This window comes from Trachypithecus francoisi, unplaced genomic scaffold (genome assembly GCF_009764315.1).
Source record: "Trachypithecus francoisi isolate TF-2019V2 unplaced genomic scaffold, Tfra_2.0 Lachesis_group1, whole genome shotgun sequence".
Classification (NCBI taxonomy): domain Eukaryota; kingdom Metazoa; phylum Chordata; class Mammalia; order Primates; family Cercopithecidae; genus Trachypithecus; species Trachypithecus francoisi.
In genome coordinates this window covers 114,955,130-115,086,938 of record NW_022681454.1, presented here as the reverse complement: position 1 = coordinate 115,086,938, position 131,809 = coordinate 114,955,130, and the positions used below count along the sequence as shown (strand labels likewise).

The window sequence follows — 131,809 nt, the reverse complement described above, 5'->3', positions numbered from 1 at the left end:
ACAATTTGTAATCACACTAATTAATTAGAGGAAAAGGTGTAAGAGAATTCTAGTTTCTGGATAAATTCAACCCCTGCTACTAAGTCATGTCCTTTACTCATGTTACCTGAGGTACACAAATATAATGTCTAGTAAAATATATCTCAAGTATATCTTGATTCTAACTGCAAGAGAGAATACCATTCTTGTGTAGTCACAAACTCCAAAAACTATGTAACTTTGTATCCTCAGCTTCAGCAGTAATTCTGTGACTTACCCTAGGCAAGCCTGAACAGGTCTCTACAGCTTAGTTTCTTGTTTTGTTAAAGGGATTTAATACAAGCTTACCTCACCAAGATGCTATGTAAAACAGTTTCTATTTATTGCAAGTACTGTATGATTTTTGTGTCTATTGGTGTGGAACAACACACTCATTACATGATGGCATCAAAAGATTTTGTGCCATGAAGGATGCCAAATTCTTGGAGCTACTAGAGGGATTATAGTGCATATGTCTAATTAATTTTGGGGATTGTGCTGCAGTTACATCTAAAGATAAATTTGGAGTTTAGGCTGAAGAATTGTCTCAAATAATTTTAAATTGTGTTTTTAGAATATGACACTTAAATATCTCAGGATAGCCTCAAAACTTTAGTAGAAAATCAGGGAAATGTGCCTTATAAGCTTATAAAGTTATAAAGTTTATGTGTTTTATGTATGACATAAATAGAGCATGGCAGACACATTCCTTATTTTGAAATGAAAAAACTTTCTGATATTAGCATTCATTTACTTAAGACCCTGTGGAACTCAACAAAACGATAGAGCTGAGAAAGGATTGCTGACTTATCCAAGACATAGTTCTGATTCTGAATGGATATTATCCATCTTTCTCAAAGAAACTGGGACTTGCAATAAATATAGTTTGATAGGATGCATTACGTAGAGTTTTTTCAAAGATTTTAAAATGTCCGAAGAACCTTGTAATTTCTTTACTATAAGTAGCCATAATGCTGCAAAATAATTCAGCAAAATCAATCATTTAATTTATAAAATTAAAATGTTTGTTTACAAATATAAAATAGGCTTTTGAAATTCTGAAGTCATTGAATTAGCTTTCTGACTTAAATCAAGTCATCTAACCACACTGTATCAGAGATTCCTCAATTGCAATTCAAAGGAAATGAAATAATTCAGTGATTCTCAAACATTTGGGTCAAGGACAACTTTACCCTCTTGAAAACTGAGGACCTCAAAGAGCTTAATTTATGTTTATGTGGATTATGGCAATCATAATTTACCATATTAGAAATTAAAATGATTGTTAATATAAAAACTGAGATACTTTTGTGTTAATTCATTTAAAAATAAATATTCTATTACATGTTAGCATAAGCAGTATATTTTATAAAAAGCTATATTTTCCAAAGGTAGCTTTTTTTTAAGAAGAGTGACATTGTTTTACATTTTTTCAAACCTATTTAATGTCTAGCTTAATAAAAGGTGGCTGGATTCATATATCTTTTTCTGCATTCATTCTGCTGTGCACTTATTGATTTTTTTTGCATTTTCATTTTGCATTTATTTATGTTGTTTTGCATTTTGCATTTATTCGTGCTGTTTTGGTAGAAATATATGAAGAAAATTTGGTCTCAAACAGAATATATATTTGGAAAGGGATATATGCCTTTAAAACTTTAATACTCATTTCAGATAATTGTTTGTTGCTAATATGCTTATATCATCAAAAGAAAGATGGGCAAAAGGGTAGTCGTTAATAGCATCTTGGGCTGCTGCTTTTAGAATAAGGGAAGAGGTCTTACTCAGCTCAGTAATGCTTGTCTAGGGAGTGCCTGGTTTCTTTTTTCTTTCTTTTCTTTTTTTTTTTTTTTTTTTTTTTTTTTTTGTTGAGGCAGAGTTTTGCTCTTATTGCCCAGGCTAGAGTGCAGTGGCGCAATCTTGGCTCCCTGCAACCTCTGCCTCCCAAGTCTGAGCAATTCTTCTGCCTCAGCCTACGAGTAGCTGGAATTACAGGCATGTGCCACCACGCCCAGTTAATTTTGTATTTTTAGTAGAGACGGGTTTTCACCATGTTGGTCAGACTGGTCTCAAACTTCTTACGTCAGGTGATCCACCTGACTCGGCTTCCCAAAGTGCTAGGATTACAGGAGTGAGCCACTGGGCCCGGCCCCTGGTTTCTTTTTAATACTACATGGAAATTTCACATGTAGTAATGTCTTAAAACCTAGTTGCTTTGTGAAATCTGAAACATAGCAATAAATTTTTTATATTAAGATTGAAAAAATATCCGTATCAAAGAATAACATATTGGGAATGGTTTGAAGAGACTAATAGAGATTATGCCATCCTTCAGTATACCACTGCTGAGTGATAGGAGGCAGTGGACAGAACTATGGGAAAAAACCAACAAGTCAATTAAAGTTAATGGTTTTAACCCACCCCTCTTAAATACTGAAGGAACAAGCCTACCAGAAAATATAATCAAAACTATATAACATTATCTCATTAATAAACTAAAATTCATAAAGGAAGATATAGAATCTTAACAGAGAATACATGTTTTTTAAAACACATAGGGAACATTCACAAAAATCACCATGAATGAAGTCATAAAGAAAACTTCATATATTTCAAATAATTCATGTAATGGAGATTATGTTCTTTCATCATTATATGATTTAATTAAGAATAAACACTAAAACCAGGCACGGTGGCTCACTCCTGTAATCCCAGGACTTTGGGAGGCCGAGGCAAGTGGATCACTTGAGGTCAGGAGTTTGAGACTAGCCTGGCCAACATGGTGAAACCTCGTTTCTATTAAAAATACAAAAATTAGCCGGGCGTGGTGTTGCATGCCTATAATACCAGCTACTCAGGAGGTTGAGGCAGGAGAATCGCTTGAACCCAGGAGGGAGAGGTTGCAGAGAGCCAATATCGTGCCATTGCACTCTAGCCTGGGAGACAAGAGCGAAACTCTGTCGCAAAAAAGAAAAGAATAAACACTAAAACTGTGGATTTTTTACATCTCATAACTCTAGGAATTGAAAGTAATTAATATCCCTTGGATTAAAAAGGGGAAATTCAAAAAAAATCTTTAGTCTGAATGAATACGTTTATCAAAAAACAAGAAAGATTGAGAAAAATAAAGCAACTATAAAGCTCAAAGAGCTAGAAAAGGAAACAAAGGAATAAATATATAGAAACAAGATGAGATGAGATTATACAAGAGAAAATAAATAAAATGGTAAAGAAAAAATTAAAGATGATTTAACAATTTAATTTCTTTGAAGAAATTTTTAAAATGTACACATATCTGACGAAGTTGATCAAGCAAATTGTGATGGTTAATTTTAGGTGTCAGCTTGACTGGATTAAGGAATACTTAGAATGCTGGTAAAGCATTACCTCTGGTGTGTCTCCTCACAGATGTTGCCAGAGGATACTGGCATGTGAGTCAAGGACTGAGTGAGAAAGGTCTGCCCTCAATGTGGACAGGCACCATCCAATCAGCTTGGGGCCTAGATAAAACAAAAAACTCTTTCTCTCTCTCTCTCTCATATCCTGGTTAATACAAAGAATAAAAGGACTAAAAAATTAAAATTCAACCCCCAAAAGAGATTCACCTATAGAAATAGTAGTGATTTCAAAAATAATGAACTATATAGCAATAATATTGAAAAACTTAAATGAAAAAAGAAATAAATTTCCAGGAATAATTTGCCTGAGAAGAAGTAGAAAACTTGAATTGCCTGTTAGCTATGAAATTGATTTCTAATCACCCATCAGGCCTCCAGTGCAGGTAATGTTTGTTATGGTCAAAGTTCTTTATTCTAGTTAAGCAAATACACTCTAGCTATTATAATCTGAAAATGCTTTATTAAGAAATGTATGAAGCCCAGCGTGGTGGCTCATAACTGTAATTCCAGCACTTTGGGAGGCCTAGGAAGGTGGATTATTTGAGCTCAAGAGTTTGAAACCTGCCTGGGCAACATGGCAAAACCCTATCTCTACAAAAAATGCACACAAAAACATTAGGTGGGCGTGGTGGTGTGCGCCTGTAGTCCCAGCTGCTCGGGGTGGGGGGTGAGGTGGGAGGATGGCTTGAGCCCGTGGAGTGGAGGTGACAGTGAGCTGTGATCAACGCTGCTGGGTGACAGAGTGAGACCCTGTCTCAAAAGAAAATAAAGAAAATTTAGAAAGGAAATGTAGATACATCACAGAAGTACTAGAAAGACTTAAGTAACAGACTCTGACTGAGTTTCCAAGAATGATCTCCAAAACCCAGCAGAACTGGACAACTAAGAGAACTGCAGCCACTATTATGATCAGGAATTTGCCACCAGCAGTACTGGTTTTAGTATCACGCTGCCACTGCCACAATCTATATGATAAAACCAAATGTACTGTACCCTGTTTCCTCATAATTCAATCTTGAATCAAAATCTCCCTCAAGTGAATATTATTAACACAACCTAAATTACATTCAGAATTCTAACTGCTAGAGAATCTAAAACATGTAGATTTTACTTTCAGCCTCTATATGTTATAAGCAGATTATAAAAATAATCTACATGATCAGATTGTTTTAAAGATGGTTTCTTCAAAACTTTCCCAAAAGAGATAAGTCTAGTTTATACAAAGTGTTCCAGAAAAAAAGAAAGTGAAGGACAGCTGCACAACTCGTTTTAAATCTTCAACTCTCAACTCATTTTAAGAAGTTAATTATAATCTTCAGACAACCACTGGATTAGGACAGTACAAAAAAAGAAAGTTATTAGCTACTTGTTAGCCATAAGTGAGTTATTAGCTCACTTATGAGCAAAAATGTGAAATTCTAAATAAATATTAGCTTATTTCAACCATGTTTTAATAAAATATGGCAATGTAAAATTTATTCCAGAAATGTAAGGAGGTTCATCACCAGAAAAGATAATAATATAGTTTATCAAATTAGTAAAGAGGGAAAAATGACTCAACATATACAGAAAGACCATTTGATAATGTTTAACATCTAATTATGAGATAGTTTAAAGTGTTAGAAAAATATGAATAAAAGATAATTTTTTAATTTGACAAAAACTTTTTTTTTTTTTTTTTTTTGAGATGGAGTCTCACTCTGTCACCCAGGCTGGAGCGCAGTGGCATGATCTCGGCTCACTGCAGTCACCACCTCCCAGGTTCAAGCGATTCTCCTGCCTCAGCCTCCAGAGTAGCTGGAACTAAAGACGCCCACCACCACGCCTGGCTAATTTTTGTATTTTTGGTAGAGACAGGGTTTCACCACATTGGTCAGGCTGGTCTCGAACTCCTGACCTCAGGTGATCTGCCTGCCTCGGCCTCCCAAAGTGCTGGGATCACCGCTCCTGGCCTCAACAAAAGCTTTTAATAAATATCTATTAGCAAACTTCGGGAAAAAAATTGTGACATATCATCTTTAGGGACAAGAAAGAGTCTTGTTATCATGGCTTCCATTGAGTATGGTGAGGGGTTCTCGGTCAACACGGTATTTTTTCCTTCCAAAAAAATAGGAAGTATAAGGATTGGATAGAATGGACAACCCAACCCTTTCACTGTTTACAGATTATTAGATCTTGTACCAGAGGACCCAATTGAATCAATAGACAAACTATAAGAACTAATAGGAGAGCTCAGAAAGGCTGTGGGGATGCAACATTGATGATAGGCAACAAAACAGTAGTGAATACATATAGCATTTACTTAATTAGTATATAAGAAATTTTATAAATATTTTATGTATATTAATTCATTTAAATTCCATATAAAAATCAGTAACATTCTTCTATATCAGCAGTGACCAACTGGAAATTAGTATAAAATGCAATTTCATTCACGATAGCAATAACAACTACAAAGTACATAGGATATAAACTAATGAATGAACCCATCCTTCACAGAGAGTTTTTCAAGCTCTATTAAAGGACATAAAACAAGATACAGGTAAGAAGAGAAAAGTACCACGTTCACAAATGGGATAAATTAATATTGTAAAAATATTATTCTCCCTGAATTAATCTATAAATTCAATGCAATTTTAATGAAAATTTCATCAGGATTTTGTGATGAACTAGACAATTAATTAGCTTATAAAATGTGCATAGAATAATAATAGACCACAAATAAATAAGATGAACTTTTTAAAAAGAAGAGCAAACAGAGGGAACTTGTCTTGTTGAATATATTAAGACATATTATAAAACCATAGCAATAAAAATAGTATGATACCAGTATAGGAATGGACAAAAATTTGATGTAACAGAACAGAAAACCAGTAAACAAGCCTATGTTATATATGAGAATGTGGAATATAATAGAAATTAGCATCATAACTCATAGGGGAAAGACAGATTATTTAGTGGCTCAACACATAGGAAAAAATAAACTTAGATTCTTACCACACTGCAAATACAAAAATAAATTTTGAATGGATTAAAAACCTAACTATAAAAGGCAACACTATGAAGTTGGTAAAATACATGAAGCTTTCTTTGTGAACTTGGGATGGGAAAGGATTTTTAAACAAGACCCAAAAAGTACAAACCTTAAAGGTAGGTGGTGGAAATTGATGGATATGATCATATTAAAACTGAATATTTCCATACAAAGAAGATATGATAGACAAACTTAACAGACTGGTTGCACACATATTAGCAGGAAATGTTTTTAAAGTATAACACTAAAAAGTGATTAACATGTAGACCATATAAGGAACTACTAAAATCTACAAGGAAACTCAAAAATTGAACAAGGACTAAAATAGACAATTCATGAGAGGGGAATTCTAAATAGCCAAAATGTGTATGAAGAGATGTTCAACTTCACTTGTAATCAACTTCACTTGTAATCATAGAAATTTAAATTAAGTCAACAAAGAATTGCTAAAAATTACAAAGTCAGCTAATATTAAGTGCTGGCTTGGATGTTGAGAAATCAGAAATATCTGTTGGTGGAAGTGTAACTCACAATACCTAGTGAAATTAATTATTCATATAGTTCTGTATATATTTCATTCCCTCACCTGGGTTTATATTGTGTACAAATCCTTAAGGGGATATTTTGGAGTGTGGTATCCTAGCATTATTTGTGTTAGCAAGAAGTTAGAGGCAGTTTAATGTCCATCCCTAGGGAAATGGCTAATCAGAATGCAGAGCATGTACATACAATGGGATAAAATACAGGAAGAAGTAGTTAACCATTTTTATATATAGGAATGTAGATGGATCTTGGAAATATGGAATGAATTCTGTAGAACAAAACAATTTTTATATATTCAAAATATACAAATACACAGAAAACAACCATGTATTATATCTCAGGGCTATATTTTCAGATGCCTAAGGAAATATATTGGATATGTTAATGTGAATATCTCTGATTGGAAAGACCATGTATACGAGAATGAATAGGACAAAGGGGAAAAAATAATGAAGTAAAACGAGGGGCATTGTACGGACTCATAATGATGATGGAATCTGAAATCTGTGTATTTGAGAGCTGTGTGACTCACAGATAATGCATGTGTGCCCTAATTTGGGGAGGAATATTTAGGTAATGTTCTCAGCAAAAGGAAGTACTGGTTTTAAAACAGATTCTGGGAGGATTTGAATGGCCTTATGTAGAAGATAGATGGATATGTGATTAATACAAATTCTTGCTTTAGGTATTTTCCTCCATCAAAAGTGTTAAAAATTAATCTGAAATTAATTTGCCTCCAGTAATCAGTCTAGGAGAGGAGTAGAAATTTAAAAGTATGGTTATTTAATATTCAAAGAGAATGGCTCTGTAAATCTGGAAAACACAAATATCCTGACAAAAGCTTGTTTTTTATTTAGTTTCATGTAATCTGTCAGGCAGTAGTTTAAAAGCTATCAGGTTTTTTTGTTCTCATATTATTTCATTGCATGTACTCACTGACAAAACCTTTTATTTATCGATAAAATGTTCCCTATGATTAATTGTTATGCAAGCGATATACGACAAATTACTGCATAGCTATTAAATGCTGCTCTGCCGTGCTAAACATACTGCGTTATTTGACTGTTTTGTGTTCTTGGTATTAATCTTAGGCTCTTTAAAAATAAATCTTTTAGATATTATGTCATATATGGACATATTGTACTTAATAAATCATAGCAGTTTGGCTGTACAATTAAATCAAGGTTGAATCCTGTGGACTACAATATTCAAATGACACTACTCTTTTATATCCAGTTTCATATAGTTTTCATGGATTTTTCTCTTAGTTTAAAAATAAAGATTCCCTATAACTACCTTTTTCTATGTTTTTTTGTTTGTTTTGTTTTGTTTTGTTTTGTTTTGTTTTGTTGTTGTTGTTGAGACGGAGTCTCGTTTTGTCGCCCAGGCTGGAGTGCAGTGGCTGGATCTCAGCTCACTGCAAGCTCCGCCTCCCGGGTTTACGCCATTCTCCTGCCTCAGCTTCCCGAGTAGCTGGGACTACAGGCGCCCGCCACCTCGCCCAGCTAGTTTTTTGGTTTTTTTGTTTTGTTTTGTTTTGTTTTTTGTATTTTTTAGTAGAGACAGGGTTTCACCAGATTAGCCAGGATGGTTTCGATCTCCTGACCTCGTGATCCACCCGTCTCGGCCTCCCAAAGTGCTGGGATTACAGGCTTGAGCCACCGCGTCTGGCCTTCTATGGTGTTTTTATATTTTAGGAACGATATGATTTTCATTACCAATATTTTAAACAATGTCCTTTAAGTCATAGTTCAATAGCTATATTAAAATGAGAGCCTATAAAAATTGTTCCTATTATTTAAATATATATAATATGTTTCTTGTTCATGAATTTTGTGATTTGTTTATTCAATGAATTCTAGTCCTTTTCCAGCTTAAGGGAAAATGGGTCAGTTTACAAATATTTTGAGCATACTAATGTATGTCTTTCCACCATTTCTCATACCCTGGCAACATCGTAAGATATTTCTAAGGCATCCTGAGAAAATCCAGTGAAGTTGCCTGTAGCCAGAGGCAAGTGCCCTGCTTATAGGTCTTGTACGACCCCGCTAAGGGATGAGGAAGATGCTATTTCCAACACGCTTAACAACTATGTGTGCCTCAAAAGCATGATTGAAAAACTCTGAATTAATGCTTTGTAATTTTTCAAAAGAAAGAACTTTTCCAGCCTCTGGAGGTGAAATTAGTTCTAGAACATAATGAGGCTTCCTCTTTTATGAAGAATTTAGAAGGAATAAAAGAAGATAAAGTGGTATGGCTCTTCAAAAAGTAGGGAAGATTCAGGGAAGATCTCTGGAGATTTTCTTATGATATTATTATTATTATTATATCATTACTATTAGTAGTAGTAAATGTGATTTATATTTGGAATTCTGAAATGTCTGTCTGGATTTATTAGTACTTAAAGCATGCCAGGAGTCAGGCAGACATAGAAAGGTGACAGGTAAGTAGAAGAGAATACTTGGAAGTAACTATGGAGTGACCTATAAGACATTAAATTAGAGATCAAACAAGAGATTATTCCAGAGCAATGAATCACAAACTACTCAGATAATCTTTAAAGGATGAGACCCTGAGTAGGTATCTGTTGGGCTGTGTGAATTTCCCAAACTGGATTATCCAGGACTTTACCTTTGTAAGATCATCATCTTTAGAGGGGAAAAAAAAAATGAATCCCTTTATCAAATCTGAGAAATTCTGAAATAAAATTACACTTGATACTTAATGTTTCAGTCTTTAATATGCTATCATTCTTTGTGTTTCTAGGAGAAAACAAAAATAGAAAACTTTTCTTAAACATGTTTGGCCACATACACTTTATTTTTTCTCAAAACACCTATTAATTTCTGTGAGGATACAATTGTTTTTCCTAAGATAAGAGCAGATCTACCTTACTGCCTTAAGGTATACTATTAGGAAATATATATGCCAACTTTGAAGCTATTGCTAGTAGCAATCTGTCCTTACACTAGTTCAGTGGAAGTGCTTTTTCTTTGTTTACTTTTACTTACTTTCTATCTTGTTTCAATATTTTGAAAATGAACACTATTATAATACAAATCTATTTGTGACTAAGTTTCTCAGTTTATATAGCTGAGTTTTGTACATTTTTGACAATCCAATCAATCTTTCTAGTAGTTAAGATTTTTTCCCACTCTTGGAAAAAGTTGATGGAAAATTACATATGGCTTTTATAGCCTTCCAATGTTACTTATTTAATGTTTTTTCTAATAAGGAAAATGTAGAGAATTATAAATTAGTGAAACTGATTAATTTACTTGGTGAACTTTTCATAGTTGATAGTAAATTTGATTTAAGTCATTAACCCAATTACGTATTTTAATAATTTTTTATGTATGTTATAATTTTTCTAAATTTTCTACAATAGAATATACTACTTTTATAGTGAAAAATCAGGCTGTGCATTATATTTTGCTACATGATTCCATATAAAATATATGATCCCAAAAAAACTAGAAGGAAATAGTGCAAAATATAACAGTGTTTATCTTGGGATGGTGGAACTTCATGCGATTTTTTTATTTCTTTTATTTCCTATGATGATCATGGGGAAATTTTAAGAATGCATAACTTTCCTGGATAAAAAAGGAAAAATGCCTTTTAAGCTTAACTTTATATTTGCAAATCTTTTGTTTAAATAAACCAGAGTAAATGTTCTGAACTGTTTTATTTCACTTACTGATGTAGGAACACTTAAAAGGAAATCGGATGAACATCACACTTGTGGAATCAATGTAAAGAAACAAAAAGCACTCTAAAATTCTTTTCTGCTTTATTTGGTAGATGTTTATTACTTAATATCTTTCAATGATTATTTTTCTGAAAGCTTACAGATACTACATCTGAAAGTAGATAAATAAACATAGTCAAACACCAAAGGCATTGCTTCTTTCAGTGCTTCAGGAATTACTTTGTTTAAAAGTAATTTATCAAATACATGAGAAGTCATAATTGCAGTATGATGTTTCAAAAGTTTTACCCAAGTATTTTAGTTAGGTATTTTTCTTGTTGTTGTAAGGCACATACTTCTTCAGTTTTGATCCCACCATTTCAACGCCAATGTTTCAGCTCTGAAGAAATATTAAATAGGAATATAATCACAATATATAAGCTTGCATTCTACTTGGTTTTCCAACCGAAAGTATTTTCAGAGCAAACTCCAAAAACCAGATAATTCCTCAACTTGGTTTGGCTCTGTGTCCCCACCCAAATCTCACCTTGAATTATAATCCCCGTAATACCCACCTGTCAAGGGCAGAACCTGGTGGAGGTAATTGAATCATGGGGGAGGTTCCCCATGCTGCTCTCATAATAATGAGTGAGTCTCACAGATGTGGTGGTTGTATAAGTGTCTGCCATTTCCCCTGCTTGGATTTCTCCTTCCTGCTGCCTTGTAGAGAAGGTGCCTTGCTTTCCCTTGGCCTTCAGCCATGATTGTAAATTTTCTGAGGCCTCCCCAGCTATGCTGAACTGTGAGTCAATTAAACCTCTTTCCTTTATAAATTACCCAGTCTCAGGTATGTTTTTATTAGCAGCACAAGAATAGACTAATACAATAGCTTAGTTAACGTTTCTAGTTTTTACTATTTTTATCTTTACTAAACTTATTCTCACATTTTATAATCAAGATTTTAAATTCATCTAACTTGCTTTTGTTTATTTTATTTATTTATTTATTTTGAGATGGAGTCTTACTCTGTCACCCTGCCTGGAGTGCAGTGGCACAATCTCAGCTCACTGCAACCTACACTTCCTGGATTTAAGCAAGCCTCACACTTCAGCCTCCCAGGTAGCTGGGATTACAAGCATGCGCCACCATGCCTGGCTAATTTTTGTATTTTCAGTAATGACAGGATTTCACCATGTTGACCAGACTGGTCTCAAGCTCCTGACCTCAAATGATCCACCCATCTCGGCCTCCCAAAGTCCTAGCATTACCGTGCCCCACCTAACTTGCTTTTATACATTTAAATGAACTATTCCATTGTGAAATTAATTTTTTTGCCATTATATCAACATCATTTTTTTCTGACCTATATTTTACTTGTTATTCTGTTTATTCTGATGTCTACCCTACAAACATCCTTGAGAAGATAGTCTTGAACAAAGGCAGTCAGGTTCTTCTCGAAAGATGTAAAGAAATGTGAGCTATGTAGAGAACGCTCTCCTTATAGTAAAGCAAGAGGCAGAGAGGCTGCAGCTATTCCAATAGATTGCTAAACTGTGGAATTACAGGTGGCATTAATTCTTTTTTTCTCTGCTCTGTTTCCTTCTGTTAGTTCCTTCACTGCTGTTTCTTGCATCTAGCATCATGCCCCAGCATCTAATACAGTGCCCAGCACTGAGGAGCCCTTACTTTTTGAGAGAGGAGAAGGAAAGAAGGAATTCAGTTTCCTATTACTGCCGTAACAAATTACCACAAACTTAGTGGTTTAAAACAACCACAATTCTGTAGTTCAGAAGTCTCACATGGGGCTCTGTCTGCTAAAATTGAGGTGTGAATAGGGCAGCATTCCCTTCTGGAGGCCATAGGAGAAAATCTGTTCCTTTGCCTTTTCAACTGCTAGAGGTCACCTGCATCCCTTGACTCATGGCTCCCCTTCTCCGACTCCAAAGCCAGCAAACATAGCATCTCTCTGACCCTACTTTCAGCATCATACCTCTTTCTGACTCTCATTTTTGACCTCTCCCTTCCACTTTTAAGGAACCTTGTGGATACATTGAATCGATCTGGATAATCCAGGATAATCTGTCAACTGATCAGCAACCTTAATTCTGTCTGCAATCTTAATTCCCCTTTGCATATAACATAACATATTAACAGGTTCCAGAGATTCAGATGTGGAGATCTTTGAAGTGACCGTTACTATGCCTACCCCCTCGCTTTTGAGGGCAGTGCCTATTCTGACCAAACAAATCTAGCTAATGACCAGGTCATACAGTAGCAGGAGAGTAATTTAGGTGAAAGAAATCACTTAGAAGAATGTTATGAGCATGGCGAACATGCTGAGCCTTGCTTAGCCAGTAAATCCAGTAATTATATTGTGATTTTTAAAAACCAGTAAACTAGAGAATAGACAGGGGCACGAGCATCAGATCGCCATGCCTTTCTTGGATGTGCAGAAAAGGTTTGGCCTTAACATAGATCGATGGTTGACAATCCAAAATGCTGAACAGCCCTACAAGATTCCTGGGCGATGTCATGCTTTTGAAAAAGAATGGATAGAATGTGCACATGGAATCGGTAGTATCTGGGCAGAGAAAGAGTGCAAGGTAGAATATGATGATTTCATAGAGCGTATACTTCTGCAGAAAACGATGAGACATGAGTCCCATCAGGAAGCAGCAGGATAAGCTGATAAAGGAAGGGAAGTGCACCCCTCCACCTCACCACGTAGGCAAGGGGGAGCCTCAGCCCTGAGCAGAGCAGCTGCTGATGTCTGGGCGCTGATTTCATGTTCTCTGTTCTCCACTGGAAAGGTTGTTTACAGAAAACTTCCTTGTCAAAGTGTGTAAAAATAAAGGATTGCTCCATCTTAAAGGAAAAAAAAAACACTAAACTGAATGATGCACACATATATAAATGATTTGCCATTGTGGCAGAATTATGGATTATTTAAATTGTTAATGTTGTTCTGCATTTATTAACTTTTCTGCAATAATTAGGTTTTGCTTCATAATAAATATATAAATTTTTCAGAATTTCAAAACAATCTGCATAGACCGGGACAGTTACAAACAGAAAAGAAATAAGTGACTCATATGAAATTAACATATACAGCTACTCTTCATAAAAAGAAAAAAAATTGATATAAATGATAAAGGCTTAATACATAAATTAGATAATAATTTATAAAATTAGAAAATTTAAAAAAGAAGGATAAATTTCACACATAATACCACTACTCCCAACACAGTCCCTTTAAGAAGTTTTATGTAGTCATTCCTATTCCAACATAAATGAGATAATAGACATATTAAAAATACTGTAACTGTGGATCATTCTAAAATATAGTAAAATTATCAAGTCATCCTACTACCACATTTAGCACAGGCTGCTAGTAGTATCCTTATTTCTTGTCTGAAGTTCTAATACAGTTAAATAGAGGGGGCATTAAAATGAAAAAAATTAGACTGTAGTACATAATTTTTTTCTGGGCCAGGCACAATGGCTCATACCTGATCCCAGCACTTTGAGAGGCCGAGGTGGGAGGATCACTTGAGCCCAGGAGTTTAAGACCAGCCTGGGCAACATGGCAAGGCACCATTTCTACAAAAAAAAAAAAAAAAAAAATCAGTTGGGCATGATGGTGTGTGCCTGTAATCCCAGTTACTCGGGAGGCTGAGGTGGGAGGATTGCTTGAACCTGGGAGAGTGAGGGTGCAGTGAGCCATGATTGTGCCACTGCACTCCAGCCTGGGTGACAAAGCAAAATCCTGTTTCAAAAAAATAATAAGAATTATTTTTTCTGACAAACCGTTGAAGGAAGGCTTAAAACATGTTCAGAAGACAGAGAAACTCAGCAAACACTGTGCTTCCCAGTGCTTTTGTCTCTGTGTATAAGATTAAGTTGTAAAGGGATCAGGAAATAACTAGGGCTTCTTATTCAAGAGTGAAAATGAGACTCTTCCTACGGGCTAGAGTCTCTGAAGGTTACCACCGGCAAGTCCCAAGCCACTCTTAACCAGTCAAGAAATATATCCCACTGACTGATGAAAGTTGGAATTAGTTCTTTAGCTAATTGATCTAGCATGCTAGCGTAGGGGAGATTTCTTTTTCTTAGGTTCTTGGTTGAGATACTCTCCTGAAGTCAAATTAACAAAAGAAAGATAGCAGAATTTTGCTAACATTTGTACCTATTATGTGGGAGAGGCCTCAGGGCAAACATATTTATCTTTCAAGGTAGTGTTTTAGAGGCCTTGTTGAAATGGTATTTTAACAATGGCCCATAAATCCTATGTAGTGACAAGACAAAGAAATGTTAGAAAAACCTTAGCCAAATTAAATTTAACAGAATTTAATTGATCAAAGAACAATTTGCAAATCAAGCAGCCTCCTGAGCCAGGGAGACTCCAGTGCAACCATGTGGTGGAAGAAGATTTACAGACAGAAAAGGAAAGTGACATACAGAAAACGGAAGTGCAATAGGAAACAGCTGGGTTGGTTACAGCTTGGCATTTACCTTATTGAACATGGTTTCAACAGTTGGCCCCCTTTGGCTAAAACTCAGTGACTGCACAAGCATAGGCTTTAGTCTGTGTACACTTCCATTTAAGTTATAGTTCACTATGTACAGAGAAACCTTTAGACTGAACTTAAAATGTGTAAGGAGGCAGCTTTAGGCTAAGCATGATGTAACAGAAAAGAGTATGTTCAGGTTTCCATAAGGCAAAAAAATATAGGAAGGTAAATTTATGGGGAAAGGAAAGTCTGCTCCTAGATCCTCTGGCACCTCTGAGTCCTGTTTCTGAGCTGATAAACAAAGGAGCCCATCTTCAGGTGGGAAAGGCAAAGGGGAGGGTCACAGTGTACTCCTGCATTTCAACCTTAATTTAGTCTTAACAATCCCCAGTATTTTAGAGAGAATATTTTGGTTTCCTTCATCAGAGATATGTTCCCAAAACGTGTAAAATTGGTTTTCTGCCTCTGTTTCCCTGTCTAGCACTCCTTTTCCTGACTAGAACAACTGAAGTTCTATCCAAAACCTCAGCCTGTAACAGATGGGCTGGATCACCGACACTGCTCCAGCCCTAGAATACAGACTCATGTCTGCCCAGAACAGCTGAAGCCTTGCCAGAGAGGGCATGATTTTCCAGAAGCACAATGCCTTTCTTCAGTATAGCTATACATTTTTTTTTTTTTGGCATGATAAAAGCCAAATTACATGACACAACATTAGAAAATGTAGAAAATAAGGACAAATTTCACACATAATACCACTACACCCAACACAATTCCTTTAAGAAGTTTGGTATCATTATTCCTATACAGTTTTTAATGTACAGTCATTTTAAACATGTAGAGCGAAATTCCTACCTTCAGAATAAACTAGGCTCACACTAGAACTCAGACATGTCTGGGCATATCTCAAGGTCTTGCTGAGGCCTGCCAGGGGAGAGAATTTTGAGGTGGGGTGGGGCTCCCAGTTGGGATTCATGCCAGCCACACAGACCCACATATGAGTTCTGGGAAGAGAGGACAGTGAATGGATATGAAAAACTCTTCCCACCAACCAATCAGCAAATGAAAACTTAATTTCATTACTGTTTGAAATCCAGATATCAGAGTTTATCACTAAAGTGAGGGAAGAGTGATTTCTACAACTTCAGCAGGACTAAAGTAGGACTTCTCCTTTAAGGGCTTAGGGATAGCTTCCTTAGGGCACCAACCCAGAGGAGAAGGAGAGGGCAAGATATGATCAGTGAGATGTCTGAGGTCATGAGAAGAAATGAGAAGGCCTCTGGAAATGTGAGGAAATGTCTGAGGCTTTGAAACAGGTTGAGGACAGAGGAATGCTTTTGTGAACCTAGCATTCCACCTCTAGCCTAGAATGACTTTATGGAATTCAGGTTCCTTTTGGAGCCTCATGGAGCAACATTATATCCTGGTGCATTGTCTGTGTGCTCCAAAGATTGCTTCCTTCCCTAGAATTACAGCTAATTGACATGTTAGAGACAATGATGGGGACATGATTAGACTACATTGCAAGCTCCTGGAAGACTGGAACTGTGCTTACCTCATTCTCTATTGCCAACACTTAGCACAGTGCTAGCGCGTAAGAGATACTCAGTAAACACATGCTAAATAAATGCCAGATAAATGCAGAATGAAGCCTAGTACACCTGGTTACAAATGGAACCTTTGGAAATCATTGCTGATTTGGGGAAACCAGTGAACTCTGTGACAAGGCTAAAACCGGAGACATCCTGCAGACTGCTGTAAGGTCTTCAGAGGGTAGAAACTGATCAAAAGCCTGAAAATCATTCAAGGCCTTATTGCAGACAATCTGTACAACTGTGATGGAAGGATATGGGCAGAAGGTGTTAGTTTTAGAATGGTAGAGAGTGATTAGCTCTGAGAACATTAAAAGAAGGAGGCTTTTGGGACAAGAGTTAGGAACCTAAGAACCAGAAACAGGTCAGAAATTGGGCATGCACACCTGAGATCATAGGAGCCAGAGGAGTAAATTCAAATGCAAAATTTTCGTGGCTTAACATAATAAAAACACTTGCTATTAGGGAATGCAAATGCGTATCAACTGTCTCAAGGGTAATTTGGTGACATAGTTATAACCAACTATGTGCCAGACTTTAAATGTCTTAACTCATTTGATTTTCTCAATAGTTCTGAGTTAAGTATTAATATTAACTCTATCATACAGATGGGGAACTCAGATGAATTAACTAATTCAAGGATGTACAGCTAGTGAAGCTCTAAGTACAGGCAGCTTAGCTTTGGAGGTCAAGATTTGAACCGGGCTCTGATCTCTTTCGGTGTAGTAAGAGGTGAGGGCCTTCTGAATGATACTTCTGTTTCTAGAAATTTCTTCTAAGGATAAATAATCAAACATGTTACTAAAAATATTTTGATTGTAACTTGTATTATAGTGGCGAAAAAGTGTAAGCATCCAAAGTGAGGCAGCAAGTCCTAGGTGTAAAGACACCAAGGGTTTTAGAGTCAGTTCTGGGTCAGATCCTGTCTCTGTCACCTACCATGGAAACTTAGACAAGTCACTGACCCACTCTAAGCCTCTTCCATAAAATTAGAATAGTAATATGCCTACCTCACAGGAATTTAAAATAGGAAAATACTGTTTTCTGGAAGCCTCAACTAAAGATGTGACTGCATAAAGACAATACCTCTTTGAAAATCTCCCAATTTGGTAACTTAATTGTACAAATAAAGCAATGTTTTGCCACTGATACAATCAGCTTAATCTTTAGTGCATTAAAGTTAGGGAAACCCGGAGGGAAACTAAAATGTGAAAATTCTAAAATAATCCACAGCAGCTCTGATGAGACAGTGAGTCTCCAGCCTGCCTCTTTCAAACCTCTGTCTGCGTTTTACATAGATCAACATTCTATGGTGGTGGAGGCGGTTCCCCTGCTTGCCTTTGCTGAGACAAGGCCCATTATTGTTCCACTTTAGTTCAAAGATGCAAGGTCACTAAGCATGCTTCTTTTTTGTTTCAGTTTTAGAAATTATTGTATCTTGTTCTACATCACTTTAACATTCTTGTAATTGTTGAAATTTTACCACCCAAGGCATAAAAGGAAATATCTAATAACCTCGATGCAACAATTTTTTTAGATGCACGAGTGGCTTTGAATCCCAGCTCTCTTACGCTGGTCCACAAAGTGAAACATTTAGTCCTTTATGTACTTGTGGAACAGAATGAAGGAGGGTGTCTTAAAACTTTTATCTTTACTATAACAATTTCTTACTATTGTATTGCCTTTTTTTTCAATTTAAAAGGATAATAAGATAGTTACAGGGAAACTATGTTTCAGTTTTAATATTTTGAACAAAACAATCTATTGAGTCTTTGACAGGAAAACTCGCCCACAGGGGAAAAACAGTTTGCTGCTGCTTTGCTGCATTTTTTTTTTTTTTTTAATATAGACAGGGTCTTACTCTGTTGTCTAAACTGGAGTGCAGTGGCACAGTCACACACACAGTCACAGGTCATTGTGATTTCAAACTACTGAGTTCAAGCAACTCTCCTGCCTCCACCTCCCAAAACACTGGGTTTACAGGAGAGAGCCACCATGCCTGGCCTGCTGCTTCTTAAGGCTCATTTTTAAAAACTTTAAAATACAAGGACATTCATGAGAATTATCTAATGATTTCTGCAATATAGTCAGATTCATTTAAGGTCAGAACACCAGTAAAGAAAATTTGCTGCCTGGAGGAAACACAGACCCTAGATTAGATGGTCCTGATGATCTATTACACTGGCAATAAATAGCATGTAGGAACAGCGCTATGTTCTGGAACATACTACTTGTTTTTTGAATTTTTAAAACAATGTTTTAAGCAAGGATTCTGCTTCCATAATCTTTGGATTCTGCTAATCCAAAAAAGGATTTAAACCCCTTTTTTGATCCCAATCCAGATTTTACTCATGGCCAGAGCCACTTAGTTCCTGGGTGAGGATAGCTGGTGGAAGACGAGAGGGGCACACGTTGCACAAAGGAGTGTGCTGACTATGCTCAGACACACAGAAGACAGAGACAGAAAAGTGCTTGGTATGCAATATGTAGAATGATTTTGCACATCTAATTTTTGTTATTCAGGAGTACTACTTAGAAGAAAAATACTACTGTTAATCAGCATCCAGTCAGAAAAATAGAGCCCTCACGAGGTAATTCAATAGAGGCAATTTAGTATAGAGACTTGTTACAAAGGTCCTGAAATCTGGGGCCAGCATGATTTTGTGTCAACAGTATCTTTACCCCCAGGCTGTTTCTTTCATTTAAAAAAGAATGAGGTAAATGAAAATTTTCTTTTCAATTGCTTTCTTCTTAGAAATTTTATTCTTCATATAGATTCATTAAAATGTAGTTTATATATTTATATATATAGTTTTAGAATAGTTACTCTAAATCCTTTTCTTATTTACTTTTCCTATGCAACTCATACTCAGAAAAGTATGGGTTGCATTTATTAGTATTACTCAGAAAAGTATGTTTAAAATTATAAAATCAATAATGTTCATTTTAGAAATCTAAAAAATATAGAGAGAAAGCTTTAAACTACCAGTTATTTTATCACATAGGAATAACACTTGAAATTTTTTGGTGTAAAAGCTTCTAGAAAAATCTGTATGGAATCAGATATTCTTATCACCAGATTTTCTTCCTTTTGTTTTTGCAGTAAACATACTTTGTTTTCTTCCTTCTTCATTACATATTCTTCAGAAGCATTCTCTTTAGTGGCTTTTTCAATACATTCTAAGTCTAAATTTCTTTCTTATTTTCCTACTAGTGGACGTTAAGTTTCTTTTCAACTCTTCATTATTTCAGATCGTGCTTCACTATTGCACGATTGAAGCAGGATTTGAGTTACACTTAGGCTGGAGTGCTGTGGCACAGTCACAGCTCACTGTAGCCTTGACCTCCTACCTCAGCCTTCTGAGTAGCTGGAACTACAGGAGCACACCACCATACCTAGCTAAATTTTTGTATTTTTTGTAGAGATGGGTTTTGCCATGTTGGCAAGACTGCTCTTGAATTCCTAGGCTCAAATGATTCACCCAGCTCAGCCTCCCAAAGTGCTGGTGTGTGCAGAATTTATTCCTTCTTGTGGGTTCTTGGCCTTGCTGACTTCAAGAAGGAAGCCACGGACCCTCGCAGTGAGTGTTATAGCTCTTAAACATGATGTGTCCAGAGTTTGTTCCTTCAGATGTTCAGATGTGTCCATAGTTTCTTCCCTCTGGTGGGATCGTGGTCTCTCTGACTTCAAGAGTGAAGCCACAGATCTTTGCAGTGAGTGTTGCAGCTCATAAAGGTAGTGCAGGCCTGAAGAGTGAGCAGCAGCAAGATTTATTGTGAAGAGAGAAAGAACAAAGCTTCCACAGCGTGGAGGGGACCCGAGTGGGTTGCCACTGCTGGCTGGGGTGGCCAGCTTTTAGTCCCTTATTTGGCCCTGCCCACGTCCTGCTGATTGGTCCATTTTACAGAGCACTGATTGGTCTGTTTTACAGAGTGCTCATTGGTCCATTTTACAGAGTGCTGATTGGTGTGTTTAGAATCCTTTAGCTAGACACAGAGTGCTGATTGGCGCGTTTTTACAGAGTGCTGATTGGTGCATTTACAATCCTCTAGCTAGAGGCAGAGTGCTGATCCATGCATTTTTACAGAGTGCTGATTGGTGCATTTACAATCCTTTAGCTAGACAGAAAAGTTCTCTGAGTCCCCACTCAACCCAGAAAGTCCAGCTGGTTTCACCTCTCACTGGGACTACAGGTGTGAGCCACGGTGCCCAGCCTGTAATATTCTTTTTTTATTTTTATTTTTTGAGAGGGAGTTTTGCTCTTGTTGCCCAGACTGGAGTGCAATGGCGCGGGCTCTGCTCAGCGCAACCTTCACCTCCTGGGTTCAAGCAATTCTCCTGTCTCAGCCTCCTGAGTAGCTGGGATTACAGGCATGTGCCACTATGCCTCGCTAATTTTGTGTTTTTAGTAGAGACAGGATTTCTCCATGTTAGTCAGGCAGGTCTCAAAACTCCCGACCTCAGGTGATCTGCCTGCCTCAGCCTCCCAAAGTGCTGGGATTACAGGCGTGAGATACCGCGCCTGGTCCCCAGCCTGTAATATTCTTACAAATAAACTTTATTTTTCCTTTTTGATTGTTTCCAAGCCAAAACAAAAAACAAACAAAAAACTCAGCATACTCTCTTTTTGCCTCTCTTCTTAATTAGATTTGTGAGAAGGGAAAAAAATCTGCTTCAATCATGGTTTAATATGAGTGGTGTTAAATAACATGATTTCTCAAAAATAAAGGAATATGTAATATAAAAAGCAATTAGACATAACGAATAATACCAGCAACCTCTAAAGACCTTGAAATGTCCCTAAGTCCCCTCAACAGTCTCTTTATTTTTTTCTCTCTCTCTGTTTTCCTCTAAATAACCCCAGTCTTTTTCAGTATTATCCCTTAGGAAAAAAATCTGATTCTTTTGTATAGATATTCTACTTGTTTAAAGACTGTAATCGGAAACAATATTATTTCCTACTATTTCTTCAATTGTAATTAACTGCATTTCAGGTAAATAATAATCTTGGATATAGTCTTATACTTAATATTGTTTCTATGGGAAAATGTGTTCACAGATTCAAATACATATTTACAAATGAACTTTTAAAGACACTATTTGTTTATAAATAAAGGATTTTCAGTATCTCAAAAATTAAACCATATTTACTTAGCCTCATATTTCATAATTCTTATATTGCTAAATAACACTGTGCTTAGATATATAATTAATCATCAGATCAAATATTAATATTTTCTTTTGTTTTAGCTTTTTTTTTGGAGACAGTCTAACTCTGTCACCTAGGCTGGAGTGCAGTGGTGCAAACATGGCTCACTGCAGCCTCAACCTCCTGGGATCAAGCAATCATCCCACCTTACCCTTCTAAGTAGCTGGGAGCACATGTATGTGCTACCATGCCCAGCTAATTTTTTTTATTTTTTATTTTTTGTACAGACAGGGTCTTGCTATGTTGCCCAAGCTGGTCTTGAACTACTGGGTTCAAGCAGTCCTCTACCCTTGGTCTCCCAAAGTGCTGGGATTACAGGCATTGAGTCACTGTACCCAACCCTCTTTTTGCTTTTTTTGAGATAGGGAGATAGGGTCTCACTCTGTTATCCAGGCTGGAGTACAGTGGTGTAGTCATAGCTCACTACAACCTGGAATTCCTAGGCTCCAGTGGTCTTCCTGCCTCAGCCTCTCACGTAGCTGGAATTATAGGCACATACCACTACACCTGGCTGAATATTGTCTTTTCTAAAAGATTTGTGTGTGTGCATGTATTATATATTAGATATGGTAGAATCTTTGTAGGACTTGGGCATTGGAATTATTAGCATGACCCTTAAATTATGTTGATCTCCAAAATGAGATTATAAACTGTAAGAGTGAAGATCCAGGACAAGCTATATAAAATAGCAGTCACCTCTGTTGCTTGCTGTCCCTTTGCCCTGCTTTATTTTTCTTCATAACGTTTATCACCACCTGGCTTATATTTATATGTGTTCATATTTATTGTATGCATATTTCACTAGACTATAAGCTCCCTGAGAGTGGGACATTTCTTTTATTCTCTGCTTTATTCACTATCTGGTACATAGAAGGTGCTCAATAAATGTGTCTTATTTGGCCAGGTGCAGTGGCTCACACCTGTAATCCCAGCATTTTGGGAGGCTGAGGCAGGCAGATCAACTGAGGTCAGGAGTTTGAGACCAGCCTGACCAACATGGTGAAACCCCATCTCTACTAAAAATACAAAAATTAGCCGGGCATGGTGCCGCACACATGCAGTCCCAGCTACTCGGGAGGCTGAGGCAGGAGAATTGTTTGAACCCAGGAGGCAGAGGTTGCAGGGAGCTGAGATCGCGACACTGCACTCCAGTCTGGGTGACAGAGTGAGACTCCGTCTCAAAAAACAAACAAAATTTTAAAAATTAAAAATGTGTCTTATTTGAATGAGTGAATATTACTTGAATAAACAGTGAAGGATCTTTGTTTTCAGATTTGATAGAACAGAAATAACGTATAACAAAATATTGAAAAATTTGTAAATAAGTCCAGTTTTGAAAACTTTCAAGTGTCATGTTTTTATTATCCTTTTAAAATTTTAATGTGTCAATTCTTTAGCTAAATCTGTGCAGGAAAGAAATATGAATCTCAGGGAAAAAATATCTTTTTTCTTTCCAAGTAAATTAAAGAGTTTTGCCTTAAAAATGTGCGATAAACTAACTCTCTCAACCAAGTAGCATTGCTAATGATTTCAAAATGTGGTTGTCCTAACCTTTATGGAAAGTCAGAAACCTGTTTTTCATTTAACACAGACTACATTTGCTAAATTTTTAATAAGTAAATTAAACCTCCCACATCATAAAAATTACCCTTGGATAGTGAATAATATGTAATCTAAATTTTTGAAAAGTAAGAATTCTCAACAATTCAAAGATAAACTGTTCAGTTTCTTTTTTAGAGGGGCAAGTCTACAAAGAAATAATGAGGGCCAGGCACGGTGGCTTATCCCTGTAATCCCAGCACTTTGGGATTACAGGCGTGAGCCACAGTGCCCAGCCAGGAATGGGATGGATTCTAAACAAATGTTTATTAAAACCCACAACTGTTCATTTTTGGTAACTGGATCTCCAAGGCAGCATAACTGAATATACAATAACGGATTTTTTTTTCATTTATAAAACGAACTACAAGTTAGATTGTAAACAATAAGCAAAGAATCGTTAACATTAGTCATCCTTACAACCAGAGCCTTTGCTTTCTCATTCGCTAGGAGATGAACAAGTTAATATACCAATGCCCTGCACATTTTTATTATATCCCTTTTCTCCACGTGTCTTTTTCACTCTAGCCTTCCCATTTCAGACCCCTTCCTTCCTCTCACAACACAGTCAAACTACATCCTATACACATAGAAAGCTATGTCTTTGGTATAAAGCTATTGTATGCCTAAAGTTTAATGTTAGCATGTTGTCTTTACTAAAGGACCTAGGCATAATTATCTCATTAGCACAATTACAGCAATAGCTGCACATTGCCACAGAAGATCATATGGAAAAAAGTTATTCCCTTTTCTTTTTCTAAAATACCTACCTTGTAAAGAAAGCAATTACTTTTGTCATCTCCTGCAAGTAAAAATAATAATTTTTTTTAATTTAGTTTGGCCTCTGGAATCACATAGACAGGTATTTATATCAGAGTCTAGAAAAACTGTCAAGAATGTTGACTCAATAATCCTAATGCTAGCAAATCTATCATTAGAAAATATTCCAAAATATGGGAAAGTATGAATGTAATTATTGTTACAAGTAACACAATTAATTCTGGCAAAATTCAGCAAATTGTATTTGTAGAAAAGATAACAGGTAAGTCACAAAATTAATGAAACATTTCTAAAACAGATTCAGGATTGAACAGGAGTTAAAATATAGCTCTAGTGTAGATCGTCCAGGATACAGAACTCCCTAAAATCTCTTGTCAATATCCTGCTACTGGAATTAGTTCCAACTGCTTTTTCTGTCTTGGTTTCACTGTGCTTCAGATTAAAAACCCCAGAAGACTGATCTGCTTTGTGTTTTAAAGCAACGAACACTCTAAAATACAGTGGATCAAAAATAAATATAAATTTATTTATCTGTCATATAACACTCCAGATTATAGTTCAAGGCAGATAATCTGTCCCACAATGTCATTCAAAGACCACGTAGTTCCTTTTGTTTCATTGTGCTGTCATCCCTTAGGGACTGTCGACTCTAGCCAGATAACCATAGACGGTTCACATGAAAGGGGGATAGAGTTTAGTGGATAAGCAGCTTAATTCTTTCAAAAGATGCTGTCACCTAGAAGTTGAATCTAGTATTTCTGTTCATTTCCCATTATCTGAATGCTAGACATATATACACAGATCTGGAAGTAAAGTTAGAAATGTGGTCTCCAAACTAAAACTTGGAAATATTCTACTACTAAAAAATGGAAGAGGAGAATGAATGCTGTGGACCAGAGCAAAGACTAGGATGAAGCAAGTATATTGCCTAAGGTGCAAAATTTAAGGAGACACTCGCAGGGATAAGGTTTGTTTCTGTGTGCCCACCCAAATTTCATCTTGAATTATAATCCCCACTTGTCAAGGGAGGGACCTGGTGGGAGGTGATTGGATTATGGGGACAGTTTACCCCATGCTGTGCTTGTGATAGTGAATGAGTTCTCATGATATCTGGTGGTTTTAAAAAGTGTTTGGCAGCTTCCTCCTGCTGTCTTCTCTCCTACTGCCATGTAAGACATGCTTTGCTTTCCCTACACCTTCTGCCATGATTGTAAGTTTCCTGAGGCCTCCCCAGCCATGCAGAACTCTGACTCAATTAAACATCTTTCCTTTATAAATTACCCAGTCTTGGGCATTTCTTTATAGCAGTGTGAAAATAGACTAATACTGGCTGGGTGCGGTGGCTCACGCCTGTAAACCCAGCACTTTGGGAGGCTGAGGTGAGCAGATCATTTGAGGTCAAGAGTTCGAGACCAGCCTGGACAACATGGTGAAACCCCCATCTCTACTAAAAATACAAAAATTAGCCAATCATGGTGTTGCACACCTGTAATCCCAGCTACTTGGGAGGCTGAGGCAGGAAAATGGCTTGAACTCGGGAGGTGGAGGTTGCATTGAGCCAAGATCGTGCCACTGCCCTCCATCCTGGGTGACAGAGTGAGACTCTGTCTTAAAAAAAAAAAAAAAAAGAAAATGGACTAATACACTCAGTATTATATAAATGCATGTGCACCTTAAATTTTGCACCCTAAGAACTTCACTTGCCTTAACCTAGTTCTGGTCCTGCTCAGCACACTCAGCACTTGCTTTAACCTAGTTCTGGTCCTGCTCTACCACCCCTAGCTTATATTACATACGAGCATAAAATAGCTTAATTTACCAAGAGTACATACATTGGGGAAGAAATAGTTCACCAAAAAGAAATTGGAATACAATTGGTGAAAATAGGCTGAATATATGGTGTGCAGTCTGAAAAAAAAAAAGAATACCCATTACAAACATGAAGATGGCTGTGATATATTGCCAGATCCCCACAACTTTTTATACTCCTGTATCCACATCCCTTGCCATGTAAATTTTCAGCTCCCTCCCTTTGGATCAGGGTTGTATGTTTGATGAGCTTTGACCATCAAAATGCAAGCAGAACAGAACAATATTGGGAAAAATCTTATTTGCTTTAAAACTTCATTCAAGACTACTTCCATGAAAAGACAAACTGAGTATTATGTTAGCTGTGGGTTTTTCATATATAGTTTTTACATAGAGGTGGGTTTTTTTCTATTTCTAGTTTGTTGTACATTTTTATTGTGAAAGGGTATTAAATTTTGTAAAAGTTTTTTTCTTCATCAATTAAGATGATCATGTGGGTTTTCTCCTTGGTTCTGTTAATGTGGTATAATATGTTAATTAATTATCATATGTTGAACCATCCATGCATTCTAGGAATAAATTCTACTTGGTCATGGTGTACAATCCTTTTACTATGCTGTTGAATTCTGTTTGCTAGTATTTTGTTGAGAATTTTTGCATCGGTGTTCATAAGGGATACTGATCTGTACTTTACTTGTAGTTTTTGTCTGACTTTGGTATTAGGGCATTGTTGGCCTCATATAATGAGTTAGAAGATATTTCTTTAGTTTTTTTGGAAGAGCTGAAGAAGGATTGTTGTTGGTTCTTCTTTAAATGTTTGATAGAACTTGCCAGTGGAGGTGGCAAACTTCAAGTTCAGGGCTTTTTTTGTTGTTGTTGGGAGGTTTTTCATTACTAATTCAATCTTTTTACTAGTGATGAGTCTATTCAGATTTTCTGTTTCTTTGTGTTTCAGTCTTCATGTTTCATTCTCTTATAATCTCTTTATTTCTGTAAAATTGGTATGCCTCCATTTTCATTTCTGATTTTAGTAATTTGAGTCTTCTCTGTTTTTTTCTTTGTCACTCTAATGGTTTGTCATTTTGTTAATCTTTTTGAAGAAACAACTTTGAGTTTTATTTATTTTCTCTGTTGTCTTTCTATATTCTTATTTATTTATTTATTTATGTTTGTTTGTTTGTTTGTTGGAGACAGGGTCTTGCTCTGTCACCCAGGCTAGAGTGCAGTGGCATGATCATGGCTCACTGCAGCCTTGACCTTTTGGGTTCAACCAATCCTCCCAGCTTAGCCTCCCAAGTAGCTGGGATGACAAGTATGTGCCACCACACCCCACACCCAACTAATTTTTATTTACTTATTTCTTTATAAAGACAGGGGTCTATGTTGCCCAGGCTGGTCTCAAACTCCTGGGTTAAAGCAATCCTCCCACCTCGGCCTCCCAAAGTTTTGGGATTAAGCATGACCAACCATTCCTGGCCTATTCTATTTTATTTATCTCTGTTTTAATCAGTATTATTTCTTTCTTTTACTGTTTCTTGAGTGATCCTACCTTATCCCCTCTTAAATCCTTTACATTAGCTTTCATCTTTGCTTGGGGTGTTCTTTTAACGGCTATTTTCTAGTTGGCTTGTTCCTTCCTTTCTCTCTCTCTCTCTCTCTCTCTCTCTCTCCCTCTCTCTTTCTTCAACAGTGTCTCACTCTGTTACCCAGACTGGAGAGCAGTAGCATGATCATAGTTCACTTTAACTTTAAACTCCTGGGCACAAGTTATCCTCCTACCTCAGCCTCCGGAGTAGCTAGGACTACAGGTTTGCACCACCATGCCCAGCTTGCTTATTTATTTATTTATTTATTGAGACAGAGTTTCACTCTTGTTGCCCAGGCTGGAGTGCAATGGCATGATCATGGCTCACCACAATCTCTGCCTCCTGGCTTCAAGTGATTCTCCTGCCCCAGCCTCTCTAGTAGCTGAGATTACAGGCATGCACCACCATGCCCAGCTGATTTTATATTTTTAGTAGAGACAGGGTTTCTCCATGTTGGTCAGGCTGGTCTTGAAATCCCAACCTCAGGTGATCCGCCCACCTTGGCCTCCCAAATTGCTGGGATTACAGATGTGAGCCACCACGCCCAGCCCAATTTTTTATTTTTTTTATTTTTTGTAGAGACAGGGGTCTCACTATATGTCCCAGCTGGTCTTGGAATTCCTGGCCTCAAGTGATCCACTCACCCCAGCCTCTTAAAGTGCTGGGATTATAGTCATTCTTTCCTTTAGTATTCAATTTCTCAGGAAACCTTTATTTTCCACACTAGAGTAGCCTAATCATACTTTATTCCTCAGAGCCTTTATTACTTCGTGATTCCATTAGCCCATTTTGCATTGCTATAAAGGAATACCTTAGACTAGGTAATTTACAAAAAGAAGTTTATTTGGCTCACAGTTCTGCAGGCTGTACAAGCATGGCACCAGCATGCACTCAGCTTCTGGTGAAGCTTCAGGAAGCTTACAATCATGGCAGAAGGCAAACGAGGAGCCAATGTGTCACATGGCAGGAGAGGGAGCAAGAGAGGAGGAGATACCAGCTCTTTTAAACGACCAGCTCTCATGTGAACTCACTAATTCCCATGGGGAGGGCACCAAGCCATTCATAAGAGCTCCACCCCCGTGACCCAAACACCTTCCACTAGGCTCCAGCTCCAACACTGGGGAACACATTTCACCATGACATTTGGAGGAGACAAGCATCGAAACAGTGTCAGTGGGACAAGCATCGAAACAATGTCAGTCATATTTTCTTATTTCATTTCGTTTGCTCCCTGTGACTACTGCATGCATGTACACACACACAAACATGTGCATGCACACATATTAGAATGTAAACTCTGTAATAACAGGAACCTTCTCTGTCTGGTTCAACCACTGCATCCCAACTGCCTAGAACAGTCCCTGATTCAAAAATAAAAGATGCTCAATATATATTTTTGGATTCCTCTAAGATGTTGCAAAGGCTATTATTGTGAAAAAGGAATGATTGGCTGAAAAATGTATCACTCCTTGCTTCAAGGAGATTACTGTGAAAGAAGTAGTTTTAGATTTTAAGATGAGGCTAGATGCAGTATCTTACGCCTTTGATTGAAGCACTTTGGGAGGCTGAGATGGGAGGATCACCTGAGGCCAGGAATTGAAGACCAGTCTGGGCAACACAGTGAAACCTTATCTCTCCATTTTTTTTTTTTTTTAATGTAGCTTGGTGTGGTGGTGTGCACCTGTAGTTCTAGCTACATGAGAGGCTGAGCCGAGATGATCAATTGAGCCCAGGAGTTGAAGGTTATGAAGGGAAGGGAAGGGAAGGGAAGGGAGGGGAGGGGAGGGGAGAAAAGAAAACGGAAGGAGGGAAGGAAGGAAGGGGAAGGGAAGGAAGAAAGGAAAGGAGAGAGAAAGAGAAAAGAAATTTTAAGATGTTAGTAATCAAAATTATTACTAATATGCTTTAGCAATATAATAATTACTGTTATAGGGCATCTTTATAGTCAGCATCTACTTATTTATAGAATCTTCCATTCATTTTTGAGGCTAATGGATTTTGGACTACAAATATACACTACTCATATAAGGAGGTCAGTATGTGGCACTAAAATGAGCATCAAACTGAGAGTTTGGTATGTTAGTTTGTAGCCTCACCTTTGCTACAATATAATTGTATGATTTTGATTCGAATTATTTAACTTGGGCCAGGCGCAGTGGCTCATGCCTGTAATCCCAACACTTTGGGAGGCTGAGGCGGATCACTTGAGGTCAGGAGTTTGAGACCAGCCTGGCCGTCATGGCGAAACCCTATCTGTACTAAAAAATACAAAAAAACTAGCTGGGTGTGGTAGCACGCACTTGTAATCCCAGCTACTTGGGAGACTGAGGCAGGAGAATTGCTTGAACCCAGGAGGCAGTGGTTGCAGTGAGCTAAGATCATGCCACTGCACTCCAGCCTGGGTGACAGAGTGTGACTCTGTCTCAAAAAAAAAATTTATTTAACTTATCTGTACCTTGGTTTCCTCGTTTGTGAAATGAAGATATTAGATTAGTTGACAAGTACCTTCTAGCAATCTAATCTATAATTTCATAACTTACAGCTCAATTTTGTGGGTTTGAGATAAATTTTTAAATTGTTATTCATAATACATTTCTATATTTTTAAATGCCAAGTTCTTTGATGAGTCATTAATAATCCACTTATAGTATTGTATCTACCAATTGGAACACAGTCTGCTTCACACATTTCCACTTTATAATGGCATTTCCAGAACTGAGCTTCATGAAGTTTTTCCTACTAGGCAAGATGAGTAGTTGACTATCATTAAATGTTTGTTGCATTTTTATCTTGAGTCTACCAACAGGAGAGCAAAGATAATATAGCATGACCGATTTTTAAGAAAAAATAAATAAATAAAACTGGACCTAGGCCAGGTATGGTGGCTCACACCTGTAATCCCAGCATTTTGGGAGGCCAAGGTGAGAGGATCTCTTGACTCTAGGAGTTCGAGACCAGACTGGGCAATGAGACCCCTTTCTCTATTTTTATATTATTTATTTATTTATTATTTTTTAAAAATAAAAAACTAGACCTAGTGAAATAAAAGGAAATTAATTAAAAGGGTAAATCATTAACTGGGTAATTTAAAACTGCTGTTTTTTTTTTAATTTTTATTTATTTTTTGACAGACTATCACTTTGTAGACCAGACTGGAGTGCTGTGGCACAATCTAGGTTCACTGCAACCTCCGCATCGCAGGTTCAAGCCATTTTCCTGCTCAGCCTCTGGAGTAGCTGGGATTACAGGCGCATGTCACCCAACCTGGCTAATTTTTGTATTTTTAGTAGAGATGGGTTTTCTTCATGTTGGCCAGGCTGGTCTCAAACTCCTGACCTCATGCTGGTCTCACACTCCCACATCAGCCTCCAAAGTGCTAGGATTATAGATGTGAGCCACCACACCTGGCCAAAACTGCTGTTTTTATTTAGCAGCCAACCAGGTGTCTAAAATCTAAAAATCAACCTCATTGCTTGTGCTGAATGTTGTCAGTAATCCTGCTGCTACTTATAGATTGGATGTAATTGATTACATTACAAAAATGCATAAATAACACTAAATCAAGGAGTTGCATTTTCATATAACAACTAAAATAATAAAATAATAGGTTAAGGAGAAAAAGTATTTTCAGACTCTATGATATTGATAAAATAAGTGGCAATTGCATTTCGATATAAAAGACATTAATCTAAATATAATGATTAACATCGAGAGGACAATACTGATGCTTCACTTAGCCTTTTAAGATCTTAAATGTAAACAACTGTCATACATTGGAAGAAATAGATCTTAGCAGGTAAGATAACTTTACTTTCCAAGCTTCCTGACCCATCATTGGAGGACCTGTCACATTTGTGTTGAGATATACATGTGTGCACACACACATAAATAAAAATATTTTTGGTACATTTAGAGTAAAAAAAAGCTTCTGGGGTATAACGAAAAGAATATTTCATGTCTTCAGAGACTGGAAGTGGTAAAGACTAGCTATAAAAACCCAGTAGGTAGCTCTGCTCATTAAGAAAAATGTGGGTTATAACTGTATAAGGTAAAGTTTTTATTTCCGGTTAAGTTGCCATTTAGGGACACTTGTACAATTGTAAAATGTCTTCTGTGGATGTAATCTATTTGATTTGTTACCATTGCTTTATAGGACTAGAGATAACATAAAGGGAGTCTCCGAATAGGTATTAGAGACTTTAGTACTGGCCAACCATTTAGCATGTTTCTAATTACCCTTTTACTCCCCTCTATACTTAGACCATTTAACTCATTTAGAATCCTCATTGAAATTGCAGCACATCCTCTGCTATGAACCATTTGTGGAAAAACTTACTCTATGCAATCCATTTTGTACTATATAATGAAAGGGCTGAGCAGAAGGGATTTGTTAGGCATAATTTATATCTACTGCATAGTCAAACCTTAATTACTCAGTGGCTACCTGTCCTGTTTGGGGATTATACAAGCACTTGGCCTTTACTTTGTCTCACTGTGGCTATTTAGCTATTTCACTAATCACTAATATATGTGCCAAGAGTAGTTTGGAGATAGAGGAAAGCAGGGGATCATGTTGTCCATCATTTTGCTATTTATTAGAGGATTTAATACAGTCTTTGATGAAAGAGGGGACTGAATTTACTGTGTAAAGTGACTGTCAGTGGACGTTAATGTTTCTGTTAGCTATATTAGTCTATATATTAGTCTCTCTCTCCCAAGGACAATTAAAAGCTGTCTGTGTATGTTTTTAAAACCTTAAAATAAGGATAAGAACATGGTTATGCATGTTAGCATTTTAAATATATTATCCCACAAAAAAGTTATATCAAACTGCACTCCCACAAATGATATGTGAGAGTGCCTTTCCCTTTTAAACTTCTCCAAACAATACTGTAGCCCAGTGCAATGACTCGCACCTGCAGTCGCAACACTTTGGGAGGCCAGGAGTTTCAGACCAGTCTGGGCAACATAAGAAGACCAGTGTATACAAAAAAAAAAAAAGAAGAAGAAGAAGAAGTAGCTGAATGTGATGATGTGTGCCTGTGGTCCCAGCTGCTTGAGAGGCTAAGGTGGGAGGATTGTTTGAGCCCAAGAGGCTGAGGCTGCAGTGAGCCATGATCACCGCACTGCACTCCAGCCTGGGCAACAGAACAAGACTTTGTCTCAGAAACAAAAACAAAAAACCCAACACTGAATTTTTTTCCTCCACAGGGTAGGTGAAAAATTATCTTTAACTGTTAGTGTGTTAGGCATTTTATCTTTCAGATATATAAATGCCCAAAGGCATTTTCATTTCAAGAGATAATAAAATCCACAGAGAATTTTAAGGCGTAAGGTTAAAGGGAGAGGGATATTAAATCAGGAAAATTATTTTTAATATAATAAAGTGTTTCCTTTAAATTGCATTTTATATTAAAACTTCTTTCAGAAGTAGAAAAATCAAATGAAGAATTACAATTTCACATTACAAATATTTAATATTAACATATAACCTGATATTGTTATATTGTTACTTCAATATAAAATTCCACTATGAGCTAATTCAGCAAAATCATTATATAAACTAACCGGAAAATTAGATAAGGGGTAGCATCTCCTGTTATAAAATGAGTGAAAGGAATATATCAAAAGGAATATGTTAAAATTTTACTTACTTTCATACTATCACCAGCATTTTCTCTTGTTATCCAAACCCCTTTTTTTGTGAATAATTTCCTTATTATAATCATTTATAATACAGAATATTTGGAAATGGTCAAAATCTTCAACAATGGGGCAGTATAATTTAATATTGTGCAGCCAAAATGGAAGTTTCAAAGAAATGTTAATGGCAAGGAAAATACTCTGCAATGATATAATGAGTGAAAAAGAGAACAGAACTGAAAATTCCATGTGATTTCCATTTAGTACTCCCATCTCCCAGGGGTAGAGAGCAAATGAGAAGGGAGAGGAAGGGAGAGGAAAGAAAGAACAGATATAAATGTTAATAATTATCCCTGGACTGTGGCATATGATAATTTTAATTTTCCAAGTTTTCTTTATTTCTGATATTTTTATTAACAAAATTTACTCTCCATTCAATGTGCATTTTTTTTACATCTGTATTCATGCACCTATCAGCATATACTACAGCAATTTGATCATGGCACATCTTCCATAAAACTGGGATTTCTTTGGGGAAGGGAGTCTTGTTTATTTGTATTTCTAGCACATAGTGCTTAACAAATGTTTCTTAAATGTAAAACCTCAAGGAACATTGAAAATAACCTCACAATACAATGAACATCCAACTATCAGAGTACTCATCCCCTAGATTTTCTAAGTATTAACAATTTGTCAGATTTATTATCTATCTGTTTACCATTGCTGATGTCATGACACATCACCTCTCCAGAACAAAAATACTGTTCGACATAAATATAATATTATCACAAGCTACACATTTGATACTTTGTAGTGCTATTATGTTTTGTTCAAATGTCTCCAATTGTCTAAATAGCAGCATTAACATTTATAGCTTTTTAAAAAAATCCAGGGCAAAACAAGGACCAGACAGGCATTGCATTTAGATGATGAGTTTCTCTAGCTTTTATTCTAGGAGTGTTCTGTTTTTGTTTTGGTTATTTTTCTTTGACTTCCATGAGACTGACATTTTTGAAGCATTTGGGCCAGGTGTTCTGTAGGATGTCCCACGGTTTCAATTTGTCTGATTGTTTCCTCATGATTAGAATCAGTTGAAATATTTTTGATAAAAATATTACAATGATGATATAATGTCTTTCTCAAATGAATTACATTGGGAAGTACATAATATCATTTTGACCTATTTATATTCTTATTTTCTTTTAAAAACTTTATTTATTTATTTTATTCGAGAAATAAAAATTGTATGGTTATGGTATACAACATGATGTTTTGGTATATGCATACATTGTGAAATGGTGAAATCAAGCTATTTAGCATATGAATTACCTCACATATTTATTTTATTGTGGTGAGAACACAAAATTTACTCTCTTAGCACATTATTTAATTAATTAATTCATTCATTCATTCATTTTTGAGATGGAATCTTGCTCTGTTGCCCAGGCTGGAGTGCAGTGGTGCGATCTCAGCTCACTGCATCCTCCGCCTCCTGGATTCAAGCAATTCTCCTGCCTCAAGTAATCCCAAGCAGCTGTGATTACAGGCATGCACCACCATGCCCAGCTAATTTTTGTATTTTTAGTAGAGAGGGGTTTCACCATGTTGGCCAGGCTGGTCTCAAACTCCTGACCGCAAATGATCTGCCACCTACCTTGGCCTCCCAAAGGGCTGGAATTACAGGCGTGAGCCACGACTCCTGGCAGCACATTTCAAATATACAATATATTGTTATTAACTGCAGTCACCATGATGTGCTATTTTTTATAGATCTCTTGAATTTATTCCTCCTGTCTAACTGAAATTTTGTGTCCTTTGATCAACATCTCCCCAGTTTGCTTATTCCCAAGTCTGGTAATCACCATTTTACACCTTGTTCCGATGAAGTTTCACTTTTTCATATTTCACAGATGAGATCATATGACATTTATCTTTCTGAACCTGAATTATTTCATCTAACTTATGTCCTCCAGCTTCATCCATGTTGTCACAAATGACATATATATTTTTTTCTAATATAAGTATTTCAAGTGCTGTAATTCCTTCCGACTACCATCATAGCTATATTCTACAAATGTGCATAAGTAAATTCATTTTCATTCAGTCCTAAATATCAGCTTCCATTGTGGTTACCTTTTGAAATCATAAATTATATAGATATGTGTTTTGACATCTCGAACAAAATTTTCCCCTTTGTTTTTATCACCCAGATCCTCTGTTAATATTTCTGAGCCATTTGAGAATAAGTTGCAGACATGATACCATGTTATCTCTTAATATTTCAGTGTTTGTTTCATGTATACAAGGACACCCTACTACAAAATCACACTAGGACCAGGAAATTAGAATTGTAAATTACCATCTAATCCATAGGCCCCATTCAAATTTTACCAGTAGTCCGATGATGTCCATCATAGGTCCGAGATGTAATCCAGGATCACATGACACATTTAGTTGACATGCTTTTTTAGATTCCTTCAATCTGAAACATTTCCTGTCTTTCTCTTTCATGCTGTTGTTACTTTTGAAGAGTTACTTTGTAGAAAGTTCCCCAAATTGGTTTTGTCTGATTTCTCATGATTTGTGCATTTTTGACAGAAATGCCATATAAATGATGTGGTCTCCTGGCCGGGCGCGGTGGCTCAAGCCTGTAATCCCAGCACTTTGGGAGGCCGAGACGGGCGGATCACGAGGTCAGGAGATCGAGACCATCCTGGCTAACACGGTGAAACCCCGTCTCTACTAAAAAATAGAAAAAACTAGCCGGGCGAGGTGGCGGGCGCCTGTAGTCCCAGCTACTCGGGAGGCTGAGGCAGGAGAATGGCGTAAACCCGGGAGGCGGAGCTTGCAGTGAGCTGAGATCCGGCCACTGCACTCCAGCCTGGGCGACAGAGCCAGACTCTGTCTCAAAAAAAAAATAAAAATAAAAAAAATAAAAAAAAATAAATGATGTGGTCTCCTTAGTGCATCATATCAAGACCCACAAGGTATCAATTTGTCCTTTATCTGATGATGTTAACTTTGAAAACTTGGTTAAGATGGTGTCTTCCAGTTTTCTCTACTTGAAAATTGGTTAAATATGTTGTCATTATTAATTAATAAATAATTAACAAAACACTCGGAGGCTATGTGAATATCCTGTTCCTCATAATACTTCACTGATATGGTTTGGCTGTGTCCCTACCCAAATCTCATCTTGAATTGTAGCTCCCATAATCCCCATGTGTTGCAAGAGGGACCTGGTGGGAGGTAATTAAACCATGGGGGCAGTTTTTCCTGTGTTGTACTCATGATAGTGAATAAGTCTCATGAGATCTGATGGTTTTATAAAGGGGAGTTCTCCTGCATGTGGTCTTTTGCCTGCCACTATGTAAGACATGCCTTTGCTCTTCCTTCACTTTCCATCATGATTGTAAGGCCTCCCCAGCCATGTGGAACTGTGAGTCAATTAAACCTCTTTCCTTTATAAATTACCTGGTCTCGGGTATGTCTCCACTATTCTAGCTGTTGGAGAGCAGCATGATGCCTCTGTGGTTAAGAGGCTGAAGCTCTCCCAGAGCCGCTTGAGGAGGACAGCTGTGGTTTGGTTCTTTTAGAGTTGTCTATTCTATCCTATCATACACCAGCTACTCAGGGAAACTGAAGTCAGATTTCACCTCCTTTATTTTGCTGCTCGAATTGTCTCACTCTTGGCCAGTGAAGCCCCTTCCAACAGGTTTCTGCATCCTTTTGATATGTCCCCATTATTCTTCGCTCTTTCCTTATTCTCTAGCCCAACAAGGCATGCCTGCTCTATCCCTGGGATCAGCCATTTCTCCAAGGACCCCCTTGGAGAAGATCTCCAAGGTTCCTTCTAGTGGAGAATTATTTCTAGAAAACTAGATCTAGGCACTAGGTATGCTTGTTGCTAAAGTGATTTCTTTACTTCTTGGACTTCTCAGGGTATTGAGTTAGGAAATATATGTGTGCATATTTGGACATACAGCTGTATGTACAACCACACATACATACGTTTATTCCTGTTTCTATTTCTTTGGTTGTTTCCTTTGGCTGTTTTGTTTTGTTTTTGTTGCTGCTGTTGCTTTTGTTTTTTAAGATAAGGTCTCACTTTGTCACCCAGGCTGGAGTGCAGTGGCATGATCACAGCTCACTGCAGTCTCGACCTCCCGGCCTTAAACGATCCTCCCAGACTCAAACGATCCTTCACCTCAGCCTCCTGAGTAGCTGGGACTGTAGGTGTGCATCACCACACCCTGCTAATTTTCAAATATTTTGTAGATACAAGATCTTGCCATGGTGCCCATGCTGGTCTTAAACTCTTGAACTGAACCAATCCGCCTGCTTTGGCCTCCCGAAGTGCTGGTATTACAGGCATGAGCCACAGTGCCTGACCTCGTTTCTGTTACTGTATCTATTTCTATATCCATATCTATCTATACCTTAAGCTATCAATTTATTTGAAACAATAAGTTTACACAGATATCTCCAATTCCAATCCAATGGCACAGGATTCATTCCAGCATTTCCTTTTCCCATACTAGTACTCTTTTTCCTTTGCTCCAATTATTTCCAATTTTCTCTGTATGTAACCAAATTCCTGGGCCTTCCCATTTGAAATATCTCAGCCTGATGAAGAAGGAAGAAGAAGAAAAAAAGGAGGACAACATAGGAAAGAAGCAGCAGAAAGGTCCATTTAGAAAGCATGGCTTCAATCACACCAAGCCTGGCACGTGAAGAAAGCTCTGTCAAGAAAAGATGTATTAATCTGTTCTCATGCTGCTAATAAATACTTACCTGAAACTGGGTAATTTAAAAATGAAAGACATTTAATTGACTCGTAGTTCCACACGGCTGGAGAGGCCTCACAATCATAGTAGAAGAGCAAGGGATGTCTTATATTGTGGCAGGCAAGAGAAAGCTTGTGCAGGGGCGCTCCCCTTTATAAAACCATCAGATCTTGTGAGGCTTATTCACTATCACCAGAACAACACAGGAAAGACCCGCCGCCATGATTCAATTAACTCCCACCGGGTCCTTCCCATGACACATGGGAATTGTGGGAGCTAGAACTCAAGATGAGATTTGGGTGAGAACAGCCAAAACGCATCAAAGGAGAAGAGGAAGAAGGAATCTCTCCAGTTATTGTTAATATTAATTATTGTCACTTCGTTTAGGTGTCTACTATCTTTTTCCAATTGTAAAGGAAATGTTTATTCCTGACTAGTTTATAATGAATATGTGGTTGATTCTTTGGCAGTGAATATTTTGTTCTTCAACAATATTTTAACCACCCAATGGTTTTAGCATTTATTAATGATACTTTTCTGAATGGTGTTATGGTGGTGTCTGGAAAATGGTGATTTACTAATTCTATCATCTTTTCTATGTTCATTATCTGACATTCTTCTCTGAAGAGTAGCTTCACTTTCTCCCTTTTTTTCTTTTTTAGTATCACTGTAAACTCATGAATTATTTTTATAATCTGGGTATACAAAGAGGAATCACACCCAGAGCCCACACTCCAGTGGTTCACAGTTTAGTAAAAGAGAAAGATGTATACAAATAATTGCAGAAATGTGATAAAATTCACAAGTCATTCAGGAAGAACCAAAGTATCTATAAACATTAACTAGAAAGCCACTTGTTTTGTTCAACATCAATTTCAAAGTTATTTCCCACCAAATCTTCTAGGTTAGGTTGAGAATACAGTACTTATTTAAAGGCTGTAATTCCTGTGTACCAATATACTGTCAATAAAAGAGATATCTGAGGGGAGCCCTTAATTTGGTTTGGACAACTGTTATTCTATTTGTGCACTGAGTAACACATTTTGTAACTTTAAATGGACTCAGTGATGTATTTTAAAAAGAATGTGTAGGTCATGGCTAATATTGTTGCTGTCTGAGAGAGATGTCTATATTTTATAAGAACAACAGTCCAAAGGATTATCATGTTTTGCATATTTTCCCCCACAAATGTCTCCATTTTTCTGAGAGGCTCGTAAGTTCAATTATATTTCATTACCAATCAGGAAACCAGACAAAGCTCAGACTATGAAATCCATTGGCTTTGTTTAGGTTTATTTTAAACCTCAGTGCACTCATGTTTTTGCTTTCAATTAGCTTTTCACTAGTGAGTTCACAAAGTACTGTATGCATCTGTTTGAAGATAGGCAGAAATCTTGTGACCATCTCACTACCTGTAAGTTTCCCTGCATACAGGTGTCCTGGAGGTGAAGGACAAGTGCTTTGGTCCTGGTTTCACCTTTTAAGATGCAGCACATTATTCAACCTCACTAAACCTCAGTATGCTCCTATGAAAATGTCTATCTTGTACAGGTTGCTGGGTTGATTAAGTGAGGTAACATATATTAAGTTGATTTATCATTGCCAGTAATTAATCAAGCAATGGACACTGTTACTATCCAAATAGCACACAAACAAAAAGCAGACTTTAAGCCGTTGCTCAGGATATGCTTGATGATTTTTCCACTAGAATTATTTATTTGTGTACTTATAGTCAGTCAGTACTTTTCTAAAATAAGCAATTCCCTAACATTCTATGTGATACCTTAATTCAGTGATAACATATCACTTCCTATGTGATTTTCTTTTTCTTTTTTTTTGACAGAGTTTGGCTCTTGTTGCCCATACTGGAGTGTAATGGCACAATCTCAGCTCACTGCAACCTCCACCTCCCAGGTTCAAGTGATTCTCCTGCCTCAGCCTCCCAAGTAGCTGGAATTACAGGTGCGTGCCACCACGCCCAGCTGATTTTTTGTATTTTTAGTAGAAACGGGGTTTCACCATGTTAGCCAGGCTGGTCCTGAACTTCTGACCTCAGGTGATCTGCCCTCCTCAGCCTCCCAAAGTGCTGAGATTACAGATGTGAGCCACTACATCCAGCCCTCTATGTGATATCTTCAGTGGAGAAATTTGAATACCGTTTTGGTATTCTAGGTTGAATTATTTCACGTTTGTGTTAATTCATTTCCTGCCACCTTTTACCACTGTGCTGTTAGGACACAGTAGTGGCTCTTATCTTTTGATATTTGTGATCTATGCCTCTTTGTAGCTAAATTCACATTATCTATTTAAAACTCAACTATTTTTTGAAAATTTCCCTTGTGCCCTCATGATCACACTAACTAAACCTCACTAGATAGTAATGTAAATCTCTTTAGCAACAAGCTGATCCTCAACAGCTTGAAGAAAAATACAGCCATTGTACAGAACTCATTATAGATTAAGACAAAAGACTTCTTCGTTGTAATTTCAGCAGACAAGTGACTATAATGTCACAGTGGTAAAAATGCTTCATTTTTGCATGCTATCTAGAAAAACTGAGATAAAATCTCACAGTCACAACTCACATATTTTATCATTTAAATTTCAAGGTACTTTTTTTCACTCTGAAAGCTGATATTGTGAATTCCTTATGAGTTTGTGGCAAAAGTTATCTTGTGATAAATAATTGTCATAGGAACTCTTTTATTATATCTAAGATGTTAAAATATCAATTGGATGCCTCACTGAAATATGTAATCATTTTATGAGTCTTTTAACGTGTTGACATTTTACACCATTCTGTTTTAATGATATCAACAAATTATACCAGATTTGAGAAGATTAAATAACAAAGAAAATGGGCAATAGCATTGTTTCTGTTAACACGATCAATCATAGCAATAATATTAACAGAATAGTGCATAAATAAAAGGTAAACATTTTAACAGTGTAATGACTTTAGATAGATATTTAAGGCTTCAGTCTGTCAAGGGAGATGAGGAAACCTCCAAGGTTTGTGGGTTTTTCATAGAGGGGGTGAGTCTAGTTTCTGTCTCTCTTTAGTCCCACACAGGAAGATGAGAAACAGATCTAATGCCTCTTTTATCTTTTTTTTCTCCTGTTTTTCTCTTTATTCCAGTCCCAAGAGGAAAATTTCAGAGATGGCATGTCCATTATACAAGTAAAAGATTTCAAAAGAAGAATTTTGAAGCAGGGTGCAGTGACTCATGCCTGTAATCCTAGCACTTTGGGAGGCCGAGGCAAGCGGATCACTTGAGGTCAGGAGTTCAAGAACAGCCTGGCCAACAAAAAAATTAGCTGGACATAGTGGTGCACACCTGTAATCCTAGCTACTCAGAAGGTTGAGGTAGGAGAATTGCTCGAACCCGAGAGACGGAGTTTACAATAAGCTGAGATTGTGCCACTGCACACTCCATCCAGCCTGGGCGATAAAACGAGACTCCATCTCAAAAAAAAGAAAAATCTTAAAGAATGATAGAACATGTATGTGGAATAGGAAAATAGAAACAAGGGAAGTGGGAGAGCTTCAGGCTTAGTAAGCTGTGCAGAAAAAATACCACTGAAATGGGTGTGGGAAGAGACAAAGAGCATTCAGGAGGAAAAATGGCTGAGAAAATGAGGGAAGACAATAGGGAATGGAGATGTTTGGAAATCACTATAGAAAATAAAAAACATTGAATAGAAAACTTTCATTTTCGCCAAATGACTTGCTCAACTTTGTTCTGTTTTTTTTTTTTTTTTTTTTTTTTTTTTTGAGACGTCTGATGCCCAGGCTGGAGTGCAATGGCGCAATCTTGGCTCACTGCAACCTCTGCCTCCCCGGTTCAAGAGATTCTCCTGCCTCAGCCTCCTGAGTAGTGAGGATTACAGGCACACACCACCACACCCAGCTAATTTTTGTATTTTTAGGAGAGACAGGGTTTCACTATGTTGGTCACGCTGGTCTCAAACTCCTGACCTCGTGATCTGCCTGCCTCGGCCTCCCAAAGTGCTGGGATTACAGGTGTGAGCCACTGCACCCGGCCAAGTTAATTCTTTAGCAGGCACTGGAAAGCAGGGAAAAAGCTGTTGACCACATATTCAGAAGAATCTTAAGCTCCTCAGCAAGCTACTCATAAAAAGTATCTGTCTCAACCCGTTCACCTTCACCTTCACCTCTCACCTGGTCTAGAATTTTAACCTCTTCTCTCATTCCTTTGGATGGCATACCAAAGTATCATTAAAAAAAATCATTAAGACTTTTTGAGATAGGAAGAGATGCTGAAGGTTATTTTAGTGTAGCACAATGGAATTTTTCAGATTCACTGGTACTATTTGAAAACACCAAGAGCCTGATATGGTCCACAACAAAGTGTTTGCACTGAGGGAATTACAGAAAGAGGAAAGATTGTAACTCAATGATTTTACTCCTAAGGCTGCCTTCTAAGTAGGAGTCTCTAGAAAGCACCACACCTAGGAAAGTAGGCCTTGGGATCTGATTCAGGAAGCACACTCTTAGGGAGGGCAAGAGTAACCGAAGTGAAGACTATGGAAAAGCAAGAAGTACAGATTTTCTTTTTTTTTCCGGATGGAGTTTCGCTCTTGTTGCCCAGGCTGGGGTACGATGGAACCATCTCAGCTCACTGCAACCTCTGCCTCCCTGGTTCAAACGATTCTCCTGCCTCAGCCTCCCAAGTAGCTGGGACTACAGGCATGCACCACCATGCTCAGTTAGTTTTGTATTTTTAGTAGAGATGGAGTTTTACTATGTTGGTCAGGATGATCTCGAACTCCTGATATCAGGTGATCCACCCGCCTCAGCCTCCCAAAGTGCTGGGATTACAGGCATGAGCCACTGCCCCTGGCCACTTTTTAAAAATATCTGTTTTACATAGGACTTAACTTTGGTTTGATGCCTGTTGACAGCCAGGACTGGAATGGGCCTGGATGGGGTTCCTCAGTGTCTTGAGCAGACTGGCATGAAAAGTCAGGGATTACACTGTTCTTCCTCTTAAAATTGGCTGTCTGGAATAGCATGGTGGCACCCTTAAGAGTCCTGAGCTCAATTTTGGGACTAATGCTCTGAGATTACATACTGGTTGAATAGTCTCTGAGAATTGATTATGAGAACATAATTGATTGGGTCTAACCTAAACTCAGAGGTGATCATTTGGGTCGAAGTTGACTAGCAATTGAAACTTAGGGCAGAGTGGTAGTGAATTCTGAAAGATAGTCTAGTACTTTTGAAAATGAGGGCACTTGTTTTCATCTACATTTTGGGCTGGAATCCTCTGGAAGGACATTTATAGGGGAAAAAATGGACCTTGATTAATAAGATTTAGAAAGGTGGAGAACGGTGTAAAGAAAATCATTGATTCATTTACTTATTCCTTCAAGAAATATTTATGAAACTGCATCACAGATAAAGTTCAATGGCCTAAATGCTTTATATTTTTTCTTTTTCTTTTTTTTGGAGACAAGTCTCGCTCTGTCGCCCAGGCTGGAGTGCAGTGGTGCGATCTCAGCTCACTGCAATCTCCATCTCGTGGGTTCAAGCAATTCTCCTGCCTCAGCCTCCTGAGTAGCTGGGACTATAGGTGCACGCAACCACACCTAGCTAATTTTTTTGTATTTTAGTAGAGATGGGATTTCACTGTCTTGCCTAGCGTGGTCTCGAACTCCTGAGCTCAGGCAATCTGCCTGCCTTGGCTTCACAAAGTGCTGGGATTATAGGCGTGAGTCACTGTGCCTGACCAGTTTATATTTTTAATACAGTAAAAGAGTTAAAACTTCAGTGTGGGAAGACAAAAATAATCAGCATATAATTTAGTCCTTAGAAGTATTATTTTGTTTGTTTTGTATTTTGAAGGCTTAAGGATACTTTAATTTGGTCTAAATTCCTTTGCTTACCAATTTGAACGACAAAGAAAGTTCACTTCCTTCCCAAAGAAGCTGAGATTTTAATTAAGTACACATTATTTACCGGACTTCAGGGTCCCAAATAAACACTGGGTGAGTTTTTTTCTAAAGGTTAGCATGTTCTCAAGGGTTTATAACAACTTTTCCTGACTAGTTCCATTTCAGTCTGGATTGTGAAACTGCTTCTTGACACATGCTTTGGAAAGGAACAAACATTTAATCCTCTGATAATATTGAATGGACATTGATCTTTTTTTCTTTTTTTCAAGACAGAATCTCGCTCCGTTGCTCAGGCTGGAGTGCAGTGGCACAAACTCGGCTCACTGCAGCCTCCGCCTCCCGGGTTCAAGCGATTCTCCTGCTTCTTATCCAAAAAAAAAAAAAAAAAAAAAGGAACAAAAAACATGCCATCTGTTGAGTGCATATGAACTAACAAACAGAATTTTTTTTTACAACATTCTGCAAAACATTACTATGAGATGACATTGTCATCTACAGATGCAACTCAATCAAAAACAGCAAGTCTGAGGTATAAAATAGCCAAGTAGAATTTGACATAATGTCCATTGATGGCCAATCTATGTGCTCTCCACTAGGCAATGTAGTATCTCCTTATTTAAATATAGCAATGAATATAAAGAATAATTTAATGTTAAGAAAAAATAAGTAAATCCATGTTTTGAATGATCACCTTTATTGTAATATTCCCTTCTTCTGATAGAAAGTTAATGGTTAGAAACCTGCCAAAGATCAAGGTTATATTTCAAAGAGAGTTCGTGATGTTGGAAGCCTGGGGAAAGAAGGAAGAACAAAATCATTTGCGGCTAACTATGGCCTGCATGGAAGCCCTAGAAGCATTATCCATCTGTGATTGAGGAACAGGAATTTTCTTGAATTCTTTTTTTAAAATTTTATTTATTTATTTATTTTTAAGAGACAGGGTTTCATTCTGTTGTCCAGGCTGGAGTACAGTGGCATGTTGATAGCTCACTGCAGCCTTGGCTTCCTGGGCTCAAGTAATCCTCCTACCTCAGCCTCCCAACTAGCTAGGACTACAGAGGTGCACTACCACACCTGGCTAATTTTTAAAAAAAATTTGTAGATGAGGGGTCTCACTGTGTTGCCCAGGATGGTCTCCAACAGCTGGCCTCGAGCCATCCTCCCATCCTGACTTCCCAAGGTGTTGGGATTACCGGTATGAGCCATCACGCCCAGCCTGGATTGAATTCTTTTGGCCTGTTATTATTCTGGAATTCACACAGAAGCCTAGCCTGGACCCCTTAAAAATTTCTGAAACAAACAATCTTTGTTTTTTCTTTCTTAACAAAATAATCACTGAAATGTTAAGAACTCTTTCAGTTAATGTTTATGTTTATTGATCAATATTTTCCCTTGGCAGAAGATTGTTATGCTTGCTCTTAAGCACCAACCACTTGAGGCCAGAGAGACTAATGTTTACCCAGCTCCTGGGCAGGCTGAGTCTTAACTGTCATTGAACATGTGACTTCATGAAACCATGTCTAACATTTCCCTCTCCTACCTGTTTTCTCAGAAGACAGTCTAGTGGCCCAGTGTGTGGCCAAATTGAATTGCAAGCAATAGGGAGAAAAAGCCAAAGTTCTTTTTACTTCCCTTTACTTGAGCTTTAGATTTCTTATTTTGTACTTATACTTTAACAATAATGATTTTATTAACATTATTAACAGACATTTACCTAATGTGTATTGTATGCCAGGTACCATGCTGTTATTGCATTATTTATTCATCAAATAATGATTATCAGCTGGGTACAGTTGCGACCTGTAATCCCAGCATGTCGAGAGGCCAAGGTGGGAGGATCATTTGAGACCAGGAGTTTGAGACCAGCCTGGGCAACACAGGGAGACCTTGTCTGTACAAAAAACTAAAATTTAAAAAAAATTACTGCTGAAGTATTAGACTTATCCTTATTTTATAGACAAGTAAACCAAGCTAAAGGAAGTTAAACAACTTGCCTGATGTCATCCGAGTTAAGTAAGAAGCAGAGTTAAATTTTGAACACAAACTTTTTCTGATTCCTCTTGAACTCCAGTCCTTAATTGCTACATAACATAATATAACCTAACAGGTACAAAATTTCTTTGAAATTGTGTGTTAGTGGCCAGTAGTTTTCAAATAACTACTTTTGTTATTTTCTTTCTTTCTTTCAAGAGATATGGTCTCATTCTGTCATCCAGGCTGGAGTGCAGTGGCACAATCACAGCTCACTGCAGTCTTGAACTCCTGCGTGCAAGAAATCTTTCTGCCTTAGTATTCTGAGTAGTTGGGACTACAGGTGTGGACCAACCCCAGCTAATTAAAAACAATTTTTTTTGTAGAGATGAGATCTTGCTTTTGCTGCCCAGGATGGTCTCCAACTCCTGGCCTCAAATGATCATTCTGCCTCAGCCTCCCAAAGTGCTGGGATTACAGACGTAAGACACTATGTCCAACCTATTATTTTCAATAACAGCAGTTTATGAACTAAATACTTCTCACTTTCTCCTTAAATTAGTACTTTTGTATATCTTTTTTTTTTTGTTTGAAAAGTCAGACCTGACTAGGCATGGTGGCTCACACCTGTAATCCCAGCACTTTGGGAGGCCGAGGTGGGTGGATCACTTGAGGTTACGAGTTTGAGACCAGCCTGGCCAACAGGGTGAAACCCTGTCTCTACTAAAAATGCAAAAAATTAGCCAGGTGTGGTGGTGCACACCTGTAATCCCAGCTTCTCAGGAGGCTGAGACAGGAGAATTGCTTGAACCCAGGAGGCGGAGGTTGCAGTGAGCTGAGATGGCGCCACTGCACCCCAGCCTGGGCAACAAGAGCAAAACTTCATCTCAAAAAACAAACAAACAAAAAAAGTCAGACCTAAAATAGGTCCTTTACCAAAATATACACAAATTATCCTACTTAATTCTTGTAACAATTTTAAAAGGCTTAATGAGGTTATGTAACTTGCCAAAATGCTCAAATTGATAATAAGCAGCTGAGATGAATTTCAACCCAAGCTATGGGCTCACATAGCTTTGGTTGGTAACTGCCAAATTATGCCACAGAAGCTCACCTATGTGACAAAATCATAACCAGGTCAGGCATTCAGCTCAGTGGCAAGTGGTGGCCCCTCATTAGCTATAATATTCCTATTTGGTTTTTCAGCTTTTCAAAGTCCAGATCTTTATATTCAGCTGGTGCTAAAGTGTAAAAACTTGCCTGGTAAACTCAGTCACCAGAGACCTGAAGATTTTAAGTTCTTTAAATCTGCTTTTCTAAATTGGATGGCTGCATGGCTACAATTCCTAAAACCCGATGTAAGACTTCAGTCTAATATAACTTTGTAGATTAATGAAGTCTACTAGGATCTTCGTCTTTGCTTTTGAGAAATGATGAATTGAGCATCTGTACTGAATTTTATAGTCGAAGATAACAATTAGGATAATTTAGTTGCAAATAAAGCTTACTGGCCAGGCACAGTGGCTTACCTGTAATCCCAGAACTTTGGGAGGCGAGGTCAGGAGTTCGAGATCAGCGTGGTCAACGTGGTGAAACCCCGTTTCTACTAAAAATACAAAAATTAGCTGGGTGTGGTGGCCGGCACCTGTAGTCCCAGCTACTCGGGAGGCTGAGGCAGGAGAATCACTTGAACCCGGGAGGTGGAGGTTGCAGTGAGGCAGGATTGCGCCACTGTACTCCAGCCTGGGCAACAGAGCAAAACTCTGTTTCAAAAAAAAGAAAAAAAAAAAAAAGCTTATTTTCTGTTCTGCAATGAAGTGGTTATGGTCTTGCCTGCGAATCTCATCTTAATTACTTACTACCTGTATAGATTTAAGCAAGTTGATTAAACTCTCTGAGCTTCAGTTTTCTTTTCTTTTATTATTATTTTATCCCCATTAGATAATGCCTGTCTGCCTATATTATAGGCTTTGGGAAGAATTAATGAACATACATAAAATGAATGATTGACATGATTGATGATATGCTTATTGTGGGGTCTTGAACAGAGTAAGTGTTCAATTAATGCCAACTCTTACTATTTTACCTAAATTGTCAAGACATTCGCTTTGACTCTTCCCCTGTCTATAGTTTGTATGCTGTTAAAACAAGCTTTGAACATGAGCTAGAATTCAACAAGCAGACAAATCTGAAAGAATAAGGACAGATTTTAAAATTTAATGTTTATGGCCGGGCATGGTGGCTTAGGCCTGTAATCCCAGAATTTTGGGAGGCCGAGGCAGGTAGATCACCTGAGGTCAGGAGTTTGAGACCAACCTAACCAACATGGAGAAACCCTGTCTCTACTAAAGATACAAAATTAGCTGGGCATGGTGGTGCATGCCTGTAATCCCAGCTACTTGGGAGGCTGAGGCAGGAGAATCGCTTGAGCCAAGATTCCACCATTGCACTCCAGCCTGGGCAACAAGAGCGAAACTCCATCTCAAAAAATAAAAAATAAAAAATAATAAAATTTAATGTTTATTAGATTTACTGTTTATAATTCTTCTTTACAGTTTGTCCCTTTTTATTTCACCTAAAATTTGATTTGGCGTTAACAACCTAGTGTAGTTTGGAACAAACCATGCTAGATACTTAGGTGTACAAAAAGAGAAAATAATCTGGCTTTAATCCTTGCAAATAAAAAGCAAGCAAAGGTAAATATTCTCAACCCCCTCAGAGTAAGTTAGGCTTATGAATAATCAAGTGTAGATAATGAGAGTTTCTGTTTGAAATAAAACAGTATGATTAATTACATCTCTTCTATCAGTTTTTTAACTTTCCAAAATACCTGATCTATTCATTCATATTTCCTGATTATAGCGTATGCTTTATTTTTTGCCAATTTAAATACAGTAATTTATGTCACATGCAGAAATGTTTTTAGACTGTTTAATATACTGCACCTTCATGAACCCCATGGGCTAGAGTGAAGCTATACGAAAAACACTGAAATCCCCGTGTTCTTCTGTATTTGCAAAAGAGAAATATAGGTGGTTGTGTGTTCCCTGATTGATTTAGCATTTGTCTGACACTTAAAGCACTTTTCAAATTATTGTTGCTCCAAATTCATATCCAGATGCTTTTACAAATTGTGTAGGTTACAATCCATCTAGTTCAAAGCCTCTAGAATGGATAATCCAATCCATTTTCTGAGAGAATTCGAATGAAAATGTAGTGAAAAATGTATATTTTTGCAAAATATTCTAAACAAAGCAAGATTTTATTAACATTTCCCATAAAATAGGTTAAATTTGCAGGAAACAATAACAACAGCTCTGTAACCCTGTATTCACTGCATTCTACGCATTTACCTCCAGCCAACCATCTCACAAAGGTAATCTAATCCACTGACCATAAAGAGAACTAAGTAAGAGACTGGAGATAGAATCAGTGAAAAATATTTATTGAGCAGCTTTCACTAAATGAAGATCCGGAAATGAATAAGATCCAATGTCTCCCTCAAAAGCTTACTTACAGTCAACAGAAATTCATCCAACCACTTGAGAAAAATTCTTCTTCATTATGAATAAGTCAGTATATCTTCAAGTAATCAAATGGAGGCTACTAGATGGGTATACATTAAAGATATGTTTACTCTGTTTGCACTCTCTCTTTAAAGATCTTTATCAAACATATTTACAAAATAAAACAATATAGAAAATTATAAAGTATAAAATCATAGCTTCCAAAGACACTGTGTATCACAATCAAAAATGAAAATCATGACATTAATTGTCTTCTTAAACTCATGTTCTTTACCTGGCTTTTGTGTGTTTTCAATGTTTAAACATTTTAAATTCCTCCCTTCTAGAGACCTATTTTTTAACAAGTTGTCTCCTTCTGCTTTAATCATTATATGCCTTGAGCTAATTAAGGTCCAAAGGTTAATGTTATCCAAAGTTATTGTTGATTCTCTGAAATAACTTACTTAAAATATTTCTGAAGACAAACATTCCATAAGACATATGCATTGCATTGATAGCCATTGTTTCACAGAACAAAGCCTAACCAGTTACCATTTCTTATTTTAGAATCCTGATGGAACCTAGCAACTTATATAAAGTTGTCTGCTCAGCCTCAGCTGTGGGCTGCAACATATCTAATGCTATGTGCCAAGTACTGTCTTGTTTACTGACCATATTTCATCTTTTAAATGACCGTTCGATAGCAAAGAACATTAAGTCACATGCAAAAGCCTTTTACACTGGTTAGAGATTTCTAAGCCTTCTAAAAATAAAGACTAGTCTAGGGTAGCGTCATATTTTTAATGCCCTGAGTTTGTTTTATTACACAGCTCAGCTGTTAATACTGCCAATGAGTCTCTGTTTCAAAACTGTGTCAATCTTTCAGCACCAAAATGAGCGCATATGTCCTTCACAATGTAGCTGTTTTATGAAAGGGGGAAAAAAGAAATTCTTTCTGATTTAGCTGTACCAGCAAACTTTGTTTCTAGTTGTTATAGCTGCATTATGTATATAAGCTTTTTGATGCTTTGGGGTTTTTTGTTTGGCTGAGTGTGTTGGGAGGCAATAGCAATGTGTGTAGCTTAATTTATTGGACAGGAAATTCTGATACATTACAAAATACTTAGAGTTGTTTGTGTTGCAGATAGCTAATATAATTTAACTGAAAAACTTTGGTAATCTTTTTGTCAAATTAAACCATGGCTGTTTTGGTTTTGTTTTACAATTCTTTGTCTTTAGCAGCATTCTAATATGGGAGGCCTTACAAGTGATAACTTTTCAGGAAGCATCTTTCTTACCCAAATTTCTGCTCCTCGGGACTCAGTTCAGAGGGTGCCTGAAATCCTATAGTTCTCTTGTCAATTTCTTGCATTCTTTTGTCCCTATTAAAATATTAACAACTCGAGGTTGGTTGACATTTTAAGTCTTATCAGGCATCTGGTACACTCTGGAGTCCTACTATGAGTCTGGATACCTAAATTCATGGATAAAATATTTTGCTTTCTTGTAACCAGAAAAATAATAGACCAAGAATGAGCCTGTTCATAAAGTGTGGTGGGAGATGCAATTGTAGGGAAGTTAAAACACTTTTGCTTGGAACTGACCCTATGTTTTGATTAAAATGCTTGTTTAATTGAAAATGAACTTACTTATTTAGCATTTAGAAAATACATATGGCCACAATATAAACACAGTATTTTTAAATTCTCTGTTTTAGAGCAATTTTGCAGAATATAACTGTTAACCAACCTCAAAGATGGCCTCCAACAATCCCTATCTCCTAGAATTCACATCATTGCATAGTCTTCTTCTGCCCTGTACCGGGGCGAATTTACTGTGTGAGTAATAGAATACGACAGAAGTGATTTCTGAGATTAAGTTATAAAAGTATTTGTGTCTTCTGTCTTGCTTGTTCTTTTGGATCATTTGCAATGGGGAAGCCAATGTTATGTTTTAAGCACCACCATGGAGAAATCCATGCGGTAAGGAACTGAGGCCTCCAGCCAACAGCCACATAAGTGATCTGGGAAACAGTTCCTCTACCTCAATCAAACCTTCAGGTGACTGCAGTCCCAATAACAATTTTACTGCAACTTCATGACCTTGAGCTGCAGATTAGCCACTCCCAGATCTCTGATCCTCAGGACTCTATGAGATAATAAATGCTTGTTGTTTTAAGACACTAAGTTAAGGAACGATTTACTTTATGCTATAGATAACTCACACAATTACCTACACATCATTACTGTGAAAAATCCTCAGGCTAAAATACCCATGAAACATTATAACTTAGCATGAAATTCCTGCCAGATAAAGAAGTATAAACTAGGTGTGGTAAAACTCAAATGGTTACAAAGGCCAGGCAAGTAGGGACCCTGGGGAACTGAGGACCATTTTCTAGGTCTCTGTAAAGATAGAAATAGCTCTAGACGTTTGTTGCTATGTGGGGATTTGGATTGCAATGTTGCTAGATCTTTTGATTTTTCAAGGTAGTACACATAGGTTGGATTGGTCTCTTCCCAAGCATCCATTATACCCCAGATAATTAGTACAAGCTGATCCTAGGAAGTTTATCCTCCCTGCCACAGAATGTTTATTGAACAAGTATGTGACCCAATTCTGGTCAACAACATTAGGAGAAAAATCTCCAAGAAGGCTTCTGGGAAAGATTGCTTTGCTCCTAAAAAAGAGGTACAGAAATAACAAGTCTCTCTTCTTTCCCTGAACACAGGCTCTGTCTGAATATGGTGTCTTGCCATTTGCTGGCACTATGAAGGTGAAGCTAACAGTAAGATGGGCAGGCAGAAAAAGACAAGGAACCTAGGACTTCAAGAGCATAGTTAGTTAGACATTGAAGGAATTAACCCTGGGGAACTTGATGCTTCCTACTTTATGAGACCTATATGGTCCTTTAAACACCTTATTGTAAGGCAACTTGAGGTTTATTTTACTTGTAGCCAAAAGTGTTCTAACAGTTACATAAGAGAAGCTAGAAATCAATAATTTTATGTGTGAGCTACTGATCTTAAAATCATTAATGAAATTTAATTTTTAAAATGAGTTGGGGCTGGGCACTGTGGCTTACGTCTGTAATCCCAGCACTTTGGGAGGTTGAGGTGGGTGGATCATCTGAGGTTAGGAGCTCAAGATAAGCCTGGCCAACATGGTGAAACCCATCACTACTAAAAATACAAAATTAGCCAGGCGTGGTGGCAGGCACCTGTAATCCCAGCTACTCGGGAGACTGGGGCAGGAGAATCGCTTGAAGCCAGGAGGCGAAGGTTGCAGGGAGCCGAGATCATGCCATTGTACTCGTGCCTGGACAACAAGAGTGAAACTTGGTCTCAAAAAAAAAAAAAATGAGTTGTTAGCACATAAAACATATCTGGATGGCATATGCATTTTGCTGGCTTCTGGTTTGTGATGTCTTTTGTAGACATTACACTACCATATTATTAAAAAAAAAAAAAGGAAAAGGCTCATTTGCACTTTACTTAAAAACCTCATTTGTTCAATGACTGTTCATTGGCTGCCAGTTAAGGACCAATCACTGTGGAGTGCATAATTCTTTACATTAAAGAGCTTATAATGAAGACAGCTCTGGATTAATGTGATTATGATTGTGAAATTGTGTGTGTACAGCGTGCCAGGCTAACACATATTTTGAGAGCAGAATTTGGTTAGGGAAGATTTCACAGTTTGAACAAGGCTGTTGACAATTTTCAGGCTGACAAGAATTTAAGTGACTTTGTGCTTATCGCATAAGAACCAAATGTTATGTGGCTGTAAACAAGTTAATGTAATCATAGTATGATATTTGAAACAAGGGCAACATTTTTATTCCATTGAAATCTGCACTGGTCAAATAATATCTAAAATATTGTTTTTAATCCTATGAGCTACAGTTTAATGAGGATATTGCTGTAATTGGGTTTAACCAGAGAAGGGGTTCCAGCATAAAGAATCAAAATAAGAAATGGTAGAAGGAAAAATAGTACATTTAGTCTAGAAAAGCCCTGCTAATTGTTTTCACATACTTAAATGATAGTCATTTGCTCAGTGTCCAACACAATACTTTTAATCTTGTAGAGTAGAATTGTTACCTCCATGTTATGGACAAGCAAACTATATTTTGAGAGGTTATCAGTAATGGATGGATTACTGGGAAGCTAGGGTCCTGAAATCGTGATGTCACAGGGTAAACCCCAAAATTGGGAGGCCATGTGAGTTCTTTGCTTCATGTAGGAAGGAATTCAAGAGTGAGCCAACAGAGTAAAGTAAAAGCAAGTTTATTAAGAAAAGTAAACGAATAACAGGATGGCTATTCCACAGGTAGAGTAGCAGCATGGGCTGCTTAAGTATACTTATGGGTATTCCTTGATTATATGCTAAACAAAGGGTGGGTTATTCATATGTTTTCTGGGAAAGGGGGTGGGAGTTCCTGAAACTGAGGGTTTCTCCCCTTTTTAGACTACATAGGGTAACTTTTGGACGTTGCCATAACATTTGCAAACTATCATGGCACTGGTGGGAGTGTCTTTTAGCATGCTAATACGTTATAATTGGCGTATAATGAGCTGTCAGGATGACCAGAGGTTGCTTTCATTGCCATCTTGCTTTTAGTGGATTTTCAATGGCTTCTTAACCACATCTTGTTTCATCAGCTGGGTCTTTATGACCTATATCTTGTGGAGCCAGTCCGGCTGACCTCCTATCTCATCCTGTGACTAAGAATGCCTAACCTCTAGGGAATACACTCGTCCTCCAAGAAACCAGCCCCTATTCAAGGTGGAGTTGCTCTGGTTTGAACACTTCTGACACAATCTTCATGCCTCCCCACTCCCAGTGAATTCCCCAGGAGACATTTATATGTAGAGGACAAGCTCAGGCAAATGCAAGCTTTTAAAATTAACTGGAGTTTTGCCCCCAACCCCCAAAGTAGTTTACTAGTAGCTACGCCAAATAGCTAAACAGCACCTTTCCCTACCTTTTGCTACAACTGTTACCCAAACCTCAGCTTTACGGTTCTTGCAATTCCAATGATGAAGTAAAGAAAAACACAATAAGCAAAAGGAGAGAAAATAGGAAATGGATTACTTATGCTTATGCAGACTTATTTATTTTTATTTTTTATAGAGACAGGGTCTTGTTATGTTGCCCAGGCTGGTCTTGAATTCCTGGGCACAAGCAATCCTCCCACCTTGGCCTCCCAAAATACAGGGATTACAGGAATGAGCCACTGCTCCCAGTCATATACAGACTTATTTATACCTCACATGATAATACTACTAATGGACCCTAGTAATGTGGACTAATTACTGCTCTTGGATCTGCACCCTCCAAGTCAACACATCTCCTCTTTCTTGAGGATAGAGAGAAATGGGGAAGAAAAGAGTCTTTAACATCCTCTGGAGGCCAAGAAGCTAATACATAATTTAATGGGGATTTGAACCCAGGTAGGGTGGATGCCACAACTGTTACTGCCCACTCAAATAACCTCTATTGCCCCAAATCAGTAGGAGGATAGAAACAGATTTACAGCTAGATAAAGTAGGTTTCTACCTGTAGGGAACTTCTGGCTTTGTGGAAGGGAAGATTTTCTGAACAATTTGGATTTTCTAGAGATGGAGTATGCTGGCTCCCAAGTAGGAATTTCTCCAATAATTAGTTTTAAAGAAATAGATGGGGCCCGGCATGGTGGCTTATGGCTGCAATCCTAGCACTTTGGGAAGCCAAGACAGGCGAATTAGTTGAGGTCAGGAGTTTGAGACCAGTCTGGCCAACATGGTGAAACCCTGTCTCCACTAAAAATACAAAAAATTAGCCAGGCATGGTGGTGCATGCCTGTAATCTCAGCTACTCAGGGGCTGAGGCAGGAGAATCACTTGAACCTGGGAGGCAGAGGTTGCAGTGAGCTGAGATTGTGCCACTGCACTCTAGCCTGGGTGACAGAGTAAGACTCCATTTCAAAAAGAAAGAAAAAATAGATGGAGGTCCATTTGTCAGAAAGTTCTGGAAGGATTCTTGCATTTGACAGAAAGTTGGAGCTTTAAGCCCTTTTCTACACTAAGATTCTGTGATTCTCAGATCATTGGCAAGCAGTTCTGGTGCTGTGTTTCTTTCAATCTGTTTACTCTTTTCCTATGTGATCACAGCCCACTTGCAACTAGAAGGCTGAGGGATTTGAAAACCACTCATTATACTTAGGCAAACTCTGGAAAAGTGTTTTAACTTGAGATACTTAGTATTTCATTGGCTTTCAGGGACAAAATTTGTGGAGAGGAAGAGAGAGAACACACAAAGAGGACAAGTGCTCAAGTGAGCAGAGCTACAGCAGCCTCAGGACTGCCATCAATCTTAAAGCAGAAATTGCTGAGGTGCAGTAACAGGCAGAGCAAGATGGGGAGGAACAAATTTCCTGCATCACTGATGTAGATTTTCACTGGGTGACTTAGTTTGAGGGGCTAAGAATTCAATGGCAGTGACTGATGCTATTCCACCGTACAATATGGAGTACTCTGTTCAACATGCATTATCTCAGTTACCCCTCACAGAGATCTAGCATGCAAGTACTGTCCCTCTCCCCTTTTCGCAGATGAAGAGCCTTGGGCTTAGGAGGTAAGGAAACTCGTCTGAATTTCCCTACTGATTAGTGTGCAGATCAAACACAGGTTTGATGCCAAGGCCAAAGAAACCAAGTTTAGGAGCTATATATCTAGAGTGTGAGGCATACACACACACTCCTTATCTTTTAGTATATATAATTTGGGTAACACCGAAAATAAGTCTGTAGAACTAATTTCTGTACAAGAATTATATCAAGTTTAGGTGAATTTTAAAGATCAATCCAAACTTCAAAAACATTTTGTTCCATTTATGAAATTTGACCTTAAACCATGAGAAAAATCAAGATCAAATGACTCCTATAGTACTACTGTTGCAATCATTGGCCCTCAGATGTCTTCGTGGTTTGGGGCAGACAGAGAAGAGTGTGACTAATACAAGGCATAGGTAAAGACTTTCCCTATATTGCCAGAGACCGCCTGCTAACAGGGACTTCTGACCCCAAAGCATTGTGCCATTCATTTGGCAATTCATCATTTATTTTCTGGATGTTTCTCTTATTTTTTTGAATTTTACATAAAATATTATATTGTCATCTAATTGTCTTTTCACCCCTCTGTAGGCTGGACAATGTTCTATAATTTTGAGTCTCCTAGAGTCCCTAGACAGTCCCTCATATTATTTGACTTTTTTTTCCTTTGATGTGAAAGAGCAATGCTCAGTGTTCTTTTGACAATTTTTTTGCCATAGGAATTGTCAAAGTAAATACTGTTCTTATGCCATCTGTTTAAAAGTTCTTAGCTTTTCCAAATACAGGCATTATCTAAATTGTAAATGGGCCTTTTCCAAAAGTTATTTTGTATATTGCTTTTTGGAACTCTGTAAAAATAATATATATTTCGGCTATGTTTCCAAATCAAACTACACAAGAGCTATTCAGCCTATCACTTATGTGAAGTAAGATGATCCCCTAAACTACCACAAAACCAAATGTTCGTGTATAACATAGTTGCCGTGGGAAAGTGCAGATATGCAGACGTATGTGTACCGCACCCTCACCCCCAAGACTGCCCACCTTCCCTGCCGTTGTGTGTGCAGGGAGACTCTTCCCTTCACTTCCCAAGGTTTCCAGTTGTGGTTCTGGATCTAAGCCCTACCAGAATAGGCTGTGTGGCAAAGGAGAGTTGAATTCTTGGGTCCCAAATCAATGACAGAGGATTGATGAAATCAGAGGTGACAGAGGTGACAGGGTCCCATTATGGAGGCCTCCCTGGGACTTCACGTGTTACGATGAGGAGTGCCTGCAAGATGTCATTTGTTTATTTTTGTCCCTTTCCTTGCTCTTTTGTTGTTGCTGAAAGGAAGGGAAAGCAGAGGATCAGCTGCAGGAGTTTTTTCTTTCTTTTTTTTTTTTTGGAAGAGTCTCTCACTCTGTTATCCAAGCTGGAGTGCGGTGGCGTGATCACATCTCAGTGCAACCTCAATCTCCTGAGCTCAAGCAATTCTTCTGCCTCAGCCTCCTTGTAGTTAAACAGATTTTTTTTTTTTTTTGGAGAGACGGAGTCCCACTATGTTTCCCGGGTTGGTATTGAACTCCTGGGCTCAAGCAATCCTCCCACCTCAGTCTCCCAAGGTGCTGGCATTATAGGCTTAAGCCACTGCACATGACAAGGATTCTTACCGTTGTAACAAGATGGAATTGCCTCCCCTCTCCTTTGCATTGTTATCCATAATAGAGGGTGATGAGAATCCTGGGAGGGAACTTTGACTAAGTAGTGCCTTAATAGAGGTAGAAGGAAAGGATTTCTTCCTGCAAACCCCTGTACTCTTAATTCCCCCAAACTCCATGCATGCTGTGATGTGACGGGCAGAAGAGGGGGAAATGCATTTCAGGGATTGAATTGGGAATTGGAAATTCTAAACATCTGTATGTTGATAGCAGCAAGGAGAAATGAAAGAAGAGAGGAAGAGAAAATATTAGCAGAGGAGGGGACTAATATGTCAAGAAGAGAGCTATTTAAGACACACTTTTCCTGTCAACTAGAAGGCAAAACCCAAGCTGAGGCCCTCAAATCATAATTACATAAATCCCCTTATATTTTCTAAGAAAAGCATGTTTTAAAACTTAAATGATGAAATCCGGATGTGGAATTTTCTGTGGGTAACTCCACTTTGTGTATATCAACTTTATAGTCTGTTAAATGTTAAGAGGCCTCAGAGTACAGGGAAGTGGAGGAGAGGCCAGACTGCCTGAGGCTATGCTCCTCTCTGGAGCTCAGATCTAACAGTCTTCTGCTTTATTCACTTCTCTCTCATTATTTTCCTGTCTGCAAGGTATGTAGATGCATGGGAATTGGGTCAGCTTCTGGACCCCCAGGAAGCATGGAAGCAATGATTGCAGGGGTCATGTGGGAAGGGATGGGAGCAGGATTCAAGTAGTCCCCCCACAGTCCTAAAATGAGCCTTCCCTGGGCCCTCAGGTGTATAGCCTGAGGAGGAAGAGACAGTCAGAAAGGAAAAGGGCTGACCCCTGATAGAACTGTCGCCTATTATTTCAAAAATCTGTGATGGGTGAGCTCTGCCAACCCTCACTAAAATGAACAAATACACTACTCCAGATATATCTTTTATCTTTCATTGTCTTCCACAAGTATAGTTTTAACTATGCTTTTGGAGCTAGAAAAGTATTAGTAAAAAAATAATGGGTAAAAACAACTGGAATAAAAACATCTTGAATAAAGATTTGACAAATATATCCCTGGACTTTTAATATCATTTCTTTTACCCAGTTCTCTCTGAAGCAAAATCAAATATTTCATTAACAAGAGTGAGACAAAAAACAATAAAATGACCCAAAAAAGTAAAGTTTTTTTTTTTTTTGTTTGTTTTTTTTTTTGAGACAAGATCTCCCCTCTGTCGCCCAGGCTGGAGTGCAGTGGCATGATCTCCGCTCACTGCAACCTCTCCCAGGTTCAAGCGATTCTCCTGGCTCAGCCTCCCAAGTAGCTGGAATGATAGGCGCGCGGTAACACTCCCCCGGCTTTTGGTATTTTTAGTAAAGGCAGGGTTTCACCATGTTGGCGACGCTGTTCTCGAACTCCTGGCCTCATGTGATCCGCCTGCCTCGGCCTCCCAAACTGCTGGGATTATAGGTGTGAGCCACCTCGCCCGGCTAAAGATGGCTTATTTAAAGCTAGTAGTGAATTAATTCAGTTCCTAATTGAACCCTAGGTTTTAACAATAAACATTTGCATTTTGTTCAAGTTTTCTTCAGGGTGTATTGTATTATGAGACAGCATTGCTCTCTCACAATGAAACATGACCATGCCAGAAAATAAAATGTAGCCTTCTTTACGGGCTTCCTTTTCCTTCTTAAGCTTTGATGCCATAGTCAGAAACAGCTGAAAGGCAAAATACTAAAACATCCAGCTCCAGTGAATTTTTTTTTTTTTTTTAATTGTAAGCCAACAGTGTTTTGGAGCCTGCGGGAGGGAGGCGGGGAGTGTTGAAAGGGCCCTACTTAGTTGAGGTCGAGCCACCAGTGAAGCCTCAAAATTGTCAGCAGGCAGAGTCTATTCTGGAGAGGCAAATGAATAGGCTTAACTGAAGTCCCTTGCCCTGCAAAAAAACGAGGCAGGTGCTAGGGGGATGGACTTTTGGATACGATGGAAACCGGGACGGATGAAGTCTTCCCTGGTTAGGAAATTTGGTATTAAGAGAGCCTCACTGAATCCCAATAATAACCAAACAACTGGTGTTGTCCAGGGCGCCGGCTGGAAAGTGGGAGGCAGGAAGCAGAAAGGCTCAAGCTCCTTTCCCTGAGTCGGTTCAGGAATTTAATTTCAGCCAATGTTTACTGGGGCACGGTGTTAGGCACGGGGATATCAAGCTGAATAAAACGTGGTCTCGTCCTTAAAGAGCTTATAGTTCAGTGATATGGCTTTAACATTCCTCGTGGGCTTTGATAACTTTTATCCTGGGAGTCGTCAGGGGAGAGCTGCATCTAAATCCATCCACACTTTGGTAAAGATTTCAAAACAGAGGAAACAAGATACGGGGCGACGAGGTTGGAGGAGAGATGAAGGCAGGGGCCGGTGCCAGACTTCGGAGCCGCCAACTCTGGGCTGTGCTGGTGCTGCATGCTGGCAAGGGGCAGCCAAGACCGTGCTCCGCGCGGGCACCCTCGGGCTCAGCCCCGGCAGCTGACAGTGCCGTGCGGGCGAACTGCGGTGGGCCTGGCAGGGGCCAAGCGGAGGTCCCGAGCCGCCTGCGCGGCCGGCGCCCGCCCCCAGGGGGCAGAGTTCCCGGGCTAGTGCCTGCGCCGCTACCTGGGGCTCAGGCCCCACTGCCCCCCGCTGCGTGCGCGCCTTCTCTTTCCAGGTTCTCTCAGCCGGCTGGGGCTCGGCTGAGCTTCAGATTCCCCCACCCGCGGTCGCCGCCGGGGCACAGGAGCCGAGGCCCGGCAGGTCACCAGCGGCGAGAGGCGAGGTTGGGGAGGCGACGGCGGTCCGCGCGCGGGGGCGGGAGGGGGCTAGGGGATTCGAGGGACGCAGCAGCCCCGCCCCCGCCCCCTCCTCTTCTCCGCTCCAAGCCCGAGAATCTGGAGAGCATGGACCAGAGTCCGCAGCGCTGGCACCATGACGCTCGCCCGCTTCGTGCTGGCCCTGGTGTTAGGGGCGCTCCCCGAAGTGGTTGGCTTTGATTCTGTGCTCAATGATTCCCTCCACCACCGCCACCGCCATTCGCCCCCTCCCGGACCGCAGTACCCCTATTACCTTCCCACCCACCAGCGGCCCCCGAGGACGCGTCCGCCGCCGCCTCTCCCTCGCTTCTCGCGCCCCCCGAGGGCGCTCCTTGCCCAGCGCCCGCACGCCCTCCAGGCCGGGCACACGCCCCGGCGGCACCCTTGGGGCTGCCCCCCCGGCGAGCCATGGGTCAGCGTGACTGACTTCGGCGCCCCGTGTCTGCGGTGGGCGGAGGTGCCACCCTTTCTGGAGCGATCGCCCCCGGCGAGCTGGGCTCAGCTGCGAGGACAGCGCCACAACTTTTGTCGGAGCCCCGACGGCCCGGGCAGACCCTGGTGTTTCTACGGAGACCCCCGCGGCAAGGTGGACTGGGGCTACTGCGACTGCAGACACGGTGAGTGGCCTTGGGGCGGCCGCAGACACTCCGGACCGGCCCGGAGCTAGTGAGGCTTGGGGCCAGCTTACAGGTCTCTTGGAAAAAGTGACGGGGTGTGGGGTTGTGGGCTTACATTGCGGGCTGTGATGGTGGGCTGCAGCTGGGTTACCAGTAAGGTATACTGGTGCTGCAAATCGAAGCCAGCCAGATGTGCTTGTGTGAAGGTTGTCAGGGGTGAGAGTTTCTATGCAAGGTGCTGAGCTCTGGGTTTCTGTCCTCTGGCCACTGTGTGTATTGGGTGACAGTGTGCTTTGGACGTGTATTCTCTAGATTAGCTTACGTTTATAGGGTTACCGTATTTACATTGAAGAGGCACAGAAGGAGAGAAAGTTCCTAATTACTTGTTCTGGAAAGGGAAATGTTACATTAACGTGACAACCAAGAACCTTCCCTCCATTCTTTAGATTCCGATTTGGAAAAATGTGGTAATATTTTTGCCTTGATTTTACTGTTGACCTCTGTCTTAAAAAGCATGGCAAAATTATGTGGCCAAAATCAGCCATATTCACATACTCCAGCTCAGTATAGGAAGTATCATTAGTGACTGGAAAAAAAAGAAAGGAAAAAGAGGTGGGAATATTACTATCTTGGTGAAGTAGCAACTTGATACAGTCATACACAGTTTTCCAGAGCCATTACTTAACTTTATATGTTATATGTGGAAAATCAGGATTAGTTGGTAATATCAGGAGATGAAAGTGACAAAATGTTTTAGGTTGTGGTAATAAAAGCATCCCACTAATAAATTTAATGTAAATGAATAATCCAGCTTTGAGCATTGCTTCATTTTGAATTGTTGGAATTTTGTTGAAATTCGTTTTTCTTTTTTTCTTTAAAAACTGAGGAAGAAAAACTTAATATCCTCCAAAGTTTGAATTTCTTTTCAACAAAATATTTTTGGCAGCTTTCCATTCACACTGTGGGGCAAGAGTTTTCTGAATTGAGATCCTGAATCACATTGTACTTTGTACTTTTTGGAGGTAACTTGGAGGTTAGCTGTCACAAGGTCATTCATTTCCTGGAGAAATTTTATTTATCAGTACCTTCAATTACATTAGTGCTTTGAGTTAAGGAAAAGTGATAGGAAGGTTAAGATCAATTATCCTCCGTCCTCGGGAATGAAGTCATCGCTTTACTTGTGTTTCATGAACGGAATGCCAATGTGGGTATAAAAATATTTGAGGTGATGTCAACAAAGAGTGCTAGCATTGTCGCGTTATTCACCGTAAGAGATTATTTATAGTAAAATCTTAGGTTTAGCAAACATTGACTTTTTTCATCTTCATATTATTATTAGTTTTGTTTTTTTTTTTCTTGAGACAGAGTCTTGCTCTGTCACCCAGACTGTAGTGCAGTGGCGTGATCTTGGCTCACTGCACGCTCTGCCTCCCAGATTCACCCCATTCTCCTGCTTCAGCCTCCTGAGTAGCTGGGACTGCAGGCGCCCGCCACCACTCCCGGCTAATTATTTTGTGTTTTTTCAATAGAGACGGGGTTTCACTGTGTTAGCCAGGATGGTCTCGATCTCCTGACCTGGTGATCCGCCCACCTCGGCCTCCCAAAGTGCTGGGATTACAGGCGTGAAGCCAGCCACGCCCAGCGTATTCTTAGTTTTATGAATAGATAAGAGTGGAGAATTATTAGAGAATGAATGTGTAGGAGAGAAATACAACTTCTCTTTAAGTACATAAGCACAGACTCAAGAAAAGTGATTTAAAGTTAAACAATGATAGTGATCTGTTGCTCTCTTTCTGACATAACCTTAGCCTTATATTTCAGACAAGGAGAGTAACTTGTCCTTGGATATCCTGCCACCGCACCCTCTTCAGTTGCCTAGAAATGTAAATCTTTTGAATGCCTTTATGTTCCTAGCTAACTCTCACCAGACAAAATCTCAAATACTGCATAATAGTTGTTTGTACTTCTTGGAGTAAAGTGATTGAACAAAAGAGAAACAAAAGAAACTACTCATGATGGGAGATAAATGCCCTTCCCACCACCACAAAAAAATAGGAAAACAATCAGCTGTGTAATAATGAATGACTTTCACAGACTCAATCTCCTTCTGTCATTTACTCCTCCAGGTCTGCCTGGGCATAGCCTATAGCTTTGAGATGACTGCCATATTCTGAACCTTATGGCTCTCTTGGTCCTACGTTTCAGTTAGGAGTGTGAACAAAAGTTTCATGGAGTGGTGAAAAGAATATTGAATTGTGCTTTAGAAAACGCTGGTGTCTGCTTTGGCTCTGCCAGTGGCTGTGCACTGTCGGGTAAAACTCTTAACTTTTAGAGCTTTGGTTTCCTCATCAGGAGAAAAGCAAGTTTTGAGTAAATTAATTTAAAAGACCTTTGCAGCACTGAGCATGTACTCAAAACAACCTGGCCTGATCACATTAGCTAGGACTTACTGTGCATTCATTCTGTGTTGGATGCTGGACTAAACATTTTATTTGCATTTTCTCATTTAATTTTTAATATTTATTTATTTATTTATTGACAGAATCTCCCTCTGTCACCCAGGCTGGAGTACAGTGGCACAATCTCAGCTCACAGCAACCTCTGCCTCCCTAATTCAAGTGATTCTCCTGCCTCAGCCTCTTAGGTAACTGAGATTACAGGTGCCTGCCACCACGCCTGGCTAATTTTTGTATTTTTAGTAGAGATGGGGTTTCACCATGTTGGCTAGGCTGGTCTTGAATTCCTGACCTCAGGCCATGCACCTGCCTCTGCCCCAAAGTGTTGGGATTACAGGTGTGAGCCACTGCTCCCGGCTTCATTTCATTCTTGTAGCAACCTTATGAGTGAGTTCCTGCATTTTATGGATGAAAATATGTGAAGACATATTATGAGGAGTGCAGGAGAAAATAGGGTTAGATATGTATATTTTTACTTCACAGCTCATCTTGCTGTATTTATTTACTTGTAATCCTCATTTTGTAGTTTATGGACTAGTCTAACAGGAAGAAAGAGAATTGTGTTTGGCCCGATGCACATGATTTACAGTCTCTTATGCTTAAAAAAATCTGGTATCTTTTTCTTTCTTTTTTTTTTTTAAATTTTTTCGAGACAGGGTCTCTCTCTGTCACCTGGGCTGGAGTGCAGTGGCACAATCTCAGTGCAGTGCAACCTCTGCCTCCTAGGTTCAAATGATTCTCCTGCCTCAGCCTGCCGAGTACCTGGGATTATAGGTGTGCACCACCATGCCCAGCTGATTTTTTGTATTTTTAATCGAAATGGGGTTTTGCCATGTTGCCCGGGCTGGTCTCAAACTCCTGACCTCAAGTGATTCACTCGTTTCAGCCTCCCAAAGTGGGACATGCCTGGAATTACAGGCATGAGCTACCATGCCGGACATATTTGTTTCTTTACAGAAATCCAGGGCAAAAAGAAAGAACAATTCATAGTAATGTGATCCCTCCTTTAAAAAATAAACTGGTGGCCAGAGTCGCATATCTAGTTGCATCGGGAAAAATCAGGAAGTTGGTGTCTCCGTGGTGAAGAGTTGATTGAAGTCAAGTTGAAGGGGCAAGATGGGGACCTCAGGTGAGCCGGGGCTGGGCGTGGATGTTCCAGTGGCTCAGATGTCATAGAGCAGGAAACATGATACCTGGGCCCTGGTTTTATGAAACTTGCAAATTAATACTAAGGAATCATTCTAGGGCTGGGAGCGGTGGCTCATGCCTGTAATCCCAGCACTTTGGGAGGCCGAGGCAGGCGAATCACCTGAAGTCGGGAGTTTGAGACCAGCCTGACCAACGTGGAGAAACTCCTGTCTCTACTAAAAATACAAAATTAGCCGGGCATGGTGGCGCATGCCTGTAATCCCAGCTACTTGGAAGAGTGAAGCAGGAGAATCGCTTGAAACCGGGAGGCGGAGGTTACATTGAGCCGAGATCGCGCCATTTCACTCCAGCCTGGGCAGCAAGAGTGAAACTCTGTCTTAAAAAAAAAAAAAAAGAAAGAATCATTCTGGCTATGGGAATACACTGAATCAGCCCGGGGAGGTGGTCTCATTATGAGCATTTAGAATCACCTTGGGACTTGTTAAAATGCAGATTCCTAGACTAGCCCAGGCTCTGAGTAATTCTCAGATCTGGATCGAGAATGGAACATGCATTTCTATTGAGCAGTCAAATTGATTTGGATGTGAAAACTCTGTCACAGTCAGGCAGAACACATGGAAGGGCATTAGAACTCACCTAAAATGCAGAGTGGTAGGTGATGATATAGACTAACTGAGCCCACCATTCTGTGACTTAACCCTGTTAGGCTTTAGGAGCAGGTGTAAGGCATGCCAATGGTAACTTTTTGTGTGGTTTTAGAAATGACACTTCTGGTTTTTTCTTTGACCAGTGTAGGATAGTAATAACCTAGTTCACTGGAATATGGTTATTTTATTTTTATTTTTAGAGACAAAGTGCAGTGATGCCATCTCAGCTCACTGCAACCTTTGTCTCCCAGGATCAAGCAATTCTTCCACCTCAGCCTCTGAAGTGGCTGGGACTACAGTCCAGCTATTTTTTCTTTTTTTTTTTTAAATCGTTTGTAGAGATGGAGTTTTGCCATGTTGCCCAGGCTGTTCTCCAACTCTTGGGCTCAAGTGATTCTCCTGCCTTGGCCTCCCGGAGTACTGGAATTACAGGCATGAGCTACCATGGCTGGCCAGAATATGGTTATTAATTGAATTTGAGCTAGGTTATTTTTGCATTTCTACAGGAAGAATTAACAGGCAACTAATTTCGCCCAACAATAGCTTGTGACCCAGCATGGTGGCTCATGCCTGAAATCTCAGCACTTTAGGAGGCTGAGGCAAGAGAATCACTTGAGGCCAGGAGATAGGGGCTGCAGTGAGCTATAGTCATGACACTGCACCCCATTCTGGGCAACAGAGGAAGACCCTGTCTCTAAAACAAAAACAAAACAAATGCAATAAAACACAATAGCTTGCAATAACTTAGTGTTTCCTGCCTAGGAAGGGCAGTCACTTTTCTAGTCTCTGGTTGGCATGGCAAGTGGGGCAACTTGCTTGACACTGTGCTGCTAACCTCCCTTTTTACAAGCCAACCATAGGTGGCTGATGATTGAGAGGTAAAACAGATTAAATAAATGAGAACGTTTTAATCATTGAGATTTTGGAGGAGAGGATGAATCACAGATCTCACTTTTTGTCTTGTCATGCTCATCTGTTTATGTGCACCTACCCACCCAAAATCTCTTGATTTAAATAGAGATAGAGGACATGTAGGCTAGTACTATTGTTTACAGGCTGTACTCATTGAACTCCATCTGTTGTTTGTAGTGAATGTTAATTAAAAAGTTAGCTGAAAGCTGTCTCCCATCCCTTTTAAGTGCTACATCTTGATTCTATGTAGCAGGTGCTGAAAAACATTTATTAGCAATACCAGATTTGATACATTTCCTGGTTGATTTTAAATATTGAGCTCAATCTGCTTTTCAGACTAAGGCAGATGTCAAATACTTAGATTAGATTAGTTAAGAATCACAGTGATTCTTAACTAGTGTGAAGTTTTTTTTGTTGTTGTTTTTTTTTGAGAAGACAATAAGATATCCCGTTACTATTGCCTTTTATGAGCTATTGTCCAGGGGTGTATATATACTTATGTGGTCAGTGTCTGTGTGTGTGTGTGTGCATGTGCGCATGTGCATGTGTGCGCCTATGTGTTAAGACACCAGTCCCCAACCTTTTTGGCACCAGACACCAGTTTTGTGGAAGGCAGTTTTTCCGTGGACCTGGGGAATGGTTTCATCAGGCATTAGATTCTCATAAGGAGCATGCAACCTAGATCCCTCACATGCACAGTTCACAATAGAGTTCCAGCTCCTAGGAGAATCTAATGCTGCTGCTGATCTGATAGGAGGCAGAGCTCAGGTGGTAATGTGAGCCATGGGGAGCAGCTGTAAATACAGATAAAGCTTCGCTTGCTCACCTCCCGGTCACCTCCTGCTGGGCAGCCCAGTGCCTAACAGGCTACGGACCTGTACCAGTCCGTGGCCTGGGGGTTGGGGACCCTTGTGATAAGATAACCTATGTAAAAGTAATTTGGTTTATAACTGAAGGGGAACTGAAATATCCAGTAATAAGGTACTACTCGTAGGTACCTGCATTTGATGGATATTATGCAGCTACCAAAGTAATTACTGTAAATATTATACATATAAATATAATAGGAAAGTGTTTATGATAATGTTTAGGGGAAAGAAGGGTGCAAAATTTATATATAATACATTATGACTGTGAAAATAAAGATGCTTTTGGAAGATTTGGAAGAAAATATGATAATTATGAATTTGAGTATGGATGTGGCTTGGATCAATTTGGGTGGTTTTGATAGCAAAGAATAGAAAACTGAAACAATAAGGAGGCTTATTGTTCCTATTAAAAGAAGTCCATATGATGGGTAAGCTCCAGCATGGTACACTCTGTTCCTCTGCTACTTTCTTGGCTCCTTTATCCTCTTAAGAAGCGTGGCCTTTATTCTTAGGCTGGTGGTTATTCCAGGCTTCACTTAGAGATAGAACAACCTGCAGAAGAAAGAGAAAACCCTTCTGCGGGAATGTCCTTTTGAAACAATAAGGAAACCTTTCTGGAATTTCCCCCACAGACTTCCACGTTTCATTTGCCCAGACTGGATCACGTGTTCCTTCCTGACACTCTTTGCAAAGAAATGTACAATTACCATGATTACATAGATTAGTTAGCTTAACCTCTGAATCATCTGGGGATTCAACTGGCAAGGAAGAAACAAGGTAGTTGTTGATCAGAACCAAAAAGGTTGCTAAGGAGTATGGTTGGGACTTGTCCTTATATTTGGGAAACTTAATGCAATTAAAAACTAACAGTAAGTAATTTATAAAATGCTGTGAAATGCTACATTAATTTTTTTTTAGTCATATCTGGATGAATAACATTTAGATTCTGGTTTGGTTGACAAAGCATATTTCCTTATCTTAAGATGCTATTTGCAGGCAAATATTATGACACATTTATTTCTGAAATGAATAATTCCATAACTGATGAGAATGCTGAAGTTAGTTCATTTACTAAGTAAACATGATTATATGATTTAATTCTAATTTTGAAGGTTTTTTTTTCCCCCTGAATTAAACTTTAAAGAAAGCAGTCCTTTGAAATCTCTTCTCCTTAGCTACATAGTAAATAGGCAATATATGAACAATTGATTTAGACTGATGTCTACGTGGTTGGTCTGCTGTCATTAGAAACTAAATAAATGTTTATTTTTGCCCCTTTAGCATCCTCCTTTTCCAGGGCAGTCTCCTCTTCCCCTCCTCCTCCTTCTTACAAATCAGTGCAACAATATTAATAAAAAATTTATTGTATGCAAAACACTAAAGTAATGATATTTACCCTCCTATGAGCCACACATGCACATTTCGCCTCAGTACTTTTTATTAGGATCAGCAGAGGGGATACAAAGTGTAATGCTGATTCTTCTAACAGTGTAAGGATAGGTTTCATTTATTCATTAAACATTTACTGCGTTCACACTAGGTGCGGCATTTATAAAGATGAATCAGAAATTCACCTTTGTCCTCTGGTTGAGGACAGCCATTTTCTGGGTGAGGTGTCAGAAGAATAATAAGCATTTTCATTACCTTCTCTGTGGTTCATGATCTGGGAGACAAGAAGATTATTGTTTGGTTTCAATTTCATCACTCAGTGCTATACAATAAAATGGTAACACCCGTATCATTTGTTTATGTGTAGATGGTCTGGGAACACTCAATTTGTGAAACCTTCTGTTGGGGTTATCTGCATGTATTGTTAGCCTACTATAACTTAACAATGTACAGAGTCATCTTTTTTTGTTTGATATCGTATGATGTTTTAAACTAAGGAATAATTTATAAGATTTATAAATTTCTAATAAGCACAATGTAAATGGGTAGAATTGCTAATTCAGAGGATGCACTCTCATTTTGAACTATACGAACTGATTTGTTTCTCAGCATTTAAGTTGTCTACATGAATAATAAATGAGCAATTAGTATGAATTATAAATGTGAACTAATGGAGGCAAATACAGCTCACTTGGATGGTGGTTCAGGCGAATGCCTTGTTTTTTTTTTTTTTTTTTTTTTGAGTGCAGTGACACGATCTCTGCTTACTGCAAGTTCCGCCTCCTGGGTTCACGCCATTCTCCTGCCTCAGCCTCCCGAGTAGCTGGGACTACAGGCGCCTGCCACCATGCCCGGCTAATTTTTTGTATTTTTAGCAGAGACGGGGTTTCACCGTGTTAGCCAAGATGGTCTCGATCTCCTGACCTTGTGATCCGCCCGCCTCGGCCTCCAAAGTGCTGGGATTACAGGCGTGAGCCACCGCACCCGGCTGCCTTGTTTGTTAAAAATGATTTGATTTCAATTAGACCTGGGAGGACTTGAATAAAATATACTATTTAGCAAAGATATAGCAGGCTTAATTAATGGGTAAATATAATTATAGATGAAAATAGTATAACTTAGTACTGTTGAATATGGTGAAGAAAGAAAATAACATAAAAATTAACCTGGCATCCTCTACTGCACTGGAAAAATTCAACCAAGAGCCCCCCAATTCAGTTGTTTTCAGATACTGTAATTTTTTGGATATACTTTATAATTGATAGAGAATGGTCATTTAGTATATTTTTACAGTGTTGCATTTGGTATGAGACATAGTTTTATGTTTAACTTAATGTCAAATATGTGTACTAAATTGTTCAACATGTAATGGTTTTTGTCTATTCTTTCAAATAGGTCATAAATTGAAATTTCTGTGTCACTCACAGCTTTAAGTATACTTTTTGTCAAGGATCTGAACACTAGCTGGACGTTGCCAACGTACTTTCTTTCTATTCCGCTAGAACAATAGAAATGACTAAAATTAGTTATTTTATGCATCTGTAGAGTTCAGTAATAGACAAGAAAGGATTTGTGTGAAAACATGAAGTTTTTTTTACTCTTTTATCAAACTGACTTTTTAAAAAAGATTTTAAAAATATTTGTTACTAATTTTATTCAGAAAACACTGTTGGGGTGGGTCTTTTACTGTATTTTCTTCCATTTAAATTAAGTAATGCTATTTTATAAGTACATTTTAATGAGGGGTTAACTTAATAGGCAGGCATGTGTTTTTTTTTCCCTCCCCCACAGGGTCTTGCTTTGTTGCTCAGACTGGAGTATAGTGGCAGAGTCACAGCTCACTGTAACCTTGAATGCCTGAGCTCAAGTGATCATTTGCCTCAGCCTCCCAAGTAGCTGGGATTACAGGCCCGGGTCACCACGCCCAGCTAATTTTAAAATTTTTTGTAGAGGTGGGGTCTTGCTATGTTATCCAGGCTAAACAGGGATATCTTTTCATTTGCTTTATTTTGGAATAAGCTAGGTATATAGAATGAAGATAGTCGATCCTATTTCTTTTAGGTTTCCTTCATGTATGGAGTATGGAAAGGAAGGTTGTTTTGTTTTTGTTTTTGTTTTTTGTTTTTTGAGAGAGAGTCTTGCTCTGTCACCTAGACTGGGATGCAGTAGCACAATTATAGCTCCCTGCTGTCTTGAACTCCTGGGTACAAGCAATTCTTCTGCCTTAGTATCCTGAGTAGCTGGGACTACACACATGGGCCACCAAGCCTGGCTAATTTTTAAGTTTTTTTTTTTTTGTAAAAACAGTGTCTCACCCTGTTGTCTAGGCTGATCTCTAATTCCAGGGCTCAAACAGTCCTCCTGTCTTGGCCTCCCCAAGTGCTGGGATTACAGGTGTGAGCCACTATGCCTTGCCTTAGTCTTAAATCTTAGAGCTCAGAAACCAATGAGACTTGTGAAGGGAACTTTTATCCAGTCAGCTGTTTTTTAGTCTACCTGTGTTGATTGAGACTCATAAGATGGTTAAAGAGAACTCTTCTTGAATGTCTGTCCCTCCATTTGGGGAATTCCTGTTTTCTAGCGAAGGTGTCCATCAAGCAAATTTCTGTTACATGAATTTTTTATGGTTTCTTTCCTTTATACAACTGTTGACCTATGTACTTAGAAGGAAATCAGTTGTAAACTATTTTACTGTAAATGTTTAACAGTAAAACATTTTTGTCAAGGAATTAAGATAGTGGAATTCTGAACATTATCGTACACTGGAACATTTTGCCTTTAAATAGTTATAACACCAGCAGACGGTTGACCTTTTTCTTTTTTGGTAGCGATTCATTTCAGGAACTCTGAGGCCTCCACTCCATGACATGCCATCACGCATAGTGGTACAATTCCAGACTTTCTTCCTTTACTACTTTGGTCTGCATGTTTATAAGGCTTAATATAATTGACCTACTGTGCTTGAGACTGTAAATTATTATTCTTAACGCATTTTAAAGATAGAAGTATGTAGAATAGAATATTTTCTGTGCACGTGGCACTTGAGAGACTTTAAGACAGTGCAACCCTAGATCACACACACTGGGGTGTGGTTCCAGGACGTGAGCTGACTCTAACGAGTATCAAAGAATGCTTGGTTGCTGGAGTGGAATGTGGGTGGAAGGTGAGGGACCAATTCTTGATAATAAAAAATTGGACAATTGAATAATATTTGCCAAACAAAGAATTTCGTCTACAATTTATGCAAGTCACTTTATTGTTAGGTACAGCAATAGAAATTAGTTCACTTAGTTAGCTTTGAGCTTCGCGGATTTCTTTGAGCTAAGGTTATTTCCCTTTCTCCATTGTGTAATTGTGTACCTATACATTTGTGCAAATGTATACACACACACATTCATAGTCTTCCCACAACTTTGTACAGCGATGGGACAAATCAGCTTCTACTGGAGGATCAGCCTCAACTATAGGAGCACCAGAAAGGCACTTCTTTACTGTTCCACAGTGTAAAGAAGCTTCAGGCTACTTTATGCTTCTCTGCCTAGTTGGCTTATTTCCATACAACATGTGGTGGATTCCTTGCTGTATTTTCAGTAGGATGGTGAACACTAACATGGTATAATGCATAAAGTAATATCTGAAGTTTTGAAAGGTGCTTATTGTATTTCAGGGTCTTTGCTTAAGTTTGGAGGTAGAAGGTCAGTAACGAGGGCAGGGAACTAGGAGATAGTTGATCATGGCTCTGTAACTGCTCAGTTGCTTTGGTCTGTAGCTTCTTCATCCATAAGTAGAAGGGAATAAGTTATAGTTTGTTGTTGTTGTTGTTGTTGTTTGTTTGTTTGCTTTTGAGACGGAGTTTTGCTCTTGTTGCCCAGGCGGTAATGCAGTGGTGAGATCTCAGCTCGCCGCAACCTCAGCCTCCCGGGTTCAAGCGATTCTCCTGCTTCAGCCTCCCAAGTAGCTGGGATTACAGGCATGTGCCACCACACCCGGCTAATTTTGTATTTTTAGTGGAGACGGGGTTTCTTCATGTTGGTCAGGCGCGTCTTGAACTCCCGACCAAAGTAATCCACCTGCCTCGGCCTCCCAAAGTGCTGGGATTGCAGGTGTGAGTGACCGCGCCCGGCCATAAATTACAGTTTTTAAGATCTTGACCACCTCAGCTGTTCTAAGAGAATAAATGCAGCAAGAACAAAATAAAGCCAAAAAACAAATGAAAACTACTAGTTAGCTTGAATGTATATAGAGTTGGGTCTCAGAAAATGATATCCCCAAATGAAGGCCTCAGAAGTAGTCTCAGAAACAAGTTTTCCTTTGATCTTTTCCTACTTTCCTGTCACTGGCGCTTCATTTTCCCCTGAGGTTAGCCATAGAAACTAGAATTCCTCTTTCCCAAGGTGGGCCATAGACACCAGAATGCCTTGTTTCCACAACCAGCCATAAAGCCTAAAAATATTACTCAACTCCCCTCATGCCCCAGTTTTCTGTGTAAAGACTGGCCTTCAAAATTTATCTGACCTACCTTGTTTAATTACGTCATAAGACCCCCCATTCCCAAGAGGGCTCTTCATACCCAGAAAAAAACAAAACAAAACTCTAAGAGGCCAAGAAAAATCTAAACTGATAAGCATTACTGGGTTTCCCCACTCAAGTCTATTAAGATTAGATCCTACCTGTTTTGTCCAATCATATTTCTACATGGCTGTCCACACTTTGTCAAACCTAAATATAAAATTGGGCAATAGCCTCTATAGTTTTGGGTCCTCATTCTAAAGGCTCCCACGTCACGTAAAACCATGATCAAATAAATGTATATGCCTTTTATCCTAATAATATGCCTCTTGTCAGTGAACCTTCAGAAGGCAAAGAGAAAGTTCTGTTGGCTCCTACATTAGAATGAATTGTGTGTTCAAACTTTTAGTCTTTTAGAGCATATTTGAATGCTGTTTTTAAAAAAGGTGTTTCAAATAATTATTAGAAGAACTGAGCTTTATAGAATGATATAAATACTCATTCTGAGCCCTAGGTAGATGGTTTCCTCAGAATAGACATTTTTATGACCCTTAGGAAAGGGCACTTTTCTAAGTGGAGGGCGCTGTTAGGAAGGTGTGCGTTAGGACTGGCTGTGCCTCGAGTGGAATCTGACATAGAATTCATTAGTCATTGACATGCAAATTGCCTTTTAAGAATTGCAAATATTTGTATTCATTTGTTAAAGGAAAATTGGATGAGCACTGCACATTTCTTGCCATATAGCAGATACTGCTCAATGAATCCAGGCTTTCATAGTGTGCTTGGAGCGTTAGAGAAAATGATGGTGCAGCTGATAGTTGACCTGGAAACTATTTCCAGCTCTATCATTGCCATTATATTGTTATGGTCATAATTATACTTTACTCAGGATTTTCTCCTTCTCACCTCTAAGTGCCTCAATCATTTAGATTCTATGTGTACATCGTTTCTTCTTGATTGCTTTTTGATGTAGGCACTATTTTAAATCTTATGATCACATGATGTGCATATGTGCATAAGTACACATTTCCTTTGTTTTCATTACTAGAACTATCTTCCAGCCCTTCTGACATGAGTAACTTCGTGATTAAGGGGAGAAATTAGCAAAGAAATAATAGATTAAGTAGCAATTCAAATAAAGTTTGCTTGAGGTCAACAAATTAATTCTTTGACTAAAATAAACTTCTGACATTTGTGATGTGCATAATATTACGTGGACCACTGTAGAAGAGGTTTTGTGATATAAAAAAACCATTCAAGATCTGTTGAACTCTTCAGAAATACTGCCTTCAAAATATTCTGTAGTTCGTACTTCACTGAGCTAGGCAGGTCTTCCTCTTGCTTATTGTGAATTAAAGAGGTTTAGAATATATGAATGAGTTTTAGATGATTTGTCATATGAATGACCCATGCCCTGTTCATTCCTGAATAGTCAGGATTTGGCAGTACTCTACAATGTTTGCCTCCATTTATTATTGCCTTTTGTTTGAATTAAATGAGACTTTGTTTTTGTCATGAGAAATATAATATGTTTTTCTTAAATGCTTACATTTTTAAAGGATGATGATGTGGAAAATAATAGTGGTGGATGACTAAGCCTGTACAAATGAAATGAATGGGTACTTTGTGAATCTAATATTTTTGGAAGTTATTATGAGGCCATACATAATAACTTTGAAATATGCAAATTAGGCTAGATTTTTGGGATAGGATTGATTTTTAAAATTAATTTCTTAATTTTCTTACCTATGAAATAAAGACCACTGTAGGTGATTTTAAACCGAATTTTATGTAATTCTTAAGTTGTCTGAGGTTAATTCTGTCTCTGCTCAGTTGTCCCACTTGCAGCATCCCAGTGCCTGCTCCGGAACCAGTTCCAATGAGAAGAGGAATGTAGGGCCTTGAACCACCCTTAAGGGATAAGACCAAAGTGTTATCTTTCGCAGGGGTGCTTGAATTTAAATCTTGGCTCTTTTAAAGACTGAAAGGAATGACTTAAATTGTGGACTTTGGGACAGCTCTTTGGGTGTGGTATATTAGAGGAGGTGAGTTTCCAGGGGCATTCAATTGTACATACTACCTAGCAGCTATTTTTCCAAGACTAGCAGTAGGCAATATTTTCAAAATGAACATCTTCTTGAAATTATGGACATAATCTTGAGAATTTTAATGACTACTGCTGAAAGTTAAAAGCGGAAAACACATTTTATTTTTCTTTGGTGGATGAACAAATCAAATGGAAGATATAACACAGCTAATTACAGCTAATTCATATGCAGAACATTTAATTTTGTTTCTGTGTTTCTTATTGATGACCTCATGAGAAGAGGAAAGTAATAAATGATAAAAACTTCATATATGATATAATCTAGTATTTGAGATACAAGATCTGATATTAGTCATACTCTTCCACTTTTTCCCCTTTGAAAATTACAGTGGTTGCTTCTTGATGAAGAGATAATGGAATAAAGAAAAAAATTATAATAGGATTGTCTGTTTGCCTAGATAAAAAAGAAAATATAATTAGCATTGACATCAGTATGTTAATTAAAAAAAAGAAGGAGCTTGCTAAATCCTCACTTAAAGGAAGAAACACATGCCACACACAGTGGAGGCCAAATTATTCTGCCTGGATCCCTTACTACTTAAGTTTAAAAATCATGTTAACCCAGGACTGGCTCAATATGTTCAAATGATTATTTACTATTAAAGGATTTTGGAATTCTTTTCCACTTTAGGATCAGTACGACTTCGTGGCGGCAAAAATGAGTTTGAAGGCACAGTGGAAGTATATGCAAGTGGAGTTTGGGGCACTGTCTGTAGCAGCCACTGGGATGATTCTGATGCATCAGTCATTTGTCACCAGCTGCAGCTGGGGTGAGTGCACCCATCCCTGACCAAATCAGTCTGCTAGTATCTGAGAATAATGCTGGGTGCCGGTCATTGCTTTGTAAAGCTTGTATCTTCGTTTCTTACTGTCACTTTCCTCATTCTCACTTTTCACAAAAGAGCTATAAAGAAAGGGTCCCAAATGGAAGAAATGAATTCTCTCACATGCAAAATGTACTTCACGTATTACTACCTGGGGCTGAACTAGGAAATGGGCAAATACCAAGTGGGCAAATGTAAAAGCATCTTTTGGTCTTTGTCTTTAACAAAATACAGAGACATTTGAAGCAAGTTTTGGCTTTACAGATTCCAAGGATTTAATTCTAAAAATTATAATTTCTTAGAATTATAATGAATTAATTATAATCATTTTAATTACTAATTATAATTAATTAATTAGCACAGCCTTAGCTGGTTGTTGACACTGGATTTTAGCTTTCTGCTTTTATCCACCCACAAGTTCCATTTGTGTGTGAAAGGGGCAATGTTTACCTGTTCCTTTGTCCTTGATGGAGAAGTGGTGATGTCCCCAGGCCTTAGGTTTTGGTGCTGAGGAGGTCCTGTGGAAGATGGCAGCTTCTGTCAGCTCTGGCAGTGTCCTGCTGTCCTGAAGAGCTGCCAGCCTGGGAACTGGCTCCACTGTAACCCTAAGCATTGTCTTTAAAACAACTCAGTATATTTTGAATTCATTAGTACCAGCATTTTTATACCTTGTGCCATAGAGTTTCACCAGGAGCAGAAGGCTTCTTTTTGGGAAAACAGGTTTTTTGTTTTTCTTATTCTTTTGTTTTTGTGTCTCCTTTATATTTTCTAAGCACACTTAACATATGTTTTTTCTTGGCCTTTATCACCAGAGATCTTTAGAAAGCATGGAAAATATTTTGTTATAAAAAAATACAGTCTAAAAGACTGAAAAAAAAAGGTTTGCAGTTTGCAAGTATTTTGCTTTAATAATCAGTGTGGTAATATGATGACACAAAATGAAGAAGTAGAACTTTAATTTACCAGATTTCTCTTGTCTTCCCACTAGGGAGGTAAGGAGTGAGTATTGGGTAGAGGCAAAGCTTGAAGGCCTAAATTTTGCTTAGACTTTTGGTGCTGTTAGAGCAATAAATAGGGTTACCATAGTAAATTAAAATTAGTTAATTATTTTGATGAGTTGATATAAATCAGGATGAAAGAAGGAGTAAGGCCAGAGCCTATAAAGTATTATGGTGCTTGGAAATGTTAATTACTGTTTTTTATCATGAATACTTAGTCTGGCAAACAGACATTGGCAGGTGGGCAGGTCACAAAGAATGTTGATTTCATGCTTTTTCCTTTGAGGGGCAAGAGATGTAATAAATTTGTAGGCTGATGTCAATGTCTTCCTTTATATACATACCTATTTGTGCTTTTATTACCCCAGAAAATCAGAAAGAAATAAAATTTTCTGTGAGATACAAAGAAACAAGAATGCTATAGTGGAGGTGTGAACTACTGTGTGGTTTATTAGTCTTTTGATTGATGAAAGTATATGAACTTTTATTCGGCAAACAAACTTCAGATAAGCTGATCCAGCTACTTATATAGTATCATCTCTCAGTAGTCCATTAAAAAAAAGAAATTGCACAATAAAATCAGAGAAACCGAGCTTTATTGCTGTGAAGACACATTTACATTTTAGATATACCCCAAAATGGTTGATGGAATGCTGCAGCATGGAGACAATTGTAGAGATTACCATGTTAATCAGATAAGCATTTCGTCTTTTTAAAATTTAATGCCAGTTTGTACACAGCAAAGGTTACTTAAAAAAGTATGTGGATTAGATGAGCTAAAAGCAAAGCCCATCTGTATGCTATTATTTTCATTTTTTCTCTTTAAAATACTCTCCTGGTATTAGGAAAGAGATGCATGTTGCTATTTTATTAATTGGTTTCAAAGTCTTGCTAGCAAATACTATATACAGTGTAAGGTTTTAAAAATTATAAAAGGATTGCTTCCCGTGATATTATTGTGCTTAAATGTAGTAATAATAATTTTGAAAATGCTAGCCTAGAATGTTAGAGTGAGAAAGAATCTTCAAGCATCCAGATTTTTCTTTTGGCACATTAGAAGACAAAGCCTTCGAGTTACTTGCAGCTTGGCATGACTTTTAGCTGAGTCCAGACTGGAGTCCAAGCCTCACTGAAGCTTGTGACACACCTCTTGCACAAAGCCTTACTTTTATATCTGCAGTACTTGGCCATTTTCTTCTAAATCAGTCGTTGATGGTAAAGGCACGTAAAGTAGTTATTCAAGATTGATGAAAAGAATTCCATAGGTAGGCAACCCACGTTGTGATCTGATGTTTTGATTTCCTTGAAATTTATGTAATATTTTGTGTTTTTCTTCTTTCTTTCTTTTTTTCTTCCATATTCATCTTTGTTGATGTCTTCCATTTTTTTTCAAATCGAAATGTTTTGATAAAAAATTTTGCCTACATTTGATAAACTTAGTATTGCTCATTGTACTTCCAGAGGAAAAGGAATAGCAAAACAAACCCCGTTTTCTGGACTGGGCCTTATTCCCATTTATTGGAGCAATGTCCGTTGCCGAGGAGATGAAGAAAATATACTGCTTTGTGAAAAAGACATCTGGCAGGGTGGGGTGTGTCCTCAGAAGATGGCAGCTGCCGTCACGTGTAGCTTTTCCCATGGTAAGAAAAAGAAAAAAGTTCTGTTGTTCTACTTTCATTATGTTTTAAACATGATTCCACATGATGAAAGTGTCTTAGTTAAATCATTTCCTTAAAGAGTTTAATTACAGAAGTAAGTCTGAGTCAAAATATTTTACCATCTAATTAGTCTTCAATATGAGTACAGTTAATCTGAATTCCATTTGATTTTCCAATAGCATCTCATTTTTAACATTTTTTATTTTATATAATTTGCTTAAATAAATATTATATACTCTATATGTAATACATATACTGTATAATACTACATTGTATATGAAACACATATTTTAGTTGTGGAAAATTATGATGGAATCAAGATGGAAGATAATCATGAAAGCAAATATAGAATGCAGCAAATACAACAAAATATTTTCACTTTGTGTAATGCAATATAATCATGCCTTTAGTGTTCTTGGGGCTGTAGAGAGCACCTTCCCTAAAAATGAGTTGTTGGCTTGAATGAGGGCTTCTTCCAAGCTCCATAGAGTAGGTATGTGGTAATTGTCAGTATGGGTTCCGTATACAGATATGTCTATGTTCATGGAAGTAAAGGAAGGAACAACTGCCTTTAAGATGGTGAAAAAGTTTTCTGGGTACCATGGTATATTTTGATGAATGATCACAACCTGAAGCTACCATGCTCTCACAGTATCCCTTTTTGCATTTTCCTTGGTGATAGCAGCATGACCAGATATCCCAGGACTTGGAATGGTAGCAGTCAGCCCAGGGCAGTGGTTTTTGTTTGAGTACAAGTATCAGGGGGAGGAATAAGGAAGCTCCTACCACAAAACAGAGAGACCCAGTTTGGAGTAATTCCTCTGGATTGACTGGAAGAGCCAATGGAGGGATATAGTCCAGATGTATGCTCTGAGAACTGTAATCCTTTTTGTGGTTGGGAGATGCGTATGTTAAACCTTGATGTCTTGTAAGTTTTGCCTTTTCTTCTTTTGGTTCTCTACCTTTAGGTAATGCTACTTTTGCTAAATCCAATGCTACTTCAAGGATGATGTGAATTGGGCCCAATAATTTATTGCTTTGTAGATTATTGGTTTTACTCTATGCTCAACCTAATTGATAAAATATTTTTCAAGTAGTAAAGTAAAAAATTTTTAAAACAATAATAATTTTTTTCAGGATATGTATCTGCATTTTTTACTTCTTCCACCTTCCATAATCTATCCATCTGTTTACATTCTATTTGCAAAGATAATTGTATGGTCATCTATAAACATATATAAAATATAGAAAGTTATGACAAATTAGAAGTGAGAATTTAAAAAGATTCTCTCATGGCAGATTAAATGAGAATGTGGAGTTGTATAGCTGAAGTCAGCAAACATAAGAGTTCACCTTAAGGGATAGTGATAGATATTTGGTACACATCCCTTAAATTTGGGAGTTACACTTAGTATCTTGTCATTCTGTACTTGTAGCTCTTCCAACATTTACGAAGTAGAAGATTGCTTACAAGTTGGATACAGAAAATAGCAGCAATCTAAATGAAAACATGTGGGGAGTTTAATTATCTATAAGCTAAACATGAGTCCATTGGTTTACTGTATTTTCTGTCAAATGATTTTTGCGTTTGTTGGAAGGATAGGGCTGTTAACTAAATCTTGTCCTTGTGCTTTTCTGTATTTTTTATGTTTTAACAGTTAGTTATACAAAAAGAAAAAGAAACCATATTTTAAAATAAAACACAACATAGAGAAATGAAAGGTGGTGTGCCTTTTAAAGTCTAGGTTCTAGATGGCTTTAAATTTTCTCTTAAAAAGTTTTGTTTTTCTGTTTTCTCCAAGCATACCAGGTGGGGAAAATATATTAAGAAATGTATACATGTTTTTCTATATTTTTTTCTGTATTTTGCAAGCTTTTTAAAGGAAAAATAAACATCATAATTTGTGAGAATTATATTACCATCATTCAGCCATATATATTAAACCTGTCTTTATCCATTAACAAATTGTAAGTGCTAGTTAACTTATACAAGTAAACAGTATATGCAGATAGTCACTAATCTAAATTTCTGCTACAGAACTCAAATATGAGTGCTTGCTTTGGCAGCACATGTACAAAACTCAAATATGATATTTGAATTTAAGTGTGAATATCCAAATGCCATTTACTGACTGCTACACTGTGGAAAATTAAAAACATATTTCATACAGATAAATGATTAGTGTTTGGCAAAAAGTACAACTAGACTTCATCATAGGGAACCAGCCTGTTTATTTTTATCATATTACATCCTTTATTCTAGTAAAATTAGATTGCCTTACTCTTTGCCAGACACATTCAGCTTTGTGCTTCTTTCTTTTGTTCATAATGTTCACGTGGCCTGAACACGCTTCCCTCATCTCTGACTTCCAAATCTCATCTATCTTGGCCCTCTTAAAAAACAGCTTTTTCACAAGTGATTCCCTGAGTACCCCCAACCATAAGTAAGGTCCTTTGCTTCTGAACCACTGTAGGGTTTTTTGATAATCTCTTGTCTGTACTCGGTTCATCTACGCCCTTAGGCAGTAAATTTCTTGAGGGCAGGGTCTGTCTAGTGTCCCTTCTAATGCCCTGCAGCACTGATCACAACACCTTATACAAGGCATATGTCTGATACCTGTTTGTTAATCAGAAATTAATGAATGGATGTTGCCAATTATTTTTCCGTGTTTGGGGTATCTTTTCTAGGTTTATTTAAGATTGCTTGTCAGTTGAGGCAGTCAATAAATAATTATTATATGCCTCTATATACTAGGTGCCTGAAATACATAGGTGAAAAGGAGCGCAGTATTTCTGTCCTCATTCTAGCCAAGAGGAGAGAGGCAATTGACATGTAAAGAGTAAATCAGTGACAATTTTAGATAAAAGTAAATACTCTCAGGAAGACACAATTAGGGAATGTAATAGGAAGTCCCTTAGTGTGCTGTCATAGCCAGGGCAGAGAAGAGACAGAGAAGTTCACAGTCTGACAAGGGCTAGATCAGGGCATTGTAGATTATGAGAATGTGGTCACATTTGATGGTCCTTATCAGCGAAAACAGATATGAGTTGATTCATGCCCAAATGAAGTTTCAATATTGTTCTGTTGAGGTACTGGCCATGATGTCCAGTAACTTGTTATAACAAATTAGATATTAACTTTGACCCGATTTCTACAAATACATAAATAATTCTATACCGAAAAGAAGTATTTTGTAGACATAAGTGTCATTCTCAATAATGACATATTGGTAATGCTCAAGTTACTGTAAATAAAAAAAATCAGTGCCACCACCATAATACCATAAAAATCAAACACGTTTCCAGTAATGTGCAGCTTTTGAGTGTGCCTTTTCTGGTTTCTGAGGTTGTTGGGGAAAAGTAAATTTAAACACGTTTCCTCCTGATAATTATTTGTATTCATATAATTCAATTTGGCATATTCTAATTGGTCAAGATTACATATATATATATATCCATATCACTGGTGTGGCTTAGTAAATATTATTTAATTACTGAGAATGGAAAAAAATGTAGAATATATACCTAATCTTATCAATCAATGCAAATGCATAGGTTTTGCTGATTTTTAATTTCACATTGCACAGGCCCAGCGTTCCCCATCATTCGCCTTGTTGGAGGCAACAGTGTGCATGAAGGCCGGGTGGAGCTCTACCATGCTGGCCAGTGGGGAACCGTCTGTGATGACCAATGGGATGATGCCGATGCAGAAGTGATCTGCAGGCAGCTAGGCCTCAGGTTTGTTTTTACTACTTTTGTTTTGCTTAAACTTTTGAATCTATTATTTCCATACCCAAAGGCAGGCGCTGTTTGTTTAAATTGCACATTTCCTTGAACAAATAGAAAAAGTTACCTTTTCATCTTTGTAGTAGGGCTGTAGGCTTCCAGAAGAGCAGTGACATGTAGTCTGTAGGTTTAACCTGCTTGTATCTGAATTAGGCTGATTTTATTCACTAAGAATCTAAGCTTTTACTATTTCTCATTAGTAGTCTTTATGTTACTCCCAGGTAGTAACCAGCACTGTAAACTATAGTGATGTAATCAAATTCCATACGATGAAACACTAGTTGTTAGCTTGTAACTCAAATTTTACTTCTAGTCCTGAAATATTGTCTAAACTTTTGAACTGCACTTCCTTGTTAGGTATGTGCTTAGAACGAAGGATGTTTATTAGTGTACAGAGGAAATAATTCTCTTGTAGGGTTGGAAAGGAATCTGATGTCATGAAAATAGCAGTCTGAAAATCGACATTCCAGGTTGCCTCAGTTGGGATTATTCTGGAATATTATAATTTTAGACCTTCTAATCCCTCTGTTTAGTGATTCTGAACATTGGTATAACAAGCCTGAAAGTTTCTCTAAAATTATATTGCAGGATCTTTTAAAAGTTAATCATTTTCTTCAATTTTAAAAATATTTCATTTAGTTAATCATTTACTTCAGAATTTAAAAATATTTCATTTAGCACTGAGGGGCCAATGATGGGAGGCCTGTTCTTCCCTGTCCATTGTGTTCAGTTAACCATAATCCTTGGCTGGAGCTTGTTGAAACTTGAACAGTTTTTATGGCTCAATTTTTTTGCAATTTTTTTTTATAGTTGGCTCTCTTTTTCAAAACTCTGTGTTATACTGAAGTATTTTAAAGTAAAATATAGACATTTTAACACTTTGTCTATAAACACTTCAGTACGCATCTCTTACAAATAAGAACATTGTTCTATGTAGCCAAATTATCATTATCACAACTAATCATTGGTAATCATTTTTAATATTGTCTAATACTTCATCTTATTCAAATTTTCAGAGTTGCCCCTACCGTGTCCTTGACAGATGGTTTATCTGAAGCAGAATTTAGTCCAGGACCAATCTGGGTATTATGTTCCTTAAGTCTCTTTTACTCTATAAAGGCCTGGGTTTTTTGTTGTTGCTGGTTTTTTTGGGTTTGGTTTGATTTGGTTTGGTTTTTCCATAATGCTGACTTGTTGAAGAGCCTAGGCCAGTTGTTTTGGAGAAGATGCCGTCTTCTGAATTTCTCATTTTTTTCCTTCTGGTGTCATTTGGTTTACTCCTCTGGTTCTTGTAATTCATAAAATTAGAGTTTAGGTTTAAAGCTTGATTAGATCAAAGCAAACATTTTGTCTGGAAATCATCACAGGTGATGTATTCTCATCTTGCCTTTCACCAGGAGTCTCGAGAAGCTCTAGTTTTCCTCACAAATGAGGCTGAAATTGAGCACTGGTTTCAGTGACATCAGCCTGATCCTTCACTGTAAAGTTAGATTTCCCCCTGTAACTGACTATGGGACCTAAATGCTAATTTGTAGTTCACATGTGGGACAGGAGCAAACACGGCAAATCCTGTGTCAACAGGTTTTGCTATGATTACCGGCATTGTTTACTATGGTATGATCATTTACTTTGGGTTGGTCAGGAATACGGCCTCTTGGTTTCTTTTGAAAAAACTAACAAGTACATTTTTGAGACAAGATTTTTTTAAAGTGTTTTGACTGGGTATCAATTTCAAGAGCAATTTTCTCAAAGTTTCCTGGTGCCTGCTGTTGGAGTCAGCATAGCATATGATTTATGGGCATGTGTTCTGGACTCTGAAAAACCTGCATTTAAATCCCACTTTTGGAGTTGAGAAAAGCTACCGAATATCTCTTAGTTGCAGTTTTCTCATCTATAATGTATTTCTTAATTTATAGGGTTTTGTGTCTACAAGCAGTTAGCACACATAGTAAGTACCATATACATTGGCTATCAAGGGCACTCTAATTAGGTACTGTTATATTTTAAAGATGTTGTTAAACATTCACAGTAACCAGCATTTGGTAGTGACAGAACATCAAACACTATTGCTCTTCTGTTTAGTTAGCTGTATCTATGAACTTCTATATTTTTAAAACCCTCTAATGTGTATATATATGTGTATTCACTGGGTTATCAGTTATGTGTTCAGTGATGTGCTAATTGATTTTCATGTGAGTTATTAAGAAACCTATGTCTTTGCCAAAAATATTAAGAACTTTAAAGGTATAGTAACAGCATGTTTAATATTATCAATTACAATATGGATTATTCTAAGTTTAAGATATAAGGCATTTTTGATTATTAATATATTTCTGTAGGTAAAGGCAAGTTTTTGTTGCTTAGAAAAATGCATAGAACATTTAAGTGACACACTGAATATTAGTTACATTACAGTTATTGAAATGATTCCAGAAATTCATGTTATGGTCAGGTGCAGTGGCTCATGCTTTAGGAGACCAAGGTGGTAGGATAGGTTGAAGACTAGCCTGGGCAGTATAGACAGATCCTGTGTGTAGGATGGGCACAGTGGCTCACGCCTGTAATCCCAGCACTTTGGGAGACCGAGGCGGGTGGATCACGAGGTCAGGAGTTTGAGACCAGCCTGTTCAACATGGTGAAACCCCGTCTCTACTAAAAATATAAAAATTAGCTGGGCGTGGTGGTGGACACCTATAATCCTAGCTACTCAGAAGGCTGAGGCAGGAGAATTGCTTGAACCCGAGAGGCAGAGGTTGCATTGAGCTGAGATCACACCACTGTACTCCAGCCTGGGCAACAGAGCAAGACTCCGTTTCAAAAAAAAAAAAGAGAAAAAATTAGCCAGGTGTGGTGGAGCACAACTGTAGTCCCGACCACTAGGAAGGCTGAGGTGGGAGAATTACTTGAGCCCAGGAGGTTCAGGTTACTGTGAGCCATGATCACATCACTATACTCCAGCCTGGATGAGACAGCAAGACTCTCTAAAATATAAAAATAGAAATTCATGTTGTAATGTAGAATTCTTTCTTGAGAGACAAATATTTTTTTCACTTTAATAAAAACAGTTTTTAAACAAAGGCCATATTGACAAGGATAGTCAGTTACATAGAAAGAATGTGGAGATAGAAAGAATCGCAAGGAAGGCCGTATTAATGTTGAACACACTCATGGGTTAAGTAAAGTATTAACGCTTTTCTCAAACACTAGCTCATTACTGCTTTTCATATGAGTGGATTCTTTGGAAAAGTCATTAAAATATACAAGCAAAAATCCTCCGCAAGCACTTGTAAGAAATAACAATCCAGCTTTATAGAGATTTGTTTTTATTATAAGTACTCTGATGCTCTAGCTGACATTCTTTGTTTACCTTTCTTGCACTTGATTTTATAGTTCTCTCATAAGTTTGCATTAAAGCAGTACTCTACAACTCTTCCTTCTCTATAATTTGTTTTGCTCATTTAAAGGCTAAGTACTTTCAGATGAGGATCGTTTTTTACTGGCACAGGGTTGATAGCAGACACATAATTGTTGCTTGTCTCAATTTATGATTCATTTTTAAGCAAATTTCATCTCAGTCTTATCTGCTTTGTTGAATTCCCACAGGGAAACTACATCATGCTTTTCTGGAGTAGTAGTTACAGTTTCTTTATGAGATGCTGTCATTGTTGACCTTCATCTTTTAATGGTGTCTGTATATTTTGGTAGCTGGCGAGCTTCCTAAATACAAAAGGAATTATTATACTTAAGATACTTAAATTTGATTAACCCAGAACTTGGAGAAAGATGAGCAGCAAGAAAGGAGGCAGCCAGATGTTAGAAAGTTAGATAACTTGAGAACGCATGTGTACCCAGTGAAGTTTAGTTGGAGACATTTTCATTAAAGTTCCTTTTTATGTGCTTAACATTAAAGCATTTTCCATGTCTTTCAAAACTCTTAAAAGCATAGCTTTGTACTGTGAGATCACATTTTATTTTGTGGATGTGCCATAATTTACATGGGAATTTAAAAATTATGGATACTTTCTTTCCTTTTAGGGTGCTTTCCTTTTTACATTTTTGCTCTAAAATTATATAGAACCATATTATTGAGTAGTAGAATACAAATTCTTCCCGTATAAATTACTCTCTAAAAATTGTTTTTTGCCAGGCATAGTGGCTCACGCCTATAATCCCAACACTTTGTGGGGCCGAAGTGGGAGGACTGCTTGAGCCCAGTAGTTCCAGACCAGCCTTGGCAACATAGTGAGACCCCCATCTCTACAAGAAAAAAAAAATAGCCAGTTGTGGTGGCACACACTGGTGGTCCCAGCTACTCGGAGGCTGAGGTGGGAGAATCGTGAGTCCAGGAGGTTGAAGCTACAGTGAGTTGCAGTTGCACCACTGCACTCCAGCGTGGGTGACAGAGTGGGACCTGGTTTCAAAAAAATTTTTTTTTTCTTTGCTTTTTTATTTTACTGTTCATTAAATTTTAAAAAAACATTGTATAAACCAAGCTTGTCCAACCCACAGCCCACAGGCCATATGCAGCCCAGGATGGCTTTGAACGTGGCTCAACACAAATTCATAAGCTTTTTTAAAACTTTATTTATTTATTTATTTATTTTAGATCATCAGTTATTGTTAGTGTTAGTCTATTTCATGTGTGGCCCAGGGAAGCCAAAGATTGGATACCCCTGGTATAGCTTTACAACAAAGATAGCCTGGTGCTTGGAATTATTTAGCAGGAAAGATAACTTGTTTAACAGTTGAGAAAGTTAGGCCCACTGAGATGACACAGTATTCCTGAAGTCTGTTAGTGGGAGGCAGAGTCTTGAGGTTTATGGCTCCCAGTTTAGGATTTTTTCGTTTATGTTACATTATTTGTAAAATGGTCAGGTGTTAATAAGAATAAATACAAATATAGGACTGAAAGAAATAGGGAAGTCAAGAGAGAAGGTTACGTTTAAGAAGAAAATGATACTGAATGTGTTTTAGATAGATTGTATTTGAGGTGCCGTCAGTCATCAATTGACAGCGTTCCAGGAGGCTGCAAGAATGCCCAGTGTTTCGGTCTGCTCTGTAGTCAGACAAACTTTAACATCTAGTAGTAGTGTAATGTTGGACAAGTTGTTTAACTCTTGAGCCTCAGTTTCCTTATCAGTAAATTTGGTATAATAGCATCATTGGGTTGTAGGGAGGATGAAATGAGTTAATATGTCTAAAAGCACTGTTAGACCAGTGCAGGCATACAGGAAGCATTTGATATACACAACTATCATTATTGGAGATGGCGGGGTTTTTTTTCTAGAGAGAAATCTAGGATATTATAAAGGAGTTTTTTCATCCATGGATTACAAACTCTGGATGTGGCACAAACTGATACTTCCAGTTAAAGAGCCAATGTTTTATAACCTAATAAATAATTATGTTGTGCAATAGAATGGCCTAACTGTATTCTAGGTCTACCTCAAAGCAGTAGCTAAGCTTGGAGATTGAGTTAGTCAGATGGTGCCATTTATTTGGCCTTTTTCTGTGTATGGGGGAAACAAAAGCAAAAGTTTTGTATTAATACAATTTGATGAGCTAAATAGATTCAAGAATATTTTGAATAGGGATTGGAAATAGAACCGGTTCAGTAAGTGTTTACTGGGGATTGCTATTATGTAGATCAAATATCTTTACACCAAAATAACTCAGGGTATTAGATCAGAGCACCTCTGCCCAAAAATTTATTTACAGATTGTCAGAGGGTAAAAAAGTAGGCAACACTAGAGATTTTATTACAGATGAACTGCTGGGGCTGGCGTGGAAATAATTTCCATAAAGGACAGAGAACACACAGCTTTATCAGATTCACATTTAGTTGAGCAGTTCACGAGTTCTATGTTGATTTCCTCAGTACTGTAATTCATGACTCTTTAAAAGCAGAGTCATCAATTATTTTGGTATTCTTCTGAAAGCCAGCACTGTTCTGAGTCCCAGGAAATACTAGTGACTGGCTGCAGAAATGTGTGAATATGGAAATATTATTTTCTTAAATAAACTAAAAAGTTAGCTGGAAAACCTGATTTTGTGTTACATTATAGTTTCCTGGTTAATGTTTTTTGTTGTTGTTCTCAAGTTTATTCTGCTGGTTATTCTGATTAGTTTATTTGAAACATTTTTGTATCATTAAAATAATAAAAATACAGAAATGGGTAAGAAGAAAATAAAACACGCAAGTAGTGTTTTTTTTTGTTTTTGTTTTTGTTTTTTAATTTTCAGCTTTTCATGGGTATACTGGACTCATATAATGAGCATAGTACCCACGGGTAGTTTTTCAACCCACACCTCTCATCTCCCAATAGTCTGCAGTGTCTGTTGCTCTCATGTTTATGTCCATGTGTGTTCAATATTTGGCTCCCACATGTTCTCACATGTGGTACTTGGTTTTCTGTTCCTGTGTTAATTCACTTAGGATTATGGCCTCCAGCTTCGTCCATATTGCTGCTCATCAATGGTGGATTGAATAAAGAGATATGGGCACATGTATGCCATAGAATACCATGTAGCCATACAAAAGAATGAAACTGCGCTGGCCGTGGTGGCTCACGCCTGTAATCCCAGCATTTTGGGAGGCTGAGGCGGGTGGATCACAATGTCAGGAGTTCGAGATCAGCCTGACCAACATAGTGAAACTCCGTCTTTACTAAAAATACAAAAATTAGCTGAGCACGGTAGTGTGTCCCTGTAATCCCAGCTACTGGGGAGGTTGAGGCAGGAGAATCGCTTGAACCCGAAAGGCGGAGGTTGTAGTGAGCTGAGATCATGCCACTGCACTCCAACCTGGGTGACAGAGACTCCGTCTTCAAAAAACAAAAACAAAAACAAAACAAAAGAATGAAACCATGTCCTTTGCACCGAGCAGTGTTTTCAGAGAAGATTTAAAAATACATAGCATCCCCAGAGTCAATGTTTGGGGCTTCTACTCTCCTATCTTATAATCTCCTTTAAGGAATGAGCCTAGTTCAAAGGCAATTAGCCAGGTCTTTTGCATTTTCCTTGAATGTGTGTCATATAATAATTGATGTATTTGAAACACAATATACTTCAGCTCCCCTTTCTCAGCCTATCAGAGTATTCTCAGCCAAAGCATGACTTTAGGGTTTGTTTGTTACTTTTTCTAGAGAATTAAAAAGACTTCAGTTGGTTGTCTTTTTGCCTAAAAATTATATGAAAGTGATATTAATATTTTAAATCTCCAAAAATGTGATAGGTAAACATGCACTGTTGTTTAATTTCACTACTAGTGATCTTGAGCATCTTATCCTATGGTCATTGGCCATGGATATTTCTTCTTCTGTGAATAGTTGGATCCTCTCTATTGTCTATTTTTTTTTTAAGTTGGTTGCTTTGTCTTTCATTAAAATATAATAATATCCTTGCACTTTGATAGACTGAGGTGGGAAGATTGCTTGAGTTCAGGAGTTTGAGACCAGACTGGGCAACATGGAGAAACCCTGTCTCTACAAAAAATATAAAAATTAGCCAGGCATGGTGGCATGTGCCTGTAGTCTCAGCTACTTGGGAGGCTGAGGTGGGAGGATGACTTGAGCCTGGGAGGCAGAGTTTGCAGTGACCCAAGATTGTGCCACTGGAATCCAGCCTGAGTGACAGAACCAGACCCTGTCTTTAAAAAAACTATCTATCTGTCTATCTAGATATCTAGATATATACACAAACATATTTATTTAAATAAACTGTAACGTGTGTGCATGTGTATGTATATATATAAAATAATTTATTACTATTATTCATTTCTAGGAGGTTTTTTTTGCAAATTGCAAATGTTTCTTCCAGCCTATTGGTTTGCATTTTGACTCTGATTATGGTGTGTTCTACTGTATGGTAGTTTTCAATTTGTATGTGGTTGAATTTAACTTTTTTAGTTTTTGTTTTCTGACTTCTGGGTTTCCTAGGAATTCTCTCTTACATCCAAGATTATAAGAACTAAGAACTATGTTCCTATAGTTTAGTCTAGTAACTTTTTAGTTTTCTTTATTTTCTTTCTTCTTTCCCTCCCTCCTCCTCTCTTTCTCTTTCTTCCTCTTCCTTCTTTCTCCCTCCCTCCTTTCTTTCTTTTCTTTTTTCCCCCTATATTTAAGCCATCTGAATTTCATCTTTTTATTGAGTTTGGGATTAATTTTATATTCTTCCATATTGGTCCCAGGTTTCCTTATAGCACCTAATCATGGCTCAATGAATTATACTCATTGAAATTTTCTTCAATCGATTTTTTTTTTTTTTTTTTTGGTGGCATTTATCTTAGGGCAAAGATCCAAGAAGCCTGTTAATCTGCCTTTCTCTAGAGCTTTCCTATCTGGCTTCTCCATCAGTCATCCTGTCTCCTGTTTTGTCCTTCAACTCTTAGTGATCTCTAAGTCAGTTTCCATATTTGCTTTCATTAATCTCTTTGCTCTAGAGCAGAGGTCTGCAAACTTTTTCCGTAAAGGGCCAGAGAGTACATAGACTTTGCAACTATCCAGCTGGGCCATTGTAGCATGAAAGCAGCCATAGACAATAACTTAGGAATGCGTGTGGCATCGTTCCAATAAAACTTGGTTTCTGGACAGTAAAATTTGGATCTCACTTGATTTTTCACATCACAAATTATGTTCTTATTTTGATTTTTTTCCCTGGCATTTATAAAATTTAAAAACCACTCAGCTGACAAGCAATATAAAAACAGATAGCGTGCTGGATTTGGTGCACAGGTCATATTTTGCTGACCTCTCCTCTAGGGCATAGGGCTTCTTCCCTCCTATCCTGTATCTTGCCTGTAAAAAGGAGCCACAGGTCTCAGGCAGGCACACAACTCCAAGCAGTTTTCTTTTTTCAACCAATATTACCATATTCATAAACATATTATAAACAATACATTTCAGTTACCCTCCATCCCCAAATTCTGGGAATTATAGCTTTTACATGACTTTTGAATTTCATTTTCTGTGAGTGTTAAACTGCTCCCTTGTTTAATGTATTGTAATCTTTTTTTTTTTTTTTAAGATGAAGTCGCACTGTGTCACCCAGGCAGGCTGGAGTGCAGTGGTGCAATCTTGGCTCACTGCAACCTCCACCTCCAAGGTTCGAGTGATTTTCCTGCCACAGCCTCCCAAGTAGCAGGAATTACAGATGACACCATGCCTAGCTAATTTTTGTACTTTTAGTAGAGACAGGGTTTCACTACATTGACCAGGCTGGTCTCAAACTCCTGACCTCAGGTGATCCAGCCACCTCGGCCTCCCAAAGTGCTGGGATTACAGCTGTGAGCCATGGTGCCCAGCCTACTGTAAGTATTTTATGAACTTTTTTTTTTTCTGGTAGAGGATATTTTTTCTACTATAAGTAATCTTTAAAACAGTTGAACTTTTTTCACAGCCTTGTACACTACTATTGCAAGATCATTTTGTTTTAAAACGTATTTTTCTAGGAACATCAGTGCTTTAATTGCACAAAATGTTTTATTTTGGCACAATAACTTTTTAAAATATAATACTTTATGTGCATTAAAATATTTGAAAATGTTTGCCTCTGATTAGATATATCTCTATCACAGGAAAATCTGAAGTTTAGTGATGCAAGTCAGAGCTTACTTAATAGTCTTCTGGGCCATAACCTTATACTCTGTAATAAAAAATAACACAGACATGCATTTGTTCAGTCTCTTATAGGCCATAAATTCTTCCATAAATATTTATTTGAAATTTACTTTAAAATAAATAAATAAATGAAACAACATTAAAACCAGAAAATGTTAAGATATTGATTGATTCTCCCTTCCTTACCATTCCCCCAACTTTACTTTTTGGGGATGAAGGAAAGCAACAACTATGGTGTTTGTTTAAATACCAAATGGTCTTTAGATAAATTGTTTAGCAGTAAAAAATATGTTATTTATCAACTGTCGGGGGTACGTGGGGATTCCTTAACAGTGTCAGAAGAGAGAAGGGAACCAGCATTTATTGAGCTCCTACTTTGCATCAGTGTAATTCCTACAGCCCTGCAAGTTAGCCATTATCATCCCTGTATTCAGCTATTACATCCTAAGCCAGGAAGGTTTTAGTAACTTCCCCAAGGTAGCCCAGCTTGTTGAAGGTAGAGCCCAGATTGGAAGCTCAGAGTCTGTGTCCACATATACTTCGCCACTTCAAAGATTAAGCTTGGAAAAAATAAGTCAGTAATATACAAATATTTATACATGATTAGTGCACTCTTCTGTAGGCATATAGACATACTTCGAAACAACTGAAAACTTTATTTAGAACGATCCTATTAATTGAGCATTTATTGCCTCTTTCCAGAGTAGGCATGACTTTCTGTTCTGTCATTACATTTCCCTTAGCAAAACAAACAAATTCACTCACAAAATTGTCATTTTGACAATATCATTTGTGTTAGGATTCCTTTGTGTTAGGACTCCAATCAGCATTTGTGTTGGAATTCCAAATGTTTTCCTCACATTTGTCCTATTAGTTCTAGATATTAGTCTTTAATTTTTGTTGGGGCAGATTGCTCAGAGTCCACTGTGTTACAAATATCAGATAGTGATCCAAGTGCCAGGATTCTAAATTTTAAAATGTTAACTCCATGAAAATATTTTGCTTAAGCAATCTTCTTTTCCTCAGCTTCCTCTGTACCTCCTATAATATTCTTTTATCCTTCCTCTTGGCATACTCTGAATTTTAAACCAAAGGTGGGTCAGGTGATGATGGAGCATTTCCTAAGCGTTTGCTCTAATGATAATGTTGTTATTATTATTATTTTGAGACAGAATCTCTCTCTGTCACTCAGGCTGGAGTGCAGTGGCATAATCACGGGTCACTGCATCCTTGACTTCCTGGGTTCCAGCGATCCTCCCACCTTGGCCTCCCTAGTGGCTGGGACCACAGGTGTGTGCCACCACACCTGGCTAATTGTTGTATGTTTTGCACAGATGGGGTTTTGCCCTGTTGCTCAGGTTGGTCTCAAACTCCTGAGCTCAAGTAGTCCACCCACCTTGGCTTCCCAAAGTGCTGGGATTACAGGCATGAGCCACTGCGTCCAGCCCTCTAATGATATTAAAACAGGTGTTAACTTTTAGATATTTTTGTTTTCTTAGACATGTTCTTTTAAAAGCAACTTCCTTGTTATCTAGCAGAAATAGTCAATCAGGCTCCTTTTTAGCCACAAAATTGCTATCTAACACTTTACCATTACTGGGGTGTTACAGCCATTTAGCACACTTTTTTTCTTCAATGTATTTTGTTGTAAATTCTCAAGTTATAATGTTATAAGAAAAGAGCAGCTAAAATAATGGGGGAATGGATGCAGTATCATTGTAAAACAAACTAAAAATATAAATGCTACAGTCTAAAAATTAAAAGCCTAAAAGGGACTGAAAATGCAATATCTGAAATTATTAATCACTTTGACAGGTTTGTGATCTTCACTTAAATCTGGAGTTCTAAGAATATGCTATTGCTTTGAATTGTGGGCGAAGTAAATTTACTACAAATAAACTTCAGTAAAGAGATGTTTTTGTTAGAAATAGGCTTGGCTGTCAGGCGTGGTGGCTCATACTTGTAATCCCAGAACTTTTGGGAGGTTGAGGTGGGAAGATTGCTTGAATGCAGGAGTTCAAGACCAGGCTGGGCAACATAGTGAGACCCCATGTCTACAAAAAATAAAACATTCACTGGCACGGTGGTATGCACTTGTAGTCCCAGATATTGAAAAGGCTGAGATGGGAGGATCACTTGAGCCCAGGAGGTCAAGGCTGCCTTAAGCCATGATCACACCACTGCACTCCAGCTGAGGCAACAGAGTGAGACCCTGTCTCAAAACAACAACAACATCAAAAAAGAAATAGGTTTGGCTGTGAGTAACAAAGAACTGAAAATAACAGCAGTTTAAACACGTTTAGAGTCGAGTTTATTTTATGTTTAGGAAAAGAGACTAGAGGTAGCCAGCTCAAGAATAGTTTGGTGGTTCCGCAATCATTAGGGCCCCGGATATCTCTTGTTTGCACTTCTGTCATCCTTAATATGGGACCCTGTGGCCCAAGATAACTTGTTAGGCTCCAGCCATCCTTGCAGTCAGGAGGAGGAAGTGGCACAAAGATAATTCTACAAGTAATACATGGTACTTCCGCCTAAATATCACTGGTCAGAACTTATGGCTGGGTGCGGTGGTTCACACCTGGAATCCCAGCACTTTTGGAGGCTGCAGCGGGAAGATTGCTTGAGACCAGGATTTCAAGACTAGCCTGGGTAACATACTGAAACCCCACCACTTCAAAATAAAAAATAAAAATAAAATTAGCCAGGTGTGGTGGCATACACCTGTATTCCTAGCAACTCAAAAGTCTGTGGTGAGAGGATTGCTTAAGCCTAGGAGTTAAAGGTTGCAGTGAGCTATGGTCATGCCGCTGCACTCCAGCCTGGGCGACAGAGTGTGACTATGACTCAAACAAAACAAAAACAAAAACAAAACTTAGATGTCTAAAATGGGAGCACAGTTTCATTTGGGGATGATGAAAAAGTTCTGGAGATGGATGGTGGAGATATTATAAAATAATCTGAAAGTGCTTAATGCACTATAAACCAAAAATGTTTTAAATGGTAAACTTTATGTTATGTTTATTTTACCACAAACAAACAAACTTAGTCATCAAGAAGGAGGGGAGGCCAAAATGTGATCTTTATTTTGGATAGCCATTTTCCTCCTAAAAATCTGAGGTTCAATTACTAACGAAGAAAAGGAGGTTAAATATTGGGGAGTACCTAGCTTTGAAACACATGTAATAGCTGAAAATATAAAGGACAACAAACAAATGTACAAAAAAAGAAATACAGAAAGTCATACATGACTTATGAAGTGAATTAATAAGTGGGAATTAATAATAACACTTTTACTAGGGACAAAAAAAAGTAAAAGACCAATCTTTGGTATCTAATCCAGAATCCTTATATTCTTCTATTTGTTCAGTGGCATTGCCAAAGCATGGCATCAGGCATATTTTGGGGAAGGGTCTGGCCCAGTTATGTTGGATGAAGTACGCTGCACTGGGAATGAGCTTTCAATTGAGCAATGTCCAAAGAGCTCCTGGGGAGAGCATAACTGTGGCCATAAAGAAGATGCTGGAGTGTCCTGTACCCCTCTAACAGGTAAGGATTTTACTCCATTAATATACCAATTCTTGCCTCCAGTACCACGTGGGCCTGCCACAGCTTCCCTTCTCCTTAATTTCAACATTACCAAATGAGCATTCAAATAAATGCACCAAATAAAACAAACAAAAAGAATGCAAACTATATTAAAATACCATTTTTGTATTCGTAGTTACTCCTATATTTTTCAATTTAAGGCAATATAGTCTTGTAAAGCTAGATCAGAAAATAGGACTTTGTTGCAGTATATAGTACCCACTAGTCAAAATCAGTGTGCAGTGATACATTCCAGATATTAGGTGTAATAATTCCATCTTTAGTCCATTCACCTGTTAACGTTTCTTGACTCAGAATGCATTTAGAACTGGTATTGATGCAATTGTTGATTAAAGCACACTGTGAAAGAAACCAAGTTAACTTTGCTGTGCACAATTTTCAGGCTATTCCAAATGACAGCCTGCCTGTCAAAATGTGTCATGTGTTTTAAGAAGGGCATATGTGAGTACAAACTGGTGTGCATGTATGTTAAAGTTACATGTTTAGGGAGAAGAAGAAGGAAATGGACAAGGCAAGAGAAGTTGACTCATCAGAAACGATTTAGTAAAAAGAACTTGAAGAAAAAAATGGTTTGTTTACATATTTATTTAGTGAAAATCACTAACTTATTAGAATCTATGAAATACCAGATTTATATCTTTCTTTTGACCTACCTCTATACATGCAGTGTTTTTATTAGCAGATTAACACATTAATACAGCATAGAAATATATTTACACCAGATTTTTAGCCAGAGCACTTCGTTTTTTTGAACTGCCATTTTCCCCTCCTTCAAATGGGGATAGTCTTGTAACATTGCTGTGATGCTCAGATGAGATAATACATGTCTTAATGCTTTGCAGACAGTAAAGTGTTATATTAATAAATGGTTTGTTGCTCAGAGACCTTTACTTTAAAAGATCCCTGAGATTCATGAAAAGTATGACCCTTACCCAAGATTATTTATATGTTTCATTGAGAGTTTTTGGATTATTTTGGATGGAAATGGCTTTTAAATCTACTTTTTTGGAGTTAAATTTATTATACTATTTATCTGCTTAGCTCTTTATAGAATTATAGGCAAACTAATTATTATTTGAGTTAATAAGATTCAAATTCAGATCTGTATTATCAATAAAAGAACAAAGGCGAGACATATCTTCCAGTTTTTATCATTCATGAATGCATAATGAATAATATATGCATTGACATGACAGACTGTCTTTTATCCAGAATAGTTTTTTCTGTCATCCTGTTTCAATGTTTTTTTCATTTGCAGTTAAAATTCTGAGCTATTTACAAGTTACTGTATTTTCTTTTTAAATTTAAATGACATGTATTGCTCCAACTTGAGACTAAAGTTATAGGAAATTTACCAAATATTACTTAATCTAGAGAAATCTAAATAGATACTTTGGTATTATATCAGGATATATTTTTCTACATAGAGAATAGGAGTACCAATAAAAAGGAAAGAAAAATATATATGCATATATATGCATATATATTTTTATAGGCATATATTTTTAAAGGCATATATGCATATATATATTTTTCCCCCTGAGATGGAGTCTTGCTTTGTTGCCCAGACTGGAGGGCAGTGGTGCAGTTTCAGCTCACTATAACCTCTGCCTCCTGGGCTCAAGCGATTTTCCTGCCTCAGCCTCCCAAGTAGCTGGGATTACAGGCATGTGCCACCACACCCAGCTGGAAAGAGTATTTTTTTAGGACAGAAATGTGTTATGTCAAACTTCAGAAACAATGCAATAACCTCAGAGGGTCATTTAGCACAGATGTAGTATAAATTTAGCAAAAGGCCTAGAGCGAGGACTGAATATGGTGATATTTCTTGTGAAATACAAATGTTTTGCCTTTTTCTGAAAGTTGATTTGCTTAGTCTCTGTGTCTCCTCCTTATCACAGATGGGGCCATCAGACTTGCAGGTGGGAAAGGCAGCCATGAGGGTCGCTTGGAGGTGTATTACAGAGGCCAGTGGGGTACTGTCTGTGATGATGGCTGGACTGAGCTGAATACATACGTGGCTTGTCGACAGTTGGGATTTAAGTAAGGTTCATTAATGTAAAGGCAGTGAAATGCCAGATTATACTGTTAAAAGTCTAATTATGTTAATCCCTATTTGTAATTTTTATAATAATAAAAATACATGTTCTCTCTTAGCTGTGTATGGAAGTACAACAATGAAAAATAATGACATTTTCTAAGATGATGAATAACCACCTCTTGCTGTTTATTTCATTTACCTTTCCTGCCGTGACCCCTCTTCTTGGATAATTAGTTGAAGCCGGGGTGACCTCTAAGTCCCCTTGTGTCTGTTCAAGTAAGACTTTGAATGCTCATTTTTATTCTGACACGTCATTACTATTGGGTGTTTTTAGTTTTGACATCATTGTCTAAAATTGCAGAGAAGTCCAGTGTCAAATGCTTTGGTATCACATTATTCTCTTTCTCAGAATGTGATGATAATTATCACTTTTATTTGAGAAAAACAGCCCTCTTGTTAGGAGATGACCTTTAGAACTTGCTTTTGACCTCACTCTCTTAAAAGCTAAGTATCACACTTTGGAACATATATTTTATGTCACGCACATAATGCATTCCATAGTAAAGACTTAAGTTGGTCGAAGTAACCGCAAATGATGCTTTTGAGTTAAATATTTGAATGAAAGCTATGAATGCCCATTCTTTCTTGTTTTCCATATTTCTCTGTCATGCTTGAAATAATCGTCTTATGCTTAAAAATCTGGCAAAATTATTTCATTTTAGCTTGATTAGAGCTGATTGCAGATATTCACTACACTTTAAAACCATACCTTCATTCAAGCTAGGCAAAGTCATGTTAAACATATATTTTAAAATTTATAAAAGTAATGTAAAATCATTGGAAAATGATGAAAATAAAAAACTCCCTAATTTTTTATCCTTATGCTATCATTATAATTTGGGTACATAACTTCATATCAGCTCTAGTAATGGACATGTAATTTTTGTCCACATTTTTAACCTTATATTGCTATAGTCACAATTTTTAATAACAGTAACCATCAAATTTTCATACTCTAATTTACTTAATATTAGGTTAGCTTAATTTTTCCTATGATAAGTAATGCTGTCATGAAGATACAATATTCATATAATTTCCCTCTATTTTGTCTTTTCTTGGGCAGAGAAGTTACTGTAATTTTTGGGTAAAATGGTATAACAGCCAAATAAATACAATATACTGACAAATGATAAGAATTACTTAATAAATATCACTTTATATTGAAGTGAATCTCTGTTAGACTGCCAACTATACTCTGTTTTCACAGATTTAGAGAGATTCATAAAATCATGTTATTTCTATTTATTTTCACATTTGGAGAGATTCATAATTCCTGCTATTTCTATTTTTCACATTTTTTCCCTTATGAATGAAAACACTTGACACTGATTTTTTCTTCATATTTTATTTTGTTTCACAAATCTCTGCAGAGTATTCACATTAGTTTTAAAAATGTTCCCAATAATGTGTGTAAAAAGCTCTAAATTATTGTGTTAGAAGGCAGTCAAAGCATGTGCTACGTTTGTTTCTAGTTTACAGAGGAATGTTTGAAAGAGAATATTCTTTTGTAATGAGAAAAAGTAAACTTTGGGTTTCTTTGTATAAATGCAATTCCAAAGTAAAATGACTTCCTGTTATCTGTTACGTAGTTGCTATGGACAGATGATAATCTAATGTATTTCGTGAAAAAAATGGTCTATAAGTTAAAAGTGAACAATATGCGATTTAGGCTTATTACTTTTCTAGCCAAGGCTTGATTAGTCAGCAGTAGAAGGAAGAAAAGCCATAGAATGATTTAAAAGCTTCGTTGTTTTAATTTATTAAAATATTCATTTTGTCAAATAAATTTAATAAATACTTGCATAGAAAAAAATGAAGAAAATTCATATCCGATAGATCTCTTCATATTCTTAGTACAGAAATAATAAAAACATCAAGTAAGGGAATTATTATTATGAGTAAGAGTTGGATCTTATGGACTGTTAGAACTGAAAGACATCTTAAAGATTTGTAAGCTCAGTGACTTCTGGAGGTTTGGATTTTATGGAACAAAAGGAAATAAAATTGGGAAGATGAAAGAAGGTGCAGATTTACTTAATTTCTAAGTTAAAAAAAAATTTTCAGGTCTCTCCTATTTCTGCAGCGTATATGTTTATTATACATTTAGGTTTTGTTTCTATAGTGCAGTGTTACAAATAAACTCAATTGGAACACAAATATAATTGATAAAAATTTTTAAGGTTCAATTTGTATACCTTATGAAAATCTAAGAATATTATAATTCTGATTTTGGTGGGCTGAAATCTAAATTTAATCATAGATTAGGTATAGTGCTTGAGCAATCAGTGAACGAATCCACCCTTTTCATTTTGAAAGAGAGAAAACCAAAGAAAAGCTGCTGAAATCAAATGAGTTAGATGGAGCATCAGAAGCAAAACGAGACAAGTATTCTCACTTTCTGGTCACAATTTCTGTGGTCAGGAATTTGAGATTAATCTCTTTGCATTCTCTCTGATTGGTTTTGTAGACAAAACACAAGAATGAATGGGGAAAAAGTATTAATTTCTTATTTGTTATTCATTGAAATAATCAAACATTTGTAAGGTGATTAAAACATGTGATGGAGCAAACATAGCTCTAAACTGAGTCCCCAAGGTAGGAGAAAGAACAGATACTTATCCTCTGAAGTCATGTCACTGAACTAGGTTGCCTGTGTTAAATGTTTTGTGGTTCCCTGTTCTACACACAGTGTTTATTTAATTGTCGCAGATATGGTAAACAAGCATCTGCCAACCATTTTGAAGAAAGCACAGGGCCCATATGGTTGGATGATGTCAGCTGCTCAGGAAAGGAAACCAGATTTCTTCAGTGTTCCAGGCGACAGTGGGGACGGCATGACTGCAGCCACCGCGAAGATGTTAGCATTGCCTGCTACCCTGGCAGCGAGGGACACAGGCTCTCTCTGGGTGAGGACTGACTGCAGCTCTCAAGTTTCCATCATTCAGTAGCCATTGTACTTCTAACCGCTGGCCTTGAATGTGAAGTGTTTCTCATCTTTGGCTTTTTTGGGGGGTCTATTTCCCATAACTGTCTAATTTTCAGTAATTTTTATGCAGAGAAAAAGTATTTTGAGTCTCTACACCAACATTATGAAATTTCTACCCCTAAGTTGTTTTTCTTTACTTAGAAAATTAAGTTTCTCACTAAAAATGCTTACAATCATCTGTATCTGAAAAATGGAATAAAGAAGCTGCAGTATCTATTCCCCTTACTCCTTGATCACCTATTCTGATTTTCATTTACCTTGAATTCTAGTGAGCTATTTGGGACACGATTTAAAATAAGAATATTCTCCTCTCCCTGTCTCATGGTTCATTTCTTCCCTAGTCCTTGTCATTCATTGGTCACCAACCATTCATTGCTCTTTTAAGTTTCTCAGTGGTCTTCTAAGTGAATTAATTAAAGTTAATAGCTCACCCATCTTTCTAATGTAACTTATTATTTTAGAAACCCATCAGGGATCTCTGTTACTCTTCATTTATATTTTTTTAGACTTGTTGGATAAAAGGTAACTAGCTCCTCTAACTGTATTGAAACAATTATGGATAAAGATCCTCTTGAGAGTAGAGAGCAATTAAACATTCTTGATAAATTTCTTAATGTCTGGTGAGGAGGGCAGAATATAGATGAATGAAAAATACAGAGGGAAATATTCAAAATACTTTGTAGTATGCTATCACAGCTTTATTTATGTGTATGTGTGAGAGAGAGTGAGTGTGTGTATGTGAATAGATGTTAAAATAGCCTTAGGTGGTCTTTACTTTTAACCTTGGATTGAGTCAATTCCTTTATATTCTCCTGTTTGGAGACTGTGAAGCTGAAATCTTCATATTACAAAACAACAAAACTTTTTGAATCTCAGAGTATTAGCCATATTACACACTTTAAATTTGTCAAAGTCTGTGGCTGATTCCTCATTGTACTCTACACTGTGAAAGCTTGGTGACACTGCATTAATCTAGTATTATACCAAGTAGAAATACATGTTTTTATTCCATCCCTTTCAGGCTATATTTCCATTTTTCTTTCTTTTCATTTTGTTTTCTTTTACCCTTGCCCCTTCTCCTTATGAAAAATTTATGATCCTCCCAGGATTATGTGGTGGATGATTACATGTGGTTGAAGGAGATAGAACTTGTTTGCTGGAAATGGATTCTCTCAGCCCCAGATAGCAGGTGTTGGAATCATGGGATGATCTACGCGAATATGCTCTGTGAGCTCCCAGTGACGAAATACTATGTGACCTGAGTTCTCTGTAGGCCTGTGTTGTTAAATACATCATATGGTTGGAATAACAAATCTTTTCAGTTCCCTTGAAAATCTTTTTAATTCTAGGACTCTAGATGTGTTTTTTCAAAATTTAAAAACCCGAGGGTGATAATTATTAATAAAACATATGATCATTATTATGAATCTCTTCGGTTCTAATCTCAGTAATGTGTCTATTAACTAAAGTCGTTTGTCTGAAGAACATTATGTCTGAGGCAAATATCCTTTTGGGATAGAATCATGTTACTATTTGTTCATTCATAGATCATTGCTTCCACCTATTAAAAGCTACTATATATTTAAAAGAGAAGCTTAGAGAAGGAGATAACGGAATAACGATATAAATAACAGCATTTAGGAAACAATGGAGATTTTTTACTTCTTTGGCATTGCAATGATGAGCTCTTGGACTATTGCTATTTTCAGCTATTTGAAGGCTAATTTCTGGACCTTAACCTTGTATGTCAAGAGAAACTTTTCTCAAAATTAGTTACAGCCCTGTAGATACTCTTTTGGGTCTGTGGTGGGTGGAATGCTCAAAAGTAGTATTCTAGGTTAGTAAAAGTAATTCTAGTAAGAATGCAGTTGCTGCCTATGTGAGTTGGGAGAAATTTCTGGGATGGTAAAAATATGGATTTCTCATTTTAATATTACATTAATTCTAAAGTTCAGAGTATTAAGTCCTGGCAAAGATTTCTTTCCCAGTGAGGTTGTTGCCTCTTACTCAATTTTACAGTATAAAATTAGGCTTAATTACATTAATTAATTAATTTATTTATTGAGACTGAGTCTCACTCTGTCACCCAGGCTGGAGTGCAATGGCGCAATCTCAGCTCACTGCAACCTCCACCCCCTGGGTTCAAGCAATTCTCGTGCCTCAGCCTCCCGAGTAACTGGGATTACAGGCACCTGCCACCACGCCCGGCTAATATTTGTGTTTTTAGTAGAGATGGGGTTTTGCCATGTTGGCCAGGCTGGCCCCAAACTCCTGACCTCAGGTGATCTGCTTGCCTTGGCCCCCAAAGTGCTGGGATTACAGGCGTGAGCCACTGAGCCCAGCCTAAAATTAGGCTTTTAATGTGTATGTATGCATGTTAGAATTTATCTTTTTTCTAACAGACAGTATTATTTTCTAAAAATAATGTATTATGTTACAGGAAAAATTGAAGAAAACTACTGAAAGTCAATTTGAGATATATTTTAAAGATAACTGTATACCTATAGGATTGTTTAGGTTTCCCAAAAATTTTATCTATTTAAGATTTTAGAAATAAAACATGTTATGTATTATTATTTCCATAACAACACAAACTTAATAGTGACAACGTATGGATGGCATGACTTTTGTCATCCAATTTCCCTTCAAGAATTAAGAATTTAATGATTTTGTAGAATGAATGGCTAAAATTAGGTTCAGAAATATTGTATGCATTATTTTTACAAAGCCATGCAAGTTAGACTTTAGAAAAAGTTTATCATTTGTATTTTCAGAGTGTATGAAAAAGTGCCTATAAAACTACCAGAATGGAACATGTAGATCTAATTTCATGTGCAAATGTTTTCTTAATTTTGAACCAAATATCCAAAAATGTAAAAAGTGAAAACTTTAAGAAAAGAATTTCATTTGTTTGATTTTGGTATCTGAGGATCACTTTTTCAGTTTCTGTTCTTGGAAAGAACTCCCAAATTTCAGATATATTAATAAGAAATATGAAGTTTCAATATTGTGTTTTATGACATAGCTAAAACTCCAAGTTTTTATTCAGCTAATAGTGAGCAGTGCATACACTCCATAAACATTTGTTGAGTTTGATTTTGCTATGTGATTCTGCTATATACTGCCTGTCCCATGAAGTGAACATGATTAGGGATAGACACTGGGGAGCCGGCAACTCTTGGGGCAACACAGAAGGATGGAGAAGTAAAAAATGGGTCAGAAGAATAAAAATAGAATGTGTCCATCTTGCTAACAACATTTTCTTTTAGTTAACCAATGTTGATTTAGTAACTTCACATATTGGTTTAAACACAAATTAAATAATATATTGTCCATTACCTGCAGACTTCTACCTCCTTAGTTCTGCTGATAATTTTACCATGCTTTATTGTATTCCCTAAATCCTTACCAGTAAATCTTGGCCCTGAAGCTCGAGACCCTTCTAGTAACTAGGTAATCAGATGTGTGAGTGTTAGCTTGCTTGGGTTGCTATAACAAAGTTCTACAGAGGTGGCTTAAACACAGATATTTATTGTTTCACAGTTCTGGGGGCTAGGAGTCTACAATCAAATGTCAGTAGGGTTCATTCCTTCCGAAAGAACTGTGAGGGAATGGCTGTGTGAGAGAGAGATGCTCCAGGCCTCTCTCCTTAGCTTGTATATGGCAGTCCTCTCCCCATGTCTCTTTACATCATCCTCTTCATGTCCAAATTTCTCCATTTTATGGGAATACCAGCATATCTGATTAGGGCCCACCCTAATGACCTCACAATTCAACCCATGCAAGTCACAGTGAGGAGTTTCAATTCAACATCATAATTATTGATGTGGTGATACGTCACACAAATCCCTTCATTTGTATTAACTTAGATAAATCTTAATTTGCTAGAGTTCAGTTTCTCAACTTTTAAGTCAGTAATTTTTGTGACTTAATTCTTTCCCTTAAAATCAATAGAAAGCCTGAGATGGAAATTGTCCCTATTTACTGCTTTTTTTTTTTTTCTTTTTCTTTCTTTTTTTGCCTCCTCCAGCATTAGACTTCAATCAAGTTACCCAACTATGAATGCCAAGGTTGTGTCTGTTTCTATCTTTCTAAAAATCTTGGCTTTGGAGTATAAACTTCTAGCTCTGTTCATGGATAAATGAACAGACATGAAGCAAAAACAACCTCAAGTTAATGTTCTTTTACTATTTAGAAGTAAGGTGTAATAAAGTAATTCACGATTTTATAATGCTATTTATTCATTCAACAAACAGCGATTGCATATCCTCTATATGCCAGGCACTGTTCCACAGTCTGGGGATACAAGGTTGAGCAAGGTGAGCACTTTGAATTCAAGGCTGCAAGAGACACTGCGAAAGTGAATAAAATTTTTATTGATATATCTTCTCTCTCTCAAAACAAGTATTTCCCATCTGATTTTATAGCTGATTTAAAAAGAACAATTGTATTTTGTAGAGTTGCTCATGCTTTAGCATCAGTTTGCTGGTTTGGGCTGTTCTAATACTTTTGAATCGTGACTTAGGTTTTCCTGTCAGACTGATGGATGGAGAAAATAAGAAAGAAGGACGAGTGGAAGTTTTTATCAATGGCCAGTGGGGAACAATCTGTGATGATGGATGGACTGATAAGGATGCAGCTGTGATTTGTCGTCAGCTTGGCTATAAGTAAGGAAAACCTAATTATTTGGGATGGTTACTGATGAGCATATCTGAATTTTTAAATGCTTATTTTAATGAGTTACCTCTTACTTAAAACGAGCTTCTATCATTCATTTGAAAATAGTGGCCACACATTGTTTTGATCCAGAATTAAAAAGAAGTAATAAGTAGATTCTATTCACATTTTTCTGTCTTCTCACAAGAAATATTATGTCACATAAGAAATGTAGCTTTTTGTCTAATAACAAAATCATCTAATAACTCTGACTAGTCATAATACTGCTTGTATCAGCTTCTCTCAGTTAACCTTTTCTCTGTGATAAATGTTTCAACACTGTAGCCTTTTAAGGGACTCTAGAGTTATTGAAATTATTGTTGGTTCTCATTTTTCTTGGTAGTTATAAAGTCACTGTGGACATGGAATTAGCAAATGCTGAGCCATTGCTCCTAGAGCTGAGGTCACTGCTCTCCCTTCTTGTTTCAGCTTTCATACTTGTAAACAGTTGTCCTTATTTACGGTCTATGTGGTGCCAATTTTTTTTTTTTTTTTTTTTGCATTTCTGTGCTTTCTTTGCTGATGACTTCACTGTTTAAAATGGCCCCCATTTGTAGTACCGAAGTGCTGTGTAGTGTTTGTAAGTGCAGAAAGGCTGTGATGTGACTTTGAGAGAAAATGCATGCATTAGATAAAAAAGAAGGCAGATCATCTCCTGTTGGTTAGACCTCAGCTGGGTAATTTAAAATTTTACTTGGTTCTGCATATGTCATGAATGACTGTGAAAGCACCCTAAGTAATGATTTTGAAGTAACAAAAATATGGAAAATGTTATAATGCAGAGGGTTATAAATTTAAGATAATATATATAAATTGCCTAGCTCGGAGTAGATTACTAATAGTAATTTGGATTTAAAAATATATCCTTAATTGTATATCTGTGTGCATCTTAAATATTGAACAGTTCATATGATTATTTTCTATAAATAATACACGTTTATTTTAAAAAACATTTCTGTTTCAATAAAAGTTAAAATGTTAGGGGTAAACTTCAGCTGTGATCTGTCATCAGCTTGGCTATAAGTAAGGAAAACCTAATTATTTGGGATGGTTACTGATGATCATATCTGAATTTTTAAATGCTTATTCTAAAGAGTTACTTCTTACTTAAGTAACTTAAGTAAGGTTAAAATGAGCTTCTGTCATTCATTTGAAAATACTGGCCACATATTGATTTGATTTGATTGTTTCTGGTTACTCGATACTACTTCAATTTATGGCACAGTTTTGGACCCAGTTGCAATTCCAGTTGTCCTACAGCAAATTAATCCTTCATTTGTGATATAAATGTTCAATTTTCAGAATATGGGACAGTAAAATAGGGAAAGTCTACGTTAGATGTGAAAGTGAATTTAGTCAGTGATTAATTTTAAATTTATTTTGCTCACTGTGTTTCTATCACTCCTTTTTCCATTTGAAAAAAAATTATTCTTGTTCTTGTATTACATTACATTCCCAATACATTTCCTCACCCAAAATCAGCCATTAAAAGATACTGCTCTTTGAGACTGGTTTCCTGGCCGTATTTTAATTTTATTATTTTGGTGGAGGTGATCCAAGAAGCCTAGTATTACCTTTGGAAATACAAAGGGAAGGATTGGCACCAAAGTTGATCTTCAAATTGTGTGTCTCAGCTAAGTTTAAGGAGAGAAAAATATCCTAAGTGTGTTCATCAAGCATCATCAATACACACGTAATTGTGTGTTATTACTTGAGTTTCTTTCTAAATTGTTGATTGCTTTTTATTTATCATCATTGATATAGTTTGGATATTTGTCCCCACCCAAATCTCATGTTGAGATGTAATCCATAATATTGGAGGTGGGATCTGGTGGGAGGTGTTTGGATCATGGGGGCAGATCCCTCATGAATGACTTAGGCCATCCCCTTGCTGATAAATGAGCTCATGCCCTGAGTTCACATGAGATCTGGTTGTTTAAAAGTGTATGGCACCCTTCCACCCTGGTTTCTGCTGCTACTTTTGCTGTGTGACTTGCCTGTTTCCCCTTCACTTTCTGCCATGATTGAAAACTCCCTGGGCTTCAGCAGAAGCCAAGCAGATGCCAGCACCAAGCTTCCTGTAAAGCCTGTAGAGCTGTGAGCCAATTAAACCTCTCTTCTTTATAAATTACCCAGTCACAGGTATTTCTTTATAGCAATGGAAGAATGGCCTAACATAATCATTTAGTCCATTTAACATTTAACTCAAAAGTGAATTTAGCCTCATGTTAGGATGGCTATGATCAAAACAACAAAGAGTAACAACTGTTAGTAAGGATGTGGAGAAACTGGAACCCTTATACACTGTTGGTGGGAATGTAGAATGGTACAGCCACTGTGGAAAATAATATGGAAACAGTATGGAAAATAGTTCCTTAAAAAGCTAAAAGTAGAACTACCATATGATCTAGATATCCCATTTTTGAGTATATGGCCAAAATAATTGAAATTAGGACATCAAAGAAATATCTGCACTCCTATGTTCAATGCAGCATTATTTGCAATAGCCAAGATATGGAAACAGCCTAAATGAGTGGATGAAGAAAACGTGGTATGCATATATACACAGTTACTGAAAGACAAATACTACATGATTCCACTTATATGAGATATCTAAAATAGTCAAACTTATGGAAGCAGAAATAGAATGGTGGTTATCAGGGGTTGGGAGGAGAAGAAAATGGGAAATTATTTTTCAATGGGTATAAAGTTTCTGTCATGCAAGATGAATAAGTTCTAAAGATCTGCTGTACAGTATAGTACTTATAGTTAACAATATGGTACTATATACTTCAAAATATAGTGAGGGTATAGATCTTGTGTTCTTAACAAAACCAAATGAAAACCGAAACAGAACATAAAGAACAAAACAAACAAACCTCAGAAAAGAACACAAGGAAATTTTTGGAGGTGAAGGATATATTTAGCACCTTGGTTGTGGTAATGGTATCACAGATATATGCATATGTCCAAACTGATGAAGATTTTTTTTATATCAATTATACCTCATTAAAGCAGAAAAAAGATTTTAGATGAGAAACACAATCTAGATTAAGTGAACAAAGTTTGTTGCAGCTTTCAATATTTCTGTAATACTTATCAATCAAGAAAAGCATCAAAAGACTTTATAATCATGTTTTAAATAGTCTCATAAGTAATTCAGTAATTTAATGTTACCGTAACAAACTGGATAACATAATCTGCAATTTGCCATCAAATAGTATTTAAATGAGAATTGTTTAGCTATTTGATTAATCTAAATATACTTGCATATTTTTATAATTTCCCGCTGAGGGGAAATTGGATTTCATATAAGAACATATGTATATAAATAATTTTCATCGTGTCTATTTTGAATCACAAAAAATATTTAATAAGGGGCTTATTTGTAGAAATGAATCCAGGAAACTTTGAAGCTGTTATAAGGTTTGAGCCTCATAAATAGGAATTTCAGAGATCTGTCCTCCAGCCAGTCCTTGGAAACACTGAGAATCAAAATTGTATTAGAAAGCATTTTAATAATGGGAAAGACAGAAATGAGATAATAAAAAAGGAAATGTGAATGGTAACTAATACATATATGATTAAAGTGAACAGAAAGTAAAAGGCATTATTTAATGATGCATTACATAATGTCTGACAAAGTCTAGCATATGAGCATGTTTGTAGATTGTTGATAGAGAATGTGTTGAGATCAGTTAAATTCATTGAGACAGACTAAGTAGTCATGACAGAAATTCCATTCTGTTTACACTTTATGTGGATCCATTTGCATATGTTCCAATAGAAAGTTGTTTTTGAACATATTTGTTAGTGTATTAATCCTTAAAAAATTTTTTTAAATTGTATATTCTCACTGCTTTAGTAGAGATATAAAATTAAGTATATCTGGTATCTATTTTACATCTAAATAGGTGCAAAGGACTTAATTTCTGGCATATTTTTATGACATTTGAATATAAAACAGTTATACCACTCTTAATTATATCCAGTAAAATAAAAATATAGTAATTTGATTCTGCTATCCATTAAAAAAAAATACATGAACAAAAGATACTTCTTTGACCAGAAATTTTACAGTTTTTTATTCTCCTTGAAATTATATTTTAAATTTTCTTCTCCCACGGAATCTCAATGTTATTATGCCTTAAAAATATGTGTGTATAGGTATGTACACACACATATATGCACACATACCCATATACACGTGTGTGCATATATACAGATATATGCACACATATGTACATGGACACAGAGAAAAATTATGCTAGGAAGTTTCATGTGTCTCTAGATTTTATAATTTCTAGTATATAACTGATAATAAACAACAAAAAAATTAATAACATTATTAAATAGTTATTAAACATAGAAAATAAAAGTTTACCAAAGCTCTCATTTCTTAATTAGACCAATGGGTTGGGTTTGTGTTGCTTGGATTAAGGAAGCTTCATTGCTATCATATATTTTGAATTTTTCTTTTGTCTACTTTAGAGGCTTTCAAACTTTGGAAGAATGTACTGTGGTAGGATTTGGAATGAGTGCAAGATATGCTTTTTGTGAAGTGAGAGAAGGGAAATTTTGAAAGAGAAGTTTGATCTTGATAGCAGCAAGATTATTTTTAAAAAAGAGTATATGTGAAATTTGAGGATATAAAAATTGATTACTTTAGAGCCTGTGTATCTCTTGGAAAGTTATTATCTACCAGGAACCCTCCTGGGTTCAAGTGATTCTCCTGCCTCAGCCTCCCAAGCAGCTGGGCTTACAAGCACACACCACCACGCCCAGCTAAATTTTTGTATTTTTAGTAGAAACGGTTTCACCAAGTTAGCTAGGCTGGTCTTGAACTCCTGACCTCAGGTGATCTGCCCACCTCGGCCTCCCGAAGTGTTGGGATTACAGGCATGAGCCAACATGCCTGGCCTAAAAAAATTGTACTTTTTTCTTCTAAAGGAGGCAAAAAATTAGTTCTTAGCTCTGTAGGTTATTATTTAATCTCATAGTTTTCTTCGCAATATTATACCAATATTAAGAGAGTATTATACTCTTTAAGAGGGTACGAAATTTAGAGGTATTTTTTTTCCTGCTTAAACGAGAGCTAAAGACTATCATGATTTTTTGATGTGCCATTAAATGTGGGTTTCTTAGAAAAAGCTAAATTAAAGGCAAGTGATATAATAAAGTGGCTGTGGAGTATGGCAACAGAGAAGGTATAATTATTACCTTTTTAATGTAATTTTTTTAACAGTCATGAAACAAATGGTTTTTAGCACATGCAGATGCTAATTTTAATATATAAAAATTAAGGAATAAAATTGAATACATGTTGTGATTTATTCAGATATATGTTTGACTGATTCTTCACATCATTAAGAATGTTCTATCTTCAGGGGTCCTGCCAGAGCAAGAACCATGGCTTATTTTGGAGAAGGAAAAGGACCCATTCATGTGGATAATGTGAAGTGCACAGGAAATGAGAGGTCCTTGGCTGACTGTATCAAGCAAGATATTGGAAGACACAACTGCCGCCACAGTGAAGATGCAGGAGTTATTTGTGATTATTTTGGCAAGAAGGCCTCAGGTAACAGTAATAAAGGTAAGTCACCTTCTGGAGCCCTAAACAAGTCAAAGAATACTAATTCCCACTCTAGTACTGTAAGCAGTACTTTGATAACAGAAATCAAGTACAACAAGAACATATACAGGCCATGTCTTGTGCTATTCCTTAGATCCAGTAGTTCTTGGCAAACTTGCCTAGGTGGGGCTGACAGGTAGAACAAGGGTCAGGGGTAGGAGTGGATTTACAGGGCCTTGTAATCTCTGGGATCATCCCCTTTTCACTTTCTTAGCCATTTCTGTATTTCCTTTTTTAGATATAATAAAGCTCTCATGCTTGTTGCTATCTTTGAAGATCCAGAATTGGTATTGACTTCATAAAAAGGAAAGTACTGAAAATATAGAAATGAATTAAAGGCATTTCTAAAGTCTTACTAATATTTTAAACAAGGATATTTAAAAATGAATTTCAAAAAGAAAATGATCTTTTGTATATTTTACTCTCTGAAATTTAAAAATTTAAGGAAAATGATAAGTAATCCTTTCATATGATACAGTAATGTTTCATAGTTTAAATGAATAGAGTTCTTGTAAGCTCTGTGTACATTTATTATTATTTATTTATTTATTTTGAGATGAAGTCTTGCTCTGTCACAGAGGCTTGAGTGCAGTGGCACGACTCGGCTTACTGCAACCTCCACCTCCCGGGTTCAAGTGATTCTCCTGCCTCAGCCTCCCAAGTAACTAGGATTACAGGCGCCTGCCACCATGCCCGGCTAATTTTTGTATTTTTAGTAGAGATGGGGGTTTCACTGTGTTGTCTAGGCTGGTCTTGAACTCCTGACCTCAGATGATCCGCCCACCTGGGTCTCCTGAAGTGCTGGGATTACAGGCGTGAGCCACCGCGCCCGGCCTATTTAATTTTTATGAAACATTCTTTAAATGACTGAGAGAATGAGCTATTTTGGAGAAATTTGTGGTACATTTTATGAAAAGAACAGTCACCTCTTTATCTGGATTGAAAGTTTATAGTTCTGATACTCTGGATTTTGTTAAAATCAGGTGCACCTATATTTGAGCGTTCTCTTTTTCTAACACCTTTTAATAGCTGCCAAAGACAATGCAACAAATGAATTGGATGTCGTTAATATGATTCTTTGCTGTCTGAGGGGCTCCTGATTGTGAAAAGAACACTTACAATCCTTTGCACTTTATTTTCTATTCATATATATATTAAATATATTTTTATTTATGAATGTGTGTATATATGTGTGCGTGTGTATAGATCTATGTATGTATGCGAATGACTTGGCCAGCCCTTTCCCCCGAATTCTGATTATAACTTAATTTACTAAATTCCCTTTAATAATTTTAATTACCATTACAAATGGGACATAATTGATTCTTTGAATTATGTGAAATTCCTTAAGTAGTTGAAAAACATAAAAAATTCATTATTTGTATGTTTGTTTGTAATGCCTTCCTAGAATTATAGCAATAATCTTTGTGATACCTTTCCATGGTTATGGCAATGCTACCATATTTCAAGTAAAAAGATTTCATCTTAGCCTAGCTAGATTACAGAATCTGGCATATTAACCAGTTGATTTTATGTTGATACTCAGCCTGGTGACATCTACAAGGTGATTCAAACTGAAGCCATTAGTTATTGATCATCTGATGGGCTCCTTTTATAAATGAACTTCGTTTTTCTTTTAAAATTTTTAAATAGCTAGGCGCGGTGGCTCAAGCCTGTAATCCCAGCACTTTGGGAGGCCGAGACGGGCGGATCACGAGGTCAGGAGATCGAGACCATCCTGGCTAACACGGTGAAACCCCGTCTCTACTAAAAAATACAAAAAAACTAGCTGGGCGAGGTGGCGGACGTCTGTGGTCCCAGCTACTCGGGAGGCGGAGGCAGGAGAATGGCGTGAACCCGGGAGGCGGAGCTTGCAGTGAGCTGAGATCCGGCCACTGCACTCCAGCCTGGGCGACAGAGCGAGACTCCGTCTCAAAAAAAAAAAAAAAAGAAATAAAAAAATTTTAAATAATAGTGTATGACTTTAAATAGAGTTTGCTTTCTTGCAGTCTGGTTCTTTGCCCCAGAATGATGTAAACTTAAAATTTTGCTTGTTTTAAATATTACATCATTCCTTTTCTTGGCATCATATACATTGACCCAACTTGGAGCATTATTGGAAACGTACGTTTTTTCTAATATCTTACAATTTGCAGTGTCATCTAGAGGACTCATATTCTAAGAGATGAAGGTTAAAGTTTGATAGCATACGTCTGAGATCATTTGGCAAATTAATCATCTTGGTACACACTGTTGAACCTCTTTCTCCATCAAGAAATAGCTATTGCTGATTCCCTATTGGGCTCCCTTCTACCTGGATATTATGGGAGACCATTAGGGTTGATTAGGTCTTCCTGTTCTTGGCACAATTCCCACTGTCCTCCTCTTAGATAGAAAAACTACATATCTGTACTTTATACACATATATTTAACCAGAGAAACAAAGTACTTCTATATAAATTCTCCTATTTTCTCAAATATTTTAAAAATCAGTCATGCCTGTTATATTTGCCTTTCACATACCAGCTTTTCACATATTTTTAATTTAATTCTTTTTTTTTGTATGTTCTTGACAGAAGTCTGTTACCTTGGGAGGTTTGCCTGTATAGCCTTAACTATAGTTTACCACTTAAATTGGCTTAGCAAACCATTTCCCTATGTTGACATGCTAAGTAAATGTAAATTCACATCAGAATTCTAGCCTGGGAATGTGCTTTGCTCTTCTGAGTTACATTTTTGTATGTGATTTAGAACAGTGTTGTGTGGAAAGTAAGTAATTTAGGCCATTACTGCCTTTGCAGTTCTCTTATTTTGTTTAATGTTCCATACATTTTGTTCCATACTTTACACAAAATAGCAGCAGCAGGAGATATAGGTACCTACCAGGATGAAGTACTGGACAGAGTCAAACCAGTCAGCAGCCCATGAACCCCTCAGAGGTGAAGAATGGGAAACCTCATAATGTTTCTTGTCTACTTGCAAATTATTGCCATTTAATCAAATGAGAAAACTATTTTTGTTACAAGAAAAATTTTAATTTGCAGAGAAAAGGCATTTTGACATAGAGGAGGAAGCATCAGTGGAGTATGTCACTTATCATCTTACCCCTCCATCAGCAATGTGATAGCTTAATTAATGACCTATTTCTGCTTCAGAGTCCCTCTCATCTGTTTGTGGCTTGAGATTACTGCACCGTCGGCAGAAGCGGATCATTGGTGGGAAAAATTCTTTAAGGTAAAAGTTCCTTCAAAAGATACTTTTTATATTACAGAATTATTTTTATACATAGAGTGTTACAAACTGGGGATGTTCTGTTATATAAGAGACTTGTACTCATTTTATTTTCTAAACTAAATTCAGATTTCACTGATAATTTCACTCTCCTTTGACCTATGTTTACTTTGTATAGACCATGTTCTTATATCACCAGCCTGATTTAAGAGATTAGATGTGTTGCTGAAAAGTTACATGGCACAAACAAAATAATTTAATAGGGGACCTGGAAGTGTGTATAACTACAAAGAGTCATTTAATTTAGAATGTATTTGTTTCAGACTTGACTCAGTTTAATCTAAGTTTTTTGTTTATAGAATTTACTAATGGAAAACTTTATCAAATACTTCTTCAGACTGCATAGGTGAGGTAGAGTGAGGAGAGAAATTACACTTTAAATCATGAACTATAAGGAAGACAACTTGTTTCTAAGAGTGTCAGATAGGTGGGATCTATACAAATGCCTATAAGCAAATCTCCAGAGTTGCTGATGCTGGGCCTGCTCAGAGCTGTGGGGTCTCCTTCTCAAAGTAGGAAGGGATTGTATCCTGGAGTCCCGTTTGCTTTCCTTTTCCCCTGCCTGCAAGGCATTAAAGTTATTAAAGCCATTGCTTTAACCAGTGCTTTCCTTTGCTTTTTTGCCTTTTACTGACGTTGATGTGTAGCTCATTTTCTTCTTAGGGGTGGTTGGCCGTGGCAGGTTTCCCTGCGGCTGAAGTCGTCCCATGGAGATGGCAGGCTCCTCTGCGGGGCTACGCTCCTGAGTAGCTGCTGGGTTCTTACAGCAGCACATTGTTTCAAGAGGTATGTGTCCACCTTCCCAAACAACCCAGTGTAGCTTCTGTTCATCAGTTATTCCAATCCCCTCATGCTCTACAGCACTCAAGGTGTCAGAGCCAGGCTATGAGCCTTCTCTGCTTGTGCCAGCAGCCCTGTAGAATGAGGGAGTGACACAAAGAGCAAAGAGAGCGCTTAGAAAGCCACTTGCGGCCGGGCGCGGTGGCTCAAGCCTGTAATCCCAGCACTTTGGGAGGCCGAGACGGGCGGATCACGAGGTCAGGAGATCGAGACCATCCTGGCTAATACGGTGAAACCCCGTCTCTACTAAAAATACAAAAACTAGCCGGGCGAGGTGGCGGGCGCCTGTAGTCCCAGCTACTTGGGAGGCTGAGGCAGGAGAATGGCGGAAACCCAGGAGGCGGAGCTTGCAGTGAGCTGAGATCTGGCCACTGCACTCCAGTCCGGGCCACAGAGCGAGACTCCGCCTCAAAAAAAAAAAAAAAAAAAAAAAAAAAAAAAAAGAAAGCCACTTGCTACCCTGGTGTTACAGCAAATTCCAGATTTAGGGAGAATAGAAGAAGAGGGGTTTTTGGAGAGGAGGCAGCAATGTCAGTGCTCCCCCCACGAACGTATCTGAGGCTGAAATTATATCTTTGTAGAGGTAGAAGAGACCTCAGATTATTTAGTTATAAATGATAAGGAGTAGGGAATGCAGTTGTAGTGTTTTTGATCCTTTGAGTCTTGGTGTCTTGTACCTTTGAGAAAGGTTGCATCTGTTTCATTCTTGGTTTCTTATAGTTTAGTCCTGATTATTTCATCTTGTCCCAAACATTTTATCAGTCCTTTCTGAAGTCTTCCCAGTTCAGAGGAGAGGTCACGCAGAGTTACCAGAGTCACAGAGCTCATGGTGGCAGATACTGCAGTAGAACCGGCTCTCCTTTCTCTTTGTTAAGTGCTGTTTTGTGGGCCTTGGTTAATGGCCCTGTCCTCAGCATTAATTTTGGTATTTAAATATGTATACCAATGCTTGTCAAAATATTGATAATTATTAAAGCAATGTGTTGAGTACAGTTTCATTATATTATTTTAATTTTGTGTTTTGAACATTGTCGCAATGAAGTTTTAAAAAAATGTGTACCATATTGTGGAAACATTTTTGCAAGCAGAAATTTTTCTATTTTTTCTTATGTGATATCATATGGTACATACCTTTGCTTCATTATGTACTTGTAATCCATCCAGGCAGATTTGTTCATTCACTTTAACTGCTGTATGAATTTTAACTGCTATTGAAAGATTGAACCAGTTTATTTATTCCCCTGTTGCTGTGTAGTTAGCTGCTTTCTATTCTTTCATTGATAGAAAACAATGTTGCAATAAACAACCAGGTACCAGTCTCACTGGGTGTGTGCACATAGGGACATTTTTCTGGGTCCTAGAATATGTATTCCCATCAATTTGTCAAGCCCTACCAATTTATCCTTTGAAGAAGTTGTGTCAGTTTATAACCCAGCAATGTGTAAGTTCCTTTTTCCTCACAACTCCAGCTAAACTTGATTATCAAAATTTTAAATTTTTTGCCAATCACCAAGTTTTAGGGTTTCTTTTTAATTGTATTTCCCTGACCAGTGTCTTCCTCTTTCATGAATTCTTTGTTCATATACTTCACCTGTTTTTGTATTGGGCTATTTGTCTATTTGTAATTGATTTTTTAAATTTTTGGATATGTTTTGTGTGCTAAGTCTTTGTTGTTAAGTGTTACAAGTACTTTTTCCTAGTCTGGACCATGTCCTTTTACTTGTTTATGGTCTTTTTCTCACAAAACTATCTTAATATATTTAAAAATGTCATAATTTTCTTAAAAGTTTTACAAAAGCTTTGTATTTCTTATTTAAAAAATCTTTGCTTTGCCCTTATTCTCTTATTTTTTTCCTAAAAACCTTTATAGTTTTGCTTTTAATATTTAGAATTTTAATTTTTCCAGTTTATTTTTGTTTATAGTATATGGTATGAAGAAAGGACCTAATCTTATACTTTTCTTTATGGATAGTTTTCCTAGCATTTTTTATTAAATATTCTAGTCTTTACCCACTGATTATGCTGTCTGCCATATGCCAAATTCTCATATATGCTTGTTCCTAGGATCTCTATTTTCTTCCATTTTTGTACTTCAGTAAATATTTGTGCAGTAATCTTCCAGATTCAAGGTGCTACAGAGAATATGTATTTTATTTATTTATTTATTTATTTATTATTATTATTATTATTTTTTTTTTGTTTTGAGACAGAGTCTCACTTTGTTGCCCCAGCGGGAGTGCAATGGCACGATCTTGGCTTACTGCAGCCTTCACCCTCCCAGGCTTAAGTGATTCTTCTGCCTCAGCCTCTTAAGTAGCTAGGATTACAGGTGTGTGTCATCATGTCCGGCTAATTTTTGTATTTTTAATAGAGACGGGGTTTCACCACATTGGCCAGGCTGGTCTTGTACTCTTGACCTCAAGTGATCTGCCCGCCTTGCCTTCCCAGCCTCACCAAACCTGTATTTTACATAACAGTGGCCACTTGGGTATATAATTGAGCTTCAGAGTCCACCTGTTTACTAGTGGGTTTAACACATTCCTGTGTTACCTGAGTGGCATAAACAATAAAAATCATATTAATTCATTCACTTAACAAATAATTACTGAGCACTTACTATTCTTAGGTACATGCTATGTACTAGAGATACAGTGGTGAACAAGTCAGATAGAATCCTTCCTGTTACAGAGTTTACTATGTAGTTATAGGAACTCAGAGGAAGGAGATGTTGACTTTGCTGATACAACCAGAAAAAGTTAAGGCACCTTTTTTAAAGTGAGATATTTTTACAATGTTAGATCCATTTAGCTTGTTAATATTCCAGGTTCCTGAGCCCCTGCTCTAAATCTGCTGAATCTTTGGAGATGAGACCCAGGAGTTGCTTAGGTTAAGACCCACTTGCTTAGAGGAGAGATAGTTGAAGAATGATGATGGGGAAGAATAAGTGGAATTACCAGACAATTATCTTTGTTGTGTTAAACATATTCATTGCTAAACTGATAAAAAAAAAAAAAACAACGATGGTAAATTGATTACATTTTTGGGTGCCAGAAGAAGGGGAGAGACAAGTAATATGTTAGAAGGTAGGATCATGATGGCAAAATATCTCTTTTTTTTCATATATGGGAAGACCAATTTTTTAAAATGTCTTCTAAAAAAAAAAAAAAAAGCCAGAATACATGTGCAGAACGTGCAAGTTCGTTACATAGGTATACGCGTGTCATCGTGGTTTGCTGCACTTATTGACCGGTCCTCTAAGTTTCCTCTCCTCACCTGGCAAAATATCTTGATAGGCTGATTCTAACAAGCAATATGGAATAAGGATGAAATAAGATGCTGCCTTTAGTTCCAGGAAATTTGGCTGAAATACAGCACAAGTGAAAAACTCACTGGTTTTAGTGTCCTGCAACTTTAATAAGACTCAGCAATACAATGTGGTTGCCCATGAAATTAATTCAGTCTTGGGTAGCACTGACGAACGGTGTCCAGACAAAGCAGTGAAGAACCTTGCTATTCTGTCTTTCTGTGCTCAAGGGACTGTCAGGGAGAAAAGCACTGTCTCCATAAAACAGAGAAAACTGTGCTCAGTTCTGCATGCCACACGATGAGAAAAGGACATGGTGCTCTAAGAAGGGCAAGCAGAAAGGAAAGATTGTGTGGGACTGGATTAGGTTTGTTGCCTTTTGCTTCAGATACCACAAATGTTAAAGAGAGATAAGATAATTTTTGTTTTGACACAAAAAAGAGTTTTCTGTTGTTTATTTTGTATTTCTTTGACACTAGGACAGTTCAAAGATGGAATGGGCTATGTGTGGGAGGAAAAGTGAGTTCTATTATGGAGTCTGTTTAATCAGAGAGAGGTTGGATTCATGTGTAGGTAGAGGCTGGTGGTAGATAAGATGTAATGTTTAGAGTACTGTGGTGAGAAAGCAAAAGCTATGTTTGAAGGATAACAGTTATCACCTAGAATACAGGATCTGGGGTTTGTTAGTGAACTTAGAAGAGAGAGACAAGAATAGCCTGGGATGTCAGGGTTATGGATTTCTCTTTCATTTACTAGGCAGTGGGAAACCACTAAAGTTTTGAGCCTTGAAAGATGATCAAGGAAGAGTTTTAGGAGATGAGTCATTTGGAGATTTATGTCATATATCTGAGGGGGTAAGGCAAAGTTACTAATCTAGGGAGGCATCTGTGAATGGGCTTGACATTATGTTAAAAAATCTTTGTGTATGTTTGTACTTATATGCCTTTTTCCGGCAAATTGGTCTGTGTTACCAAATGATTTAAGCAGGAACTGGAGGGACTGTGAGGAAGGGACCTAATTTTATACTTTTATACTGGAGGGAGACTAGTTGTAAGATTATTGTAATAATAGAAATAGGCAAAAAGGAAAGGAGGGAGTGAAGGTAGAGAGGCTGTTAGAAATCAGTAGAGCCTGGTACAATGCAACAGAAGGAGACTTGGATCTGGCCAACAAGACCAGGGTTACAATTCTAGCTCTTCCAATTGTTAATTGTTTAACTTTGTGGAAATTATTTAACCTCTTGGAGTCTCAGGTTACTTCATTTTACATCTGTAAAATGAAGATAGTAATGTTCTACAGTGAGAAACAAATGATCTGCAAAGTATTTGAAAGTATTTTATAAACTGTAAAATTCAAAACAAACATTGGCTATTTTTATGTTGGAGTTTAAAGGCAAGAATTGAAGACCGTATTAGTGAAAGTAGGGAACTGAGGATGATTTTATTTCATTTACTAATGGAGAAGAATAAGGTATAAAACTGCAAAGAACTTGAAGAAGCCTATTTTGGGGCTTTGAATTTAAGCAAAATAATCTATTATCTTCCTGTTATTCAAGATTTCTTGTCTTTCAAATTTCAGCCAAAAGTTACAGTCATAGGAGTTCAAGGCTTAAAGTATTAAAGTAGGAAGATTGCTCAAAAGTTGCACTTGAGGTTACAAACTTTAACTTTTGGGTTCCCTGGACGGGCTCTTTTTTGTGGTGGTTGTTGTTGTTGTTGTTGGATTTCTTTGTTTACGTGTCATTATTTCTCCTTTGGCCTGCTCTGTCTAGATTATTGCTTAAAGTCAATAATTGTCTCATTTGTGTTTATACACCAAGTGTCTACTGTATGACTTGGCACATAGTAGATACTCTAAATGATTATTACATGATGAAAGTGGTGGCTCAGTTGCCAGATAGTGACTATGTTTAAGAATGTTGGATTGTTTAGAGGATGGTGATATTTTTAAATGTAGATGAACAGATAATTCCTTCCATATGTCATTTGGAATTTCTTCTCATTATTTGCACAGTTTAAGATAAAAATAGTTGATTAAAGAGCAGAGGAGCAGATTATGATATGCAGCATTTTGATATGCTTTGGCTATAATACAAGATTCTTTTAATGTGAGTAGGGAAAAAACTGCTTTGCAAATGTGTTATATATCCTTCTGACTTGGTCTTTAACCTTTGCCGGATTTCATAGACTTCCTGTTTGAAGTGCCTAAGGAGGCTACAGCTCACATCTTTATTGAAGTAAGTTCATTAAAAGGCACACAGCTAGTTACTAGTGATTAGAACAAGCTCCAAATTTTGTTTTCCAATATTTAGGGATTTTGCTTAAAACAAATCCTCCTTTCATCATCAGAAACACTGAAATTTGCAAAATAAATACTGTAATATAGAAGCAATGTAGTAGGGCTCTGAGGTTCCTATCCTTTTAGATGCCAGGTGAAAGATACCTTAGTTTAATATAAGGCCTATAGGTAGGGAAACTGGATTTCATATTTTGAAATTAGCTTCCCCTCACCCTCTTTTGATATTTCCACTGCTTTATCAACTACTGGTCTTCTGTACACCTAAAGATTTCTTGTTCATCAGCGTTTCCTTGGTACCTAATTCTTGCAGTGATATAGGCTAGTGTGGACAATAAGGCATAGATTGTTATTACCACTTGTGTTATTACACAGGATGAGAACTTTTTATGTTTATTTGCTTGCCTTTATAGCATAGTCACTCTTTTATATAATCTTTGTATCAGAAGAATCTAGGAATGATGGCCTGATGAGGATGAGATCAAAATGCCATAATCCCACTCTACCACATTAATGCCATAATGCCAGCAGCCTCAGTTACACTCATTTCATATGGAGTAGTCTCTTTAAGGGTACTTTATTTGAAGGCTGGCAAAGTTTTCGTAACTCAATTCTTATTCCCTCACGGCTTTCACACATTTCCATGCCAGTGTAACAAGCGCACCTGAAGTAGTTGGTAAATCACTATTTAAAGGCTTTCTATCTCATTTTTCACAGTTTCCTTAATGTTAATGCAATACACATGGAACGCAGTATCCCGTTGGCAATTTTAAGTGGAAACTTCAATAAATTAAGTTCTTTTGTAGCTGGCTTGTGAATCTTATATAATATAAATTGCTAATTTTTGCTTTCTATTCTAGATTGTAACAAGTACCATGAAATGACCTTGTGTGTCTATTGTGGTGCAGCAATATAACTGAGGCAAATGTTCCTGAATATTAATTTATTTTAATTGCTTATTCTGATAACAAACATGATTTTGCAGGAATAAATGTACCTGAAACAAGGGCTTTCTTATTTCTGTAATTTTACTCCAAAGTGGATTTGTTCAAGAATATAACTTTACCTGACTTTATCTCATTGACTTTTTGCCTACAAATGCAATAGTAGCTGGAAATCGTTAGAAATGACTAGATATTTCTAATTAGAGAGATAGCCACAGAGGTAATGGGACTTACTTTTTAAGAACACAGTGTGTCAGGCGCCTAATGTTGTTTCATCATGACATAGTATATGGTAGAGCAGAGCTCTTAGGAACACAGTCTTTGGTAATACACATATCACCAATCATGCTAAAACTATTTCTGTAGTACACATAGTATTTGTGTATGTGCAAGGGCTAATGCAAGATTCTACTGAGGTTTACTTCTCTGTAAGCAATTGGAACCATTTACACAAACAACTTTAGTCAACTCCTTTTTGAGTTTCATCCAGAGAGGGGAAAAACAGATTTTAGTAGTAGCAGATGTGCATGGCCTGATGTAAAATATTGTTTTCCTGTAGAGACGAATCCATGTAGAGAACAAACACAAAGAATATGACTCTACAACCTGAATTAACTCTACTTTTAATTCTAGTAATTTGTTGTTGTTGTTGTTTACTTTAGCCTCAGTCTCAGAGAAACTTGGACATTGGATTTTAATAAACTGCTGTGTCTCAGATCCTCTCTTGCTCAAGCTTGTCTGGGAATTTCATCCAATTTTTATTTGAGGGGGAGTTGAAGGCATTTCAGCAAAGCAAACAACTGAATGATGTGTCAGCCAAAACCCGAAATGTTTGTTTTAGGAGCATTTTTGGATAAAATAAAGTCTATCAAAATAACAAAAGTTCAACTAGAAAAACCTTAAAATACATTGCAAAAGTGGATTGCTTTATATGTTGTCTTGAGAAGCCTAGAACCATAATAGATACTTCTGAAGTCCACACACATATTGAGCACTTCAGCTAAAGTGTTATCCCTAAAGCATATAATCATACCTACTAGGAGAGGTGACACTAGAAGACAAAAATTTGGTTGGAAAACTATTCCAATCTTGTGTCAGATGCTCTTCAAATTCTAAGCACAAAGTATATTCTAAGAATAATTGGAGTTAAAGGAGTGTGACTCCATGCTTAGGTTTAGCTGGTACATTTCCCTAAATTAGGACAACTTTAAAAGTATAGGTACTGGCGGGCTGCAGTACCTATAATCTCAGAACTTCGGGAGGTCAAGGCAGGCAGATCGCTGGAGCCCAGGAGTTTGAGGCCAACCTAGATAACATAGTGAGACCCTATCTCTACAAAAAATAATTTTTGAAAATTAGTTGAGCATGGTGGCATGCACTTGTGGTCCCGGCTGCTTGAGTGGCTGAGACAGGAGGATGGCTTGAGCCTAGGAGATCAAGGCTCGCAGTGAGCCGTGATCGCACCACTGCACTCCAGCCTGGGCAACAGAGTGAACCCTTGTCTCAAAAAAGAAAATAAAAAACCTGTGTGTATTCCATATATACATATGAACTAACAAAGAACTTCATTTTGACAAGAATGGTGCTGTTTGCCTTTTTTGTTAGGTAAATATTTTTATTCTCAGTTTAATATTAACTGCTGATTGGTGAGCATACAAATTCTGGTGTTTACCTGCCAAAATCTACTTGATCCAAGAACACAGTGTATGTATGGAACATGTATGCTTTTTGCATTTTGGTATCTATTAGTAATCTCTTAGGATGCTTACTTCATCCAGTGAAATTCTGGGCATGTATGGGCAGGAGTTATGCCCACACTTTTGAGTCTTTGGTTCAGTGGTTCCCAAGTCTGACTGTGTATCTGAACCACCTATGATCCCACACCAGCTGTATTAATTTATATTCTCAGAGATTGTATGGCTTGGGCATTTATATTTTTTAAAGTGGTATAAGTGATTCTGATGAACAGCCAGCATTAACAAGAACATTGGATTTTCATGGGGATTTTTATATGAAATAGAAACTTTTTTTGATAGTTTTGTTATAATATGGTAATTGGTAAGATCTCTTTTTAATTTCAGTAAGTTAGGGATGAGAGTGTATGTATGTGGACATGAATGTCTTTCAAAATAACTCATTCAATATACATTTACTAAGCGCTTTCTCTGTGCCAAGCACTTTGTTGGGTGCTAAGGATACAGTAGTGATCATGACATGGTCCTTGCCCTTGAGGAGCCTTTAATTAAGTCCTAGAAACTGTTACATATGCATTGAGAGTGTTCAAAAGGATTGGCTAGCTTTCAGGAGAACAGAGGATTAGGAGGAGCCTCCTAGGAGATCTCTGACTTGATCAGGACAAAACTAGTTTTTGCCATATTAGGATAGAGGGGATGAGGGAAACAACATTGCACATAGTTTGGATAATGACAGGTTTGTAAGACAACTCTTCAAACGGTTTAAATGACAGAAGCACGGGGGCCAGACTGGTGTCAGAGAGGGGACCAAGGACCAGTTCTTAGATGGATTTGTGTATCATTTAAGGAATTTGAATTTCACATAGATTGGGGATCCCCTGAAGGGTACTCAGAAGGACATTGTTTTTTTCATACTAAGTATTCAAAATTCTGTGTATTTTGTACTTTCAGCACATCTTAATTCAGACTAGTCATATTTCAAGTGCTGCAATAACCACAGTTAGCTAGTGGCTACCATATAGGACACTACAGCTCTAGATAATTTCTTAAATTCCATTAAAAAGATAAATGCAACATTTCAGCAGTACTTTCAAGGGTGTATTTACAATAATTCTTATGGGAAAAGTGTTAAATCACTTGGGGTTTTACTTTAAATACGTGAATGTACTGTTAATAAAATTTACTGAATATACTAGCGGTATTATTAGCACACAGAAAGTAGAAGTGAGAATAAGTACTTGATTACTCTCTATACCTATTACTTTTTACAGTTTCAGTATGTGAAATAATCCTAAATTTTACTTAAATTTTCAAGGAAGCTCTAAGAGCATATACTTTAGGCACAATATATTAAAAAGCCTTTGAACTTTAAAGATACGTGATGATTTGAGTCTCAATAAATCACAAACTATTAATATTAAAGATCAATAGTAGGTGGCTGTATAAGCCAAATCATCTTTATTGCACTGTTTAGTTTTTGAGCACTGACAGTTAATTATATATATAAGATGATCAGAGCCCTACTTAAGGATATTAGAATATTGAGGCATCTCATAACCTCTAGTAATTTTAAAGAAGTGGGAAGTTTTATTTTAAATAGACACTAGAAAATGCCAAGCTTCTGAATACCAACTCTTCTAAGTTCACATTCAAGTACAGGTCTTGTAAACAATAAAAGACCCAAGTTTTGGTTAAAAAAAAAAAAAATTAAGGTGACAGTTGTTATATGCATGCTTTCCCCCTTTAACAGTTAGATGCCAGCACAAAATAGGTAGAGTTGATGAAACAAGGGCTGGAGTTTTGGCAGGTAAAAGACAAGCAGGGTAGTTTTACAAGAGTGATTGTTGTAATGGGCAGATGGTGGAATCCAAGCCAGATAATAAAGGAAGTCATAAAAGATTGAAATGAAAAAATAGTGGGGCCAAAGGATAGAAGTCCAATGGGTTTGAAGGATTTTAGCGCTGTAAAAATGGAAGGCAGAAATACGGTATGCGTGAAATCAAGATTTCAGAGGTGTGTGGTTATCTGGTGAATACAAGGTCTAGGTCTTACATTTTAAGTGGATGGCTGAGATGAGGTGGAGAATACACTCATTGCAGATGACTAAGTCAAGGAACTACAAAGGAAAAGTTATTGGAAATTAAGTCTTAAAAGAATGTTATAAGTAGTGGGATGCAATGAGCATGGTGCTCTAGTCTTCCGTGAAAAAGAGGAAGTAACTAGGAGATGGGTTGTGTCATACATTCTAGGTCAGAGGTTCTCAACTGGGGGCAGTTTGCTTAACAGGGAACATGTGACTACGTCTGAAGACATTTCTGGTAATCACAACTGGGGATGGAGGGTATGTGTACCATGTACCAGTGGCATCTAGTGAATAGGGGCCAGGGATGTTTTTAAACACACTATAATGCACAGGACAGCCCTCACAACAGAGAATTACGTGGTCCAAAATGTTAATAGGTTCTGAGGTTGAGAAACTCTGCTTTAGGTGGGTTCAGTATCAGAATTAAAGTATGATGGCTGAAAAATGGGCTGAGAACTATCCATCTGGTAAATATTGTTTATATTTTAATGGAATATGGAAAAAAGTATACATTAACAATACACATTCACTAATTTAAATCAACCATTTTCTGCATTCCTAATGGCACAACACTATTCTAGGTGTTGTAATCAGTGAACACAACAAAGATATCTCTGACCTGGAATAGCTTTGACTCAAGCAGGGAGGAGAATAAATGCAATAAATAGTAAACTAGATAGTTTTGTTAGAAAGTGATGCTTAAAAAAGAGGAAAAATAGAGCAGATGAATGACATTGCGAGTGTTCAATGATGGGAGGACAAAGACAGATGGGTTGCAATTTTAAATATGAGGGTGTCAAAGTAGTCTTCATTGAGGTGACATCTGAATAAAGATTTAAAAGAGGGGAAAGGATAGAATGAATATATGTTGATCTGAAAGTATAGTTTGGGTTTGCATTCACTTTAGAGGAAAGTGAAGGAGTTTATGTCCACCTTGCAGGAGTGAAGTGGACTGTACCAAGTACTTTGATGGACACAAAGTTGGTTTCTGCCCTCACAGAACTTCATGACAAACTAACAATCTTGGAAATAACAGAGCAACAAAAAATGGCAAACACAGCACAATAATTTTGACCTATTCCAGTTTTGATCCCTTTTCATTCGGGAAATGACAGGTTAATGATTAGTCTTTATTTTCCACTCATCCTCCACATTTGCTCCTTCTTGGAGAACAGATTACACAGTGAAATGAAGACAAGAGGTTATGACAATGGGTTCACAGTAGAGGATCAGGAATGGTGGGTCACATAAATGGAAAGAAAGGCTGAATTTACCAAAGGGGCTGATGATTTGGAACAAAGGCTTGTATCTTCATTAGTCTTCCTTCTTGACAATCAGTAATTTTCAGTATCTGAAGCAAATCTCTCATTAGTACTCTCTGCCTCTCAGGTATGGCAACAGCACTAGGAACTATGCTGTTAGGGTTGGCGATTACCATACTCTGGTACCAGAGGAGTTTGAGGAAGAAATTGGAGTTCAACAGATTGTGATTCATCGGGAGTATCGACCCGACAGCAGTGATTATGACATAGCCCTGGTTAGATTACAAGGACCAGAAGAGCAGTGTGCCAGATTCAGCAGCCACGTTTTGCCAGCCTGTTTACCATTCTGGAGAGAGAGGCCACAGAAAACAGCATCCAACTGTTACATAACAGGATGGGGTGACACAGGTAAGGCACAATAAAAAAAAGCAGGGACCTGTGTCTGGTATTATCCACATATTTGGGTGTGCAATGGGCAGTAAGATCTTAAATGGGTTCACTTATTTGGAGAAATTTTGCTTAGTGTGAAATGCATGCATGTAATCGAGACTTATATTCTGGAGGTATTGTTGGTTCTAATGAGAACTAGCATAAACTGAGAACTCAGTTTAATTCAGTGAAGTAGACATGAATTGATGTGCCAATGTGAAACCAGCATGAATGCATTCTATGCTTTTTGATATACAGAATTCAAATATGAATGCCTGCACAAATGTGCTTTCTTTAGGTCACCTTACTCTACAGATCCATAGATGTTATTCATTATTCCTCAGACAATTCAGTACCGAGAAGTAAATTTGTAAAGGTTAAGATTGTGTCAACATTAAAAATACCAGTCATTGCTCATTTTAAACTACACTAATGCCACAACAGGGGTATTATTTTCATGACTATTACATGCTCGGTAACTGTAAAATGTTGTGATGGTTATCTGGAATGCCACTAATCAGATGTTTGGTCTGAGTAGGACGAGCCTATTCAAGAACACTACAACAAGCAGCCATTCCCTTACTTCCTAAGAGGTTTTGTGAAGAACGTTATAAGGGTCGGTTTACAGGGAGAATGCTCTGTGCTGGAAACCTCCATGAACACAAACGCGTGGACAGCTGCCAGGGAGACAGCGGAGGACCACTCATGTGTGAACGGCCCGGAGAGAGCTGGGCGGTGTATGGGGTGACCTCCTGGGGGTATGGCTGTGGAGTCAAGGATTCTCCTGGTGTTTATACCAAAGTCTCAGCCTTTGTACCTTGGATAAAAAGTGTCACCAAACTGTAATTCTTCAGGGAAACTTCAAAGCAGTATTTAAACAGATGGAAAACTTTGAACCCCCACTATTAGCACTCAGCAGAGATGACAACAAATGGGGAGATCCACGTTTTTGCTTTGTGTTGTGGTAAAAAATTGTGCACCCCCTGTTGCTTTTGAGAATTTGTGAACATTTTCAGAGACCTCAGTGTAGTGGAAGTGACAATCCTTAAATGAACTTTGTTGTCTATCTTCATTTCACTGGAGTGACTTATTCTAAGCCTAATCTATCCCTGTTTCTCAGAATCATTCTGTTGATTTCACAAAAGATAATTTTTACAACTGAATTGAGAACCCCTTATAATTTAATCAGTGGTGTCTGAATTCATATTAAATACCCACATTTGACATAAATGCGTTACCCTTTACTACACTCATAAGAGTGGCATATTTATGCTTAGATCTTTTCAAAATAGTTGACAGGAAATAATCTTCTCTGTAGCCTTTGCCAAGTGAGGAAATCAATGGTTAAGGAATTCCACTACTAACTTTTAGGCCTGAATAGGAGTAGTAAGCCTCAAGGACATTTGCCTGTCACAATAGATTCTCAAAGTGATCTGATATTTGGAAACAAGTATCCTTGTTGAGTACCAAGCGCTTCAGAAACCGTAAGATAAAAATACTTTCTACCTACAGCGTATAAACTAGCAAGATTTGAAAAGATTTCTGGTAAAATGCCAGTTGGACATACAACCTAGTTTATCCAACACATTAACGTATCTACTATATTTGCTTTTAACAAGCACTTCAGATTTAACTTAGAATTAAATGTTAACTCTTCCTTAGTTAGCATCATAGTCCACGTTCCCCGACCATGATGTAAGAGTGCCACCTACTGACACTTCCCTGTAACTGACATACCTGCAGGTTTCCCCAAGACCAACCTGATACAATTCAATCTTAAAATATACTAGTCAAAATGCTTTCCTGGCCTATACATTGAAAAGTTCTAGTAACTTTTCAATTGTTTTAATGCATACAGCAGTTATAACATATGCCAGGGACCGCATTCGGCAGCTTTGAACTTCACTGACAAGTTGCAAAAGGCCAGTAGGATCTTACAGTAGCAGCCCTTGTTTTCAAATAGGGGAAAACAGGCTTGCCTCAAAGTGAGTCCAGTTGGTGAAACACTGATTCCAAACTCCACAAAAAGGAGCCCCAATGCTGGATTTTCCCCCCATGGTTCTCCCACCTAAAGGACTGGTTTCTCTATGGCTATTTCTCTGAGTTAAGGGATCGCTGCTTAACTATGCACCTTTACAGAACATTCTTAGCAGTAATGCTCAAATTTAAAAGGCACATTCAAGATACTTCAGTGTCATAGATCCTTCCCCAGGTCCCAAGTAGCATAAATATAGGTACAAGGTTAGCATGAACTTTCAGATGGTTTTAAGTAATCCTCTTGAATGCCAGTCATTAAAGGACTTTACCCTTCTACATCAAATTACATCCTTTTAACAAATCCCCATTTCTGTAATAACTGGTGCAAATCTAAAGGTGCTTTATAGTTTTACTATTTTGCAGATTTGAAATGCTGCATATAATGCAGAAGAGCATTAAAAACTTTTGTAAAAACTCATGATTTTGATAAACTTTTAAAGCAGCGTTTATATGTAAATAGAGCTACATATGGCACACACACTTGCACAAGGGCTTCAGAAAAACGTGCAATATAGGTGAGAAAAATGTCTATTGAAACGTTCTCACGGGCTGCCCTTATAATTAAACTACAGTGCTGGAGCAAGCAACATCAATGTTTCAAGTAGATCAGGGACTGGCAAACCTAAAAGGCAGCAAACAGCTTGCAATTTGCTCAATCCTGAAGAATACATGGTTCATATAACATGCTTTTACTATAACCGTCTTGTTACTTGAAAGATACACGTGTACTGTGCATATCTGTAAATAAAGTACATAATTTTTCACCTTGTATAGCTGCCTTAAATTTTTGTATGGTTTAAAAAGACTGCTCTCTCCCTTGGGGGTAACCTGATAATTTTTATATTTTACATTTTTCACAAAGGCTGCAATAACCTTAGAACTGTACTCATTCACACTACTTCCACATGAACGTGTAACATTAAACAGGAGGTATTCTGCTATTAACTACCTTTCCGTCTATTAATCACTCAGTCAAAGAACAATGAGTAGCCACATGAATTAAGCATTTTATTTAATTATCAGGGACCACCTTAAGTATTACTTTAAAAAATTCAGTCCTATATTGAAAATAGGTATCCTGATAACTTCCAGAACATTATTCGGAACACCCATTTCCCCAACTAAGATAAATCCATTGCCGGATGCTGAACAGACTTCGCCCATTACCACTTTGGATTTCTTGATAGTCTGCAAGAGAAAAAAAAACATTATAAAACTCCGAGCTGTGTACTTACCTCACTGTTCTGAGATCTTATCAGCTAATTCAGCTGGTTGATAACTCTTAAACTACAAAAGCCAGCAAAACGGGCCAGCTTTAGCTTTCCAACGTCCTGGCGCTAAGGCGTTTCAGATTAACTCAGGACTATGAAAAAAGAAATGTACCTTCTGTTTCCATCATCCATCGTCATGTGTTCAGCTCAGCTTCCTAGAAACATTTGAACAACGGTTTAGAAAAGTTTGCCCAATAATCCGGCACCTTCCAGGTTTCTAACAGTGAATAATGTTACTTGTGCAAGTCAGAATCTGATACCAATTAAATGGTGACAGCTTTGCCAATAAACAAGAATATGCTCTTCCATGGCTAGGAAGGGAGACTGCCACAGCTGACAGGTCCCAAAGATACATGGAGATTCACAATCCAGAATTAACCAGCAAGCAAACTGCTATAGGTTATTACTCACCATCTGACTCAAACTGACGGTTCTCAGGGTGCTATGGCACAAAGGCGACAGAGTAGACTCAAGATGGCCACATGACACCAACAGCGAAACAAGCTTCACCGGAGTCCCCGGGTGCACGAAACCTTTCCCCGAGGGCCCACGGCTCACGCACGCCGGGGTTCAGGGTCCAGGGCTGCACGTGGCCACCCCGCGACCTAATGAGCACTCAAGTCCGCGCATGCTTGTAAACTTAAGGGTTTCCAAAGCTGCCCCCCGACCTACCAATATCCTGAGTGCGCTGCCTTTTAGGTAAGGCAGTAAGTTTCGGCCCAATTATCATTTTAACGTACGAAAGACAACTAAGTACTTTCACCTAATCCCGACGCTTCCCGAATATGAAAGGCCGAGGCCTTCGGCACACGCTCTCTTATAGAACTGATGACGCTATTCCGGAGGAAGCGCCGCGAGGGGCGGAACCTATGTTGTTTCACTCTCCGCCCCGCCCAGCCCCGCCGCGGCTCCACCTGTTCCGTGGGCCACCTCTTCCTGGGATCCCTCTCCCCGCCCGTCGTCCACGTCTGAGCGGGTCACCTGGCTCCGGATCCAGACGCATGCGCACATACGAGAGCCAAAAGGTTCTCGCGATAGCGAAAAATCATCACGCTTACCCGTGTAGGTCACGGAAGCCAGGGGATCTTTTGGTGTTT

At 37.6% G+C, this 131,809-nt stretch overlaps 1 protein-coding gene, 1 long non-coding RNA gene, 1 other non-coding gene and 1 pseudogene across 4 annotated transcripts; 2 read left to right on the top strand and 2 right to left on the bottom strand.

Moving 5' to 3' along the window:
* Positions 1-13,031: 13,031 nt before the first annotated feature.
* Positions 13,032-13,435, top strand: LOC117084788 (annotated as a pseudogene).
* A 47,291-nt stretch (positions 13,436-60,726) lies between these two features.
* Positions 60,727-130,212, top strand: PRSS12 (serine protease 12). 2 transcript variants are annotated; one of them, XM_033215110.1, is made up of 13 exons: positions 60,727-61,300; positions 75,970-76,108; positions 78,622-78,800; positions 82,406-82,556; positions 95,589-95,767; positions 97,729-97,870; positions 100,638-100,834; positions 105,440-105,581; positions 111,018-111,223; positions 114,418-114,496; positions 115,217-115,339; positions 127,103-127,383; positions 127,943-130,212. In XM_033215110.1, exons 1-13 carry the CDS (start codon positions 60,799-60,801, stop codon positions 128,248-128,250), a joined length of 2,628 nt encoding a protein of 875 aa, XP_033071001.1. In that variant the 5' UTR covers positions 60,727-60,798; the 3' UTR covers positions 128,251-130,212. The 2 variants fall into 2 exon arrangements, with proteins under 2 accessions (XP_033071001.1, XP_033071002.1); XM_033215111.1 differs by lacking the exons at positions 75,970-76,108; positions 78,622-78,800.
* A 216-nt stretch (positions 130,213-130,428) lies between these two features.
* On the bottom strand, positions 130,429-131,548 carry LOC117085827. Its single transcript, XR_004438087.1, has 3 exons — positions 131,124-131,548; positions 130,825-130,867; positions 130,429-130,629 (listed from the first exon to the last, which is right to left on the bottom strand). It is a non-coding gene; the product is annotated as an uncharacterized LOC117085827 (long non-coding RNA).
* Positions 130,941-131,071, bottom strand: LOC117086517. The gene has a single exon (XR_004438415.1). It is a non-coding gene; the product is annotated as a small nucleolar RNA SNORA24 (small nucleolar RNA).
* Positions 131,549-131,809: the final 261 nt, after the last annotated feature.

What these genes read in the sequence shown, in the direction of transcription:
- PRSS12 (XM_033215110.1), top strand. Translation starts at nt 60,799, where the DNA reads ATGACGCTCGCCCGCTTCGTGCTGGCCCTGGTGTTAGGGGCGCTCCCC. An exon ending in TGTCACCAGCTGCAGCTGGG is followed by an intron (nt 76,109 to 78,621) that starts GTGAGTGCACCC and finishes TTGTACTTCCAG; the next exon opens with AGGAAAAGGAATAGCAAAAC. An exon ending in AACAGGATGGGGTGACACAG is followed by an intron (nt 127,384 to 127,942) that starts GTAAGGCACAAT and finishes TGGTCTGAGTAG; the next exon opens with GACGAGCCTATTCAAGAACA.